Consider the following 118,500-nt stretch of genomic DNA (forward strand, 5'->3'; position numbering starts at 1 on the left):
CCATCAACTGCCTCCCGTACACACCCCTACGGGGGTTTGAACCAAAAACTCAAGCATGTGCCCTGACCAGGAATTGAATCCACAACACTTTGGTGTACAGGATGATGCTCCAACTCTCTGAGCCACCCAGCCAGGGCTATCACATCTTATTTACCCATTCATTTATTTTTATTTATTTCAGAGAGAAAGGGAGAGGGAGAGATAGAAACATCAATGATGAGAATCTATGATCGACTGCCTCCTGCACACCCCCTGTTGGGAATGGAGCCGGCAACCCCAAGCATGTGCCCTTGAAATCCAGTGGTGATAGATTAGGGAGGCGGGAGAATGCAAAGCTGAGGGGGGGCCTCTGGGATTGGATAAAAAGTAAAATAATAGACACATGAATCTTTTACATAGCTGGGTACAAGATAGTTAACAGTCAAAAATTAACAAGATACAATAACGATGAGAAGACTTATGGCCTGTGCCCTGGTGTACTGGTTGTGCCCTGTGGGGGTCTGGGAAAGGGAGAGTTATCCTGACATTCCAAAAGTATGTTATCCTAGATGCAAATGACAATAGACAGGTTCAGTTAAAGTAAAGATAGACTTTTGTCAGGAAAGATTCTAGCCTAGGACCTTGGTCAGCAAACTGCGGCTCTTTGGCCCCTTGAGTGTGGCTCTTCCACAAAATACCATGACCTGGGCAAGTCTATGTTGAAGAAGTGGTGTTAGAAGAAGTTTACATTTAAAAAAATGTGGCTCTCAAAAGAAATGTCAATGTTGTACTGTTGATATTTGGCTCTGTGGACTAATGAGTTTGCTGACCACTGCCCTACGACATGACCACCTGCCTTACACTGTTTTTAGTTAAAAGTTTTTAAAGTTAATACCACTCTTTGTGGTTGCTTTAGTTCTCTGAGTTTGCAAAGCCACCACACAGGCCTCCCCTGAGCTTGTCAGGTTTTGTATGTGGTCCCTTTTCATCCGCAATAGTAATTAAGATTCTAAAGACAATAAAGTTATGGATATTGAAAATAAATAGTTTTGCTTCCCAGTGTTGACAAAAATGCATCATTTTAGTAATTAACTAAAAATTAAGCTTAACACATCATTAATATATCTCACGTGTTGCCAGATAAGGGGAGAAGAAAAATGAGCTTTCTAATTTCATGATCTAAATATTGTATATCCCTCCCTGGCTGGTGTGGCTGCAATGGTTGGAGTGACCTTCTTACACCAAAAGGTAGCAGATTTGATTCCCAGTCAGGGCACATACCCAGGTTTCAGATTTGGTCACCAATCTCTCTCTCTCTCTCTCTCTCTCTCTCTCTCTCTCTCTCTCTCTCTCTCAAATAAAATATTGTGTCTTCCAAGCAGTTTCCAAATTATATATAAAATAAAATGAATACTTGTTTTCTTTTGTTCTTAGGTCGTGTCCCCCCCCCCCCCCCCCCCCCCCCCCCCCCGTCCCCCCCACTATCTTCTTGGCTTGTTCCTTTCCAGAAAATTCCCTGGGTGGAATTTTGTACATAGCCCAGCAGAGGGCGCTGTGTTTTGAGTCACAATCATGCTTACACTGCAGACACCAGTTAGAAAATCAGGAACTAGGGCTCCTAACCTCCCACACTCCACCCATAGGGCCATGAGGTTCCAGTTACAGCTGTTCAACTAACAGATGGCGTCTGCACTTCCTTCTAATCAAGGAGGCGGAATAAATGGTTTCTAAGAATAACTAGCATCTTGGAAAAATATCCCCATTATGTAATTACCATGTAAGTATTTCATATTGCAGCTTTTATCTCCCTACGATTCCTATTCTCATTTAAAAAATGTATTTGAAAGATATAGCGACATATAACATACATGCTCAGGAAAATATTGAAAAGAAATACATTAAAATAATAGACAATGGCTATGACTGAAGAGATTATGGCTGATTTTGCCACATTCTTTTATTTCTCAGATCTTACAATTAGGGCAGTCCTTTTGTTTGGACTATTCCTTTTTTATTTCTTGAATATACCATTTTCAAAAAAGAAAACATAAAAGAATGAAAAGGCAAGAGACAGGAAGTAAATACATGCTTATCAAAAAAGATTCAAAACGTTTGGATCAATTTTTAAAAATCTTTATTAAGAAAACTTTTAGAACAGTATAAAATCACATACAGGAAAATGACTCAATTAGCCCTCATCTAATTGGTCATTTTTATCCTTTCAGCAAAAAAAAAGTGGAAGAATCCACTTTTCTATGTGGAAGACATAGATCTCTCTTCTTAAAAAAAAATAAAAATTAAAAACTACACCATGAAGTGCTGTTGTTTTTATCTTGATTTCAAGTAGAGAGAAGGAAATAAACCTTCTCTGATGACTTAAAGTATATTTTGAATTAAAGGAATATTTACTCATTTATTCCAGAAATATTTAGATTCCATTTATGTGCCAGGCACTTTTCACACCATGAATTCTCCCTAGGGGAAAAAAAAAAAGTTTGCCTGCCTATCTAGATCACAAAAGGCTTCTTATCAGGAAACTAGCACTGTTACTAGCTTCATCCCCTCTAGGTAGATCCTCTATTTCCCAACCGCAGCTGGCACTTGGCCAACCCCCTCCCCTCATTCTTTAGTTCCCCAGCTGTTCTTCAGGGACACTTTTCATCTCCCCTACTGCAGCTGGCTTCTACCCTGGCATGTGGTTCCTCAGTACCCTTAGATGGGCAACCTTGTAACCAGAACCTAAGTTCAGCTGCCTGCCACCACAAAAGCCAAACTCATGAGACAGATGCTGGTGAAAGAGGAAAGAGGTTTATTCAAGTCCTGGTCACCTAAGAAGATAAGGCATTCTTGTCAAAAAGCCTATTTCCACATCTTGGCGCAAGCAGAGATTGTTATAAGTAGGGAGAAGGAAAGCAGATCAAAGAGGTCAAAAGGACGGAATTTAAAAGTTCTCTGCTGGAGGCCAGCACAGTCCATTCCGATAAGAATCTTGAAAGTGGTCAAGTAATGGTCTGGTTGCATCATCTTGGTCATTGACATCCTGGTTCTACGGTTGAAGGTCAGCAAATCTCCTGGAGCTCAGATGACTGAAGGTCGGAGTCTGTATCTTCTGAAGTTAGTTCCTAGGATTATTTAAAATATATATATATATATATATATATATATATATATATATATATATATATATATATATATAATTTTTTTAATTGATTCCAGAAAGGAAGGGTGGGGGAGAGGGAAACATCAATGATGAGAGAGAATCATTGATTGGCTGCCTCCTGCATGCCCCCCACTGAGGATCGAACCTGCACATGTATTGTTATTTATCCTGCAATCCAATCCCCCCCACCTTACTTTCTTCCACCCTCATGTAATCTTCCTCACACTCCTTTCTTAATTTCAAATGCATACAAGAAACTGCAAAACTGTTATTCTCTGAAGCACTTGACATCTTGCTTCCAGGCAATTTTTATCAGTTTGGCTTTTTTTTTTTTTTTTAAATTTATTTATTTATTTATTTATGTTTTTTTTATTTTATTTTTTTTAATAAGTTTTTATTTTTCATATTATTACAAATGTTCCTCCCCCCCCCCCATTGCTCTCCTCCACCAGGTTCCTACCCCACCCTCTGCCCTTTCCCCTCTCCCCATTGTCCTCATCCATAGGTGCACAGTTTATGTTCAGTCTCTTCCCACGCCCCCCTCTCCCCTTTTCCCCAAGAATCGTCAGTTCACTCCCCTTCCATACCTCTGATTCTATTATATTCAACAGTTAATATTGTTCATCAGATTTTTTTAATTTCCTTGGTTTTTAGATTCACTTGTTGATAATTACGTATTTGTTGTTCATAATTTTTATCTTTGTTTACTTTCTCTTCTGAAAGAACCCCCTTCAGCAATTCATATAATTCTGGTTTGGTGGTGATGAACTCCTTTAGCTTTTTTTTATTAGTGAAGCTCTTTATCTGGCCTTCGATTCTGAGTGATAGCTTTGCTGGGTAGCTTATTTTTGGCTGTAGGTTCTTGCTATTCATCACCTTGAATATTTCTTGCCATTCCCTTCTGGCCTGCATGGTTTCTGTTGAGAAGTCAGCTGACAATCGTATAGGTGCTCCTTTATAAGTTACTACCTTCTTTGCTCTTGCTTCTTTTAATATTCTCTCTTTATCTTTTGCTCTTGGAATTTTAATAATGATGTGTCTCGGTGTGGTCCTCTTTGGATTCCTTTTGTTTGGAGTTCTGTGCGCTTCCTGGACTTGTAAGTCAAATTCTTTCACCAGGTGGGGGAAGTTTTCTGTCACTATTTCTTTCAGTATGTTTTCGATATCTTGCTCTCTCTCATCTTCTGGAACCCCCATAATTCTGATGTTGGTTCGCTTGAAGTTGTCCCAGAGGTTTCTTACATTATCTTCAATTTTCTGGATTCTCTTGCCTTCTAGCTTCTGTGGAGGAGTGTCTTCTGGCTCTTTATGTTCCAAATCTTTGACTTGATTCTTGCGATCTTCCCTTCTGTTTTTAGGACTCTGTAGAATATTTTTTATTTCAGACAATGTATTCTTTATTTCTTGTTGATCCCTTATCATTTCTTGTTGACTCCTTATTAATTCTAGTTGATCTCTTTTCATATCCTCATAGGCCTTATCCATCTTTTCTAGGAAATTCTTGAAAAACCTTATAAGCGTAGATTTGAACTCTATATCCAGACGCTTTTTGTCCTCCATTTCTTTCGTTTGTGATCTATTTTGTTGTCACATTTCGCAGTTACAGATGGGACGGGGTTTCAGGGTGGAGCCTGCAGCTTTGGCTTCCGTCAGCCCCGCCCTATGCGGGTCCTTCAGTGCTTGCTACCGGCGCCTCTGAGAGAAAGGTGCCCTTGATTTTCGCCTGCTGCCAAACAGTCTATGCTCTCCCACAATGAGCCCGGTATTGGGGTTCAGTTCAGTTGGAAGTGGAGTTGGAGGTGGCGTTCAGAGCAGTCTGGAGCCCCAGTCTCCTTCCCGTCAGGGCAATCCCGTGGCACAGCCGACCGTCCCTTCTCTGGGGGCAGTGTGCGCGCCTCCGGGACCTCCTTTCTCCGCTACCCCGGGGTTCCGACTTACAGCCCAGCTCCCTATGGCTGAGCCTGAGTCCCCGGGGTCTGGCCCAGAACTGGGGTTCAGAGCAGTTGGGGGCCCAGCACAGTCGGAGTTTTATCTCCTTCCCGCTAGGGAACGCCCGCCAGGCACTTGGCCTCCCTCCTCTCCGGCTCCGTCCTCTTCGCGTGCGCCGCGTGTCTCCGTACCTTAGGCTTTTACAGCTCCTCCGTGCTTCCTTCTGGTTTTCTCCTTGCTTCTTGTTGTAGGATTTCCAGTCAGTCGACTTTCCTGTAGTTCTGGGTAATGTCCATTTTATATTTTATTAAAATTGTTGTGTGCGGCTGCGGCTAGTTGCCTACCCGAGCAGCCATCTTGGATTCTCTCTCCAGTTTGGCTTAAATAAAATCCTATAAAGATTCTTTACAGATTTGGGAATTTCAAAGGGTGATTAGATAGTAGGAGATCATAGGGAGATATTTAGCATTCCAAATGTGTGTGTTCAAGTTTCAAAGTGAAATGAGACCCAGAGCCAGTTATTTACATTCCAGAGGACTTGGCCGGACTAGGATCACATACAATGGGTTCTCTCTGTGTGTCTCTCCGAAGGGAAGAGGGTGAGCAGCTGTCTGATTCCAATATAAACTAGCAGAATCCTAATTTTGGCACTTCTCTCCTATAGTCCAATCCCTGTACATGCAGGCCTGTGCACTTGGTTCTTACAACATTGCCCCAGAAGGGGAAGGGTTGGGGTAAAGGAAAACTGGTGTAGTTATTCCTGTAAGAGGTAATAACTGGTCTTGAAATCTTATATTTACTTTTAGTATAATATGAATAAATACATATATTAAAAGTGTTTTTAACTACATTAGAGTGTATCTCCTACTAACAAGGAAATCTCTCACAAAGTCACAATTCAGTTATCAAATTAAAAAAAATGTAACATTGATACAAATATTTAATCTATAGTCTTTATTCAAATGTTGCCAGTTTTCCTAATGATACCCTTTAATGCATTTTCCCCCATTCAGGATACAATCTAGAATCACACATTGCATTTTTTGAGAGAGAGAGAGGAAGAGAGAGAGAAATATTGATCAGCCACCTCCCACACACGCCCTGATCAGGGATCGAACCTGCAACCTGGATATGTGCCCTGACTAGGAATCCAACTTACAACCTTTTGGTGTATGAGATACTCCAACCAACTGAGCCACAATGTCCAGGGCACCACACATTTCATTTAATTATTACATTCTTTGTAGGCACTTTATTCTCGCCTGAATCAAGAATGATTGAAAGTCGTGGCTGGACAGTTCAACGAGTTCAAGTATTGTTTGGATATGCTAAGGTTGTGGTCCTGCCCAGCACTTGCTCCTGCTGTGGGCACCCGGGTGCCCCAATTGCACCTCAGGGCTTCTCCACCTATCACTGCTCCTGAGGGGTGATTGGGGCAGCAGCTGCCTCTCGCACCCACTGCTGGTGCCAGCCCTAATTGCTCCATGCCCTCAGCGGGTGCAAGTAGGACCTGCACCATCAGTGCTTGGGAGTGGCAGCAGCTGGTGCAGGGCTGCCGGCAGACAGGGGACTGGGGGCCAAAGGGGGGGCTAGGTGGAGGCGGGGAGGGTGGGCCAAGACCTGCCCCTGTGCCTACTGCAGCCTCAAGGCCCACAGTTCCTTTCAAGGTGCACTAATTCGTGCACTGGGCCCCTAGTATAATCTATAAAATTGTTGCCAGCTTTATTGAGAAATAACTGAGAATTAGTTTTTCTATTATTCTGATCATTAGGCTTGAAAATTGAAAATGTACAAGCCTGCACACTTGCTTAATTTCACCAGAACATGGAAATACTATATGTAGCATATAATGAACTTTTAAAAAGCTAATTGGAAAAAAAAGAACCTTATCTGTTGGTTTAATGATGTGTTTTTCACCAATTTGGATTACAGGGGTAACAAATTCAAACTACGTTCAATACATTTTGTTAGAAAAGACCTTTTACTTTAGAGTATGTTATTAACGCCGGGGACAGTGAAACAAGGGCGGGCTCAGGGCAGTAGAAGCAACTGGGGAGAGACTGGGAAGGCTGCTCTGGATGGTCAGAAATGTTACAGGAAAGTGAGCCCCGGCGGGGCGGCTGTCCGCTCCCTGCCAAGTCAGACAAAAGGAGCCTTGGAGACAGGTGCAGGGGGTTAGGCCCTGACAGCTGCTATTCCCCATGGCTCCCTGGGTGCAAGTCTCAGGGGTCACTTAGAGTTTAAGAGATGCATGCCTATGGAGGAAGAAGAGGGGGCAGGGAGAGGTGGGGGTGCACTCCCCGGAGGAAGAGTGTGCAGGACTTTTCCTAAAAAAATGTTTAGGTTTACTTGTGAATTTCCCACACTTTGACCTCAGGGCTGTATATTAAAAATGTCTTCAAGAAATATTCAGCTGAAACCGGTTTGGCTCAGTGGATAGAGCGTTGGCCTGTGGACTGAAGGGTCCCAGGTTTGATTCTGGTCAAGGGCATGTACCTAGTAGGGGGTGTGCAGGAGGCAGCTGATCAACGATTCTCTCATCGATGTTTCTAACTATCTCTCTCCCTTCCTCTCTGTAAAAATCAATAAAGTATAAAAATAAATAAATAAAAGAGAGTCAGAGCTGCCAACCCGGAGGAACTGCCCTCCATGTCTTATTCCTCAAGCCTTTGGAATGTGTAAAATGGGCAAAATAAACTTTGGACTAGACCTAAAGCAGCATTGTCTCTCAAACAACTGTTTGCAAAGATAACAAGAAAGCAGATTTAAGACTAATGGATTGGCCAAAACCGGTTTGGCTCACTGGTTAGAGCATCAGCCTGCGGACTGAAAGGTCCCGGGTTCGATTCCAGTCAAGGGCATGTACCTGGGTTGCGGGCACATCCCCAGTAGGAAGTGTGCAAGAGGCAGCTGATCAATGATTCTCTCTCATCGATGTTTCTAACTATCCCTCTCCTTTCCTCTCTGTAAGAAATCAATAAAATATATTTTTTTAAAAAAAGACTAATGGATTGACAATTAAAAACATTCCTTAGCCCTAGCTGGTTTGGCTTGGTGGATAGAGCATTGGCTGTGGTCTGAAAGGTCCTGGGTTTGATTCCAGTCACGTACCTCAGTTGGGTGGTGAGAATTAAAAAATAATAATAAAGAAACCCTTCCCTACTCTTATGTCAATATATTACCTTATATTTTAAAAAAAACAACATTCTTTAGAATTAGCATCATGCTGTTAGCTTATTTGCATTTGTAAAAATGCCTTCTTTTTATTGAGATAATTGCCCTTCTTCCCTTTCTCATAAATACCCCTTGCCTTACCTTCCAAGCTGAACATTATTTGAGTTTCTGCTTGAATCATTACTTTCTAAATAGCTATTATTCTTTGGATCTCAAAAAATGCTTGTTGCCTCTCACTGTGACATTTTCATTTTAGGTTAACAGTAGTATTCCACGATCCCATTGTTGTACCATTCTACACCCACAGTAGCAATCCATGCAAGTTCCAGTTGCTTCGCATTCTCATCATTTTGTGCTATTTATCGCCAGTCTTTTTAATTTTAGCCATGGAGTGGTGCAGATAGAATAGACAAAGGGCCATGGGACATGGAGGTTGTATGACAGCCCAGTAAGCAGAACTTTTGTCTTTCCCTCCTTACAGGTAGAGAAAGCTTTTTATAAATACAAGCTGAAGCATGCTGAGTCCCCTCAGCTAGTAACTTTTCTCTGATCCTTCCCACTTCCAAGAGGGATGCTGTGGCTCCAAACATGAGACTGTAGGCACTTCACATACAAGAGGCTGTTCATGCTTTTGGGGAAAGAATGAAAATCTTGTGCCGACTCGGGAAATCCTCTCTACAAAGGTAGAAAGGAATGGCATAGCTTTTTTATTGAAAACGTTAGACCAGACTGAGATGCACATCACAAGCAATTTGCTAAAGAGTTTGTAGAAGACAAAAAGCAAGCAAGCAAACAAAAATCCCCTCACCTTTTATACAGCCAGAGAGATACAACCCATTACATGTATGTTGTCAAGGCAAACTCATCAGTCCACGAAGCCAAATATCAACAGTACGATGATTGAACTTCCTTTGGAGAGCCACATTTTTTAAACTTAAACTTCTCCTAACTCGCCCAGGCCGTGGTATTTTGTGGAAGAGCCACACTCAAGGGGCCAAAGAGCCGCATGTGGCTCATGAGCCATACTGTAGTTTGCCAATCATGGCTCTAACCGATTTGACTCAGTGGATAGAGCGTCAGCCTGCGGACTGACAGGTTCCAGGTTGGATTCCGGTCAAGGACATGTACCTTGGTTTTGGGCAACTGATCGATGTTTTTCTCTCATCGATGTTTCAAACTCTCTATCCCGCTCCCTTCCTGTCTGTAAAAATCAATAAAATATATTTTAAAACTTTTTCAAAAAAAAGAAAGACAGTAACTTGTCCTCAATAAGAGAACTTTACAGCACCATTTGCTACACATAGTTCGCCTCAAATTCCCAGGGCAATTGGGGTAGCCACCTGCCCTTCTCTGAAGGAAAAATAGAACCCCAGTCTTTGACAGCAGCTACCCGGAGCAGGCCGCCTAGCTCCTACTGAGACCGAGATAGGGACGCTATCTCCTGATGTTTACATTTCAAAGCGCTGACTCCAAGGCCCTCATTGGTAAGAACAACATCCTTGGGCCATAAAACTGTCAGGAGGCCTAGTTAGCTTTGGAAGAGATTTACATACATCTCAAAGGGACAGAACAAATTTTACAAATTTCATGTGTGTGTGTGTGTGTGTGTGCGCGCGCGCGTGTGTGTGCGCGCGCGCGCGCTTTAAGGAAGTGCTCTAGAAAGGGAGGGTGGAAAGTCTCTTTCACTTTTGACACCAGGTGAAAGTCATTTGAAAGAAACTGGATTTCCGCGTCAATTCCTCCACACATCTCGCTGCCCTTGTGCCCCATTCCATGCCCCCACGCCCCCCGCCCCCTCTTCACCTGGCCAACTAGGACCAGACTTTCAAAACCCTTATAAACTCCGTTCCTAACGGGAGCTGTCAGAACGGCAGGCTGCTCCTCCTGGGGCCAGACCCCCAGCCCGACTAGAGAATGGCTCTTCTCAAAAGCCTTCACTCTCAGAATCGGAAAAGGTCGCAGATAGTTGGTGTGTTTCCCACCCATTTCAAAGACGGTAAAACTGAGGCCCAGGAAAATCCCAACTGGCGGCTACTTAGGGTTCCAGGTCACTGGAGCAAAGGGGGCACTTAAAGCTTCGGGACACTTTAAAAGTCATCTAACGTGACCAAACCCTTGGCCCGCCTCATTCTGCCTTGGCACATTGGGAGTTAAGGCCCGGGGCACGCAGGGTTCCTCCTGATCGCGCCTGCGCACACCAGGCCTTGCCAATCTGCCCCAGACCCCAACGTTTGCACCGGCCTCTCCAAATCCGGAACCCGATCCCCATTCCGCCGGCCCTGCCTTGACAGGCGTGACCCTCAGCCAATCAGAGTAGAGAGCCGAGTGCCGCGGCGCCAATGGGGACAGCCCGAGGGGCGATGGGGGCGGACTCCCCGAGGAAAGGAGAAGACAGCCTCAAGATGGAGGCGGCGGCGGCCGCTGCGGCCTGACAGGTGAGGGCGGGCCGGCAGGGTTGGGTTTCTGGAGCGATCGCCGGCCTTGGACAGGGAGCCAGGCCCCAAAGCCTAGCTCCGGGGTGACTGCGCCTGGGCCCTGGCGCCCCCCGCCCGGAACCGCGGAGTGGTTTGACCCGGGGAGCCCATCGCCGGTAGCCGGGGGTAGCGGCGGGTGGACAGGAGTCCGGGGGCTGGGCTGCGGGGGTGGTTGTGCCCGCTGGGGGTGGTAGCACGCCTGCGCGGAGTGGGAGGCCCGCGGTGGGCGGGGCCGTGCCCAGTGGGTCTCGGGCGGTGGTGGCACCGGGATCCCCTCGAAAGCTCCCTAAGGTCTCTGATGACCCTTCCTTACCAAGGACGGGGAGGGAGTGGAGACTCACTTTGCTATTCGCTTTATGGTCCTGGATCAGCGTCTCATCCACCAGGTGAATGTGTGAGGATTCTCCCCTTATTCCTCCTTCAGCCACCCCAGCTTCCTTCCGCTGTCACCAGAAAGACTAGTATGTCTGTGACCCGTTCGTTAGTGGACAGGGGTCCTTTTGGTTTTTGTCTGTCTGTTTGCTTGTTTTATTGATTTTTAGAGAGGGAGAGAGAAATTGAAACATCAATGAGGAGAGAGAATCACTGATCGCCTGCCTCCTGCACGCCCCCGACTGGGGATCAAGCCCGCAACCAGGGCATGTGCCCCCGTTTGGAATGGAACCTGGGACTCAACAGTCCAGGCTGATGCTCTATCCACCGAGCCAACCCACCAGGGCCGACAGGGATCCTTTTGGAGTCTCCCTGCTTTATCCCCATTCACCCCACCTCAGCAATGACTGGTGGTGCACCAGTACCCACCTGACAGTGTCCACCCTTCTCCCCATTCGAGTCTCTTTGTTAACATCTTCAACACAGTGTCTGTGACCCTCTACTTCCGGTCACAGTCTGGGAACCTACCGTCCTTCCTGTCCAGGGCTTAGGGATGGCCACCGGACCCTTCAGAACACTCTGGTGCAATCCCCACTTTCCCAAAGTAGGAGCAACATCTGAGCATCTACCGTTTGTTCCCCTTCACCCTGTGTGACTTTTCCTTCAGCACAGGAGCTGGTAACCCCCTTCTCCATTAAAAAGGCAGGACAGTCCAGCCGGTGTGGTTCAGTGATTGAGCGTTGACCTATGAACCAGGAGGTCACAGTTCAATTCCCGTCAGGGCACATGCCCAGGCTGTTGATACGCAGTAGGGGGGTGTGCAGGAGGCAGCCGATCATGATTCTCTCTCATTATGGATGTTGCTATCTCCCTCTCCCTCTTCCTTCCTCTCCGGAATCAATAGAAAATACTTTCATGAAAGGCAGGACAGCCAGTTCATTATGGATCTGGCACACCCCATTGCAGTGTGCTGCCTCCCCCATTAGCCCGCAGCAGACTGTGTACCCCTGTGCCCTCCAGGACAGTGTGTGCCGTCTCTCTTTGTGTTAGCATACCCCACCTGGCCCCATGCAGAGACCTTGGCAGAGCTGAGCAGAGAAGGAACTGGACTGACTTCAAGGTGTCACTAAGTTCCCTTGGACAGGTCTATGGAAATGAGGCTACTGGGGGTGATGTGGAGCCTGGAGATGGACATTTTGTGTCTCCCGCCACTGTGATTCCAGACTGTCTTTATTGGACCACTGAATTTCCTCTCTGTCTTCTAGGAGCCCCATGGCACCTGCCCCGCCCCTCCTCAGCCCATCTTGACGAAGTCCTAGGCTCCATGGAGCCACCACGGGCCCCCCCATCCAATGGGGCCGAGCCGTCCCGGGCAGTGGGCACTGTCAAAGTGTACCTGCCCAACAAGCAACGCACAGTGGTGAGTCTGATGGGAGCAGATGGACCCAGTTATAAATCTTGGATCAGGAGGGAAGCTAGGGCTGGATGGAAGGTTTTGCCAAGGGATAGGAGAGTTGGCTGGGATCCCAGTAGGACTCTAACCCACTCCCCCCTGGACTTCCCCTCTACACAGGTGACTGTCCGGGATGGCATGAGTGTCTACGACTCTCTAGACAAGGCTCTCAAGGTGCGGGGTCTCAATCAGGATTGCTGCGTGGTCTACCGGCTCATCAAAGGGTAGGTGTGGCAAACACACACCCCGCCCTCTGGGTGCCCAGTCTTCTATCCCCTCCTCAGAGTCATCGGACTCCTTCTTCTCTCTGTTGTGGCGTCTCCATTAGTCTTCCCTTCATTCAGTGAGTCCGTGAGTCCAACCAGCTTTTGTTTCATCACTTCCTTAGTTCATTGGCCTGTAAGGTCAGCAGCACACTCTCTGCTTGGTCCCCAAGTCTTCACCTGCTCCGTCTATTTTGTTCATTTATTTTGTTCTTTCGCTATTTCATCCAATTGTCCGCCCTCTCCTACCTCTGCTTTCCCACTCTGTCTGCTGAGTTGGACCTCACTGGCCTTCCACTTATTCCTTTGTTCGGGGGTTTCTTAATTTTTTATTCAATTCACACATTGCTTTAAAAAAAAATATATATATATATATATATATATATATATATATATATATATATATATATATATTTCTTTATTGATTTCAGAGAGGAAGGTAGAGGGAGAGAGAGAGAGAGAGTGAAACATCAATGATGAGAGAGAATCATTCATCGGCTGCCTCCAGCACACCCCCTACTGGGGATCGAGCCCACAGCTCAGGCATTTGCCCTTGACGGGAATCGAAGCTAGGACCCTTCAGTCCTCAGGCCAATGCTCTATCCACTGAGCAAAACCAGCTAGGGCTACACATTGCTTTTTATTTGTCATTTCAATGCCTCATCAGCCATTTTTTTCAGAGGCTTGCTTAGCACTTCGGAAACTTAGCTGTTAACTCACCATCTCATTTGCTCATCACCTTATAGGTGAGGGCAAGGACTCTTCACACTGTCCTGCCACTCACAATCCCTGAGGTGTTAGGCAAGTAAGCCACTTTCTCCCTCTGAGCCTCAGCTTCCCCATCTGTAAAGTGGGGCAATGATAATAACTAGTTCCTAGAGTTGCGGTGATAAGAATGGAACATGTCAGGTATTGTTCCACGGATAGCCGACTCGGGGGACTTGTGGGGGTTCTTTGCCTTCCCAGGGCCTCTGTCCACCCTCCTACTCACTCCCTTCCTTGCCCCCTGCAGGCGAAAGACAGTCACTGCCTGGGACACAGCCATTGCCCCCCTGGATGGCGAGGAGCTCATTGTTGAGGTCCTTGAAGACGTCCCACTGACTATGCACAATTTCGTGAGTGCAGGGTGGATAGTGGGGGCGGACCATGGGTGTGTGGGGGGTGGTCCTTGACCAGGCCTCAACCTCCCCTGCTCTGTGGCAACAGGTACGGAAGACGTTCTTCAGCCTGGCCTTCTGTGACTTCTGCCTTAAGTTTCTGTTCCATGGCTTCCGCTGCCAAACCTGTGGCTACAAGTTCCACCAGCATTGTTCCTCTAAGGTCCCCACAGTCTGTGTTGACATGAGTACCAACTGCCGACAGTGAGCCTGGCCTGGGGTTGGTCGGGGGTTGGGTGGGGAGGACAGATGCCCAGACACTAGAGTCTTCTAGATGGCTGACCCTTATCCCCTTGCTCTATACCCTAATACCCTTAAGGTACTACCACAGTATCCAGGATTTGTCCGGAGGCTACAGACAGCATGAGGCTCCTTCCAACCGGCCTTTGAATGAGCCACTCACCCCTCAGGGTTCCAGGTAGGGATGCCTAAGCTGAAGGGCTGCTTCCGAATAAAAAGATCTGGAGACCATAAGCCATTTTGTTTTCCAAATACAAGTAAAAGTTCATTTGGAAAGTCACAGATCCTGCCTGGCTAGCTTAGCTGGTTGGAGCATCATCCCGTGCACCAAAACGTTGCCAGTTCAGTTCCTGGTCAGGGCACATACCTGGGTTGCGGGTTCAATCCTTGGTCAGGGCATGTATGGATGGCAAATGATCGATGTTTCTCACATCAATATCCTCTCTCTCTCTCCCCCTTCTTCTTGGGTGAGGATTAAAAAAAGAAAGTCACAGAGGTAGAAAATGTGAGCCATCTGGGCTGTGGGGGCTCAGGACACAAGTTTATAGAGGCAATAGAGGGCTCTTGGAGCTTAGGGGGGGAGAGAGAGAGAGAGAGAGAGAGAGAGAGAGAGAGAGAGAGAGAGAGGATGCCAACCACAATGTTTCTGGGCCTCAGATTGCTCATCTGTAAAGAGGGGATAATGATACTTTTTACCACATATTGTTCTGGTGAGAGTTAAATGAATTAATATGTGTCTTAATAAAATCTTGCTTGGAAGAAGGTGCAGTACAGGGCATAAGTTCTTACTCATTATAAACATGTGTATGTTTATGCTCAATCCTTTCCATTTTGAAATACATGCTATTTTATTATAAATTTCCTTTTATTTCTCCTTTATGCTAAGTATTTCTATATAAAAAATACATTATTGCTCTAATATATCAAAAGTTTATAAAATATGCACTTATATGTCTCATATCTTATAACACCTATACTTATCTGGTATATTTTAATGTATCATGTGTTAGATTTATATATAATGTAGAATGTATTTTTTTAAAAGATTTTTTAAAAAATAGATCAATTTCTTTTTTTAAAAAAAATATATTTTATTGATTTTTTTTTTTTTACAAAAAGGAAGGGAGAGAAATAGTTAGAAACATCGGCCCTAGCTGGTTTGGCTCACTTGATAAAGCGTCAGCCTGAGGACTGAAGGGTCCCAGGTTTGATTCCGGTCAAGGGCATGTACCTTGGTTGCGGGCACATCCCCAGTAGGGGGTGTGCAGGAGTTAGCTGATGGATGCTTCTCTCTCATCGATGTTCCTAACACTCTATCCCTCTCCATTTCTCTCTGTAAAAAATCCAATAAAAAAAAAAAAAGAAAGAAACATCGATGAGAGAGAAACATCAATCAGCTGCCTCCTGTACACCCCCTACTGGGGATGTGCCTGCAACCAAGGTACATGCCCTTGACTGGAATCGAACCTGGGACACTTCAGTCCGCAGGCCGACACTAGCCACTGAGCTAAATCGGTTAAGGCTGTAGAATATATATTTTCATGTATTATATAAAATAATAAAGTTAGGGCATTATGTTATTTTTAATTATGGGATGAATTTCATTTTAAGATAGTGGAAGGGAACATTAAGAAATACTTTTGTGACCTTAGCTGGTTTGGCTCAGTGGATAGAACGTCAGCCTGTGGGTTGAAGGGTTCCAGGTTCGATTCCAGTCAAGGGCATATGCCCTGGTTGTGGGCTCCATCCCCAGTGTGGGGTGTGCAGGAGGCAGCCGATTAATGATTCTCTCATCATTGCTGTTTCTATCTCTTCCTCTCCCTTCCTCTCTGAAATCAATAAAAATATATATTTTTAAAAAAGAAATTCTTTTTTGCCCTAGCTGATTTGGCTTAGTGGATAGAGCATCAGACCATGGACTGGAGGGTCCTGGGTTTGATTCTGGTCAAGGGCACATACCTTTGTTGCAGACTCCATCATGCAGGAGGCAACCAATATATGTGGCTCTCACATTGAAGTTTCTCTCTGTCCCTCCCTCTCCCACCCACTCTTTCCAAGAATCCATGGAAAAGTATCCTCGGCTGAAGATTAACACACAAAAAAATTCTTTTTGTAATATTATATATACACATCATATACATAATCTGGCTACTCAGTGTGTGTGTGTGTGTGTGTGTGTGTATGTGTGTATATATATATATATATATATATATATATATATATATATATATATGATATAGGAGGCCTGGTGCATGGTGCATGAATTCATGCATGGGTGGGGTCTGGCTAGCCTGGCCAGGGGGAGGGGACATGGGCGGTTGGCTGGCCTGCTTGCTGATCGAATTCCTGGTTGAGGGGCCACTTTGCATATTAGCCTTTTATTATATAGGATATACACTGAGTGGCCAGATTATTATGCATTCAGAGATCATCATAATCTGGCCACTCCATGTGTGTATATATCATACATGTATAACATGTACAAATAGCATATCCTATATAATAAAAAGCATAATATGCAAATCAACCAAATGGCGGAATGACCAGTCGCTATGATGTGCCCTGACCACCAGGGGACAGATGCTCAACACAGGAGCTATTCCCTGTTGTCAGTGTGCTATCAGTGTGGCTCATTGTCCCTTCTTTAAGTCTTTCTTCAGATGTCACCTCCTTAGAGAAGCCCTTCCTGACTTCACCAGTGACACTTTCTGTCTCCTTATTTTGCTTTATTTTTTCCTTTATTGTACCTATCACCATCAGACACATTAACTATTCTTTGTTGTTGTTTTTATTTCTTCTTTTCCCTACTGGAACATCAGCCCCGTGAGGGTAAAAACTTTTGTTTTGCCCACAGTTTTTTTCAGTACCTAGCATGGTTTCTGGCATACAGCAGGTACCAATAAGTGTTTCTTGAACAAATGAGTAATAGTACTCACAGTGAATGTTTGCTCTGTGTGAGCTAAGCACATGTTTATGATGGGGTGGGAGTGGGAGCGGCTTGACTGGTCCTCCCATTCATTGGATAGTGATTTCACAGTCTCTCCTCTGGCAGCTCCAGCTCCCAGCACCGAGACCCTGAGCACTTCCCCTTTCCTGCCACGGCCAACGCCCCCCTGCAGCGCATCCGCTCCACGTCTACTCCCAACGTCCATATGGTCAGCACCACCACCCCCCTGGACTCCAGTCTCTTCCAGGTTGGTGCCGAGGGGGCAGTCACGGGGAATCACAAGGCAGAGGGGGGGCCGTTCCTCTCTCTGACCGCTGTCCCCCTTCTTCCAGCTCGCTGCCCAGAGTTTCAACGCTGATGGTGAGCCCCCGCTACCTGTGCCCTGAGCCCCCCTGCACCCTACCTGCCTCCACTCACATCCTCTTCACAACCACAGCTGCTGGTAGTAGAGGTGGCAATGATGGAGTGCCCCGGGGGAGCCCCAGCCCGGCTAGTGTGTCCTCGGGGAGGAAGTCCCCACATTCTAAGTCCCCATCAGAACAGCGGGAGAGGAAGTCCGTGGGTGATGACAAGAAGAAAGTGGTAAGCTCCAGGGGGGAACCTGTGGGGGGCACCACAGGCTGAGCGATAAGGGATGTGGGCAGGCCCCTGAGATGCCGCCCATGTGGCCCACAGAAGAATCTGGGGTACCGGGACTCGGGCTATTACTGGGAGGTGCCACCCAGTGAGGTGCAGCTGCTGAAGAGGATCGGGACGGGCTCGTTTGGCACCGTGTTTCGCGGGCGGTGGCATGGCGATGTGGCTGTGAAGGTGCTCAAGGTGGCGCAACCCACAGCTGAGCAGGCGCAGGCCTTCAAGAACGAGATGCAGGTGCTCAGGTGAGATTGCACGTGCGTGTGGAAGCGGGGAGAGGGCAGTGGGCATGGCCTTGGCGCCTCCAGGGAAAGGCCATGCCCGGGCGCTTCTGCACATCACCTGTGTTTGTGTCGTTGCAACCATAAACGTTAAGTTGTGTCAAGAGTGTCCCTCTCCCCTCTGGGAAACAGGTATGTCTGGAGGACCTCTGATGATGTGATTGTTTGTGATTGCGTTAATACTGACATTAATTAACAGCTCTGGCTCCAAAACGTGGGTCTTGTTTGCCCGCTGTGGAATGTGCAGGGGTGGGGAACCTTTTTCCTGCCAAGGGCCATTTGGATATTGATAACATCATTCGAGAACCATACAAAATTATCACCTTGACAATTAGCCTGCTGAATTTGGCCAGACATATGATGAACTCACTCCTAATGCCTTGGCAGGGCCAGGCCAAATGATTTTTCTGGCCTTATATGGCCCGCGGGCTGGACATTCCCCACCCCTGCCATAGGACATCATTAATACCATTGAGTGCGCTTACGTGAATAACATAATGCTAGTTAACTGCATTGCCAGGGAGGCTTGCATCCTTTCTCGTCTGCTTGTACTGTGTCGTTAGTATTACGCTTATTGTGTTGCATTCTTGCCATTAATTTATTATGATAATGCCATTACTTAAAGAATAACATTACAGTTGACCCTTGCACAACACAGGTCCACTTATACGTAGACCTTTTTTCAACCATACTGTAAATGTGTTTTCTCTTCCTCATAGTTTCTTAATAACAGTTTCTTTCCTCTAGCTTATTTTATTGTAAGAATATAGTATATATCATGCAAAATATTTGTCAATCAATTTTATATTATCAGTAAGACTTCTAGTCAACAGTAGGCTATTAGTAGTTAAGTTTTGGGGAGTTGAAAATTATACGTGGATTTTCAACTGCATGGGGAATCAGTGCCCCTAACCCATGTGTTGCTCACGGGTCAACAGTATTAACTATAATCATAACCGTAATTTAATGATTGTTTAATTAATGATTGTAGTTGCTCTACTTAATATGTCATTAATACTATATTAGCCCACTTGTGCTGAGGGTTCCCTTTTTGCCACCCTAGTTACTACCACTGCAAGGCTTGCCGGCATGGGCTTTCTCTCTGACAGATGAGAACAGTTGTGTTAGAGTTGATGTTCTCAACCCTTGTGCTATTTTAATACTTATCCTCATAATGGATACCATAGTAAGAAAATGTTTTTCCTCTGTGAAATAGCAGAGATTTGAGCATGCTGTTCATTCGCATTACATTCATGTTTTAACCATCATATGACTGCCATGAAGAATGCTTATGTGCTGTGACCCGCTCTGACATGGCAAAGTCGCACAACATCACGGATGGGACAGTTGACCCTTGAACAATGTGGGGGTGAGGGGTGCCGGCCTCCCTGCACAGTCGGAAATTGGTGTAGAACTTTAGGCTCTCCCCAAACTCCGTTATCCCCATGCGGATTTGCTCTAGAACCCCACAACAGATCCCAAAATCTTCAGATGTTCAGATTCCTTATATAAAATGGTGTAGGTCAGTGCATACAGTCAGACCTCGGAATCCGTGGACTCCCAGCCTCAGATCAAAAACTGTACAGGTAATTTATGGGAAAATATCCGTGTATAAGTGGATCTGTGCAGTTCAAGCCTATGCTGTTCAAGGGTCAACTGTGTTTATACTTGTGCTACCATAACTGCAGTTAATCCTTCTATAAGGAATGGAGGTTTTCTTCTAAATTAGGGCTGATCTATCCATATGTGACAGAATTCCCGTGAGGTAGAGCCAGGTACCTAGGAGCAATTAACAAGGACAGTGACATTTTCAGAGGGCTTACTTGTTTTCGATGCTGTTGTATGTGCCTTACAGATTATTTACTCACTCCTCCAAACATCTGCATAAGGTAGCTCATATAATGATCACATTTGAGGAAAATGAGACACAGATTACTAGTAAGTGTCCTCCTGAGGTTGCACAGTGAGTACCTGGGGAAGCCTGGATTGGAACATAGGATCGCACTTGAGTCCAAAGCCCAACTTCCTTACTGATGAGCCTCTGTGGTGATCAATAGGATATAATCACATCACTGATATTTTTACCTGGCATTTGTCAATATCACTCAGCTATAGCATAACATTCATAAGTTGGCATTCCACTTTCTTGTTTGTAGAATGCTCACAGGCCCAGGAAATGGTCAGGATCAGAGGTATGGCAGGTGTTGATGATTAAGACACTACTGGGTGGCAGAGGCTTAGAGATAGTCATCCATCCCTCCTGCTTTTGTTGAGAGACTGAGATGAAGAAGCTCAGAACGTAAGCCCCAGCTCCGAATCAGCCCATCAAAGATATCTCATAGTCATTGAATCTGACGAGGTCTGGCCCTGAGCTTCCTAAAAGGCAGGGTGGAAATGATGACAGAAGATGGCAGTGAATAGCATATTCCTAATGCTTCGAAAGTGAGTGACAGCTCTCTCTTCCCTCCCTGCTTACAGGAAGACACGTCATGTCAACATCTTGCTGTTCATGGGCTTCATGACCCGGCCGGGGTTCGCCATCATCACACAGTGGTGTGAGGGCTCCAGCCTCTACCACCACCTGCACGTGGCCGACACACGCTTCGACATGGTCCAGCTCATTGACGTGGCCCGGCAGACGGCCCAGGGCATGGAGTGAGCCTCCTGGACTAGGGACTAGGAAGGGGGCTGGGGAACTGGGGGAGGGAGATGAGGTAACCCCCAGCCAATTTGCCACCCACTTCCACCCCCACAGCTACCTCCATGCCAAGAACATCATCCACCGGGATCTCAAGTCTAACAGTATCTATCTGTCCCTGTGTCAGAGCTGGGGGGGGGGGTGTGAGGACTTAGAAAGCTGTGTCTTGTGGGGGAGGGTCACTGGTATGGTGGGTATGGGTGCCATTTGAGGGGCTTCCCGTTCAGAAGTCAAGGGGCCAAGTGTAGGGGGCACCAATTGGAGCTCCCACTCAAGTCAAGGTTGTGGTGGGTTTGTGTGACATTCCGGTCAGGGTTAGAGGCATGACTGGTTTGGAGGTGTTAACGAGAGCCTCCCAGTCAGGGTGAGGGTGTGGCTATTGAGAGTCCTTGTAGTGGCCCTTGACCCTGGTGGACATCTTCCTACATGAGGGGCTCACAGTGAAGATTGGTGACTTCGGCTTGGCCACGGTGAAGACGAGATGGAGCGGGGCTCAGCCCTTGGAGCAGCCCTCGGGCTCTGTGCTGTGGATGGTGAGTTGGGCCAGGCTGGGCCAGGAGCGTGGAGGGCCATGGGCTGCAGGGCTGGGACATGGGGAGCTGAGTGAGGATAGGGATGCCTGTTTGGGTGCATTTCTCCTCATGTGGGTGGCTCTGAGTTGTACCCAGTGTGGCTAGCGGGATCTGGGACTGTGGGCCAGCCATTGGCTGACCTTAATGGTTCTCCTGCCTGGTCTGGCCTATCAAAGGCGGCTGAGGTGATCCGTATGCAGGACCCGAACCCCTACAGCTTCCAGTCGGATGTCTACGCCTATGGAGTTGTGCTCTACGAGCTCATGACTGGCTCCTTGCCTTATAGCCACATTGGCAGCCGTGACCAGGTGAGCTCCGCACCTTACCTGCAATTTCCCAGGCTAAGGGGTCCCCTCAGCCCCTAAACCCCAGATCTTCTCCTTGGCACAGACAAAGAATGCCACATTTCCTCCAAAAACCCCGCATTTTCTGGGCTTAGAACTCCCACAATCCTCTGGGTCTCCTCTACCCAGAATCCCCTTCCCCCACAGCCACCATCCTCTGGGTCCTCAAAGTTCAGAAACTCCTGAACCCCCTATGCTCAGAAACCCCTACCCCCGCCCCCCGCAACACCCAGAAGCCCTTTGGACCCCTCAACAACTACCAGGCCTTTGGCTCATGTACTCAAAATCCTGCAAGTCCCCAAAGCCCAGAATCTCATTTCTCCCAGAAACAGAATTCCTCCATGCTTCTGTAGTACAGAAACCCACAATTATTCAGGCCTTGGGTGTTTGGCAGGTTTGGGGGTCCTGGCATCCACAATACTTTAGGCTCCAGCCTCTCACAGTTGTCCAGATCCAAAGCAGGCCTTCAGAAATCAAGGATCCTCTAGACTCCAGATACCAGCAGTCCTACAGGCCACATGGACCCATAGTCCCCAGGCCCCAGACTCTCTCCCCCCCTCCCCCGAAATACAAGCTCCTGAGTGCTAGAATACTTCAGCTCCCTCCAGTCCCAGAAGTTTGCATTTCTCCTAGACTCAGTACTTTCCAGGTCCTTAGGCCCCCTAGAAAACTATGGACCCATAATCCTTTGGGCCCCGGACACCTGAAATCCTTGGCTTTCCTCAAGCTTAAATCCCTGTGTTCTGCTAGCAGAGAATCCTCACAAGGCCTCAGAGACCCCGAATCCTTGGATTCACAAGATACCACAATCCTCAGAGCCCCAATACCCAGAATCCCCAGTTCCCCCAAAGGAGCCATCTAAGTTCATTGAGAACTGGAATTCTCCTAGCCTTCCAGCCCAAATCCCTAGATCAGCCATTCCTCTCCCCTTCCCTCCTTTCCCCCAGATTATCTTTATGGTGGGCCGTGGCTATCTGTCCCCGGACCTCAGCAAAATCTCCAGCAACTGCCCCAAGGCCATGCGGCGCCTGCTGTCTGATTGCCTCAAGTTTCAGAGAGAGGAGCGGCCCCTCTTCCCCCAGGTGGGCTGGGTAGGAGGGCTAGATCCTCTGGGGAGGGGGCTCTGAGAAGGAGGAAGACTGAGATGTGAATGTGAACCATGCATGGTCAATGCTCAGAGGTATACAATGTGTGTGTATATGCTTCTCGGGAAGGCTGGGGTCTGGTGGTAGTGGGGTGCCCATGTGACTAGATTCCTCTCCTCATGCCATCTTGCCCCCAGATCCTGGCCACGATTGAGCTGCTGCAGCGGTCACTCCCCAAGATTGAGCGGAGTGCCTCCGAACCCTCCTTGCATCGCACCCAGGCTGATGAGTTGCCCGCCTGCCTACTCAGCGCAGCCCGCCTTGTGCCTTAGGCCCTGCCCCCAGCACCAGGGAGCCAAGCTCAGCCTTCTACACCAAGGAGCCTTGCTCACCAACCAATCAATGTTCCATCTCTGCCCTGATACTGCCTCAGGATTCCCCATTTCTGCCCTGGGAGATGAGGGGGTCCCCATGTGTTTTCCCATTTCTCTGGAACTGGGGGACCCCAAAAGACTGAGACCACAGCCTCATCCATAGTTCGGTTTTCTCTTGACTTTGGGGATACTTCTAAATTTGGGAGCTCCTCTATCTACAATGGCTGGGATTTGTAGCAGGGATTCCACTCAGAAACCTCTCTGGAATTTGTGTCCGATGTGCCTTCCACTGGATTTTGGGGTCCCCGGCACCCCATGTGGAATTGGGGGTCCCTTCTGTGTCTCCCCTGTCATTCAAGGACTCCCCCCTTTCTTCACCAAGAAGCACAGAATTCTGCTGGGCCTTTGCTTGTTTATTTTGCTTCTTGACTCTTCTCGTGGGGTTCAGAGCCGCTGAGGGGTGGGGTGGAGTAGAGTCCAGGCAAGGATGGAGGTTGGGGGGAGGTGCAGACCACACAAACAGCGCCACTGCACGCATCACCACAGGCGGCACGATGAACGAGGACCACATATGCCAAGCACGCCACAAGAGGAGGCCACGTCAGTCACAGACACAGACATCACGGCACAGGTGGGGAAGTGGGGGACCACTGGCCTTTCATGTGCAAAGGATTCTGGGAGGATGGGTGGAGTTTGCATATTTAAAGAGAGCTGTCAGAGGCAGGAAAGTGGGGCAGGGGTCCCTGGGGAACTGAGGGGTCCTACCAGTGGGAGGAGCTCCCAATGTATTGAGTAGAGTTGGGAATAGGTGAAGGGCAATCCTTATGGGACTGGATGATGGCATTTGAAGAGGTGGGTCTCCAGAAATGGAGATCCATGAAAGAGAGCTCAAGGGTCGGGGTTTGTTAAGGATTTGGGGAATCCGGGTGGGGAACTAAGTGTGCTTGAGAGATCTCAGGCCAGGAGTGTGGTTGTCAAGGAGTTTCAGGACTCCGGGAGGGGACTCTGTGGTGTAGGCCAGAATGGGTTGCCTGGTGTTCGGGAGCTTCTGGAAAGGAAACCATACTTTGGGAGTGGAGATCCTCAGGAATTTGGAGGTGACCAGGAATGGGCTTCCCAAGAATTTGGGAATTCCAAACATGAGAAATAGGGTTAGGACCAGAAGTGAGGTTTCCTTGGGGTCTTGGGCATTCTGAGGAGTGAGAAGAAGGATCTTGGTGAACCAGGAGAGGGCTTCTCAAGGGAGTTGGAGAGTCCAAAAGTGAGCAATGGATTCAGGGCCCAGACAGGGGTTACCCAGGGATATTGGGGGTTCTCAGGGTGGGGTTTCAGTCGGAGAAGAGGCTGGCGAAAGACTTCCTCAGGCTGCGGATGGTCTCAGCTTTCACCTCGTCCTGGCTAAGGCTGGGCCTGGGCGGGGCTGGTTCTGGAAGGTTGAAGGCATTGGTCAGAGACTGGGATTTGCTAGAGAGAGACAAGGTGGAGGAGGTGTGGGAGGAAGGGGAGAAGAGGAAGGGAGGAGGGGGAGAGAAACACAATGTTACCCCAGGCCCAGCCCCAGCCCCAGCCCTGTCCCTCTGGTCCTGGGGCGGTGCCTGTGACCCTCCCCCCACCATCATCATGGTCCTGGACCCTTATGGGTTATCAGGTGGGAGTTGGGGAGCCCTGGTCCAGGCCAGGAGCACTGGGATCTAAGGTAAAGAAGTCTGGGATTAATGGGAAGAGTCTTGGACTGAATCTTCTCTTCAAATCTGGGGTAGTCTGGGAGGAACTTGACAGAAAGATGAAGATGGACAGGGAGGTATCCAGTCCAAGGGTAAGGAGTCCAGGAGGGAGGGGGGCTTGTACCAAGGACAGGCTAGGAGGGACAAATCTAAGGGGGGAGCAGTTGGGTGGGGCAGTGAAGACTTTGAGCTAAGGTGGGATCAGGTTTGGAATGGACAAGAAGAGGCAGAGTATGGTGTGATGACTTGGGAGGAGACTGAGATGGGCCAGAAGGATTTGGGGATAGACCAGAAAGAAGCCTGACCAGCGATTTCCAACTGGCGTGCTACAAGAATTTTAAAACGTGCAATACGTGACTATGTCGTTAGGGGACCAACCTCTTTTCCCTTAGATTGTCACATTTTTAAAAAGTGACAACAGAGGCAACACAATAGCTGTCTGGTGTGAATGGAGATTCTACCAATTTTTTTTTTGTCACATTGGTGTGCCACAGAATTTTCATGATCAGTGTATGTATGCCATGAGATGACAAGTGTTGAAAATCGCTGGCCTACACTATAGGAAAAGTTATGGGGATGACTGGAAAGAGGGTGATGTGACATAGGAGGACTGAACTGGGTGGGAGCACGGGCTTGGAGGAGTCAGGTTGGGCTTGGAGGAGTCAAGGAGGATTAGTTGGGCCGTGAAGGCTCCGAGACGGGAGGAGGACTTGATGGGCAGGGAGTCACTGAAGGAGGGTCAGCCAGGTGCCTGGGCTGGAGGAGGGGGCTTTCCTGGGGCATCCTGGGAAGACTTTAAACTGAAAGTGGGGCTTCTCTGGGATTCTGGCACCAAGTCTCTCAGATGGAGGGAGAAGAACCTGGAATGGAAGGCAACAGCCTCTGTGGACTGAAAGGGGTGATGGTTCGGGGACGGGGTCCGGCATAGCCTGGACAGAGCTCTCAGGACCCCCGGATGGGACCTGAGTCTGAGGAGCCTGAGAGCCGGTCTGCTCTCCTGGTGCAGGGGTATGTTTCGCGAGCAGCAAGGCAAGGGCTGCTGAGGGGTCCCTTACTTGAGCTGGGGGTGTGGGGGTCCCCCGGCAGCAGCCGTAGCAGGTGGTGGCACATCCTGGCTAGGTTTCTGGGCCAGCTGTGGCTTGGCAGGACGCCCAGGCCCCGCTGGACCGCTGGGTCGAGGTTGCTGTGTGGTGGGTGGCCCAGTGCGGGGCATGGGACCCGCCTGGCTGGCCTGGCGGGTGGGGCCAGTAGGGCCCGGCGGCTTCTGGGGTGGGCCCTGGCGCTGCTGACCACCCGGTGGAGCCCCAGAGGGCTTTGGTGGAGCCTGACCAGAGATGGATGTCTGGCGGGTAGCCTGCGGGGGGCCTGCCTGGCGCTGGGGAGATGGGGAGGCAGGCGGGCGGGCTACTGGAGGTGCCCCCGGTCCTCCTGCCACTGGCCGGGACTGGCGGCCTTGACCCTGGGTCAGTGGCGGGCCCTGGGACATAGGCTGCTGGGACGCTGATGTGGGACTCGGTAGGCGCTGGGGCAGGGGGCTGCCAGCCGGGGGTCCAAGGCCTGAGAGGTGCTGCTGGCCCTGGGGGGGCGGGCGCTGCTGCAACGGAGGCCCCTGGCGCTGGGGGCCCGGGCCGGGCTGCGGAGGGCCACCTGAGCGACAGAGAGAGAGAGTTCACATGTGAGAGCCAGCAAGTGAGAGGGAGCGGCTGCTGGAGAGGTAGTCGGCCCCTCACTTACCCTGTGGCGGGGGTCGCTGCTGAGCCGGGGGCCCCGAGGGCTGCTGGGAGGTCTGGCGGCCCAAGGGCAGGGCCCCTGGGGACAGAGTCTGCGGTGGGAAGAGTGGAACAGGAGAGGTTAAAAATAGCCACCAGCCGGTGGAGCATCAGCCAATCAGGAGAACAGGGGATCCCTGTGTGCTGGGCGTTGCCCTGTTTGTGGCTGAGCTGAGGGGGGCAGGCAGGTTGTTGGGTGGGGACCCCCAGGGAAGCACTCAGGGTAGCAGCTATTGATCAATTTTGAATGCAACTGGTCATTGTGATCACATGCGTAACGGAGATGCCCCTAGCCTGCTGCTGCTTAGCTCTGGGACGCAGCAGGGGCAAGGGCTGGCCTGCCCACCAGTAGCTGACCTGGCTGTGGGAACCCCTGCCCGGGGAGACATCCCGCTGCCGGGGCAGGGCCTGGGCCATCTTATTGATCACGAGCTCTACGATGAGCTGCTTGTCTTCGTCCTGGTGGTCGCCAATGAGCGGCATGGAGGAGCCCACCACCTGGGGGAGGAAACACCAGTGAGGAGAGGAGGAAGTGCATGGGAGGGCTACATGACTCAGTGCTTTCCGTTGGCAGAGGGCACAGCGGCTGCCAAGGAAACGAGCTTCAGCTGGAGAGACACCGGTTTATGGTGTGAGGAAGGCATGTCTCCTACGAGGTACTGACAGCTTATGGGGTGCTGTCCTAGCACATGAGGGCCTCCAAGCCCAACCCCATGCGGCACCCGGTTTTTGTAGGGGCCCTGAACTAAGGACGGGTTTTACATTTTTCTAACAGTTGGGGAAAAAAGCAAAAGAAGATTTCATAACGTGAAAATGATGCCAAAAAACAACACAAAGTTCTGGAACACAGCCACAGATTAAAAAAAAAAAAAAAAAAAAAAAAAAAAAATCCTCAACCGAGCATATTTTCCCATTGATTTTAGAGAGAGTGGGAGAGAGAGGAAAAGACAGAGACATCAATGTGAGAGAAACACATCGATTGGTTGCCTCCTGGCCCAGCTGGGGAGGAGCCTGCTACTGAGGTACGTGCTCTTGGGGAACGAACCCGGGACCCTTGGGTTTGCAGGCCGACACTCTATCCATGAGCCAAACCAGCTAGGGCAAACCTTTTTAAAAAAAATCCTTTGTCTATGGCCGAAACCAGTTTCGCTCAGCGGTAGAGCATCGGTCTGCGGACTGAAAGGTCCTGGGTTCAATTCCGGTTAAGGGCATGTGCATTGGTTGCGGGCACATCCCAGGTGGGGTGTGCAAGAGGCAGCTGGTCGATGTTTCTCTCTCATCGACGTTTCTAGCTCTCTATCTCTCTCCCTTCCTCTCTGTAAAAAATCAATAATATATATATATATTTTAAAAAATAAATAAATAAATAAATAAATAAATAAAAAGGTGATGTGGCCAAAACTGGTTTGGCTTTTGCAGTGAAGTAGCTTCAACCTCCTCAGCTGTAACTCATAGTTACTCTATGGCCCTCAAAGCCTAAAATGGGCATTGTCTGGCCCTTTCCAGAAAGCACTTGCCCATCCGTGCGTTAGAGTGTGCTCGGAGCTCTGTCCTTCACACGGAACTTTGTGTCTTACTTTGCGGTTCACAAAGCTTTTCGAATTCAGGAAGTGCTTTGCAAATGGCACCAATTTTTACAAACTGCGTTATCACGTACGAAGTGTCGCTGTTTACTAAGCACTTCAGGATTGTGAGAGTCCTTTGTTTCACTCACAAGATCTTCCCCGTTTACAGAGCTCCTTTCTGATCGTTTTTATGAACACTTTCCTGTTCACCAAGCACGTCCTCATTTATAAGGTACTTGACTGACAGTTTACAGAATGATTTCTTATCAGTACTCTTTACAGTTCCTTTTTGTTTACAACTGAACACTTTCAAGATCATTAAGTGCCTTGCCATTCACTACCGGGGCTCAATTCACAGAGCAGTATAATTTAACAAGCCTTTTGCTGGTCACTAAGGATGTCCAGGTTTACAAAGCAGCTGTGCCATTTGCCAGGGTGTCCCAGTTCAAAAGGCACTTCATGGTTTACTAAACCTTTTGCCATTCATTGAGGGCTTTCTGGGCCTGGGAGTGCTTCATGGTGTATGGCTTGGTGCTCCCCTGTGCCCGCTCCTCCCTCCGTGCCCCCACCAACCTCTGGGTGCTCCCACCTCAATGATGTGATCCCTTCCGTCCTTGCCATGCAGCGCTTCCACTGCGCAGATGTCCAGTCCCCCAAAAATCTCTGAGCACGTGTCCACCCACAGCTTGTACCTGGCAACACGTCGGGTGAGAGAGCCTGTCAGTGCCTGCCTGGAGCAGCCACAGTCCTCCCTTCCCTCCCTCCCCTCCCCGCTGAGTTCAGGCCACCCACCTGTCAGACATGGCGATCTGCTCGAGCATGGCAGAGCCCGTGTTGGTCTTCCAGTTTCCTGACACTGATGTCCTCCTGGGAGACAGGAGAGAGGAGAGAGTCTCAGGGGGACCTGAGCTGCCCGGGGCAGAGCAGGAGACCAGGGCTTCTATTTCTCCACTCACATGTAGGCCTTGTAGTTCTGCCCAATCTTCTGGACGCGAACATCATACTTGGCGTCAATGAAGGGCTCAGCAGTGGCATACGTCTTGGTCAGCGCTACGACGCTTGCGATGTCCTGGAAGTCGTGCTGGTTTTCCACCTTGACCTGTGGGTGGGCTGGGGGTCAGGGCCTTGGCCGGACGGGGCAGCAGTGGGGGTGCCTCAGGGCGGGGGGTGTGCACACAAGTGGCACAGGTGAGCTGAGTACACAAAAAATTCGGTGGACATACCAAGGCACTTGATGCATGCATAATTCTGGGCCTCCTGGCTTTTACATGTATGCACAGACATGTAGTTGGGTGTATATCACTCTCTGAACATACTAAAAATGATTGAATTGTCACCTTATATGGTTACGTTGTAAATGTGAATTTTATCTCATTAAAGCTGTAGCAAAATTGTGTATATATACAGTATATCTATACAGACACAAAATCAATGGTATAAACAATAAATGAACAGACGCACGGACACACACCAACATAAAAATCACAAGTCTGCTTTCTACATACACAGAGACAAAATCAGAGGGATGGAAAGCACACAGGACCCCAAGACCCTTGAACATAAACTATTACACAGTGTGTGTTTAACACAGAGACATGCATATACACAGATATACTAACAAAATAACAGGACACATAAACTGGCTGAGTGCATGACAGAAAAGGGGATCAACAAAATCTACAAATGTGAGGGGAAAGATACAAATAGGTAAACATCCAAGGACACACAATTACACAAAATTAGTGGCGTGCACTGAATACCCAATGTACATCTACATACACTTAGGAACACACAGGGACACACCTAACCTGGGGACTCACCTTGCCCATCCCGGAGTGCGCATGCCCCATCTTCACAACCACAGGGTATGTTGTGCTGCTGAGCTGGTGGGGTGGAAAGGCAGAGCATGGTCAGGGCAGGAGGGCTGATTGCCTGGGGTGGGGGTGGTATTGAGGAGAGCCATCCGGCAGGAGCCACATATTTGGGGCCATTTCCCAGAAGAGGCAGGTCAGAGATAAGCAGACAGTGCTGGGGATCACACCGCACCCCTGAGCTCAGAATCCAACCCAGAGCCCTTTCTGCCTGTCCCTCCCTCCACCCACCCAGACTTCCCGCCTCTGCTTTCCCAGGCAGATGCATGGGATAAGAGGGGGAGGGGGGCTTTCCTGGAAGAGGGAAAGTTTATACAGTAACTGGATGATGGAGAAGTGACTGTGTGCACGGGGGTGTGGTGGTGAGCATGTAGCAACTGGACCCCTCAGCCAGGCCTTGTATGTAAGCCTTGTCCACACACACACACACACACAACCTACACACACACACACACACACACACACACACACAAATCCTCCAAGCTCAGAGCTATACAACCAAACCCAGAGGTGCCCATGCATGTTGAGATCCACAAGATGGAGAGACTTGCAACCAACACAAGCTCTCGGGCACATTTGCCCTCCAACTGCAGAAATGCCCACAGTCATTCAGCCAGCCTGGTGCTCATGTGTGGGGCAGGCACACACACAGCCCCCCTCACATCACCCACAATATAGAGGGGCATACACATCGTGAGAGATTACCCATGTAATACAAAGACAACCCTCAGGGCACAACCATAGAATCCAGAGATACACAGAGCTCTGAGCAGCACACACAACAGAGTTGGGCATGTAGTCAACACTCACAGACACACACAACACTCTTAGGCACACTGACAACAAACAGAAGGACCCACACTACACAGAGAAAGGTACACACACTTCTAGGTATTCACAGAACCCCTAAAACCCACACCACACTCCTGGGCCCACAAGAAGTATATCCAGGGACACAACATACCCTGTCATATGTAAACACAGAGAGGCATACACACAACCAGAGACACCACAACCCTCCTAAGCATACAGACAACACTCTTGGGCATATGTGCACACACACACACACACACACACACACACACACACACTCACATGCTCACACATTCAGGTGCAGGCATACATCAAGCCTCCCAGATCCTGGGCAGGAGCCAGGGACCAGGTTGGGCGACCCCAGCCCCATTATAGTAGGATGCACGCAGGGCCACGCCCTCCATCTGCTGCGCAGACAGCTGCCCCACAGGGTAGAGAGAAGGCATTCTGGGAGGGGCGGCTGGGCGGCAGTGGTTCTCAGTTCCCGACAGGCACAGGAAGCCCGCAAGCTCTGGGTGACCGATTGACCTTCAGGCGTTACCCACCCCCCTGCACTCCCACCTTCCTCATTTCCCAAATGCTTGGCGTCATTATGGGGCACAGAGAGGATCCTCTAGGCAGTGTCGTAGGGAATCACCGCAGAGGCGGTTAGTGGCCTAACAGCAGGCACACTCACAGCTCACACAGGGGAGGAGAGACGTTCACCATGACATGTGCAATCCAGAGCCGCCTTCCAGAGGCAGACACACAACTCCCAGAAGCAGCACAAAACACACAGGGCTACACAAAACCCTCAGGTCCATACACACACCACACACATGCCACCTAAAGGCTCATAGGCAACTCTCCTGGGCAGAGACACAGCAGAGAGCTGTGCGCACACACACACACACACACACACACACCAGATTTTCTAGGCTCCTCTTTTTATAAACCCTCCTATTTTCTCTGGGCCTGGGACTGAACACAACCCTGTGGACACGTGTAAGTGTGCCTGCACATGTGTATACAAGAAGAATGCTGCACTCTGGGATCCTCTGGAGAGCCCTAGCTTTGAACCTTAGCATTTACTCTTCTTTTTTAAAAATATATTTTTTATTGATTTCAGAGAGGAAAGGACAGGGAAAGAGAGAGGGAGAGAGTGGGAGAGAGAGAGAGAGAGAGAGAGAGAGAGAGAGAGAGAGAGAGAGAGAAACATCACTGAGGAGAGAGAATCATTGATCAGCTGCCTCCTGCACACCCCCCACTGGGGATCGAACCCGCAACCTGGGCATGTGCCCTTGACTGGAATCAAACCCAGGATCCTTTAGTCTGCAGGCCAACACTTTATCCACTGAGCCAAACCAGCTAGGGCACGTTTCCTCTTCTTAAGACCATGTGGGACCCCTGGCAGGTCACTTAACCCTCTTTGGGCCTCAGTTTCCTGATCTGTAAAAGGGGCCCACTCAGGCCCAAGACCTTGGTGTGCGGTGGCGATTGCCAGGTGTCCGTTCTGCACACCCAGTTGAGCCCCGCAGTCCCCACCCCCACCCAGTCCCTCAGATGGTCACACACCTGGACACCCCTTCATGAAACCCCACCAGTTTCAAAACCTGCACAACAATCTGGTTCCACACGACCCCTCACATGTAGACAGTCACCAGAAATCTGTGCTGACGCAGGTTTCAGAGTTACAGAGCTGGCGTCAGAACCGGAGTCAGCAAGGGGCAGCAGCAAGACTTTCCCTCCCCTCACTTCTCCCTTTGGCTCCCCCGCTGGCTTACTCAGCTCCCTGTCTCATTCACTCTCACTCCCCTACTTTCACAATCAGCTTCTCCAGATTCCTGGTTTACGTCCCTCCCTCCCTCTCTCTCTTGTTTCCCCAACTGACATTTCTTCACTCTCATTCCTGGGCAGCTCACTCAATGCTTTGGGTGTCTCAGTTTCCTCATCTGCATAATGAGTATATGAACAGTCTCTAACTCACAGGGATGCTGTGAGTTATGTCGGGAAAAATGCTTAGTACAATAGCTGGCACACAGGAAGTCTGCATCCTCCAGTAGTGTCGGGTACTGTTGTTGTTATTGGCTTATCATCTCTTGGTTAGCCAACATTAACAAGGAGGCAATCTGGACTGTCTGAGGGATAAAGTACTTACACAAAGATTCTAGAACAGGGCTTGATACCCATTAAGGACTCATTAAGTGTTGGTGGGAGCTTTTGTGGTGGTGATGGTGTTGCCGTTGATTGTGCTAATCTCCCTGAGTTAATCCGGCTTAATGAACAAGAGGGTAATGGAGACTGAATAAAAGACTTTCCACAAAGACTTTGAGGCAGTCTACAGTAAATGCTCAACAAGGGACTGCTATCATGACCATCATTATTATTGGTCTGTCCTTCCTGAACAACGAAGGCTGTTAATCAGCCTTCCCGGGACCCTAGGAAGATGGAAATAACATCTGGAATTTGGCAGGCAGCGGTTGTCTCACCCCACCACCTACCAGAGGCATGGGCAGGGAGGGGTTGATGGGGAAGGGGCAGGGCAGGATGGAAGAGTATCAGTTTTCTCCTGACTCACTCCCTGGCCTCTTTCACCACCATTCAACTCCCCACATCCCAGGGCTCATTAATTAACCATCACCTGCCCGCTTGCTAAGCCCGGATTGAGATCCTGGAGCCAGCTGGCCTAAATCCAATCCCAGCCATGCCCTGTGACCCAGTGAAAGTCCTTCAGTTCCTCTATTCCTCATCTGTAAAATGGGAATAACACTGGTACCCATCTCAGAGGCTTATTATGAGCTTTTGAAAGATGAATTATAGCCCTAGCTGGTTTGGCTCAGTGGATAGAGCATTGGCCTGTGGACTGAAGGGTCCCGGGTTCGATTCCGACCAAGGGCACATCCTCAGCGGGGGACGTGCTGGAGGCAGCCGATCAATGATTTTCTCTCATCATTGATGTTTCTCTCTCTCTTCTCCTTTCTTCTCTGAAATCAATAAAATAACTATTATCTTTAAAAAGTTGAACTATAGTTGACATATATTAGTTTCAGATGTACACTATAGTGGCTCAATAATTTTATACATTATGAAATAACCATGAAAATTCTAGTTAGCATCTGTCACCATACAAAGTTATTACAATACTACTGACTATATTCCCCTGTGCATTCCCATTATTTACGTATTTTATAACTGGAAGTTTGTACTTCTTAATCCTCTTCATCTATTTCACCCATCCCATGCCCCCTCTGGCAACCACCAGTTTTCTCTGTATCTATGAGTATACACTGAGTGGCCAGATTATTATGATCTCAGTGTATGTGTGTGTGTGTGTGTGTGTGTGTATAAATATATATATATCAGAGGTCCAGTGCATGAATTTGTGCATAGGTGGGGTCCAGCCAACCTGGCCAGGGGGAGGGGACATGGGTGGTTGGCCGGCCTGCTTGCTGGTCGAACTCCTGGTTGAGGGGACAATTTGCATATTAGCTTTTTATTATATAGGATATACACTGGGTGGCCAAATTATTAGGCTTTCAGAGATCATAATAATCTGGCCACTCAGTGTATTTCTATTTTATTTTGTGTGTGGGTTTTTTTCGGTTGGTGTTTTAGATTCCACCTATAAATGAAATCATAAGGTATTTCGGTTTTTCTGGCTTCTTTCACTTAGCATAATACCCTCTAGTTTCATGCATACTGTGGCAAAAATTGTGAGCTTTAAGGGAGATAAATTATTCGGAGTGACCGGTAGGTACACAGTTGGTGCTATATAAATGCTATTTGCCTGTGTGCTTTTTAGCAGGGTTTAGATCCAGGCTCTGGCTCCAGGCCACTTGAGTTCAAATGCCAGTTCTGCCACTTATTGTGGTCTTGAATAAGTCACTTAATCTCTCTGTGCCTCAGTTACTCCACACTGTATTCCTCCTCCACTCACCGGCCTCATCTCCTTCCACTGCTTCTACTTGTCTCTTCTCTGCCTCCCGCATTCCTCACTAGTTTGTTGAGTCTACCAGAGACGAATTTTTGTGTGTGCTTGGTATGCAGTATCTGTGCAAAACATGTTTATTGACGAAAATAAACTAATTCAGGCTTCAGCCGTGGGGAGTTTGCGACCCGTGGGTGAATGGGTAGACTGTGCGGAGTTGCGTTGGGGGAATCCTGACTCAAAGCACTCCATTGAGGCCTCTGGTTAGGATTGGGATGGGACTTGGCGATGGGGGAGGGGGATGACAGGGCGAGGACTAGGGGGAGGGAGAGGAGGAGGGTAAAGCTCTTTTTCGGCAGCCCTCGGCCCGCCCCTTGGCCACCACTGACGGTGGGCGGATGAGTAATGCATCCAGGAAGCGTGGAGGCCTGTGGTTTCCGCAAGACTGCCGCAGCCACCCCGCCCCCGCCCCTTGCGTGGACATTTATCCTCCGCTGCTCAGGCCCTGCCGCCATCCCCATCGCTGCAGACCCAGCGTCTAGAGAGGCTGCATCAGAGGTAGGTAGGGGGCTAGCCAGCTGCAAGGCCTGGGCCTGGGCAGAGCTTTCCTGCAGCTGAGCACCTCGCTGCTCAGCCCGAACGGCAGGCACCGCGACCCTGGACTGGTCAAGGGGGAGAGGGGGGATGTGGGGGGCTGGAACTGCTCCAAACTCCCGATATCCGTCCTAAATCCGCCTGGCTCGTGAGCCCCTTATATCACAGATGCCTCGCAAGCGGCCAACTCACCTAAATTCCCTCTTTGTCCCCCAAGTCTCCCACCCCCAACCTTCTGAACCTCCCCAAACCCCCCCAATACTCCAGACTCCTAGGTCCTCAACTCCGTAAACCTCAAACCTCCTCTGCTCCCGAATGCCCCGGCACCCCCCTCTTAGAGCACTCCCCGCAAGAACTGCTCCAAATCCTTAAGCCCCAACCTCCTCCACATTCATCAGCTTCCCTCAACTCCCAGGCCTTCTCGGCCTCTCTCTTCCAATAGGCACAACTCCAAACTCCCAAATTCCTATAGTTCCCCAAATTCCTCACCCCAACACCTCCACTTTCTACCCTAACCCCCTCCCCCAAGTCTTCAAACTCCACCGGCCTCCTTTTCTCCCAAACACCACAACCCCATAATCTCCGCCACTTATCCTGTCCCCTAAATGGCTCAGACTCCACAACTCTGAAACTCTCCCGATCCCCCGAAAATCCTCTGGGCTCTCAAATATCTGTCCCCTTACAATCCCCAGGCTCCCCAACCCGTCTAACCCAAGTGTGGCAGACTAATGCCCGTCCATGCTGCTGGGGGGTGCGGCAGGGTGGGGTGAGAGGCCTGCCCAGGTCTCCGGATCGGATCTGCTGGGTGGGAGGCCCCCTGACCCCTCTTCTCCACCCCTCCAGAATCCATCATGGCCACCTTTGAATCCCTGGCCTCCGGCATCCTGCTGTTGCTGTATCTGACAGCCCCTAGCAGGGCCTGCGTCTGTGGCGCAAACCACCCACAGATGGCCTTCTGCAACGCTGATGTTGGTGAGTATACCCGACTCTGCTCCCATACTGAGTTTTGGTTTCCCTCTCAGTCCAGTGGGGTTCAGAATGGCGCTCACCTCTAGAACAATTCCACTCAGCCCTGCCCTGACTCTACTTTGGACACATGGCATCCTCACTCAATTCCTTGATTTCTCCAGGCCAGTCCCTCCTCAGGGCCTTTGCACTGGCTGTTCCCTCTGCCAGGTACACCCTTCCCCCCAGGTATCCTTATGGGTGACTGCCTCCAATGTTACTTTCCCAAAACTTAACCCCTGTCCCCTAGTACTCCTGAGCCCCCTTACCCAGTTCTGAAGTTGCCCATCATACGGAATACCTCCAACACTCCACAAATCTATGTTTTGCTTGTGTTTAGTCTGTCTCTTCCTGGCTAGCATGTGAGCTCCACAAGGGAAGGGATTTCTATGTTTTGTTCACTGTTGCGTCCCTAACACCCAGAACAGTGCCTGACACACAGCTGGTACTCCAAAATATTCATTGAGTGAATGAGCACATGGTGAATATATGAAAGAGGCTTAAAGCAGAGCCTGGCAGAAAGCAGGCGCTTGCTATATGGGCAAATCAGCTAACAAATGTGTACATTTCTTAGTGGGTTATCTGGCATTCAGCAACCCCTACTTAAGTATGTGCTTTGCTAGTATGACTATTGTAATTGTTTGATTTTATTAGCTCACGCAGTCCATTTGACTCGTTTTTCCCCCCTCTTCTCCCTGCAGTCATCAAGGCCAAGTTTATAGGGACAGCAGAAGTCAACGAGACAACTTTCTATCAGCGTTATGAGATTAAAACGACCAAGGTATTCCTCCTGCCCCTTCCTCAGGAGTTCCTAACATCTTCCTCCCAGTAAAAATAAAAAAGCTTCTGGCCATGGTTGGCGAGGAAGTTAGCTGTGATCTCAGGGATGCTATGTGTGTGGGGTGGGAGGATCATGTCAGTAAGAGTCCTCCTCATCCATGCACAGATATTCAAAGGGTTCAACGTCTTTGACATCCAGTTCGTCCACACCCCAGCCATGGAGAGCCTCTGCGGATACTCCCACCAGTCTCAGAACCGCAGCGAGGAGTTTCTCATCGCTGGTGAGGTTCTGCCCCCTGGTCCTGGGCCTTAGCACCATGAAGGGGCAGGGCTCGGAAGGAAGGGTCCCAGTTGAAATAAGGACCGCCCCAATTTCGGCCTATCAGAAGGCCCCCAGCCGGGTTTGTGCTCCAGGGACGCCAAATCAGGCGTCACCTGCCCGAGCCCAGCCAATCAAGGGCTGCTTGTTGTTCCCTCCTCCCCCAGGACATCTGAGGGTCGGGCAGCTGCACATCACCATCTGCAGTTACGTGGTCCCCTGGGACAGTCTGACCTTCGCTCAGCGCCAGGGCTTCACCAAGCTCTACAGTGCTGGTTGTAAAGAATGCACAGTAAGTGTCTGAGCCCTGCCTGCCACCTGGAAAGGTCTTCTTGAGCTCTTTCCTGAACTCGTGGCTTGTTTCTTGCTCGGTCAGGCTAATTACTTTTCCCTGTGGCTACTCCCCAAACCCCCATGTGCTGTCTCTGATCTTCCCTGCTCTTCTCCTAAACCTGAGACTGTCCTTCTGGACATTCCGGTGATTGCTTTGCTCCATATGCCTCATACCTGGGGATTCACTGTTGTGGCTGCTTCCTGTTCCTCTAACGTTCCCTTGTGACTATTCTGTAGTCCTGCTGTTTGTTCCTCACCTTCCCCCTTCCACCTCCCTGGGATTGTTTCTTGGTTTCCTAGAACGTTCTCCAAGAACCCAAAGTGCTGTTCCCCAGCTCACTGACTCTTCCCAGCACATATGATGGTTGCTCTCCAGCTGTGACAATTACACACACGAGGGCAAGTTACATTGCCCATTGGACTGTTCCAGGACTGTTCCCTGGTGTCTCTGAATGTCCTGTGATTCAGTGACTGTATCTGAGAGTCCCACAGCTCCTTCCCATGCTTAAGTTCTTCACTCCCCAGCTGTTCCCGGTACTGCCAATTGTTCCCTCTCCTATGGAACAGTTCTCAGGAGACCCATCTGCCTGGTCCCTGCAACTGCCCCCAACCACGGAGAAACTGATCCTTTCTCTGGAGTACTGTCACCTCACCGAGTCCAATGACTGTTCCCCCAATGGGAGGAACCTTTCTTGAGTCTGTATCCAGGTGGCGTGACATGATGTCTCTCGAGCAGCTCAGTGTTGAAAGCTTAGGAGAAGAAAGTTCTGCTCTGTAGGCGAGAAGTCCTCAGAGATGTGCCTCCCTCCCCTCTTCCAGATATACCCCTGCTCATCTATTCCCTGCAAACTGCAGAGTGACAATCACTGTTTGTGGACGGACCAGCTGCTCTCAGGCTCTGACAAGGGCTTCCAGAGCCGCTCCCTTGCCTGCCTGCCACAGAAGCCAGGCTTGTGCAACTGGCAGTCCCTGCGGTCCCAGAACGCCTGAATCCTGCCCCCGGCAGAAGCTGAAACCTACACAATATTCACCCCCTTTCCCACTTCTGTCTTGCTCTCTTCAAGACAGTGAAATAAAGTCCTAGCACTCAGCAGGCGGTGTCTCTGTGTAGTGTCTGGGAACAAGCCCATGTCACTGATGATCTGGTGGGAGCACCCTGGGACCAATACCAAGGGGATGAGGGCTGTAAAATGTTGGCTTTTAAATTTTACATAAAATTGGAGGTATTGCTAATAATTCTGTACATTGGCATTAGCATTGGTGATCTGCAGTGTCAGTAATTTAACCCGCATCATCAACCACAGCTTACTGGATAATCTCTTTAGTCAATACTTTAGAGCATTTTACTGGACTAATTTCTAAATCCTATTTGCATAGGGCTCTCCAGTTCATAAATTCCCCACTGCTGAAAATCACTACTTCTGGCAAATTCCCCTGTTCACAAATCCCTCCAGTCAACAGCCTAGTTGACAAATGCCCTATCAATTGGCTAACAGCTCTCTTCCTCACCTCAGGCATTGTCCTGATGTCACCCAGGGAGCATGTCATGCCCCATTCAAACCTGTGGGTGTTCCTGTCCCAACCATTAGGTTTTGTCCTGTGAGTCTGACTGAAGTAAATGGGGAAAGTCCCAGGGGTCCTAGACTCCCACCCCCACATAACCCAGCCAGGGACTCTGGGAGAAGGGGCAGCTTTCCTCCCCAACCCCCTGCCCCCCCCCCCATGGCCCATGGGAGATTCCTTGGAAAGTGGTTGTTTGGGGACTAGGAAAGATGAACAGAATGATCTGGAAATCCCCTTCTCCCCCTTATCCTTCCTCTCCTTCCCTCATTTCTCTCACCAACTTTGACAGCAGTGAAGTACAGGTAAGGTTTCAAAATCAGAATCAACGAAGTACTTCAGCCCATACCTTTTTCACGAACTCCTCCTGCCAATAAGAACCTAGCTATCCTCCAGGGTGTTCTGGATCTCCAAGCATGGCCCCTGGATCCTCTGTGGCTCTGTCCTTTAGTATTCCTGGACGTTCCCCCAGGGCCCAAGGAATGTCCCAGAGCGGGATTGGATTTGGAGAACCCAGTCGTCACCTCCCTACACAGAGGACATCCTTGCAGTAACAATTTGTGTGTCAACATGTACACATGGTTATGTCATGGGGTGAATCTGAACCCTGGCTACCAAAAGGGGTGACTGGCAGCCTTCACTGGTGAGTACATCTGTAAGGGAAGAGCCCAGGCCCTGGTTTGGCCCTTGTGGCTGTGACATTATTGTCTCATCTGTCTGCAAGAGTTTGGCAGCTCCTCCTCTAGCCGGTGTGTCTCAGTTGGTGGGGCGTTGTCCACGCACTAAAGGGTTGCAGTTCAATTCCTGATTCCTGTTTGATTCCATTCATAAAGCCCACCCATACATAGAGCCCCTATTGATTGACACATTCCTGCTGCAACAGCTGCCAGTATATTCCCCCTTATGTTGAAACATCTCTCCCCCGCCTCATTTCTATAAGAACAGCCCTTTCATTTTAAGAATATTGACTAACACCTGCCTCTCATTAGCCAGTCCTGGATTCCTCCTATGCCAGTATTGGTAAATCTGAGGGCCAAATCCAATTAATTACACTGTACAGCCCCCACTAAATTTCCATATGCAAATGAATCTGTAGCTGGACTTTTAATTTTTCCTTCTTTAGTCTCAGTCGGCCTAGTCATGTGTCAGCATTATACTGTTTAAATTAGAAAAGCTTCATCCTGACCGGTTTGGCTCAATGGATAGAGCCTGAGGACTGAAGGGTTTGATTCCAGTCAAGGGCATGTACCTTGGTTGCAGGCACATCCCCGGTGGGGTGTGTGCAGGAGGCAGCTGATCAATGTTTTTCTCTCATCTATGTTTCTAGCTCTCTATCCCTCTCCCTGAAAAAAATCAATAAAATATATTTTAAAAAATAAATAAATTAGAAAAGCTTCATACAATATATATTTGCTGGCAGAAGCATTCGACTTTTTGTAGGCTGGTACAATTGGTCCCCTGCTCCCAGCTTCAGGGTTTTCCTGGCTTTTATTATATGCTTGTATTTCCATATAAACTTTCCTATCAATTTCCTGTGCAAGGACATTCCCATAGTAATGAGTACATGTAGCTGCCAAATACCATTATCCTCTGGCTGAGTCTGGGAAAGAATAAGATATGCCTGGAGGTGATGTCAGTGGAAAGGTGGGAGGCCTATAAAAATCCTCTCCTCCATGAAGCAATGAGAATACTGGCAAAACATATAAAAATTACATTTTCCCAGAATTTTTAAAATTGCCCAAAGTGAATCACAATTAAAAAATGTCTGACTCTCATGAAGAACAGTAAGTTCTGTCCATACGAACGTTCCCTGCTCCCATCGCCCCACTTCCACATCAGCCTTGAACAGTAAGAGCCTTGCAATCCTGATGTGAACCAGCAGCCTAGAAACTCCGGGAGGAGGCAGACAGGGTTGGGGTCCCTTCAAGGTTCCATTCTCAGACAACTGTATTTGAACTTTCACTTTCCTAGAAAACTCCACTCGCAGGACTTGTCTATCTGATCTGACTCAGAGTTTACCTGGTGTAAACATCTTTGCCTGCAGCTGCTTTTTAGAAACGATCGGCAGGTGCTTGAGGCAGTGATTACAGTTATAACAAACAAGCTGACCAAAAACCCAACAGAAAAGATGGCAATGAGAGCTCCATAGGAGGCTTTGAAAAGCTCTTCCTGGCAATCTAGAAAGGCACGGGTATGCATAAGGCGGTGTGCCTGCCCAGGATCTCAGACTGACCTCAAGGCTCTGCACAAGTAGTATGTAAATTGCCAATAATTTGTAATATTTTGCTAATAGTTTAATATATTTTAGTAATTATAACCTACTTCACAGCATAGGTACTAATCACTTGTATTGATAATCCAAATTTGTGACATTGGTAATAAATTGTAATGCTAGTTATAGTATTTGATGTTGTAGTAATGATAATACAATTTCTACCATTAAGTATAATATAATTCAAAACAGGAACTTATAATTAATATTAGAGCATAATTTGTAATATTGATAAATGTAATAATAGTTATAATCTTTGATGATACTAGTTATAATTATTCAATTTCTATTAGCAACTATAATTTAATTCATAACCTTGGTATTAATGATTTATATCAATAACAATAATTTGCAGTATTGGTAATAATTTGTAATATTAATGATTATATTTTATGATAATAGCAAAAACAATTCAATTACTATTTGTAAACAATCTAATGTATAACATTGCTACTGATTATTTTTATTGCCAATCCTAATTTGAAATATTGGCAACATTTATATCAAGAGGAGTATTTGATAATGTTAGAAACAATGACAATTTCTATATGTAATATAATCTGATTCATTATATTAGTTCTGTCAGTTTATATTAGAAATCTATTTTTAAATATTTTATTGATTTTTTTTTTACAGAAAGGAAGGAAAAGGGAGAGTTAGAAACATTGATGAGAGAGAAACATAGATCAGCTGCCTCCTGCACACCTCCTAATGAGTATGTGCCCGCAACCAAGGTACATGCCCTTGACCAGAATTGAACCTGGGACCCTTGAGTCAGCAGGCTGACGCTACATCCACTGAGCCAACCAGTTAGGGCTAGAAATCTATTTTTAGTACTGGTGAGAATAGATACTATACGTAACAGGATCAATGATACAAATCACACTTGTAACCACATAAGTAAATTCACTGTATTAATAAACCCTTCCCAAAGCAATTTCACTCTCCACAGCACATGCCACCCAGTAATACTCTCTGATAGTGTACCATTGGTACATATCCATTGGCACCTATTGTAGTAGGCATGCTTTCCCCTCTTGCCCACTCTACTTCCCCCAGACTCACCATCTCTTTGTGATTGGGGTAGAAGGTCTGATCGATCAAAGGGAATTCCTCTGTCCCCAGTTTCTTGTGCAGTCGAACCATCTGGGCAAACTATGAGAGCCAAGAAAGACAAGTCAGCAAGTCCTTCGCCTGGAAGAGCAAGTTTCCAAACTGGAGGTTCCAAGCTTCCAAACTCCCTCAGTTTCCCCAAATCACAGTGATTTTGAGCTCCCGCATGCATGTATGAGATAGTCCCTCTGCCAATAACACCCTTCTTGTCACTTACCACCCAGGGCTTGTCACAGAAGTTGTAGACAGAGTGCAGAGAGTTAACGCTGGGGATTCCAGCATACTGCAGCCCGATGACCAAACTGCGGTGGTCTCCATTCCTTGCCATGCTGAAGGCATGCTGACGAATCAGCACAAAGTCCGGCTTCAGAGACCTGAGGTGTAGGGGTAGGAGTGTTGAGGATCCTCCCCCCCAGAAGCTTCCCACCACCCTTACAATAAAGAGCAAGTTTCCATATTTCTATTCTTTTTAAAAAAAATTTTATTGATTTTTTACAGAGAGGAAGGGAGAGGGATAGAGAGCCAGAAACATTGATGAGAGAGAAACATTGATCAGCTGCCTCCTGCACATCCCCCACCGGGGATATGCCTGCAACCAAGGTACATGCCCTTGACTGGAATCGAACCCGGGACCCTTCAGTCCCCAAGCCGACGCTCTATCCATTGAGTCAAACCGGTCTTGGCTCTCTTTCTCATTTATTTCACTTAATATAATGTCCTCAAGGTCTATACATTAGTATGTGGTCATAAATGGCAGGATTTCCTTCTCTCTCATGGCTAAATAATATTCCTCTGTGTGTGTGTGTGTGTGTGTGTGTGTGTGTGTGTGTGTGTGTGTATACGCACCTCACATCTTCTTTATCCATTTGTCCATCAATGGACACTTAAGTTGTGTCCATAGTTTGTCCATCGTAATATGCCTACGTTCTTGCTCACAGCAGGATGGGTGAAGAGGTGAAGATTCTCCCTCAGATCTAAGGGAGTCCTTATCCCTCTCCCATAACACCAAGATACCCTTCTTATACTCACCTCATCACCTTCACCCCATTCCGAAGAACTTCCATGTCCACAGAGAACCCACCATTGGCGTGAGCCACGAGATTGAGATCAGAGAATTCAGCCTGGAAAGGAAGAAGTCAGGGATTCATTCAGATCACACAAAAAGGACCACTCAGTTTGCAATCTGGACAGTTGATCCCCAGGTCCACGTGTCCCAACTTACCTGTTCTACTTTAATGTCAATTTCTCCATGGAGCTTTTTCCCTTTGAAGTATTTCGCCCTGTAGAGGAAAAGCAGAGCGCATCCATCAATGCTCAAATCTCAGGAAGACAGAACCCAGGCCAGTCCTTTGACCCCTTTGCCCCTGCAGTGTCTCTAGAGAAACCATAAAGTGATTGTTATGATGGTTGAAATACTTTGAAAACTCAAACAGTGCTTTGGGAACAATAAACCATAAAATATTCCTCATGGAGGTATATAAATGACAAAGAACACTGCAAATTTTTAAAGAAGTCCTGAAACCCCAGAGAGCAGATATTTCTTAAAGTACAGTCTGCTTGTCACACTACTACCATAAATATTTTTGGAAAGCTTAAAAAAATAAGGAGTGCTTTGTAAATGGCAACATACTTTGAAATTGCATGGAGTTTATAATGGCAGAGAACCTTAGAGAGTATAGATAGATGAAGTGTGCCTGGGTATGGCTCGGTGGCTGTATCTGCTGATAACAGCCTGAAGCATCTCTGTTCTCTGGCCCATAGTGAATTCACTCTTCCTTGGGAAAGGACCAGAGAACAGAGAGATGCTTTCACCACGGGCCAGAGAACAGAGAGATGCTTCAGGCTGTTCTGTTTCAGGCTGTTCTGCCGTGAAGGACAGAACAGCCATGGGTGGGAACAGGAGGAGCAGATTGAGGGGTGCAGGCTGGTGGTGGTTCCACAGAAGCTGGAGATGGCAACGGTGGAATGGGGAAAAATTCCACTGAGGATGAGCGGAAACCACAGGAGGAAAGAGGGATAGAAGCAGCAGTAGGCACATCATGAATTGCTATGTTACTGTCCATATGCCCATCCCCAGCTGGGCTAAGTTTCCAGCGGCCTCTTCCCCCAGGCCCAGGATTTCCTACTTGATAAGCTTCTCCACAGACAGAAGCTTGTCCCCAATTTTTTAATAGAAGTGAGACAAGAGGAGAAGTCACTCCTGAGGTCATCGACATGCACACAATCAGGGTCTCTAACACATACACACAATGCAACAGGCCCTTGTGCCTTGAATGACATACCAAAAGACCTCAAACACAGTAACACAGTTATTTCTCTCTCTCCCTCTCCCTCTCTCTCTCTCTCTCTCTCTCTCTCTCTCTCTCTCTCTCTCTCTCTCCTCTCTCTCTCTCTCTCATACACACACACACACACACACACACACACACGCCCTCCATTGCTGACAATGACTCCTCACAAGTGCTAGGAGAGAATCTTTTTTAGATATGTGTATTTTTAAAAAATAAAATGATGACAAGTACAAAGTATATCACTGTTTTTCAAACCTTTTTATTTTTCACCATTAAGTATAGTGGGTACTCTGCTCAGATCTTCTCTTCAGGGCCAATGCTCCCTGAATCTCAGTTGTTGACAGCTCATGGCTGTGTCCAACTGGGAACTGTCTTTGCTACAGGGAACTGCCTTAGCCAAGGTTATACCTCCTTCGGGCAGCGCATGGCTTATATTTGGTCTGAGTACAAAGGCCGCCTGTTTACCTAAATACAGGCTGACTCTGAAGGACCATTACCAGCCCCAGAGCTCCCCCTAGGACCAGCTTAGGCCTCTGAAGCAACTGCATGGTGGACCAACTTCTCTGTCTGCCCAACCCTGTCCTCCTTACAGGTGTTGATTCCAAAGGCACTCTGCAATGAGCTTCCTGCATGCAAATTTCTGCTTCCAAACCTGTTTCCAGAGAACCCAACCTAAAACAGTGGGCCAGAGACGTCAAACAACAAAGACTCTAATGCTATTCTGGAGCTGAGTCACCTGGCAGCTTGCAGGCAATGCGAAACCATCATTTGTCAGGGGGAGAGCACAGATAGCCCCTGACAGACTGTGTTGACTCCAAGTGCTCGGCAGCAGCTCCAGGTTGTGATGCAAGCAGTCCTGCCACTCAGGCCATACGATCCATCAGATCCTGTGACACTGGAGGTGTCAACAGTGGAAAAAGATACAGTGTAGAGCTTAAGAGAAGCTCGAGCGAGAGGCCCCTGGGGCTTTGGAGCAAGGCCATGCCATCTGCAGCATAGAATTACATGCCTTTTGAGAAACAAATCTTGGTGTAATATTGGGCTCTGATACACAGCTACTTGACCATGAGGTACCAAATAACCGTGTACGCATAAGTGTCCATTATAAGCTAGATCTTGCCAGACCTGCCAAGTAATACAGTCAGACGGGTCCAGCAGCCAGGATTGAGCCCAAGCAAAAACAAGCAAGCTGCCTGAGCAGGTAAGCCAGATGTCCATGTCATCCACCTTGTTGCTACTGCCTCCCTCAGCTCACTAAGGGGAGTCCTTTATTCAATCAGTGGATGAAGGAAGAGAAAGTCTGAGCTTGCTTCACAAATAGGTTGCCTTGGTATGTGGGTGGAAGACAGAAATGGACAGCGGCTGCACCATGGTCCCACTCAGAGTGGTCTTGGAAACTGTGCTCCCAATGGGCAAAGCTGTGAGCTATACCCTTGGCCATCTGCTTTTTGGGGAAAGAGAAGTGGCCACAGATTCGAATATATATTCACTGATGGCGAATGGCTTGGCTGATTTGCCAGAGGCTTTGAGAGAAATATATTGAGAGATTAGAACAAGGAGGTCTAGGACACAGAACTGTGGGTGGCCATATGGGAGTGGAGATGAAGTGGAAAAGGGAGAAAAGATCTCTGTATTGTATGTTAACACCCACCAGACAGCATCTGCCACAGAAGTGGCACTAAGCAATCAGGTAGACAGAATGAGTCAGCCAGATGATGTCAGCCAGCCTCATGAATCAGTCACCCCAGTGCTGGTACATGAGCACATGCACAAAGTGGCAAGAGGAATAGAGATAGAGGCTATATGTGAGGACCTTCAGAATTACTGCAGTATATTCAACCTGTCAGCAACAGAGACCAGTATTGAATCCCTGACATGGCAGCATCCCTCAAGAAGACCAATCACCTACTTTGTGGTCTATTCCACCCTGGAAAGAGTAATGAGGAATTTTGACTGGAATATTCTATGTATGGGTTTGCCTTTCCTGACTGCAGGACCCGAGACAGCATCACTGTTCAAGGGCTTACACAGTATTGGATCCCGCAAAACATTACATCAGCCATGAAAGGAGGTGCAAAGGTGGGCCTATGACCATGGACTCAACCGATGACCTATATACCACAGCACCCAGAAGCTGCTGGCCTCATAGAATTATGGAACAACTTCTTGCAGCCTCAGCTAAGATCCCAGCTTGGAGGGGATAGTGTGCACAAATGGGGCACCATCCTCCAAAACCCAGTGTACACCGTAAATCAATGACCATTGTAGGTAAAATACATGGGTCTGGGAACCCAGAGGTGGAAGTAGGCGTGGCCCAGCTTACCATCAGTCTCAGTGATCCACTTTTGGAATGTGTGTCTCCTGTTTCCTCAGAGCTCTGCAAGGTCAGAGGTCCTGATTCTCTAAGGGGGGACACTACTACCAGGAAACACAGCAATAATCCCATTACATTCTAAGTTGTGAGTGCTACCTGGACACTTCAGGTTTTGCATGCCAACAGACATGAAGAGGAGTCACTATCTGGGCAGGGGTAAATGACCCTGATCACCAGAAGGGGCGTGGCTGGTGTTACAGTGGGGGCATGGAGGAACCCAGATGATCTGCTTGGGTATCTATTGGTATTCTTTGCTCAACTTTGATGGTAGAGGGACAAGTATAGCAGCCACAGCCTGAGGAGAGCATGGGGACCAAGGGCTCAGAGATCTCTCAAGGATGAGGGAATGGATCACGCACCAGGTAAGCCACCAAGACCAAGAGAGGTTCCATCTGAGGGTGAGGGGAATTTAGAATGTCTAAGAGAAGACAATGCATATCATTTATTTATGCTGCACTTATCAACTGTGGCAGTGGAGGCTGCATTTCACCCCACCAACCATGCTCTTTCAGGTTTCTCCCAGAAAATAAGGTCAGTTACAATCCTGGAAATGCTGTTCTCAGATGGGGTTAACTTCCCCTAAGAAGCAAGTGAATCTGAGTAGTACAAAGGGTAGACTGTGTGCTCCGTCCAGATCCTCACCCCTCTATCCTCAGGCCTCCACATCTATCCCTCAGCTTCTGGGAACAGCAGTTGTTGAAGCCTCACAATGTTGTCCTGCCCTGGGAATTGCCCTCTGTAGCACGAATCTGCCTTCCCCAAGATTGTTCCTCCCTACAGGGGACAGCCTGTGGTCAATGATGGACTGATGCGGGAATTCAGAAAATGTATATCCCAATTCCATTGGGGTAACTCTGGAGTGTCCTCCCAGCTCCAGAGCTCACCAGTAGATAGTCTGAGGCCTCTGTCATGGCTGCAGCATAGCTCAATCTTTCCCTCTGCCAACTCTTGCTTCCCCTACACCTCCCCCGTAACAGGTGTTGTTTCTCAGAGCTCTCCCCAAGAAATCTGCATGCAAATCTCAACCTCGAGAGATACTTCTAGGGAAGTCACATAAAAGGAGCCATGATAAGAAATATAGTTTATATAACCCATTATGTAAATATTTACATAATAACCCACCCTATGTAACTAATACATATTATATAAGACACATATAATATGGTATACAGCAAACATAAAATGGGGTGTCTTATATAATATATAACATACAATATATGGCATATTACATATTATGTGTAGATGTATCTAGAATGTATAGTAGAATGTGTTTAAATATACGTATACTAGAGGCCCAGTGCATGAAATCCCTGCACAGGTAGGGTCTCTAGGCCTGGCCAGTGATTAGGGTCTATCTGTGGGGCAATCAGAGGGGCAATGGGGGGGTTGTGTGCCCACTGGCACCCACCTTGGCTGGCCTGGGGCCTGCAGGCTGGGGGCAGCTCCTTCATTGAGTGTCTGCCCCCTGGTGGTTAGTACGCATCATAGCAACCAGTTGTTCCACTGTTCAGTCGATTTGCATATTAGGTTTTTATTATATAAGATAATTAGAATGAAAGTTTCAGTAAATAATTATCTTTACTCTGTGCAATGGAGTCTGAAATTTCCTATTCTATTTTATTTCATTTCATGAATAAAAGGACACACCTATATACATTATATACTATAAACCCATTATATAATAAATGTATTATATAGTATATGTCATATATATTATGTGGCATATATTATTGATTATATTTCTTATTGGAGTAACAGTTTTACTAAATAATAATTCCACTTACTATGTGCAATATACTCTTTTATTTTCTATTTTCATTTATCCTACTTCATGAAGCAAATGAAATGCTGGTCACAAGCCAATAAATAGGTGGCCCACAGTTTGGAAAACACTGGACAAAATTATCTCTAAAAATGGAAGATGAGTCTCAACTTTAAATCACGGAGGACTCAAGACCCAAAAAAGAATGAGAGTGGTGAAGTTTGGCGGGAAAGGTGTCAGACTGTACTTAGGTGTATCATCCCGTAGAATTTGCACAACTCCTCCTTTATTCCAAGCTGAGGTGCCTAAAACGTGCACGAATGTCTGCAGGTTGGTGATGCAGAGGTCTCTGTTCCTCACACTGAGCCTGGTGTATACAGGGTCTCTCTCTTTATTCATTCTGCTCCGCCTGTGGCAGATCCCAAATAAATATTTGCTAGATTGACTGGAAGAAAAGATCACAGCAGCTGCTGGGATAAAGGGGAGGTGGTTCTGGTGTACAGAAGGGGAAGAGAAGAATCTTTCACTGAATTCAGCATGTTCTCAATACATGTTTGCTGGAAAAATTAGAAGGAAAAAAGAGAAACACGAGTTGTGATTATGGAAAGGGGAAATGTCCTGTCAGTAGTCAGTAGGTAATTAATAAGTGCTTCCTAGAATGAAGAAAAAAGCAGCAAAGCACCTGTCTGGAGGGTCAGAGTGGAGAAGGGAAGTCTGAAGGAGGGTGGTTAGCAATATTCAGAAGGGGCCTCAGGAAAGTTTGCTGACGTCAGTGGAGCAAATTTAGCCAGAAAGATGGCATCTGTGTGAGTGGGTGCTGGTGAGGGAATGATACCATGTGTTCAACAAACGCTTTGTGGATTGTTGGAGAAGAGACTGGGAGGGCCTGCTGCAGGGATGGGAATGTGGTTGTTTGAACAGAATACAGTAAGAGATTAATAACTGACTTTTGGATTCATTGGGGGAAGGAGCAGTTGAGAAGATGGTTACTAAGTGGGGGAGGGAACCTGGCCAGCAGGTGCACATTAAGAGCTTTCAGGATTGTGTAGTTTGGGGCAGGGTGAAGATTATTGAAAAGGGAATTAGGCTACAAGAGGGGTGGGAGAAGGGGCATTGAATAAGGGTTCTTAGAGGTATACAATAAGTGCTCATTAAAGAACTGTGGTGTTAAATGGAGGAAAAGATAGATAATCCAGTTTATGTTTAGGATTAGAGGGAAGACTTGAAGAAGGGGTTATCCTAGTATCCTAGTAGTGCTTAATAAATGCCTCCCACACTCTGACACATGAAAATTATGCATTTAATATCTGTAGAGTGGATAAATGGCTCTGAATAGAAGGGCTGCTGGGTAAGGGTTCCTGGGCATGTGGTTATCTAACTAGTAAAGAACTAGTACTCAATATATTTAGACTGAAGTAGGCCCTTTGGATAGGGGGGGGGGGTGGGTAGCACTTGAGACAGGGGCAGAATTTCCAGATTTGGAATGACCTTTATATAGTAGGCTCTCAATAAATGTTTAGTGGCTTAAATAGAAAGAAGGCCCTTTGAGGTATGACTTAAGAGTGAGAGAGGGAATCCTAAGGACATTGAAGGGAGTGGAAAGGGTGGTGTAACCCTTAAAAATCGGGCTCTAGACTTACCAAATGCAGGACCCTGGAGAGAGGCTTTATGATTGGTGCAGGTTATTCTAAGAGGAATGAAGAGGGATGTACTACCTACACACGACAGGCACATCCTCCCTATACACATACATGTTCACTGGACCCACTGGGAGAAAAGGACTCTGGGGAGGAGGTTGTGAGCACAGAGTATACAGAAGGGACTCCACACACGCTCTCATTGGAAGAGAGGGCCTAGGGGGGAAGGTGATTTGAATTGAGCACCTGGCAGACAGGGAATAAAGCACACCGAATCCATTCAGAGAAAAGATATTTGGGGAGGGAGGGCTAAGGATGGGCGTAAAATCACTGGATCACTGGAGAAAAATATTTTGGGGAAGGGGAGTGGGGATGCAGAAACTTGACTTATGTAAGCTTGATCCTCCATCCACGGGGAGGAAAGACTTTAGTGGCGAAGGCACAGAATCCAGTGCACAGCAGGTGGTCCACAGATGCTCCAAGGAGTGACTAAAAAGATCAGGGCTCTGGCAAGAGGGGTTGAAATGGTGCCCACAGTGCCAGATATGTGATTACTGTATTAATTGGAGGCAAAGGCCTTTAGGGAGAGGGTCTAAGTTTGGATCATGCAGAAGGTGCTTCACACCTGCTGATGGAAGCCACTGGAACAAAGGCATTGGGAAAAGGGCTTGGGGTAAACAGCGGGCACTCGATAAATGCTTGCTGAATACACCGGAGGAAAGAGTCTTAAGGGAAGGCTCACACAGTAGGCAGTTGATAAGGGCTAGATGGGTCTACCAAAGGAAAGGTCTTTGAAGGAGTAGCTTGAGGATGAGGGATAAAAGAGGCACTCAGTAAATGCCTGCTAGATTCATTTCTACATTCAATTCTAATCACCTGTAGGAAAAGGATTACACAGAAGGCTCAAAAATGGGCATGAAACTCATTTGAAGAAAATGATACGTTTGAGAAAGGGGCTTGGGGATGGGGCATACCTCTAGCATTTAATTAATGGTTTCTAGATTCTTTGGAGAAATAGCCCTTGGAGGGGGCGGGGGGGCTGAGGTTGGGGCACACAGAGGGCATTCAGTAAAGGTTCACAAGATCCATTAAAGGCAACACCGTTGGTGAGAAGCTGGGGTGGGATACACAGCAGGCACTCAATCAATGTTCACTGAATAGTGGAGGTGGTCTTTGAGGAGAGGGCTGGGGTGGGCATATAACTCACTCTGGATACATACTCACAAGATCTATTAGGGAAAAGGCCTTAGGGCAAGGGTCAAGGGCACAAGATACATGTCAAGCTCTCAATGAATTTTCACAAAATTCATGGGAGCCAACGGCCTTGGGGAAGGGCTCCCGTTGAGGTACACTGCAGGTACTTGATAAATGCTCAGAAGATTCATTAGAGGACAAGGCCGTTAGTGGAGGGTTGTGGGCGGGGGGTGGGGGGAGAAAGCAAGGGCACATTAGGTTCTCAAATGTTCACAGGATACGTGGAAGCCAAGGCTTCTGGGAAGGAGGTACACAACAGGTGCCTGATGACTGCTCCCTGTCTAGATGGAGGAGGCCCTGGCGGTGATGGTTGGGCGGGGGTGGGGAGGGGAGGGGGGGTGACGGGGAGTAAGGGCGGGGCACAGGGAAGCACCCAGCATAATAATTTAAGCAAAAAAGGGTTTGGGCGAGGGGGTCAAGTGCTGGGCACGCAAGTGGCGCTCAATCATTGCTCGCCACGGAACCATCTGGGGACCCAGGCCCGCGGGGAGACGTCCGCGGCAGTGGCTTACCAGTCGGTGTGGGGCTCGTCGATGACCAGCAGCACCCTGGCGGCGGCGCCCCCACGGCCTGCGCCCCCAGAGCCGCCGCCCACCTGCTCGCTGAAGGTGGCGGCGGCCGCCGCAGTGGTCTGCTTGACTGCGTTGGACAGCGACGAGAAGAAGCCCCCGCCTCCCGAGGACCCGGGGCTCGGGGCGGCCGGGGAGGCCACAGGGGCGGCCGAGGAGGCCCTCTCGGTAGAGGCAGTCGCGGGGCCGGGCGTGGCCGCAGGGCTGGGGGCAGCAGGTGGCGGCGGGGGCGGCTGCGGGCGCTGCAGGTCTGTCATGTACCCATTTGGCAGATTGGCCATGAAGTTGCTGTCGGACAGGCGGCGCCGCAGGTAGTTCATGGCTGCGGCGCGGGGCAGGGGGTCCTAGGAGCCCTCTGATCGGGAGCCGCGGGGGAGGACCGCGCGGGGCCCGGGAGCACAGCTGCGTTCTCACGCACGACGCGACTCTGCCGCCGCCCGCTGCAGACTGAGGCAGCGCTGAGTCGCCACCGCCGCAGCGCGGATGGTCGCGCCCGCGCCTCCCTATCTCGCGCCCCGCGTGGTGCAGTCCGGCTAGGCCGGCGGTACCACGGACGCGACCAAGGCTGCGGGGCAGGGGGGTTTGGGGAGGAATGACGAGTGACGTCAGCGCGCCTTTGGTGCTGGGGCGGCGGTGGCGCACGCCAGCAGGCGGGGGCGAAGGCGCTGTCCGCGGTGCTGAAGGGGGCAGTGCGCACGCGCCGCGCCGCATCCTGTTCCCTTCCCCCCCAATCCGATTGGGGATGCGCAATTTGGGAAGTGGGGGTGGGGTGGGTGCTTGTTGGGAGGGTCGGAGTCGGTGGTCAGGCAAGCCCCGCACCCCACTTCGTTCTGGTCTTCACACCCAATCGCGCCCACACGAAAGACCCTCCGCAGAAACTTGGTTTCCAGTGTGGATAGTCACCACAGAAGGCATGTGGGGGTGGCAATGGAGGCACACCCCGAGGCACAAAAGTAGAGAAATAACCCTCTCACGACGAGGTTTGGGAGTAGCCTGCGGGGAGATCAGTTTCCCGGGTACACACAGGCTCAGCTAGGCAGAAAGGTGTGACGGAGGCCTAGATAGCATTAGACAGGTGGAGGAGGACACTTGAGTGGGGTACACACCTGAGGGGAGGCTGGAGGCACACAGGGAATGACACACATGTGGAAATACATGTAGACACACACAAAAGTAAGGAAACACACGAAGGCATAGAGAGAGAGAGAGAGAACACATACCAATCTAGGTGTTTATACACACACACAAGCCCAGGATAACATACATGGGCATACATGCACATGTATACACTTACATATGCACACAGGCAGCACACCAACACACAGAGGATAAGGGAAACTCACACAAGTATGCACACCCAGACAAAACACATGCCCACAGACAATGATGGACAAACTAGATCAGCCACACACATATTTCCTAAACTCTAGCCCTGATATGTGTCCATCTATTCCCATCTACACACACCACACACACACACACTGGGTCTGTACACCCCCAATCATTTGCCATGGGAACAACCAAAACCCACAATACCCACCTGGCATAATTAGTACTCTTTGTACCACAGAGGCAGACCCAAACTAGGGTGGGGACAAAGTAGGTGCCAAATGTTTGTCACGTGAGCAAATGACCTTTACTAGTATATTCTGGACAGAGGTGGGTTGTGGAAGCCAGTCTGTCAGCTCCTATTAAGGTCCTGATTACAATGAAGGTACAAATTCATTTAAAAAGAATAATTTGTTGACTGTACCCCATGCTTAACTGAGCTGATTACATGTAATTGTCTTATCCAATCCTCACAACAGTCCTATGGGGTGGTAATTAATCATTTCCATTTTACACAAGAAGGGACTCAATTCCAATTCATTCCTAAAGGGTCATGTGATCCATACATGTTTTTCTCTTTTTAACAATGTGCCAGAAAGAGGTCCCAGTGTGGCTTTAACAAATTGATCAGGGGGGATTGTGGCAGAAAATGGGGTTGGAGAGGTAAGCAGGGACTGGATGGGCCATAGTGAGTGATGTTGGTGGACCAAGTGAGGTAGGTAGGTAGAAGACATGGCAAGAAACAGACAGATGTGACGTCTCCTCTGCCTGAAGGATTTTCCAGTGAATCATCTACCTATCCATGTGTCCATTCTTCTTTCATCACTTCATTGGCTTGTTTAAACAATGTAGTGATGGTGTGGAATCTGGAATCAAGAGTGTCTGTCTGCCTTCAAACTACAAATGATCTTGACTCACCTCTAAGGGTGGGATGGGGAAGAGGCAACCTCCACTCTTGCATGTGCTATGATTTCTTCCAGGAAGTGTGTCCCCTGCCCCTTCAAAGATCATCTTTGATCAAGGTCTTCAGGAAGTCCCCTCCCCCACGACTCAGATCCCATCTCCTCTTCCAATAGGCTCCCACAGTCCTCAAGTCAAATATTTCCAAGCCGCCCTCTACTTCGTCCTCCATCCCAGCCAGCTTCGGTCTCACCTCCAGGCCTTTGCTGAGGCTATACCTTACCCCTCTCCCATGGGTGCCTTCTCTGCCATTTCAGATCCTCTTTCTCCACTTTGGGGAACTACCCAAGAATCAGGTATTTCCCAATATTTCGAAGTATGTGGTCCCATTTTTTTGCTCAATAACTGGAACAAACAAGTTGTGCTGGACATATGGTGCCCTCTCTGGGGAAAAGGAGCAGCTGCAGGTCAACAGACCTGACTTCTTGGGAATCTGTCACCAGACTGCCTCTTTCCAGGGGCCCCATTTCCAGGTTCTTAGTACTTATGAACCCCAACATCATTCCCTTTCTCCAGGTGGTTCAATTTACAGAAATTAATTTTTTAATAGATTGTTTTACAGAAGAATGGAGATTTCCCCCAGGAGTATCTCAACTCCTTGAGGCAGAGGTAAGGCTCTTCTGCCCTGTCTCCATCTTCTCCAGCAGGAATTTAAAAGAAGTGGCTCCAAGAATACTTTTGTTGCCGAAACCGGTTTGGCTCAGTGGATAGAGCGTCGGTCTGCGGACTGAAAGGTCCCAGGTTCGATTCCAGTCAAGGGCATGTACCTTGGTTGCGGGCACATCCCCAGTGGGGGGTGTGCAGGAGGCAGCTGGTCGATGTTTCTCTCTCGTCAACGTTTCTAGCTCTCTATCCCTCTCTCTTCTTCTCTGTAAAAAATCAATAAAATATATATTTTTAAAAAAGAATGCTTTTGTTGTTGTGTGTACCTACGTTTATAACTCTCACACACATAACCATGTTGCCCTAATGTGCATGCGTGCATATACACACTTCTATAACTTACATTGTTATGGTGCACACACGGTTGTAACTGCACATTCACTGCACATCCACTCGACACATCCTTCATTTTTGGACAGGCCCATAGGTCTGCATATCACACATACACAAGGATATGTGCCTCACACTACATACACACACACACACACACACACACACACACACACACGCACACACCAACTTACACTTTCTCTCATACATCTCTCATACTCTGTATTAGCAACCAGAACCCCTCATTTTGGCTTATTCCTCCCAAGATGATTATTTGTCAACTTTGTCTTCATCCCAACCCATCAACTGGTCCATTTTACACAAGAGGAAATTAACCCAAAGAACGGAGTATTCTGACAATACTCGGGGTGTCGCAAATCTTCCATCTGAACCCCCCTTCACAGAGGCGCCCCTCCACTCACAGCACTAAATCCTAAACTCTGCTCCTGACATGGTGCTTGAGAAATGTTCAGCCTACTACCTTTTGTGTCTATTTCCTCCTTGATAAATGGGGATAATAATAGTGACACTCATAGTTTCATTGTAGATTAAGTGAATTCATGCTATGGAGGCTTAAAATACTATCAGGCACAGAGAAAGTACTCTCTATGTATTAGCTATTACCATAATTATGATGATTCTTATGCTTTGTCTCATTGCAAGGGCCCCAGCATTCATAAGTGATAAGATCAATGAGCAAGTGCTAAGGGTATTAATGTCTGGGTTTGTTCCCTTCGCTGTGGAGACAACTCCTCTTCTTTCCTCTACCCAAAGGTATCCAGGACTATTGTTAGGATACTGTACAGTAGGTGTTGAGAAGTGTTGAATAAATGTTCAAAGGAAAGGGTCACCTACTCTGAGTCTGTTCTCTTGTTCAGATGTCCTCTCCTACCAGCCCTCCTCCACCCCAGATTTCCAGACTTAATTCTTGTATACAGTAGACATTAATATGTTTTGAAGGAATGAACAAATGCTAACAGGAATATGTGTCTGCGTTTGAGCTCCTTCTGGCAGATGCTGACTCTAGCATCTCTCCTTACCCTCTCCCCTCCCGCTCCAGCTTAGAGCACCCATAGGCACTTCCTCCCTCCTCCTCCAGAGCTATTTGTTGCCCTTAATTGTAGCCTTGGAGCTGGGCTATTGGGAGTGGGTGGGTGCAGGTGCTGGTGCAGCAGGGCAGGCGCCACCCCAGCCATGTCTCTGCTGCCTGCTGCTGTTTACTTGGAATTGATGTGGAATCTGCCAGCCCAGAGGCTCTGGTAGGTGGGGACCTAGGGAGCTGTAGGAGGCGGGGAGATGGATAATAGGCACATCAGCCAATCGGAAAGCGTCTGGCAGGGTGAGCAGCCAAACAGGAAATCCATATCATGGAGCTCTGCAGAAGGTAATGCTGGGTGACTCCAGACACTGGGGAGTAGGTGTGGGGGGAAGACACTGGGGGCCTCAGCAGCAGTGAAGGGATGGATACTTGCCTTCATTCCTGACAAACTGGCCACAGTGGAAAATACAGTTTTCCACAACAGGCCACTGTGACATGCTGTGCCCTTTTGCCTAGAAAATGCTATTGCCCCATTCTTGAGGAAGAGGCTCATTTATTGAGGTCTGGGAAGTCAGAGTGCCAGAAGGGAAGAGAGGTATTAGAGCTTCTCATCTTCAGGGTCATTGCAGGCAGGCACGTGTAGACATGGCTTCTTCTCCTCCACCATCAACCTCTGCCCCTCTAGCGGATCGCACTTTGCCAATGGTGTCCCCCAGAAGGACACGTTCTTCTCACCTTGACCTTCCACGATGGTAATGGTGGGCCTGAAGCATTAGGGGGGAATGGAGGAAGACACTCAGGGAATCCAAGAATGCATTCAACAAACTCTTATTGAGTGCATACTATGTGCCCAACACTATTTTTAACTGTGAGATATTGGGCAATTTCTTTACCTTCCCTGTGCCTCACTTTCTCTCATCTGAAAAATGGGAATAATGGAAACAAAAATCCTCCTATATAATAAAGAGGTAATATGCAAATGGGCCCTCACAAGATGGCCACCCCCACATTGTCACAAGATGGCTATTCCCATGTAGTCACAAGATGGTTGCCACCATGTTGTAACAAGATGGCTGGCAGGGGAGGGCAGTTGGGGGTGATCAGGCCGGCAGGGGAGCAGTTAGGTGTCAATCAGGCCAGCAGGGGAGCAGTTTGGGAGTGATCAAGGTGGCAGGCAGAAGCAGTTAGGGGCAATCAGGCAGGCAGGCAGGTGAATAGTTAGGAGCCAGCAGTCCTGGATTGTGAGAGGGATGTCTGACTGTCAGTTTAGGCCCAATCCCACAGGGATCTCAGATTGGAGAGGGTGCAGGCTGGGCTGAGGGACACCCCCTCCCCAGTGTATGAATTTCATGCACCGGGCCTCTAGTAATAATAATAATAACACCCACCTCACTGGGTTGAGTGTGGATAAATAAGTTACAGAGTGGTATCTGGTACACAGTAAGTGCTTATAAATACCAGTAATTGTTACTAGTTGGCATTAGCTACCTTCTCTTACATCCAAATCTCTTTACATTTCTCTCCCTACTGCCCACTGGAAAAACAAATGCTTTGCTCTAGCATTCAGGGCCTTATTGTTGTGCCCAAATCTCTGCCCCAAGGCAATGTCTGTCTCTCTTCCTCTTTATCCAGACTCAGTGCCGTGTCCAGAATGGTCTTTGCCTGGATTATTTTTCTCACTAGGCAAGCCCTCCATTCACTCATATCCTGATTTTCTCAATCATCCCTTTCTCCATTCATTCCCTCACTCTGTCGAGTCCTTCATGCTTCCACTTAACACTAATGCATCTTTAGGACCCACTCTAACCCCACAGCTGGAGACCACTTTCCAGATTGTAGGCCTTCCATGAGATAGGAACAAGCCACTTCATCTGGTAGTTTGATGCACGCTATCTTATATAATAAAAGGGTAAAATGCAAATTGACTGACCACCAGGGGGCAGAAGCTCAACACCGGAGCTGCCCCCTGGTGGTCAGTGCTCAGTAGAAGCTGGGCTGATGGCTAGAGGGGCACAGTGGCAATGGCAGGAGCCTCTCCCAACCCCTGTGGCAGTCAGACATCCCCCAAGGGCTCTTGGACTGAGAAAGGGCACAGGCTGGGCTGAGGCCCCTCACCCCTGCCCCCTGCCAGTGCATGAATGTCATGCACCAGGCCTCTAGTGTGGAAATAAGGAGGGATGCATGGGTATTTTAACTCGCTCCCAAACCTGGCCACTGGGAAACACTTTGAGTAACTGATCACCTGTGTCCAGGAATCTGCGTACACAGTCTTGACCTCTTTCTGTCAGGGGAGGCCTGATGAGTTTCCTAGACCCAGGTTGAGGTGGCAGACCCTTTCCCACATACCAAGCATTCCTCATATGCCTTCTAGCAGGGCTCTGTCTACCTAGATCTCTCTCTCTCTCTCTTTTTTTTTTTTTTGACAAGACTTTTATTTTTTTTATTTTTTTTAATTAAATTATTATCTGTGTACATATTTTAACATTGCCCCTCCTACCATATACCTAGATCTCTTGGGAGACCCGTGGGATCTGGGGTGTGTGTGTGTCTACAACCGTTGCCAAAAAGGCCTTATAGTATCTGGGGGCAGTGAGACATTGAGTGAGACACTGAGCCACCCACAGAGGCATGGAACTGAAGGAGTAAGTGAATGGAGGCATGAGTGACTGAACAAGCCCATCAAAGCAGAGCAAATCGACACACGGAAGACTGAGGGAATGGCGGAGTGACTGAGTGACTGAATGTGTGACTTATGGGCACAAAGGCTGCTAACTCTCCCATCGGTATCTCCTATCAGCTTCTTCTTTAGTTTCCCCCACTTCCTGAAGCTGGGAAATGGCACTGGGCAAGGCAGGCACCTTAGGCTCAGGGGCAGAAGCCCTGGCTGGGGATATCTGACATACATAGTGGTATCATTGCCCCTTCTTAGGCATTCACTGCCTCCTCGCTACTCACGCGAAGTTGGGGAGATGGGGTGTGCAGAGGCGCTTGCGGCTGCGGGTGGGGTTGGGTCCACACGGGGGCGTGCACAGCCCCCAGGTACTCCACTCTGACCACGAGCCTTCCACTGCAATGAGAAGAGGGAGTTCCTGAGTCAGAACTAGTGGTTTCCGGGGGCTAGTGAGAGAGGCTGCAGGGTCACGGGGTCCATGGCAGAGAATCAGAAACCCCCATCGCTTCCTGGGCTGCCCACCCTCACAGCACAGGCTGGGGGCACTCACAGATGCAGCGCTGGATGTCGTAGCAGTACCGGATATCCTGATAATGCCCGGCACAGCGAAGTCCAGTTAACTTGCGGCCGAGGCAGTCCCTGTCGCGCGACTGCGAGCCTTGGATCTCCTGACATTTGATTTGTGGTATCTTCGGGCGCATGCACTTGCTCCATTCCCCCCACGGCCCCCATGCTCCATTCACTGCAGAGACAGGGATAGCAGGGGCTCGCACCAAAGAAGGGAGCCAGCAAGGAGGCTGAAAGGAAGGGATGAGTGCTGGGGGGATGGGGGGAGGAGGCAGAGTAGCGGCGATCAGTCGTGGGAATGGGTGATCAGAGGTGCAACTAAGGCATCAGTGCCGGGAGGGGAGGCATTTAAGGCAAGACCAAGGCATTAGCAGCGGGAACAGGGCAGCAGAGAAGGGTGGGGGGCTTAGGCGTGGAAATGGTGCATCTTGAGGCGCTGACCAGGGCATTCCTTGGCCGTGTTGCAGATGTGGATCCGCGTGGCTTCACCGGCACAGAAGGGGCCCCCGTGCTTGGGCACAGGGTGATCACATACCCGCCGTTCCATGGTCCGGCCCAGGCCACAGGTCACTGGGCAGGGAGTCACTGGGCCCCACGGCCCCCAGCCTCCAGCCACTGTTGGGGTGGGGGAGAATAGGAGTGAGGAAAGGCCACTTCAATCTCCCTGCTCCAGCCCTCAGACCCTGAGGCAGGCCGTCCCCAAACAAAGAGGTACATGGTCACACCGTCTCAGATTTATCCAGGGACAGGGCAGGGCATCTGTGTCTGAGCAGAGCGTCAGAGGCCTTCTCCCTACGTACCTGGGCAGGGCGGCAGGCCGCTGCAGGCCCGCTGCTCGTATGCTGCCCCTGGGCACGGCTTCCCAGGAGGCCTTGCGGAGGGCTCAGGCGCGGTACACGTGCGGCTCCGTCTTTCCACAGGGGCGTTGGGGCCGCCATGGCAGGAGCCTGAGCAGGGGCCCCAGGGTCCCCAAACAGCCCAGGCCCCATGTGCTGTGGGGAGGGGGAGAGAGAGGCCGAGTGAGGTCACGCATGCTGAAGTCCTCCGACACTGGCAGCTCCCTCCATCACCCCCAGAGCCACCTGTGGTTGCCTCACTCACTGGGGCAGACCTGCTTCGTGTCACAGGCCTCCGACTCCTGCGCCTCTCCCGGGCAGGAGCCCCCACACTCGGGGGCGGGCTCATCACATTTCCGATGGCGGGTGCGGGTCCCTTTGGCGCAGGTGACAGAGCATGATGTCCAGGGCCCCCAGTTGGACCAGCCGCCCATCTCTGTGGGAGAGAAGGGAGGGGGACAGGATGGAGGTGGGGGTGTCATTCAGGTGCTCGCTTCCTCTTGAAGCCCACATCAGCTAGTCCTGTCCCCACCATCACCACCCATCTGGTCTACTGCAGTCACCTGCCCCCGGAAACCTGCTTCACCCCTCCCCACAGCGTGTCTGCCTCCTGACAGCAGGGAGGGGGGGCGGATCACAACCCAAGTCAGATCACATCTCTCCGCTGCCCGTAACCCATGTCAATCAAAATAAAAGCCGACATCCTCACCATGGCCCACAGGACCAGGCTCCCGCTGACCTCAGCCCCCACCACTCTCCTCTGCCTCCTCCTATAGCCTCACAAACAGCAGGCGCGATCCCGCCCCCGGGCCTCTGTCCCCACTGTTCCCAGGGCCGCCTTGCTGATCCTCCTCACCAGGACAGCACGGCTGGTCCTCGCAGGCCTGCAGCTGCCACTCCAGGGTCCCAGGCTGCACCTTCTCGGGGCACTGGCCCCCCCAGCCTACGCAGCGCCGGTGCCGCAGCTGGGAGCCCTCAGTGCAGGTCACTGAGCAGGGGCTCCAGTTGGACCAGGGTGACCACTGCGGGGACCTGCGGAGAGAAGCACAGATGCCCTGTCCGTGAGCTGGCGAGGACAGTGTACGGGACAGGCGAGAGCAGGCGGGCAGAGGCGGGGGTGTGGGAGAAATATGTGTGAAACAAGGAGAGTACCTACCTCAAGGATACTGGGGGACCAGATGGGAAGGATGGGCATACAGTAAGTGTTTAATAAACATCATTTACCTTCACGATCAGAGACCCTTGTCAGCCCCCCAAGGACAGTGCCAGGAATGCAGTAAGCAAATATTAGGACAGGGGCCCACAACTGCTGTCAGAAACCCACTGGGCAACCACTGTGCAAACAGGAAGCACTCAATAAATAGGAGCCATCACCCCAACAAGCTCAGAGAACCCGTCAGAATTACCCCAGCTCTATCCTTAGGCACCTGCGCAGCGTAATGTGAGATGAGAGATGCTGACATGACTAGAGAACCAGAGCTGCCTTCAAAAAATCCCCAAGCGCCTCATCTTGTTGTTGTTTGTTAATCCTCACCCGAGGCTATTTTTCCAATGATTTTGAGAGAGAGTGGAAGAGAGAGGGAAAGACAGAGAGAAACGCATCAATTGGTTGCCTCCTGTGCAAGCCCCGACCAGGGCCCAGGCCAGGGAGGAGCCTGCAACTGAGGTATGTGCCCAAGCTCCTCATCTTCACAGTGTATCTGGGACCTACAGTAAGCAGTTAGAAAATATGCCTGGCATACAGTAAACACTTAATACATGCAAGCTGGCATCATGATTAGGAGACCAGAGCTACCCTCGGAAATCCTCCAGCTGCCCCTGGCCTCCGCAATGCATTTGTTATGCCGGAAGTGCTCAATGAATGTGAAGTTGTCACCATAGTTAGGGCCTGGAACTGCCCTCAGAATCCCCCAAACTCTCCCGCCTCCATAACACGTCTGTATGCAGTAAGCATTCAATATATGCTGTCATCACAATTAGGGGACTTGACTTGAGCTACCTTCAGAAACACCTGGGCTGCAGCCCACCCCCCATGCTTCTGGTATGTAGGAAATGCTCAGTACATGCAAACCATAGCAGGGGTTCTCCACCGGGGGTGATTCTGCAGCCCAGGGACATTCAGCAATGTCTGGAGACATTTCTGTTGTTCCAATTGCTGTGGGGAGTTGCTCCTAGCACCTGATTAGAGGCCGGAGTTGCTACAAAACACCTTGCAATGCACAGGTCAGTCCCCCCTCCCCCCCCCCCGCCCCTGCCCCGCCCCAACCAATAATTTTCTGGTCTCAAAATCCATAGAACCGAAGCTGAGAAACCCAGAGCTATAGTCACGACAAGAGCCTCGGAATCACCTTTGGGAACCCCAGGGAAGGAAGGAGTCCAGGTCGTGGTGGCCCTGCACAGTCCTTCCTGCCTCCCCCAAGCCCAGGGTCCCCCTCACCTGCACGGCTGACAGAGCTTGCTGCCAGGCTCCTGGAAGGCATAGGCAGCGTTGAGACAGCAGTCTTGCACACCCACACCTCCGCCCAGGAGGTTCTTGCACTTGCCTGAGGACTCCTCATACTCGGTGAAGCAGACGACGGGCTGTGAGCCTGTACCAGGGTGCGGGGAGGGATGGTCAGGGTGTTACTGGCGGGCCCGGGCACCCTGGGCCAGCTAAGCTCACCCACTCACCTGTGGCCCGCAGGGTGAGCAGCAGCAGCAGTGGCAGCAGCAGCAGCCAGGAGGCCTGCGCTGGGGTGGGCATGGTGCACACTGAGCTCCTGCAGCCCCGCCTGGCTTTATGTGCGCTGGGAGTCGGTGGGAAAAGAGGAACCAGGGGCAGGGGAACTGGGAGGGCAAAGGGCAGCAGTTGGGCGGGGGGAGACTTTTTAGCTCCCACCTCTTCCTTGTCACCTCTGTCTACGAGCCACCTTCCTCTACTCACCTCTCCTTACTTCTGGTCTCAATCTCAGCCCTGTTTTGTTTATCACTGTATCCCCACACCCCATGCCCCACCTACCAACCCCTCAGCACTCAATGAATGCTCTTTGAACGAACTCTAGAGAAGGGAAATGGAGCACTGGACTTTGGAGCAAGACCAACTTCCTAGTTGTGTAACCTTGGGCAAGTCACTGGAACCTCTGTGGTGAGCCTGTTTCTCTCTTTCTCTTTCCTCTTTCTTTTCTTTTAAAAATATATTTTATTGATTTTTATAGAGAGGTAGGGAGAGGGACAGAGAGCTAGAAACATCAATCAGCTGCCTCCTGCACACCCCCTACTGGGGATGTGCCGGCAACCAAGGTACATGCCCTTGACCGGAATTGAACCTGGGACCCTTCAGTCCACAGGCTGACACTCTATCCACTGAGCCAAACCAGTTAGGGCATCTTTTTTTAAAAAAAAAAATATTTTCATTGATTTCCAAGAGGAAGGGAGAGGGAGAGAGAAACATCAATGATGAGAGAATCGTTGATCGGCTGCCTCCTGCACGCTCCCTACTGGGGATCAAGCCTGCAACCCAGCCATGTGCCCTTGACTGGAATAGAACCGTGACCTTCTGGTTCGATGCTCAATCACTGCTCCACTCCGGCTGGGCTGAGTCCTGTAAAATGCATACCTTCTACCATGACAGGATCAACCTCATGGCGCCGGTGAACAGGGTGGTGAAATGACTGGCATGCTCAGATTGTCCGTCTTCACAGGGTGTGGTGGGCATTGAGATCATTGCTTCATTCTGCACACTGACTTAACCCACCCTCCTCTTTCCTGAAGGAGAGGTCCCCTGTGGTCAGCATGGGGGAGTTCAGCACAAGGGAAGTGAGAAGGGGAAGTGACAGAGTGCGGGGAGGATTCCGGAGTGAATTGGGGATACCCAGTCCCAGGGGCCCAGCTGGGAATACCTTCAGGGCCTGCAGAAGGGCTGGTCAGAAGGGAACTGGCCTGGTCACGTCCCAGCAGAGCAACTTGGGTGACACCCCCCCTCCATGAGCCTACATCATAGGGTTTGTTGCGAAGATTGGACGCTAAGGTTTTTTCAAGTTCTTAACACAATGCCTGGCATACAGCAGATGATTTGCTCGTTAAATACATTTATCCAACATTTACTGGACACAACATTTATTGGGTGTCAGATGCTGTTCTCGGCATTGGATGTCGCAGAGAACGACAGCCCCAAATCCTGGACTTCAAGGGGCTTACACTCTCAAACAGAATCATCCAGAAGGTTGATGAAATCATGGATTGCTAGGCTGCACCCATTTCTGATTCTGTAGGTCTGGAGTCAAGAAAGTGCATTAAGCCAAAACCGGTTTGGCTCAATGGATAGAGCGTTGGCGTGGGGACTGAGGGGTCCCGGGTTCGATTCCTGTCAAGGGCATGTACCTTGGCTGCGGGCATATCCCCAGTGGGGGGTGTGCAAGAGGCAGCTGATCGATGACTCTCTCTCTCTCATCGATGTTTCTGACTCTATATCTCTCTCCCTTCCTCTCTGTACAAAATCAATAATATATATATATATATATAAATATATTTTTTTTTTTAAAAAGAAAGTGCATTAAAATTTTTTTAAAAAAATATTCTCATCCGAGGCTATCTTTCCATTGATTTTTAGAGAGAGTGGAAGAGAGAGGGAAAGAGAGAAATATCGATGTGAGAGAAATACATGGATGGGTTGCCTCCTGCACATGCCCTGACCAGGGCCTGGGCCAGGGAGGAGCCTGCAACTGAAGTACATGCCCTTGACTGGAACCAAACCCAGGACCCTTCAGTCCACAGGCCGACGCTCTATCCACTGAGCCACACCGGTGAGGGCAAAAAACCAAGAATCTTTTAAAGTGACAGTAAGGTGTCTCAGAAAGGTAGCAAGGCCATGTCTCCTGCATTCAAAGGGAGAAATGCCATCCCACAACTTAAAACAAAGTCGAAGAAGTGCGTTTGGTCAGGGTTAATGTTAAAACAGAACTTTCTCAAGAACGTTAATCTTGTTTTATGGGCGATAAGGTGTGTTGACATTGAGATGTACTCTGTTCCTTGGAAGGTAAGCCTGCCTCAGAGTGTGCTTTGAACAAAGAGGGCTTGTTAGTATTCCAACACTTCAGACAGCAGCGCTGTGGAAACAAATACGAGAAACCTGTACTGCTGCTTTATCTAGGCAGCCGTTGCCCGGGTAATAATGTTATAACTGATATTCCCTCGGTGTCTAAGCTGTATAAACACTCATAGGATTCCCCGCGGAGGGGATTATCGGCGCTTTCATCTCTTCCTGTATGTTTGGGCAATGAAATGACTGCAGATTTCTTATTTAAACAAAGAGCGAGAAAAAGTCTTGTCTCTGGTAATTACTGCACTGCTGCCTTGTATGATGTATGTATTGTATTCTGGTTTTTGTTTTTTTTTGTTTTGTTTTGTTTTTGCCCTCTCTTGGTGGATACCAGCTCCACAAAGGTAGGGATTTTTAAATATATATATTTTATTGATTTTTTACAGAGAGGAAGAGAGAGGGATAGAGTTAGAAACATCGATGAGAGAGTCATCGATCAGCTGCCTCTTGCACACCCCCTACTGGGGTTGTGCCCGCAACCAAGGTACATGCCCTTGACCGGAATCCAACCTGGGACCTTTCAATCTGCAGGCCGACGCTCTATCCACTGAGCCAAACTGGCTTCGGCAAGGTAGGGATTTTTATTATTTAATCCACACCCAAGGAAATGTTTCCATTGATTTTTAAAGAGAGTGGGAGAGAGAGGGAAAGCCAGAAACATCGATGTGAGAGACACACATCGACTAGTTACCTCTTGCACGGGAGGAGCCTGCAACTAAGCTAAGTGCCCTTGACTAGAATCGAACCCGGGACCCTTCAGCCTGCAGGCCGCTGACTGCTCTACCTACAGAGCCAACCGGCTAAGGCAAGGGTAGGGATTTTTGTCTCCCATGCTAACTGCTGTGTCTGCAGGGCTCAATAATTTTTGCTGAATGCAGGAATAAACAAAACTTAAGAGATTCTGCGAAGTGCTAAGAGGAAGAGCCTGCGTTAGAGAGAAAAATGTGGACATTGAGGGGCGGGGAGCGGGGATAAACACTGTCCCCAGGGCCCGGACTGGACCGGAGTTCCTGAGAAGAGGGAAGGGAACCCAGGCCACGTCCCGGGGGAAGTCCAGCATTTCACGTTTTGGAGAACTGAGGGGAAATGGAGCCCGGGCTGAGGAGGAGGGGTTTTGGGGGGAGGACAAGCAAGAGGACTTTCCCACAGCCTGGCATGTTCGGTCCGTGTTCTCTCATGCAGCCTGTCATTCTCCCTTACTATATTTAGACACAGTCACACACACAGCCCTGGATTTATGGCCTCTCCTGCAGTCTCTTAGGAACAGGCTCACGTCCACACTGGATCACACGGCTTCTCAGACATTCTCTCAGCAAGGAGTAATTTTCTGTCACTGGCTCCCAGTTTTGACTGTCTCCTACTAAGAATTCATACACACGATCATGTCTTTTTGTTGGTAAGCCTCACTGGAGAGTATTTTTTCCATTGGTGTTTTTAAAATATATATTTAATGATAGCAGAAAGGAAGGGAGAGGGAGAGAGAGAGAAACACCAATGATGAGAATCATTGATCCACTGCCTTCTGCACGCCCTACACAGCGGATCGAGCCCGCAACTTGGGCATGTGCTCTGACTGGGAATGGAACTGTGACCTCCTGGTTCATAGGTCAATGCTCAACCACTGAGCCACACCAGCCAGGCTACAGTGATTTTTAGAGAGAGTGGGGGGGAGAAGAGGGAGAAATGTCAATATGAGAGAGACACATTGATTGGTTGCTTTCCGCACGCAACCTGACTGGGCCAAGGATCGAACCTGCAACCCAGGTATGTGCCCTTAACTGGGGATCGAACCTGGGACCTTTCAGTGTATGGGTTGATGGTCTAACCACTGAGCAACCGGTCAGGACTATGATCATGCCTTATAACCTATCTCATTCAGACAATATGACCAATATTTACTCACAGCAGTCACTTTTCCACATGCAACGGAGTCACACCTATTGATGTTTCAACCACGTAGGCTGTCATTTTCGCATATACAAATAGTCACTGATTTATAGCCACCACTGGCTTCTCATGAAGTTTCTTCACCACACAAAATCGCCCTCTCCCCTACCTCTTCACACTCACGCCCCCCCAGTCTTTGATTATAGCTCAGAGTCGCACACACATACATAATCACACAGCATCTCAGACATTGTCTGCGGCCTTGTCTCACATTTCTTCTCAAGCACCTTCCAACATACCAGTGTTTGATGAACAGCCTTTAAGAAAGTCTCTTAAATGGAACTCCCATTTGACCCAGTGATCCCACTCCTAGGAATATATCCCAAGAAACTAGAAACATGAATCAGAAAGCGTATATGCACCCTATGTTCATAGCAGCACAATTCACCATAGCTAAGATTTGGAAACAGCCTAAGTGCCCATCAGCAGATGAGTGGATTAGAAAACCATGGTACATCTACACGATGGAATACTACGCTGCAGTAAAAAAGGAGTTCTTACTATTTGCAACAGCATGGATGGACCTGGAGAGCATTATGCTAAGTGAAATAAGCCAGTCTGAGAAAGACAAATACCACATGATCTCACTCATTTGTGGGATATAGTGAACAACATAAACTGACGAACAGGGACAGATCCAGAGGCAGAGAAGCATCGATCAGACTGCCAGACCTCAGAGGGAAGCTAGGGGAGAGTGGGCGAAAGGAGATCAACCAAAGGACATGTATGCATGCATATAAGCCTCACCAATGGACACGAACACCAGGGTGGGTGCGGGCATGAGTGAGGGGCGTGGGTTTGGGGGTTAATGGAGGGATGAGGACCCATATGTAATACCTTAATCAATAAAGAAATAATAAAAAAAAGAGTCTCTTGCGAAGTTTTACACATACCCATGCAGTCGGCTTCTCAGACACTGCCCCAGTCACCCATTCGGTGTCAGGATCACCTGCCCTCGGTCACTTTCTGACGCCTGTGGTCACTAATTCACAATTAATACTAGAGACTCTCAAGAAGCCTTAGACACAGCCTCTCACGGCCTGTCTCAGCCGTTTACACCATCATTTTCATCAGTCAGCTTATCGTATACATTCAAACGTAACTATAGCTTTGCTGATTTCTTTTTAAAAGTCTTTGTTTAAATCCTCACTTGAAGATATTTTTTCCCCATTGATTTTCTAGAGAGTAGAAGAGGGGAAGAAGGGGGCGGGGAGAGAGAAACATTGATGTGAGAGAGATACATTGATTGGTTGTCTCCCGCACACACACCTGCCAGGGCTGAGGAACCTGCAACTGAGCTATGTGCCCTTGACTGGGAATGAACCTGTGACCATTCTGTCTGTGGGCCAACACTCTAACCACTGAGTCAACTGGCCAGGGCTTTGCTGGTTTCTTTTTCATACCAATCACATGGTCTCTCAGGGACCCGTATTCTGTTTTTCACAAAAATATAGTCTGTGACATACACTCTTCTATGAAATGTGTTTCACAGATCCACATATTCTCACACGACTGCTCACTCAATTTTCTTTCTGGCTCATTACTTATTCTCTATTACAGTTATGTGGCCTCTTGTACCATTTCAGACACACTTAGTCTCATCATTTTCTTTTTATTTTTAAAATATATTTTATTGATTTTTTTTTTTTTTTTACTGAGAGGAAGAGAGAGGGATAGAGAGCTAGAAACATTGATCAGCTGCCTCCTGCACACCCCGCACTGGGGATGTGCCCGCAACCAAGGTACATGCCCTTGACCGGAATCGAACCTGGGACCCTTCAGTCCGCAGGCCAACGCTCTCCAGGGGTCTTCAAACTACAGCCCGCGGGCCACATGCGGCCCGCAGAGGAGTCTGATCCGGCCCGCCAGGTTTTTTGGGCAGTGAGCGCAGCCGAGGTGTTACAGTAGGAATTAGTAGTTCATATAGTCCGGCCCTCCAGCTCTCTGAGGGACCGTGATCTGGCCCCCACTTTAAAAAGTTTGAGGACCCCTGCATCCACTGAGCCAAACCGGCTAGGGCCCTCACACCTTGTTTTGATCACTCAATATGTCTTGCTCATCTTGTCAAACAGTGACTGGTCCGCTCTGCAGTCCCCACTACCTTCTCACAAGCATTACTTCACACACGCCACCAGTACCTTAACCACTCACTCATTTTTACGGTGATTTCCTGACACAAAGACACAATTTTCACACAGACACAATGCCCAATTTGTGGTTATAACTTCCGCTCTCTCACACACACATACACATACAATCACAGCTTTCTGTTTTATTTTTCACACGTGGCTACCGATCTGCAGTCTCTACTACTGTTTCTGACACACAGGGTCAGACTTTCTCTCTCACAATCAACCTCATATCACCACTGTCTTTTACACATACAACGCTTGTCACACTCAGTCCCCAGAGGGGAAAAAATGCAAGCAGCCTCCAGCATCGCCTTTAAAAATATATATTTACAGGAACAATTCCCCATACTCTGGTACTCTTAGAAAAAAAAAAAGACCCATTTGGGGGGAAGTAAAACAAACAGCGGAGACAGGTGGAGCACTGTCCCGCAAATCACCCCCCAGGTCCCAGGCCTGGGCCGGGCCGGTGCTGACAGGCGGTGAGCCCAGAAATCCTCCGAACCCACCTCTTCAGCCTGGGATTCAGACAGGACAGGCTCTGTGCCCCCCTGTGCCTCCCTCCCAACTCCAGGGACACTTAAAGGGTCCTTTGTACCCGCCCGCAGGAAATTGGGGGGCTGGGAGGGAGGGAGCTGAAAATACACGTGATATCAAAAATAAACACTTGGGGGCGGCAGGAAGATTCTCCCCCGAATCCCTTTCTTCCCACCCACCCCATCGCAGATATAGGAAGAGATGCCCCCTCTCCCCGTCTAAAAGCCCCATTTAAAAATAGATTATACTATCAAAATGGCAGAGGGTGGGGGACAGGAAGACCTGGAGTACTGGCCGGAGGGGCCCCCCAGACGGGGACCGCTCCCACAAAAAAAACCCTCCATTGGGAGGTAAGAGGCAGGACCCCAGGCATTTGGCAGACACAGGAATGGCTTCTCAGGGACAGAAGAAAAGGGCGTTCCCCCCAGCCAAAAAGGCGGCCGACAAGTGACAGGCTGTCTGAGAAAGAGGCTGGGGGTGGGGGTGAGAATCCCTCACCCGAGGGTGCGAGTCTGACTTGGTCAAGAACCCCCAAACCACTTAATGGCACAGGTTCTTCCTGGACCCTTGGGGGCAGCTCGAAATAAGGAAACACCACAAGCTAGCTCTGCTGCCCACACCCCGAAATGGAGACGGGGCCCCCTCAGCTTCCCAAGGGCAGGCTGAGAAATAAATAAAGGGCCTTCTCAAGCCAGACCCTGATTGTCTCATCTTGGGGGGGGGGGGGGGGGGAATGTGGAGCTGGGAGAGATGTCCTCACCACTCCCCGCCCCCAAAAAGGTTGGACCACGCTCCTCCCAGTGGCCTTCAAAAAATAAATAAATAAACCGCCCCCACCGCTGCGGGGGGAGACGAGCAAGGGCGGCCACTGGGGGACTGACCAAGAAGAGAGAAACTTGTGTTTCCTGTGGAAGAATTATTGAGAGATCCTCCTTCCTTCCTAGGAATCCCCACCCCACCGTGGCCTCAGCACAAGGCTGTCAGCTGAACTATGGTTCTCCTGGAGACGGCTGGCTGCGGAGGAGTTCAGGGCCTAAGTGACCCCGGCGAGGGGCGGTGGCGGTGGTAGTCATGGCTTCTGGGGCCCGGGGGAGAGCACCACGGGGGTGGAGAGGCCATCCACGCTGATGGACGGGATGTGCACCTGGGCGCTGCCGCTGGATGGAAACTGGGAACAGAAACAGGGAGAGGTCACGAGCGGGGGCCGGGGCCGGGTCCCCTCACCCGCTCTGAAATGGGGGGTGGGGAGGAGCCTACCTGGAAGGAGAGCTTGGCCGGGCTACGGGGTGCAATGGGGCTCAGGGTGCTCCAGAAGTGAATGCTGGGGGGCAGCGAGCTGGGCGTCAGCAGCACCGGGGTCTGCGGGGGAAGGGGTGGTGGGAGCTCCAGTGAGCAGAGAGGGCGGGCGGGACAATGGAAGGAACTTGGTTCCAGTCCCACCAGATGGCCTCCTCAGCCTTCCGAGATCACGCACGCCAAGCGCACAAGCCTAGACCCGTGGTCAGCAAACTGCGGCTCTTTGGCCCCTTGAGTGTGGCTCTTCCACAAAATACCATGGCCTGGGCGAGTCTGTTTTGAAGAAGTGGCGTTAGAAGAAGTTTAAGTTTAAAAATGTGGCTCTCCAAAGAAATTTCAGTCGTTGTACTGTTGGTATTTGACTCTGTTGACTAAGGAGTTTGCCGACCACTAGCCTAGATCGTATCTACTAAGGCCATGCCTGTGACATCCCTTCAACTTGACATGGATGAGCCTTTCAACTCCTGAAAGCCCCCGCAGGCCTCACTTGTGGTTTTCAAACCTCACAAGTCATCATCCCAATAGCTCAGGTTCAACCTCCACTTCCTGTCCCACCTTATACCTCACAGGAAGCCCGCTAAGCAAACCCCAGCCCCCAAAGCCCACTCGGGTTCCTCATGCCCCTTGGAAACAGCTGCTACACAGGCCGCTCAGGCCTTTGATCCGCCCACAAACTCCCCTCACCTGCCCTTCATCTGACCCAGAGCCCTCAGCCTGGGCGTCTAGCTCTGGCCCTTCTTTCAATCAAGCCCCGTCCCTGCAACCAGTAGCCTTCGAAGGTTCCACCCTCCCTGCTCACTCTGATGGTTAACCCCCTAGGCCCTAGGGGTCAGTTTACTGCCTCTCCACCAATCCCCTAGGTCCCAGGAGCCAGCCCCCGCCCCTCTGCAGGCATTAACCAATGGATGCGCCCCGGGGGCCAGCCCCGCCCCTCTACAGGAATTAACCAATGGGTGCGCCCTGGAGCCAGCCCCCGCCCCTCTGCAGGCACTAACCAATGGGTGCACCCCTGGAGCCAGCCCCCGCCCCTTTGCAGGCATTAGCCAATGGGTGCGCCCCGGGAGCCAGCCCCGCCCCCGCGCTGGCACTCACCAATGTGTGCGTAGGCAGCAGGGATGGCGTCAGCACTGGCCCCGGCGCCTGCAGACCGGAGCCAGTAGCCGATCCCGGAGTCCGTTCGGGCCCCGGCCCCCCTAGCAGGCTAGGGCTGATCGGGAGCTCCAGGTCCCGGGGCTTGCGGCCCTTCTGGGGCTGGGCGATCTCCGTGCCGGAAGCTGTGGAAGCCCCGAGGCCGCCCGCGGGCCCCGCAGTCTCCATGACAACCGCAGGATGCCGGGCGGACACGCCCTCCGCAGGAGGGACTTCCCGCCCGGCCCTTGGGGCTTCCGGTGCGTACCCCGCCTCCCCACTGGCTGGGGCTTGGAGCTCTTCCTCCGGCTCTTCCACTTTCACTTCTGGGGGCTGTGGCCGAGCCACGCGGGGCTCCACATTCGCTTCTTCCGATTTAAGGTTCACGGTCTCAGGCGGGGTCAGAATGACCTGGGGGAGGAGGGAGGCCGTGTGGATCGCTGGGGTAGCGAGGCAATGACTCCCTGGGGAAGTGGGACTTGGGACTGGGGGCATAGCTGCCCACGGGGCGGCTCCTCCAACGGGGCTAGGCTTTGGCCAGGGAAGCAGGGCTTCTTCTGGGGCAGCTTCTCTCTGGGGCCAGGGCTGGACTCCCAGGGATACTGCCCTAAGTCATGAAAGCAGTTCTCAAAACCTTTTGTTTAAAGGGCCAGCAGCATCTGCAGCATCTGGAAGCTAGTTACCAATGCAAATCTGAGCCCAGCCAGCATGGCTCAGTGGTTGAGCCGGACCTAAGAACCAGAATGTGATGGTTTGATTTCCAGTCAAGGGCACATGCCTGACTCACAGCCATCCCCAATGGGGGGGGTGGTGGTGGAGGCATGTAGGAGGCAGCCAATCAATGATGCTCATCATTGATATTTCTCTCTCTCCCCCTCCCTTCCTCTCTGGAATCAATAAAAATAAATAAATAAAAATGCAAATTCTTGCCGAAACCGGTTTGGCTCAATGGATAGAACGTTAGCCTGAGGAGTGAGGGGTCCCGGGTTCTATTCTGGTCCAGGGCATGAACCTTGGTTGCGGGCACATCCCCAATAGGGGATGTGCAGGAGGCAGCTGATGGATGTTTCTCTCTCATCGATGTTTCTAACTCTCTATGTCTCTCCCTTCCTCTCTGTAAAAAAATCAATATATTTTTAAAAAATGTCAATTCTTGGGCTCATCCCCAGACCCATATAATCAGAAACACTGGGAGTGCACCCCAGCAATCTTTGGGTTAAAAAGCCCTTCAGTTGACTGTGGGAGAGCTAAAGCGAAAGAACCAGCGCGGTAAGCATATGTGAAAAGCTCTGCACACCTAACACAAGGTGGTGTACTACTAGCTGTGGCATACTACTAGCGGTGGCGTACTCAATCTCCTTCCTTCTCAGTACTAGTATAGCTCACCTCCCTTCTCCACGGGGACGTCTGTCCCTCCTCCAACCACAGCTCCTTTAACAGAACGTTTACGTCCCTTCTCTTACCCCTCCTTCTCAGGAAACGGTCCATCCCTCCTCCTCCTGGCTCTCCGTATGCCAGCCCTTACCTGCAGAGGCAGGCCAGCCTCCTCAGCCTCTAGGCAGGCCTCCAAGGGGCTTGGGCTGGTGCTCCGGCTGCCCGAGGGGGGCGCTGCGGCTCCCGCCGGGGCGGTGTTGGAAAGCACTGAGACGGACCTCGGATGCAGGGGCAGCTGGAGCTGTGGCTGCAGGGACTGGATGGTGAAGGTGGAATAGAGGCCTGAGCGCATGTACTCGTTCCGGCTGCTTCGAGCCAAGGCACCTGAGCCTGCCACTCCTGCACCCTTGGGTGTGCCTGGCTTCCCGGAGGCAGTGTCCCCGGGGGCGGCGTGTGCAGCGGTGGGGGCCATGTTTGCCGCCGTGGAGGTGACAGACACCTCAGGCTGGGGCGGACAGTCCTCAGCGGAGCACCCTGCCACCTCGGGATAGGACACAAACTTGTAGACGAACTTCTGGCCGCTCACTTTGCGGATGATGTTCTGGGAAGGGAGGAGACAGGATAGGGGCCTTAGAAGGAAGGCAGGGTGGCAGGGGGGTGAGGATGGGGATGGGTGGGTGAAGGGTGTCTTCCAGTGCCTTTCCCCCGTTGTCCTCCTGTCTTTTTACAGGCACACCATGCCGTCGCCATGTCTGTCTCTCCATGTTCCCCCTCCCAGCCTATTTCCCCTTTCTGTACTCCCCCCGTTTCTCCCCCTTCTGTAATCTCCCCTCCACAATTCTTCCTTTAGTTCACTGCCCTTCTCCCCTTTCCCTGTCTCCTCTCTGTATCCCCCGTCTAAGTCTCCCTCTGTCCCTCTTCCTCTCACACTGAGCTGCTCCTTTCTTTCTTTCTTTCTTCTTTTTTTAAAATATATTTTATTGATTTTATACAGAGAGGAAGGGAGAGAGATAGAGTTAGAAACATCGATGTGAGAGTCATGGATCAGCTGCCTCCTGCACACCCCCTACTGGGGATATGCCGCAACCAAGGTACATGCCCTTGACCGGAATCGAACCTGGGACCTTTTAGTCCCCAAGCCGACGCTCTATCCATTGAGCCACACCGGTCCCGGCTGAGCTGATCCTTTCCATGATGGGGCCCACAGAGGGGAGTGGGCAGAAGCAGACTTTCCTCCCGGCTCCAGGAACCAGGGGTGTCTTGGGTTAACGGTCTCACCTCCGGGGTGGCTGCGGGGACACAGTTTTGGAGTCTAGCTAAGGTAGTAAGACAGGAAAATGAAGTAACGGATATAAATGTTGGAAGGGCCGAAACTGGTTTGGCTCAGTGGATAGAGCGTCGGCCTGCAGACTGAAGGGTCCCAGGTTCGATTCCTGTCAAGGGCATGTACCTTGGTTGATGGCACATCCCCAGTGGGGGGTGTGCAGGAGGCAGCTGATTGATGTTTCTCTCTCATTGATGTTTCTAACTCTCTATAACCTCTCTGTAAAAAAAATCAATAAAATGTTTTTTTTTTTAAAGATATTCCTTTTATTTAAAAAAAATAAATAAATGTTGGAAGAGACTCCATTATGTAGAAGAATGTGGTGATGAATTACTAATATAGAGGATTATTTAAAGCCATTGTCACAGAAGTGGAACAGAACAAGGTCACTGGGGAGGACAGGGTGAGGAGCCACATTCTTCAAACCTTTGTGGAGGTTTAAGCTACGGCAATTAGGAAATAAAGGAGCTGAGAGCAACTAGACGAGAACATTCAGATGTTGACATAACGTTGGGGAGAATCTCAAGGCTGGCTTAGGTGGGTCTCAGAGCACGTTTGAGGTATTTCAGGACAGAGCTAGAGGATCTCAGAGCACAGTGAGGGAGCCTTGTTGTTAATAATATTGTTTTGGAGGTTTGAGCTGAAGGAATGAATATGAAAATGGAATAAAGGAACTGTGTGCAGCATAGGTCCAGGGCTGTTTTTGGGGACATCTTAATGCTGGTCGGGGTGGGTTTGTGTTTCTCGTTAATATTGTTTTGGAAGTTTCAGGTAAAGAAAGAAGATTAAATAACTGGCATAGATATTGGGGAAAAGGATGAGCAAAGTTTCAAATTTTCGCTACAAGAATAAGATGATACAGTAAAATAACTGATATAAACATTGGGGTAGACCAGTGTTGCTCTGAAAATACAAGAGGATGGGGTGTGGGGCTGGCATTATAGATGTTTGGGGGGTTTTAGCCAAAGGAATAAAAGGAGAAAAGAAAAGAATTGATGAAAATGTGAAGGGTCTCAGAGGATGAGCTAGGGAAAGCTTAGCATGATACTGTCATAGAGGTTTTGATTCTAGGAATAAGAATCTTCTGCAGCCAAAACCGGTTTGGCTCTGGATAGAGCGTCAGCCTGTGGACCGAAGGGTCCCAGGTTCGATTCCGGTCAAGGGCATGTATCTTGGTTGCGGGCACATCCCCAGTAGAGGGTGTGCAGGAGGTGGCTGATTGATGACTCTCTCATCGGTGTTTCTAGCTCTCTATCCCTCTCCCTTCCTCTCTGTAAGAAATCAATAAAATATTTTTTTTTAAAAGAATCTTCTGCAATGCTTATCCTGGAACAACAGTGGATTATGAAATAACTGGAGGAATCTGGGACTTGTTCAGGGTCCCAAAGCACAGGATGAGAAAAAGGTATTAATACTGTTTTCAAACTTTCTGCTATAGGAATAAGGTAAGAAAATGAAATGCTATGTGGGGTATAGTGGGGCAGCATTACTTTGAAGGTTGTAGCCAAAGCAGTAAGACAAGAAAAGAACTGAGATAAAATGTTTGGAGGAGCTCACCATTGGTCTGTGAGTACCAGAGGATAAGGTAAGAAATGATCAAGTTTAATATTGGTTTCAAAGTTAGAACTAAAGCAATTAAGAAAATGAAATAACTAATAGAAAATGTGGGGTTCCCCGCCCTCATGCGTGAGGCCTTACCTTGTCGTAGTAGTACCGCAGAGCCCGGCTGAGCTTGTCATAATTCATGTTGGTCTTGTTTTTGCGCAGTCCCCACAGCCGAGCCACCTCCTCAGCGTCCACCAGCTTGAACTCACCGCCATCCCGTGAGGTCCAGGAGATGATGTGGCCGTTGCCTTGTTCTCTCAACAGCTGCAGCAGAAACTGCCACAGCGTCACCGAGGGGTCCATCGCTGGGGGAGTGCTCACGCCATCCCAGGGGTACCTGCAGGGCAGACAGTTCAGAGCTAAGAGGCTGTGGACACAGGGCGTGGCAGAGGTCAGCAGGAGGAGGATTCTTTTTTAAACAAATATGTTTTATTGATTTTTCACGGAGAGGAAGAGAGAGGGATAGAGCTAGAAACATCGATGAGAGAGAATCATCGATTAGCTGCTTCTTGCACCCCCCCCCCCACTGGGGATGTGCCTGCAACCAAGGTACATGCCCTTAACCGGAATCGAACCTGGGACCCTTCAGTCCGCAGGCGGATGCTCTATCCACTGAGCCAAACCGGTTTTGGCAGGAGGAGGATTCTTTTCTTGCAATCTTGCTTCCACCTCTGTCCCCAAAGCCCACCATCAATCCCTCAACACCCTCAAACTCAATTCTAAGCTCCTCAGCCTGGCTTTAGAAAATACATATATATTATCGATTCTTTACAGAGAGGAAGGGAGAGGGATAGAGAGTTAGAAACACTGACGAGAGAGAAACGAGTTGGAAACATCGATCAGCTGCCTCCTGCATACCCCCTACTGGGGATGTGCCCGCAACCAACGTACATTCCCCTGACCAGAATGGAACATGGGACCTTTCAGTCTGCAGGCTGACGCTCTATCCACTGGGCCAAACCGGTTAGAGCCACATGAACTCTTAGTGAAAGTAGAAGCAAGCGGGAGAAAGGCAGCTCAGAGAGAGACAATGACAGAAGCAGCAGGAGTGACTCCAAGCATGGGAGGACTCAACCTGCCACTGCAAGTTGCAGATGGAATGTAGTGGCCTCTTTTTAAAAAAATATATATATATATTTTTATTGTTTTTTACAGAGAGGAAGAGAGAGGAGTAGAGTTAGAAACATCGATCAGAGAGAATCACCGATCAGCTGCCTTCTGCACACCCCCTACTGGGGATGTGTCCACAACCAAGGTACATGCCCTTGACCGGGATCAAACCCGGGACCCTTCAGTCCGCAGGCCGATGCTCTACCCACTGAGCCACACCGGTTTCAGCTGTGGTAGCCTCTTAAAGCTGGGGATGGCCTTGGCTGGCAGCCAGTAAGGAAGCAGGGACCTCAAGCCTGCCACCTCAGGGAACTGGATTCTGCCAGCAACCTGAGCCAGCAGAAACCACCCTCCCCTGGAGCCTCTGAAAGGAATGCGGAGCTGCCCACACCTGGACAGAGTCTGCCGAGGCGGCGCCGAGCTTCTGACGGCCAGAGCTGGGGCAGAGAGCGTTCGTGTTGTTTTAGGCACTGCATGCATTTGTTCCAGCAGGAACCGAAGGCTAGTGGAAGGCTCCTAGCTTGAACATTTGCACTTGCATTTTCAACCACAGCAGACATCCAGGTTTTCCAGGAGGGTCTTCCTGCCAGCTGCTCTCATTCGCTATTCCAATATAAAATGAACTAATATTCGCTCCATGAGGGGCTCCGTTCCTCTGCCTGAAGTCTTCCTCGTCGTTCAAGCCCTGGCACCGGGGCCTTGCCTTTGGGCAGCCTTTCAGGAAAATAGTGCCTACTTTCCTCTGCCCCTCTGCCCACACACCTCAGCCCCGCTCCCGTCCCTGTACGTTCTCCTTCGTGGTAACAGCCACACTGCCGTTTACTGAGTGCCTAATATGTGCCAGGCGTGGTTCCAACCTTCCTGGACAGTCACCCAGGCTCCACAAGCGGACTGCCAGGGCTGGACTCCTGCCTGCTTCTGCAACCTGTTAGCAGTGGGATCCCTGGGCCTGGTCTTTAACTCCGTGCCTCAGTTTTCCCATTTGCAAGATAGGGATCAGGATAATACCACCCCGTTCACAGGGTTATTTGCAGAATAAATATAATACGCCAGGGATTGGACGAGCTCTCATCAAATATTCATTTCTGATGTGTTCATCGTCTACTCGATTCGCTGTTCTAAAAAGGCTCTAAGAACAGAAGGCTTCTTTGTAAGCGTTTTGGCAGCAAAACCTGATCTGACGGGAAACCAGGCCCTGTGTGGTCCTCCCTGATCCTCGCTCAGTGTGACTGCCCGTGCGTTCTGCTGCAGAGATCTGAATGCGGCTGATTACGGAGCTCACTGAGGGTGTTATGTAACGTCTTGGATGTGCACCTTGTCACCCTTTTCCAGCCTGAGAGATGTGCCATTCGGAACCTCTGGCCCCGAGGCTTCCAGAGGAGGGCACGCAGACCTGTGCTGGTGTTTTTCTAAGCACTGACTCATTTCTCCCTCGTCACACGCCGGGACGGGGTGCTCTGCTGATTGCTAATCTATAGAGCTGGGAGCCGAGGCACAAAATGTCTCAATGACGTCCACCGGCCACACAGCTCTGCAGGTGGCAGAGCCAGGACTGGGATCCAGGCGGTCAGGTTCTGGTTGTCTAAGCTCTCAAACCATTAGGCTACGTTGCCCTTCGCACTGAATGCTCCTTCGGCGTGTCCTGCAGAGAACGGGACCTGCCCTGTACCCCCAAACCGGCTCTCTTTGCTGAGCGTGAGTTGGAAATAGATGCGAGCTCCCTATTCCTCACAGAATGAGGTTTCGTCAATCAACTGTTCACTGGCTGGGGTTATTGGGTTAAGAATAAGACCTTCCAAATCAGGTGTCAAAGTGCCTCCCTCTATTAGTTATAGCAGGGGTCTTCAAACTACGGCCTGCGGGCCACATGCAGCCCGCAGAGGAGTCTGATCCGGCCCGCCAGGTTTTTTGGGCAGTGAGCGCAGCCGAGGTGTTACAGTAGGAATTAGTAGTTCATATAGTCCGGCCCTCCAGCTCTCTGAGGGACCGTGATCTGGCCCCCACTTTAAAAAGTTTGAGGACCCCTGAGTTATAGCTTGATTCTTTAATCTGTATAATTAAATATATAGTATGATCCTCTTTTTAAAATATATTTTATTGATTTTTTTTACAGAGAGGGATAGAGAGTTAGAAACATCAAAGAGAGAGAATCATTGATCAGCTGCCTCCTGCACACCTCCCTCCCACTGGGGATGGGCCTGCAACCAAGGTACATGCCCTTGACCAGAATCAAACCCGGAACCCTTCAGTCTGCAGGCCGACGACCTATCCACTGAGCCAAACCGGTTTCGGCTCTTTTTTTTTTTTAATTTTTATTGATTTCAGAGAGGAAGAGGAGAGTCAGAAACATCAATAAGAGGGAATCATTGACCAGCTGCCTCCTTCACACCCCCTACTGGGGATCGAGCCCGCAACTGGGGCATGTGTCCCTGACCAGGAATCGGACCTGGGACCCTTCAGTTTGCAGGCCGATGCTCTAGCCACTGAGCCAAACCAGCCAGGGCTGATCCTCTTTTTTAAAACAATGTTTTTATTGATTTTTTTAAGGGAGAGGGATAGAGAGATAGAAATATTGATGAGAGAGGAACATCAATCAGCTGCCTCCTGCACACCCCCTACTGGGGATCGGGCTGGCAACCTGGGCATGTGTCCTGCCCGGAAATTGATCTTGGTTCACTGGTCCAGGCTCAACCACTGAGCCATACCAGGGCGAGTATGTCTGAGCTGCTTCAAAGTTCATTCAGCAGAGATGATTTTAGGCAATTATACAGGCCACAACGCCACGGAGGGGCCAGATGAGAGAGTCCTGGCTTCGGCGCTCTCACTGAGCTTATTTCGAGGGCCTGCTTGTGTCAGAGGCACTAAGAGTTCGGTGTGACTCCTGGAGGCAAAGAGGCAATTTCAGCAGTTTCTCTCTCAGGGGCAACAGGACCTATCAGTGTAGGTGCAATCTGACAGCTCAAGCCTCAATAGCACACAGGGCTTTGTATTTTGTTTATTATTACATTTCCCATGTGACCCTAATAAAAGCTCTAGTAACCGGTCTTATTCTAATGTGTTCACCTTTCTTCGTCTCATTTATTTTTTTAAAACTTTTATTGATTTTTTTACAGAGAGGAAGGAAGAAGGACAGAGAGCCAGAAACATCGATGAGAGAGAAACACCGATCAGCCGCCTCCTGCATACCCCGCACCGGGGATATACCCGCAACCAAGGCACATGTCCCTGACCGGAACCGAACCCGGGACCCTTCAGTCCGCAGGCCGATGCTCCATCCACTGAGCCACACCGGCCAGGGCTCAGCCATCATTTACTGAGTGCCTGCTGTAGGCTGGGTGCTCTAGTGAAAGTGACATTTCCGCGGGGCAGACAGGCAAGAGACAAGATCAACAAGGAAAGAATGTCAGATGATAACAGCCACAGGGGGGAAAAATGAAACGGGGAAGGTGTTATTTTTTAAAGGCTAGTCAGGGAAAGGTCATCGCTGAGGAGGTGGCATTTGAGCAAAGACCTAAAAGAGGTGAAGGAGTCAGGTTTGATGACTCGGGGAGCAGTTCTGCAGGCGGAGGAAACAGCCTGAGGCTGGAGGAACAGAAGAGTCTGGCATGGCTGGGCGGGAGGCCGTTAGGGGACAGTGGGAGAGGACAGAGGGGTAACGGGGGCCAGACCGAGGGAGCCTTTTTCGAGCTCTGTAAGGACTTTGACTCTGCGTGAGACGAGCCATGAGAGGGCTGTGACAGGGATGCTGTAACAGGATCCATCTGGCTCTTGTGAGAACAGACTAGTGGCTGAAGAGGGTACTGCAATGGTGTTAAGTGAGAATGCTGTGGCGGCAGTGGGATGTCCTGGCATGCCAGATGGGGGGAGAGAGGAACCAAGGGTGGTTCTAAGTTTGTGGCCTGACCACCTGGAAGGATGGACAGAGGGAACAGCATGCACAAAGGCTCTGAGGTGGGCACACGCGTGGCACACGACATCAGGAACGCCCTGCGAGGTCGCCCAGTTCCCAGGTCTGAGGATACGTCCGCACTCTTCTCCCTTCCCTACGAGGAAGCCTTTGCCACACAATCCTTAAGTTCCAGTATCTCCAGGGCAGAACGAATCCTTCCTTTTGTGATCCAATGCACCGAATAACCTGTCTGCCCTAGCACAAAGCTGTTCCTCTCTGGATCTTCAGCCTCATACTCCTTGGCCCTGTTCTAGCTGTGTGACCCTGAGTTAGTTACTCAACCTCTCTGAGTCTGTTTCAGCATCTGGAAAATGGGGACGTTTGGTTCACAGAGTACATTATCCTCAAAATACACCTCCTCTCAAAGGCTTTTGTGGAGATTAGATGGCGGTACATGTAAAGGGCTTAGAAAAGTATCGCTGGCACATGGGAGACACTCAAGAAGTGGTAGCTGTTTGCTAGCGTGTCATCCTGCTCCCTCCGCAAACCCCCCCACCCCAGCCTTGTGTATCACTGTGACCTATTTACCACCTGGCTCCCCTTACAGCTCACATCTCGCCTCCAATCGCTCTCTCCGCTCCGCTCCGGCTGCCCTGGCCTCCGCTGGGGGCCTTGGACATGCCAGGTGCCATCCCGGCTCGGGGCCTTTGCATCGGCCGTGCCTTCTGTCCAGCGGGCTCTTCCGCTAGACATTATGGCTCCCTCCCTCTCCGACCTCCTTCAGGCCTGAATTCAAGAGCCACCTTCGAAACGAAGGCCTGATATGTTTAACCACTCTAATACTCTATTCCTACCTTCCATACTTCATTCTTCTTCCTCAGCACTTGTCTAAAACACTATCTATTTTTACTTGTTTTATTTATATAGTCTGTCTCCTCCACTTTTAACAAACGTATGCTCCCCAAGAGCTGGAATTTCTGCCTATTTTCCCCTCCCACACCCCCAGGCCCTAGAAGAGTGCCTGGTCCTTACTAGATGCTCAGTCAAGTGTTTGATGAATGAACAGTCCCAGCTAACTAGCCTCTTAACCAGTTCTCAATGCCCTCTTCATTCCCATCTGCTCCCGCCGTGATTTGTCTGAAATTATATTTCCCCACTCATTCGTGCAACAAATTTGTATTAAGCACCTCCTGTACACGAGGGATGTTTTTAGGTGCTGGAGACCCAGCAGGACTAAGCAGACAAACCTGTAAGCTTTCCTGGGACTTCTAATGGGGAGAGACAACACGGCAAACTGGCCAACTAAACGGCGTGATCCGCAGCGATAAAGGGCAAAGGGGACATAAAGCAGAGGAGGGGCCTCAGCCCGCTGGGTGTGCGGGCTCAGATGGTCAGGGAGGAGGTGACATTGAACAGCGTCCCAAAGGGAACCATGTCCAGGGGATAAAGTGTTCCGGGCAGGAAAAAATGGCCAATGTAAGGCCCTGAGGCAGGACCACTGTGAACTTGAGGACAAGTGAGGAGGTCAGTGCATAGTTGGGAGTGTAGAAGGTTAGGCCAGAGAAGTTACTTGCTTCATTATTTAATTTATATATATATATTTGAGAGAGGGAGGAAGAGAGAGACAGAAACATCAATGATGAGAATGATGATTGAATTGCCTCCTACATGATTCCCACTGGGCATCGAGCCCACAACCTGGACATGTGCCCTGACCGGAATCGAACCCAGGACCCTTCAGTCTGCAGGCCAATGCTCTATCCACTGAGCCAAACCAGCTAGGGCTGCTTGCTTCATTATTAACTTACAGGTATTCTTTAATGGAGCCTTCCTGGCGTGGCTCATTGGTTGAGCGTGGACCTATGAACCGGGAGATCATGGGTTCAATTCCCGGTCAGGGCACATGCCTGGATTGTGGGCTCCATCCCCAGTGTGGGGAGTGCAGGAGGCAGCCGATCCATGATTCTTCATCATTAATATTTCTATCTCTCCCTTCCTCTCTGAAATCACTAAAAAAACAAGTTGGTTCTTTAAGGAGTGGGGCCTCACATGGGATGGGATGAGCAAAAAGGACAGCCTCAAAAAGTACTCTGTGTCCTGCCAAAACCGGTTTGGCTCAGTGGGTAGAGCGTCGGCCTGTGGACTGGGGGGTCCCGGGTTCGATTCCGGTCAGGGGCATGTACCTTGGTTGCGGGCACATTCCCAGTGGGGGGTGTGCAAGAGGCAGCTGATCGATGATCTCTCTCATTGATGTTTCTGACTTTCCATCCCTCTCTATAAAAAATCAATAAAATATATATTTTTAAAAAGTACCCTGTGTCCTGAGGGGCACCCTACCTTGGTGCTTATCGGGTCACCTTTGAGTAAGTGATCCTCCCTATGCCAAAGTTTCCTCAGCACCTATCCAGCAGGGTTATGGTGAGGATTACATGAGCTCATTAAGATCCAATACTTGGCTTGGTACTCATAGATGTTAGTAGCTGCTCAATAAACGTTGGCTCCTGTTAGCATTAGCACTAAGATATTCATTTACTGCGAGGAAGAGCATCTTCATGGTTACCAGTGTGCATGAGGGGGGTGTTCTAGAGTAAAGAATACTTGGGTTCAACAAGCAGACAAGCTGATCCACCATGAAGAAGGAGAGGGGGGTTCAGGGAAGGAGAGGGAAAGAAAAAGCACACGGGCTGACCCTCCTGGAGGAGGGACTGCCAAGCACTGGGCTGTGAAGGCAGGCACGTGGGTAGCCTGAAGGCTAATGACCAGATCCATTGCCAAGGAGGGGTGGTGGCGGTGTGAAGGCTTATCTTATTTATAGATAGACTGCTTCACAATAGTGGAGGGGATGGGGGGGAGTCATCACACAGGGATTGACTGGAAGGAGAGGGCCAAGGCCAGGGACCGGGCTGCTGATTATGGGGAGAGAGGAAGCACTAAACTGACCCATTGTTAACGGGAAGGGAGAAGCCCAAGGAGTGTCCGTCTACAGAAGAGGGAGGACAGGGCAATAGGCTGATAAGTGGGGAGATGTGAATACCAGCATTCAGACGGACCCGCTGGAAAATGGTGTGTGCGCGCGTGCGTGTGACAGAGCCGCGGGACAGATGTGCGGGGGGGCTGGGGGCGGCAGGAACACAAGTTCACAGGTCAGTTTAACGTTAACGTTAACAAGGAGCGGAGGAGGTACAGGAACGGGAGGGATGGAGCCAACCGGGTCACGGACGGGGCTCCTGAAAGTTGAGGAAAGGAGAAATCCACTCCGAAGTCCGACTGTCACAGTTGGACGATGCCAAAGAGCGGTCCCCTGTGAGTGTGGATGGGGGGGGGGGGGGGGGCGCGCAGGACCACGGACGAGTCCACTGGAAAGTGAGGTGGGGAGAACTGTAAGCGCGCAGACCGATCCACTACTAAACAGGAAGGGGAGGGCACGGCCAGATATATTACAGGGGGCGAAAGCAGGGGGCAATGCCACGGGCAGGTCCTCCAGGCGTGGCGGCGGCGGCGGGGAGTCGAACACCAGCAGGCCACGGGCCAAGCCACATCCCTCGCGCGGGGGCGGGAAGGAGACGTGCGGTCACGGACCCAACCCGCCACCCTCCAGGCCCCGCTCACCTGTGCGGAGGGCAGCGGCGGTGTCGGCAGCTCCGGGGGGCGGGGGCTCCATGCGCGGCCCCACCGCCCCCCAGGCCCGGGTTCCGAGGCGGCCGGGACGGCGGCGGTGGCGGCGGCAGCGGCTGCGGCGGCGGTGGCGGCGGCAACACCTAGAGGCCGCCCCTGCGCTTCCCTACCGCTCACGTGGGCCCGCGGGGGAGGAGCCGAGCGGCTCGCGGCTCGCTGATTGGCCAAGCGCCGTAGATTGACCGCTGCGGGCAGGCGGGCTCTGCTCCACAGGCTATGACCTGATTGGTCCGAGGGGAACTGATGGAACGCAGAGGGCGGGGCCCAAGGGGGCGTTCTCAGCCCCCTGGGCGCTGCGCGTTGATTGGACAGATCCGTGGGTAATTGACAAGGCTCTGGGGGCGCCGGCCTCGCGGATTGGCCGGTCCGGGATTGATGGAAGACCTCTGAGGATTGGGGTGCGTGGGCTCCGCTTTCCGCTGATTGGGGGACGAGGGTCCCCTAGACAGCTGCCAAAACGACAGGGCGGGGCTGCCCTCCCGCCGCTCGGCGGAAGCAGGACTTATATGGCAGTGGGCGTAGTGGCCGGCAGTAAAGGGGTCGGGCCAGAGCCCTGCCTAGGCAGGCAGGGGAACTCTAGTGATTGGCTAGGAAAGACAAATTTAGACCGAAGCCCAGGCAGGGCAGGACAGCTGCCAGGCGAGTGAAGCAGCGGAGTGGCGGAAACTAAATGCCTAGGAGGGCAGGGCCGGGTTGCAGCCAGTTATAAAGGGGTTGAACTTGGCTCTGTATTTATTGGAAGCTGGACAGAACCTAGACGAAGGGCGGGACCACGGAGGGCGGGATCTGGCTCCATGCCCACTGGTGGAAACTGAACTATTTAGAAGCAGCCGTGAGGCCAATTTAGGGCGAGCCGGGCATGGTTGCAATTTAAGGTTTCTGAGGAATGATCAGGATGTGGGAGAGGGGTAAAAACCTTGGGGCCACGAGTGAAAGGCCGATTGCCCTGGGAACAAACCTCCGCCCTGAATTGGCCCATTCGCTATCGTAATTAAAAGAGTAGTGCCCAAGATTAAAAAAAAAAAAATGGTCAGGTGGAGGGCCAGGTTGCCAAGACAACGGCAGAGAGGGCAGAGCAGTAAGTCTAGTAGCAAATGCTGCCAGGTATCAGGCTGGAGGCAGGACTTCAGGGGTGCTTCAAAGAGTCCTCACAGACCGGATCTCGGCGCCCTAGTCACTTTGTGCTTCAGACACAGGGCACCTTAGCAAACAGTGGGGGTTAGGGAGGAAATGAAGGGCCATGTGACTCGAAAAAGGCATTTAGGCTCTTTAATGTCGGGAGAGGGGGGAGGCAGTCAATGGTGAGGCTCCTCAGGGATGTCCTGCAGGCCTTGCAGTTCTCTGAGGCCCTGGAAAAGAGGACAGAAAACACTGAATGGGGGCCCCGGCCCAGGCTTGCTCTGACCTCCCCTCCCTCAGAGCCGCCCTGGCTCCAGCCTGGCTCGTTCAGAGGCGGGGACAGAGGGGCCTTCCGCTCCCTGGCTCTCTCCCTTCCTCAGGTCACCACCCTAAGTGCATTGGGAGACAGAGCCTGGGAGTGGGGTGAGCTGCTCTCACCTCCAGCAACATGTGGATATGGGCTTTGATATTCATTGAGTCCTTGGTGAGGCTGTCGCTGAGCCTGGAGAAAAGAAACAAGAAAGGGCGAAGTGGGCCCCACGATCAGAGGGTGAGGCTTCGTCCTCATTTTAAGAGCTACTATGTCCTGGACGACTTTTCTGCAGCAGGTGGCAGGACACCTGCCATCGGACCTACTCCTCTCCAGAAACGCCTGGACATCATCTGAGCTGCACTGACTCCAAGAATGAATGAATTACTGAATCCCTACTCGATGCCAGGTGGTGTGAGGTACCAGGGAGACAGCAGAAAACACGACCAACAAAAACTTCAGCCTCATGAAGCTCAAGTTCTCATTGGGAGGGACAACTGATGGAGTGAAATACAGACTATGTCAGACGGTTCTAAGGATGATGGAAACAATTACACAATAAGAGGGAAGAAGGAGTACAGGAGGGGGGGGGCGCTGCAATTCTAATCAGAGTGCTTAGGGGATGGCCTCACTGAGAAGCATTTGAATCAAGACTTGAAGAACGGAATCATATGGATATAGGGAGGGTGGATGTTATAGACACAAGGGGCAGTAAATGCAAAGGCACCGAGGTGGGGGTACGCCTGGCATATCTTGAAGCACAACAGAGGCTGGAGAATAAGGCGGATTGCAGGCGGTGAGGTCAGAGAGCGGGAGGCAGATACATAAAACCTACAAGGTCATGGTTAAGGACTCTGGCTTGTACTGTAAGTGGGATTTGATCATAGCAGGAATGTGAACTGACTAGGGTTTTATTTATTTATTTTTTAAAACATATTTTTATTGATTTTTTACAGAGAGGAAGGGAGAGGGATAGAGAGTTAGAAACATCGATGAGAGAAAAACATCAATCAGCTGCCTCCTGCACATCCCCTACTGGGGATGTGCCCGCAACCAAGGTACATGCCCTTGACCAGTATCGAGAACCTGGGACCCTTCAGTCTACAGGCTGACGCTCTATCCACTGAGCCAAACCAGTTAGGGGCTGACTAGGGTTTTAGAGGATCATCTGGCTGCTCTACGAGAATCGACTGGGGATGAGCAGAGCTGGTATGGAAGCAGGAAGCCCAGCGAGGAAGCTACTACAATAGTCCATGTGAGACATGGACTCAGGCCTCAGTAGCAGCAGTTGAGGTGATGAGAAATAATTGGATTTTGGATTCATTTTGAAGGTCGAGTCAACAGGATTTACCAAAGGGTTAGATGTGGGGTGTCATAGAAGGATCAAGAAAGGCCTAACTGGAGGGAAGCTGGAGTTGCCTGAAACCACTTTGGCCCTGGAATGCTGAGTTACACAAACCGGTGCATTCCTTCCATAAGCCAACTGGGTTCACTCTCACTCAACAGAATCCTCAATGGCAAAGGGTCCCGGGAGGCCTTTCTGAAGAATGCAGAATGAGTAAGAGTTAAACAGTAGGAAGGTCTTCTCCACAAAGACCAGCCAGCAGAAAAAAGCTTTTTGAGGAGCAGCCAGGCGAGAGCATTAGAAAATTAAGTGAATGATGGAAGAAAATTGGGTCCAAGAAGAAGTAAGGGGCTAAATCATGCAGGGTCTTGATATCATGATAAGGAATGCGGACCTCATTGTGCTGAGCTATCTGTAAATGCAGGAGTCAGTTTTAGGGAAACTAAATACTTAAAGGAGAAGGCAACAACACAGGATGATAAATTAGAAAAAATCAGTATAAACCTATTTACATATCAGTATCTCCCAAATATATATCTTCAGTCCAGACCTCTCTCCTGAGCTCCAGCCTTGGGAGTTTTAACTACATCTTCAAAAACTCAACCTCAATGTTTAACAAGCACCTCCCACTCAACAGATCCTAGATGGAACTCCAGATCTTCCCCTCTAAATCTGCTCCCTACCCCTGTCTTCTCCATCTCAGATAATGGCAACTCCATCCTTTCGGTTTTTCTTTTTCATCCTCAAAAAAGATTTTTCAGCCCACAACCTGAACTGCTCCTTCACTCACACCCCACATCCAATCAAGCATTCTGTTTAAAATTATAACTACAGTTTTTCTTATCTGCATTCCACGCTGTTCTCTGTAGAATGGTTTGTGACATACTACATCATATACATGTTTTCGTCTGTCTCCCCTGACTAGAATGTAAACTGTGTAAGATTTGGCAGAGATTTGGTCTGCTTTGTTCCCTGCTGTATCCCCAGTGTGTGGCACATGGTAAGCACCCAATGTATATTGAAGGAATAAGTGAATGACTATTTTCCTCAAAGGAACGTGAAGTCCTCAAATGATGCTTATGGACAAGACATAAATAGAGGGTGTTGTGGCCAGAAAGCAAGAATGCTTTCAAGAAAATCTAGGGTAGTGATCAAATAAGAGGAATGAAATTGATCAGCTTGATCCCTTGATCAGGACAATTTGAACATCAAAGAAAAGAATTAATGGCACAACCTTACCGTATTTTCCGGCGTATAAGACGACTTTTGAAACGAAAAAAAGTCAACCGAAAATCGGGGGGCAAAAGACCAAAATTGCACAAAAATTACCTGCAGATCTTGATGGCAAAGTAAGTCTTTTCTTTGAAGTGGGGGGTAGTCTTATACAGCGAATATAGGCCTAAACCCATGCTTTAACTGTAAAATTAGGGGGTCGTCTTATACGCCGGAAAATACGTAATCTATGAGAGGCTATGAGTTCAACACTTAAGAAAACAAGAAGAGCCATCAAATGCTAGTTGTAACACAAACGGGATATTTTTAATTTATTGCTACTGGTTTAACATGTAAGGCAGTGTTAAGAGTCATATGGTAATTCCGCTCCTTCTATAATGACTTGTCTGTTTGTGGGTGTGAATGTGTATTCTGTGTGTAATCAGGAAAGAATACACAGAGACCTGATCCTCCCACTCCCCAGAGAAATATACTAACAACAGGCAGGACTGATAGGACATTTTTGCGACATAAAATAACCTGAAAGAAAGTTGAAAGTTTGCCATAAGAAACAATGCATTTTAAAGAGAGCAAGCTACACAGACTCAAATCCTCATCTTCTAGAAAGAATAAACTTCTGGGGATTCCCACTAATTATGATTAAGAGAGATTCAACCAGATTTCTCATCAAAATAAAGGACCACGCTAATATATCAGTGCCTGGAGCAGGCACTGATAACTTAAAGACATCAAGTCTCCTAAAATTAAAATCTATTTGAAAGGCTCCCAAATCCTGTGACATAAAAGGAGAGCTTTGTTCCAGAAACTGGTCTTGGTCTAAATGACCACCAGTTCAGAATTGTGTTGGCCTGTGAGAGCAGGCCCCTCAAATACACTCTTCACCAACTGGCCTGCTCACTAAGGTTTAGAAATCTCAGCAGGTCTGAGGCTCTATTCTGTCTAACATTGAGACCCTGGAAAGGTTTGAAAAGAGATGTACTGAAACCCGAAGGGAGGCCAACTCTGGAAGAAGTGAATGTAGGAATAAAGATCACTATAACCCAGAGGGCATTTCAGATCAGTGCTAGTCACTTCAGCGAGGTGTTGTTAATGTAAGTATATTGCTCAGGGTCCCCTCACTCACTCCACCTGAGCCATGCTCACCTCTCCTGGCAATTCCTCCAACACAGCAGGCGCACCGGTCCCCTTGCCAGCAATGTTCTTCCCTGGACAGCCCCCTTCCTTGTTCCCTCAACCAAATCTCTCAAATGTCACTTCCTCTGGGCAGCTTTCCCTAGCTACATTTCAAACCTCTCACCCACACTCACAATTCCCCTTCCCTGCACAAAACCTTAAAAGCAACCGGAGCCCATACTTTCTTCCCACGTTACCTCCCGACCACCACCACCAGAGGTCTGCTGCAATCCCCACTTTAACCCGTTACCAACATTCACTTTTAGATTCATTCGGCAAACAGACTGCCTACTATAAGCTATGTACTATTCTAGTCACTGGGGGCATAGACAAAACATCTACTTTTATAAATCTTATATCCCAATGGGAGGAGGCAATGAACATTAGGAAGAAGTAAATTGCACAGTAAACATTAGGGGATCATAAGTATCAGGGAGAAAGAAAAAGTAGAGTGAGGGAAGAGAATCAGGAGTGCCAGGGGTTGCAACTTTAAAGTTAGGTTACAGAAGACCTCTTTGAGGAAGTGACATTTAAAGAATATATATATATATTTATTGATTTCAGAGAGGAAGAGAGGGAGAGAGAGAGAGACAGAAACATCAATGATGAGAGAGAATCATTGATTGGATGCTTCCTGCATGTCCCCCACTGGGGATTGAGCCTGAAACTGGGGCATGTGCCCTTGACCAGAATTGAACCTGGGACCTTTCAATCCTCAGGCCGATGCTCTATCCACTGAGCCAAACCAACTAGGGAGAGGAAGTGACATTTAAGCAAGACTTACACTGAGTAAGGAGAAAGGAGCCATGCAGGCACCTGGGGAAGAAGTACTGCAGACAGAGAGAACAGCCACTGCCGGTGTGGCATTGACCTATGAACCAGAAGGTCATGGTTCAATTCTAGGTCAGGGCACATGCCCGGGTTGTGGCTGGATCCCCAGTAGATTGTGTGCAGGAGGCAGCCGATCCATGATTCTCTCTCACCATTGATGTTTCTATCTCTCTCTCCCTTCCTCTCTGAAATCAATCAATCAATCAATCAATCAATCAATCAATGATCTTAAAGATAGTATCAGGAGGTAAAGTCAGAGGTAACTTTTTTATATATATTTTATTGATTTTTTTACAGAGAGGAAGGGAGAGATAGAGAGTTAGAAACATCGATGAGAGAGAGAAACATCAATCAGCTGCCTCCTGCACACCCCCCACTGGAGATGTGCCCGCAACCAAGATACATGCCCTTGACCGGAATCGAACCTGGGACCCTTCAGTCCATAGGCCGACACTCTATCCACTGAGCCACACCGGCTTCGGCAGAGGTAAGTTGTTTTGTTGTTAGTGATGTACAACAGTATAGGTCTACTAGAATGTAAGCCTTCAAGAAGCCCTCTGTCTTATTCACTGCTGCCTCCCTACCACCAAGCAGAGTCTGCCACACAGCACTGCCCAAGACGTGTTTGTGTGAATGAAAAAGACAAAGACCGTTATCGAGGGCTTAACATGTGCTACGAAGGGCTGAGCTTTGCATCCGCCTTTTCTTCAGCCCTACCCCTGAGGCGGCGGGGAGATGGGTCCCTAAGTGTCCCAGGAAGCCACCGGGAAAAGGAGAGGTGTTGCAAATGGTGGTGTTCTTAGACACTATCCTCATGGGATAGACTTACTCGGTGAGGAGGTTGCTCTTACGGTCAATAAACTTGAGAGCTTCTGCCAATGTCAACTCCAGGAAAAAGCCATATCCCAGGGCCACGTAGATCCGGGAGGTGTCTGAGCTGGGGAAACAGTGGTTAGAGGAAGCAGGGCGAGTTCTTATCCCTGTTTGGCATACCATACCGTGTATTTAAGACTTTTTTACCCCCCTCCCCTCCTTCCCTTCCCCCAGTGCAGCTCTGGGAGGGCAGGAATTTTGTCCTATTTTATGCACTGTCACATCTCCAGCGCCTGGCACAGTGTCTGGTACATAGCAAATACTAAAAAACAAAACAAAAAATCCGTTGAACGAAGAAAAGGGGCTGAACCCTGTGGGCTTAAAGGGGCGGGAAGACACTCACACAACTGTGTCAACGAAGAAATTACAGCCCAAATCCACCTGCATGCATAACTCCGAGTGTGTGGCCTCCTGTGGGGCCAGAGAAAAAGCGGTAGGGGTTAGGGGTCAACTTTTAGGCCACGTGACAGGGTTTGGTTTGGGCTATCGCCTCCCTTGCCCCCCAAAAGAAGGTACCCAACCTTGGCATCTTTACCTGGAGACGCTCAATCACATTTCTCAGTTGAAGGTATTTGGACAGCTGCTCATATACCTTGTCACGATGGTCCAGTACCTTTCTGATGGGACATGATGGGACAAGAGGAAAATGGTGACCAACAGGAAGCCCTGTCCTTGGAATACCTCATATTATGACCCTCTGAGACCCTCAAGAGGGCCTTTAGTGCAGAAGTTAAGATTTGGGCTCTGGGTCAGAATGCCTGGGTATGAATCCAGGCTCTCCTTTTACTAGCTGCGTGACTTTGGCAAGTCAATAACCCCTTTGGGGTTCAATTTCCCCCTCTATAAAATAGGGAGGACAAGTTACCTCCTAGAGTCATTAGATGGATTCAATGTTTACGGTAAAGTACTTAGAATAATGCCTGTCAAATAGTAAGCTCCATATATGTGTTGGCTATTATTTATTAGTATTATTATATCACTCCCAATGTCTTCCTCCAATCAGAATGTCTTATTCTCACCCTAGAAAAATCCTCCATCCCTTTTAGGATGCTCTTTTAAAAAATTGTTTATTGATTTCAGGGAGGTTAGGTGAGGGAGAGATAGAAATATCAATGATGAGAATCATTGATAGGCTGCCTCCCAGGATTGAGCCCAAAACCCAGGCATGTGCCCTGAGGGGGAATTGGAAATCGCGACCTCCCGGTTCATAGGTCCACACTGAACCACTGAACCACACCGGTGGGGCTAGGTGCTCTTAATACTAGTTCTGAACACTCTATTTCCTATTCAGATTGTAATAATAATTTTTCATACTCATTGAACCTCTAGCATCCACATTAAATCCTTTACAAGAACTGCTCAAAACCACTGATGGGACAAGAGTAAAATGGAAGGATCCATCAACTAACCCATTTCACAGATGAGCAAACTGAGGACCATAAAGGCCAGGCGAGACACGTGTTCACACTGATGGCTAAATGGTCCAAACTGGTTTCGAACCCGAGAACTCTGGCCTAGGAAATCCAGCTCTTAAACTGTTCAGCGACATCGAAGGCCGCGCGTGCGCGGACACATCCTCTATTTAAGAGGCCAAGTCCCAGGCAAGTAGCACCCCATCTGTCGCCCCTCCTTCCCTTTTGAATGGCGCGCAGGGCCGGGCTCCAAAAACCCTGCCCACCAATCAGAAGGCGAGGCCCTGACTCCTACCGCCCAGCTCACCACGTGGCAAGTGCCCCACGCCCCGCCCCCTGCCACTCACCGCAGGTCCCGCTGCAGCACGTCCGAGACGAAGGCTTCGTAGCGCAGCACTTTCTCCCCCGTGTCTTCCAGGGCCCGCCGCTTGGGGGGCGTCGCCATGATGGGCTCCTGATGAACAGGGGGGGAAGACCACGTTGGACACCCGGTGTGTCCGCAGACACAGCACATCCGCCCCCTCTCCACGTGGGGAGCGGGCACATCCGGCCAACGCTGGGGGTCGGGGGTCGGGGGGGGCGTCCGCCTTCTTCCCCTTCCAACTCGGGGGCCCGCCACGCAGGAGTACCCCAACGCAGCCCTCACCTTAGAGCCGCCGGCCATAAGAAAGGTTGGTAGGAACCATGACTTCCGGGTGGCGCGGCTGAATGACGTACAAACAGGGCGCGGGCCAATCAAATAGCCGGGCGGGGCGGGGCTGTCCGAAGCGGAAGCAAAAGGAGCGGCGCGGAGGAGAGGGGCGGGGCTAGCGGAATCCCCGGAGATTGCGGAAGTGGCCGAGCGTGGGAACCCGGGCTGCGCATGCGCGGAGCCGTGGAGACCGTTGTGTGGCTGGGGGCGGGGCTTAGTGGGATTTGGCGGGTTCTGGAGCCGCTGAGACCCGCTGGAGACATAGGGAATAAAAAGCATACATGCATATCCAATGGACGCAAAACTCTGGTGAGGGAGGGCATGTATGGGTGTGTATGTGGGGGGCAATGGTAAGATATGTACACATATAATACCTTAATAAAAAAAAATGATGAAAAAGAAAAGCATTTTGTCTCTAAAAGCCAGAGCCTGCAAGGCTGCTGGATGGTTACCCGCGATGGCAGAATCTCTCATTTTTCTGTTATCTGAACTGACAGCCGTTTTTATTTCCGTGGATGATTGAAAATTGACTAATTATGAAACCTGACAACCTCAAAACAAACTTGTTGAGCATCACTTTGTAGAAACAACGTGAATTGAAATATTCCCCCCACTAGTGTCAACCCAAGGAATGTGTGCTCTTGGTTAAAGAATGTGCTATCACTCACAATATCCCCCACCCCCAGGCCCCCAAACACACCAAGAAATGAAAAGAAAGAAAGAAAGAACTGCCAAAATCGGTTTCGCTCAATGGATAGAGCGTCGGCTTGGGGACTGAAGGGACCCGGCTTCGATTCCGGTCAAGGGCATGTACCTTGGTTGCGGGCATATCCCCAGTAGGGGGTGTGCAAGAGGCAACTGATTGATGACTCTCTCTCATCGATGTTTCTAACTCTCTATCTCTCTCCCTTCCTCTCTGTACAAAATCAATAAAATATATTTAAAAAAGAAAGAAAGAAAGAAAGAAAGAAAGAAAGAAAGAAAGAAAGAAAGAAAGAAAGAAAGAACTAAGAAAAGCCAGAGCCTTGGAAGCGGGAGTGCAAGAGTGGATTATGGTTCTGCCCTGTAAAAGGGTAGTGCAACCTTGTGATCTATCGCCCTGGGTTCTTATTTTTTTACAAGGGGAGTTTGGCTTTGACTGTTGGGAATGGGAATGAACGTGAGCATGTAAAAAGTTTTAAACAGAGACAGTTTTTCAAAAATTTACCCTTGATAATTGGAGCTCAGTGGCTCCCAGTGCACAACTGGGGTTCAAGCAGAAATTGACAACACACTGTTTTTTTGTTTTAAATATATTTTATTGATTTTTTACAGAGAGGAAGGGAGAGGAATAGAGAGCTAGAAACGTCGATGAAAGAGAAACATCGACCAGCTGCCTCTTGTACACCCCCTACTGGGGATGTGCCCGCAACCAATGTACATGCCCTTGACCGGAATCGAACCCGGGACCTTTCAGTCCGCAGACCGACGCTCTACCACTGAGCCAAACCGGTTTCGGCACAACACACTGTTTAACCACCTCATTTAACAGAAACATCAAACAGAGGGTTGCAGAAGTCCTCTGTCCAAGATTGGCTACTTTGTATTTAGAAATAGTTTCTATACATTTTTTTTATATATGTAAGCTTTCATTAACTTTTTTTTGCATTTAAGTTACTGAATGAATGTATTTCCCAAGTTCGATTTTTTAATAATAGCATTTAACCCAGCAAGTCCAGGCCTGAGCCTGGAGGAGAATCCAGAGGCGGGGATTCCCCACCTGCTATTCCCGCCTGTAGGACCTAGAGCAGGTCAAGCCTTTCTTTGCCCTTAGAACAAAATGATTGTAAAGAAACATTGACATTGAAACATTTTGGGGGTAAATCTTTTCATGCTACATATAACTTAAATTATATTTAGAGTAATTGAAACAGACACTGTAGGTTTGTAATGTAAAAATAAAGTTGGAAACATGACCTTAAAAAGTAAAAATTGTTGCTCTGGCCAGTGTGCTCAGTGGTTAGAGCGCCAGCCAGTGCACCAAAGGGTGGTGGGTTCGATTCCCGACCAAGGGCACGTACCTGGGTTGCATATTCAATCCCAGGCCCCCAGTCAGGGCTCAGGTGGAAGGCAGCCAACCCATGTGTCTCTCTCATAAAGATGTTTATCTCTCTCTTCCTCCCTTTCTCTCTCCCTTCCTGCCTTCTTGCCTTCTCTCTGTAAAAAGCAATGGAAAAAATACCCTCGGGTGAGGATTAAAAGGGAATAAATTAAAAAATTTTAAAAGTAAAAATTATTTTTGTGAAATGCAATAGACTTAAACCCATCTCCAGCTCACCAGAACTCTGTTCTCCCTCTTACATAAAGATAATAAATGTTAGTACCCTTTTTAACAGGAACAATTTTCACATTTCAAACGTACAGCCTTCACTTAGACTCACCAGTTGATAATACTTGACCACATTTACTTTCTTTCGAGACCACAGGATAATTGTTGACATATCATGTTGACATTATGACATAAAATGACAACAGCATTCCAGCTTTTTGATGGCCTGTGTGTGTTTTTTAAATTTAATTTATTGGGGTGAGATTGGTTCACAAAATCATACAGCTTTCAAGTATACAACTCAATAAAACATATTAGCACCATTATATATCAAAGTATTACTAGAACATGCATGGCAGCATTTTGTGTAACAGCAAAACATTAGAAACAACCAAAATATCCGTTAATAATGGATGTCTCTAACTAATAAAGGTATGTCATTACTACAGAACATGAACAGTATATCAGAAAGTTATAATTCAGGACCTGTATGTACCTAAGAACATGCCCTGAAAAGAATAAAATCTTAAAAGTAAAACTCTAAAACGTCTTTGAATACTTTTTGTAAACCAGGTTACCCAGCAAAAAATTCTCTCTCTGGTTCTCTAGGAATTTTGCCTTCATTTGATTTTTAAAAATGTTATTAGATCTGGAAAGTATTATGCTAAGTGAAATAAACCAAATGGAGAAAGACAAAGATCACATGATCTCACTGACTTGTGGAATCTAATGAACAAAATGAATTGAACAACAAAATAAGCAGGGAGGCATGGAACAGACTGACATACCTCGATGTGGGGTTGGGAGAATGAGAAGAGACCAACCAAAGAACTTACATACTTATATGCATAGTTGGGGGCAGGGGGAAGGGTACAGGTAGGGAGAGAGGGGAAAAGGAGGGTTGGGAGATATCTGCAATATTATCAATAATCTCTTTATATAATACCCTAATATGCAAATAGACCCATGGTTGGCAAACTATGGCTCACGAGCCACATGTGACTCTTTGGCCCTTTGAGTGTGGCCCTTCCACAAAATGCCACGGCCTGGGTGAGTCTATTTTGAAGAAATGGCGTTAGAAGAAGTTTAAGTTTAAAAAATGTGGCTCTCAAAAGAAACTTCTATTGTTGTAATGTTGATATTTGGCTCTGTTGACTAATGAGTTTGCCAACCACTGAAATAGACCAAATGATGGTGGAACAATCAAACAAGCAGTCACTATGCTCATTAGAGCATAGTGGGTGTTGGCAGCAGACGGCAGAACACAGAACATGGCGGGCATTGGCTGTGGTGGGTTGGTGGAACAGGTGAGCAGGGGTACCAGACCAAGGTGGGACCCTGGTCACTATTATTGGGGAGCCTCTGGTGGTTACTGAAAATTCTATGCTTCTGTGTGCCGAGGTCCGCCAGGCACCTGCACCTGCTACCCATGCCCAGCACCAGCCCTGATCACTCAGCGCTGTTAGCAATGTGAGTGGTGGCTGCCTCAGGGCTTCTCTACCTCTCCCTGCTCCTGAGGGGTGATCGGGCAGCCAGCTGCTTCTCATACCCACTGCCAGCGATATCCCCACTTGCACACGCTGCCAGTACTGGAGCCACTGCTTGCACCTACTGCTGGGGCTGGCCCTGCTCACACCTGCAGCTGGCACCAGAGCCACCACTCACACCTGCTGCCAGTGCTCAGCGCTGGTCCGGAACGCTAGGCACTGTCAGTGGGTATGAGTGGTGACTGCCAGTCCCGAAGGCCCCTGAGGGCTTCTCCACCTCCCCCTGATCCTGAGGGATAATCAGGGCAGCAGCGACCACTTGCAACTGCTAACAGCGCCCGCCCTGCTCACACCCACTGCTGGCACCAGCCCAATTGCTCCACGTTGTACGGGAGCAGTGGCGGGAGCAGGGATGCTGGCAGACAGGGGGTGGGGACTGTGCTAAGAAGGTGCGGAGGATGGGCTGAGGCCCACTCCTGAGCCCACCGCAGCCTCCAGGCCCACAGTTCCATTCAAAGTGCATTCCTCACTTTGCCCTAAACAAAGTCAGGCACCTGCTGCAGAAGAGATGCTTATCCTTTGCGCCTGCTCATTCCAGGTGATAGGTCTGTGTCTAGGAGTTGGAGGGGGAGGGACAGGAAAAGCTCCAGGTTAAAACAAAACAGATTCTCACCATTCTCACTGAGATCCAGTAGACTTTCTTGAATAAGCACTTCTCAATTTGTTGTAATACTTAGGTCAATTTCAAGTCTTTAACTGTTTGGACATTTTTGTCCACTTTTGTAATTGCTTTTTGGGGAGAGGATTTGCCAAGCTCCTCATTTAGCCATTCAAGAATCCTCTTCCTTGCCCACTGGTCCCTGTTCAGGCAGCGTACTCAGGGGACTTCCTCAGGGTCTCGATCTCTGCTCCACATGGGTCTCCCTCGCACCAGCCTGGAGCTGATGCTGGAGAAGTGCATCAGCGAGAGCCTGAGGCAGCTCAAGGGGCTCATCCTGCTGGACAGAGAGAGCTCCAGGTGCTAGAAGCTAGAAGGTGGACATCCTGGAAATGACCATGCACTTCCTACAGGAGCAACCTGTATCCTGCTGTCTGGTGGCAGTATTTGACCCACATGTTGCCCGCCCACCATATCCTGGAGCCCACCCTGAGCGCTCGCCAGTTGGAGCACCTGTGGCCGATGCACTGCGGCACTCCTGGCAGCCACCCTTGCCCTACCAATCATCCACCTCCCCCTTTGTCCCCGGCTCCCCCTACCCTCAATGTCTGTGCCTCTGATGGCCCTGGTAGGCCCCTGGCCGGTCCATGGATTCTGTTGACTGCTCCTGAGGACTGCTGTTCCTACCACAGCAAATCCTCATGAAATGGTGAGAACATGACCAGCAGTGGGGCTCCCGCCTTGTCTTGCGCATCCAAATCAGCACCCATAGCCAGGGCACAACCCGGATGTTTGTGATCTGTGTGGCTGACTGAAGGCCAGGGGAGCTCAACTTGAGGCAATAAGGGAAGAGGTCCTGCCTCACCCCAACTTGAGGGTGTCTAGGCTGGAGGAGAAGGGGTGGTGGCTGCAGAGGAGAGTGAAGTTCCCCACCCCCACTGGCGGAAGTAGCTCTAGGCCTGGGCCAGCCCCAGATGCCCAGGCAGCCAACACACCTGTCTCAGCATTGAGAGCTCACCTGAGCCTGCTGCAGTCATCTGCTCTGACTGGTCACTGCCTTCCCAGCTCTCCTTGGCCTGCCTCCTTGCCAGCTCTGCCTGAAAACCTCTGGACAGATAGAAGCAATGACCCGAGGGCTCTGCAGGCCAGGGAGGGAGCTCACAACCTGGGCATGGTTGCCCTGACTGGGAATCAAACCGTGACTTCCTGGTTCATAGGTCAACACTCAACCATTGAGCCACAAATTCTTATATAGGGTTAGTGGATGGGAAAAAATATAAAGTTAGTGAGTTCCCAGGGTCTGCCTTCTTTCATTGCCCTTGCAAAAATTGGCCCCAGAATGCTGCAAAGATTAGCCCCGTACACTCTGTCCCTTCTGATAGGTTCTGTCCTTGATCTGGGCTTCAGGCTGCCTTATCTTCAGGGCCTGCCCTCCTTCTTGTAACAAGTCTTTCAGTTTCCCAGGGTCTGTATGAAAATCTCTCTGTGATATTAAACAGCTTAATGCGTTCCAAACCATTTAATCTATTCCTGGAAGAGAATCATCAGTATTTACAGAAACAATGTCAAATGAATGGTGGGGTGAATTATAATTCTCACTGTTACAGTATCTTCGTTAAAACGAAGAAACCAACAGTAATATATTGTTATTAACTACAATTCCAAACTTTATTTTCATTTCACCAGGGTTGTTTTTTTTTTTAATGCTATTTTTCTGGTCTAGAGTCCAATCTAGGTAGCACATTGCATTTAGTTATTATGTTTCATTAATTACCAGTCTCCTATTGTCTGCAACAATTTCCCCCTCCCTCCGTGTTTTTAAGGATCTTACAGTCTTAAGGAGTATTAGCCAGGCAACCTGCAGAATGTCACCCAATATGGTTTTTCTTTTCTGATGGTTTTTCTGATCAGAGTGGAGTACAAGTAGGAGCGGGTGACAGTAGAAAGTATTTTTGGCATGGGGGCTCCTTAGATACTTATTGTCCTGCCTCTCTCCATCTTGGAAGAAGACTCAAGTCCTGCCCTCTGCAGGTGGAGAAGACCAAGAACTATTTGGATCCAGCACCTCCTGCTTAGGGTAAGTTGATTAAACCAATATCAACAATATTTCCTGAGATTTTGCAAAGTCATGGCATTCTAGTTCTTTTTAATGCTTTGGGGGTTTTGATAATAATTTTTTGGGCAAGCAAGGTTTTAATTTATAATGCTCTGTAAAATGGTTATTTATCTTTCTTCTCAGAAAGGTAATTATTTATTTCTCCTGTCTGACTCAGAATCAGTCCTGCCTCTCCATACCGATACTCTTGGATGTGTGCATGTCTTTGTCACTTCATACTTTCTCAGCCTGCTTTGTTTTTTCCAATACAACTTAACACCACTTGGTATATAACTTATTATTAGTTTAATTTCTGACTCCCACCAGTAGAAGGTAAGTTCTCCATATGTGCTATATTGTGATTCTTCACTGATGAGTCCTCAGTACCTTTATGTAGCAAGTTCTGTATAGGAAGTTGAATGGATTTAATAAATAGAAGTAATGGCCCGAATACAGGAATTGTGGCTTGAAATGCGGGTATTTTGCCAGCAGGAGGAGCTCCAGGATATCTGAATGGGCGGGAACAGTTCATTTGTTAGGCAGAGTTCCCGCCTAGTGCTTGTGCAAGTTAACCCTGTACCTGAGATTCCTGAGGATCGTGTTTAGGATAATGCTCATTTTTAGCCTGGGTTATGGCTCAAGATGATTCTTCTTCTTCTTCTTCTTCTTCTTCTTCTTCTTCTTCTTCTTCTTCTACTTCTTCTTTTTAAAGAAAAGTTTATTAGAAAATTCTCACCTTGAACTGTGTACCATGTGATGCAATATTGCCACTCATTAAAACCAACTGGAGGAAATATGCCTGTTTCCAAAGTGCTCCTTGTAAAAATTGTATAAAAAGCAGTTTCTGCTGTGACTTGTGCTCTATACCTCTGCCCCTTGACATTACAAAGAATCCCACCAATGGCCATGGATACCCATTTTACAGATGGGAAACTGAGGCACCAAGAAGCTGTTGTACCAATAGCTAGTGCAGTAGTTGTTAGGAGTTGCCCTTTTCTGCCCAGACCAGGTGGAAGGTGATGGAAGAGAGAGACTGAGGGGTCTGTTTGGTGTTTTCCCCAGGCCCTGAAGGAGGGAAGGTTCTCAGAGCAGACCCACCAGGTAAGTGGAAACCTCTTGGGAACTGTTGAAATTCTGGAAGGGGAAATGTCTTTGGGGAAATTAAAACTTTATTTTGGCATTTCTTTGTCCACATTAATTTTTTTTTTTTTTTTTTTTTTGCCATGGAGGATGTGGCGAGAGAGAGAGAGAGAGAGAGAGAGAGAGAGAGAGAGAGAGAGAGAGAGAACATTGATATGAGGAAGAAACATTGATTGGTTTCCAGTACCCTCCCTGACTAGGGATCAAACACAAAATCCAGGTATGTACCCTAACCAGGAATTGGGAATTGAACCAGAAACTTTTTGGTGCATGGGACGACACTCTACCAACTGAGTTACTCTGGCCAGGCACTCTCCACATTAATATATATATTTGATTTCAGAGAGAAAGGGAGAGGCAGAGAGATATAAACATCAATGATGAGAGGGAATCATGGATCGGCTGCCTCCCGCATGCCCCACACTGGGGTTTGAACCCAAAATCCGGGCATGTGCCCTGATTGGGACTCGAACCATGACCTCCTGATTCATAGGTCAATGCTTAACCACTGAGCATGCCAGCAGGGCTCTATATTTTTAATATTTATCATATTTCTTCCAGGTGGGGAGTTTATTTAAACACCCAAGGTCAACTTCTCAGCAGGACATATTTGGGGAACAACTATGCAGTTATCTGGACATGGTAAAAGTCACAAGGGATGATACTATGGCCTTAATATTAGAAAGGCCCTGAATTAGAAATGCTACGTGTGACAGGCTGAGTAGTGCTCCCTAATGACATCCAGGTTGTGATCTTTGGGGAAAGCAAAGACTGTGCTGCCAGGTTGGGATGTGGGTAGATGTTACATTACCATCTCTGTAATATTCACTTACATAGCAAAAAGGGCTTTTGCAGCTGTGATTAAGTAAAGGAGCTTGAGATGGGGAGGTTATGCTGGATTCTGCAGGCGTAATCATCAGTGTCCTTATCAGTGGGGAGGCTGAGGGACATTTGAGCACAGAAGTGGACACAGTGATGTGATGACAGAAGCAGCTTTGAAGATGGAGGGAGGGCCCTCAGCCAAGGAATACAGGCATCTGTTACAAGCTGGAAAAGGCAAGAAAACAGATTCTCCCCTCAGCCCTGCCAACACCTTGATTTTAGCCAGTGAAACTTATTTCAGACTTATGACTCCCAGAACTATAAAATTTAAAAAATGTATTGTTTTAAGCCACTATGTTTGTGGTAACTTGTTAAAGAGGCAACAGGAAACGAATGCACCATCTAAGAACTGGAAAAGCCATTTTGGTAACTGGAAATCACTTGGGAGAAAGCGGTGTCTTAAGAAGGAGGGGTGGGGGATTGGAATGGGGGGTTGAGGACAAATATGTGATACCTTAATCAACAATAAATTAATTTAAAAAAGAAAGCAACTGTAATAAATAACTTGCTGCTTTGCTAGCCTGCTTTTTCATATAGTGTTTCTGCAGCCATATCCTAAATATACCTGCCACAGAGATGTAACAAAGACTGCCTTTTCAAAACAGAACCTTAAAAGGACACCGATTACAAAGAATTTGCCAGAAATTTGAATTGTTAATAATAAACAGATTCTTGTTTCCTGGATTAAAAAAAAAAAGAAAGGTACTATGAATATTATAATAGCTCAAAACATGTTTTTCATTGGAAATGTATTTATAAATATTTTCATTAACTTGAATCTGATATTAAGCCTTTATAAAATTATTCAGCTTTAAAAATTACCAGAAAATCTCTGCATGATAGAGCCTTATTGCAGAAGAGTTATCATTTCAACTTAAAAAAAAAATCTTAAGGCAGGAACCATATGCATGCACAATAAATTATTAAAGACTAGAGGCCTGATGCACAAAATTCATGCATGGGTGGGGTCCCTAGGCCTGGCCTGGGATCAGGTACAATCGGGGCCTTTTGGCTGCGGGCTGTAGCCTTCCTTCATTATGCACCACCCCCTGGTGATCAGCGCATGCCATAGCGAGTGATCAAACCTCTGGTTTCCGGGTTGAACTCCTGAGGGGACACTTTGCACATTAGCCTTATACAGTATACTGTATATATAGATTATAATGTCTATCAGATATGTAACACAAGAGGTTAATTCCTATGATGGTAATGAATAGAAAACTTTGTCCCTAACGACTAATGATGTTGACCATCTTTTCATGTGTTTATTTACCATCTGTATATTTTCTTTGGTAAAATATGTATTCAAATCTTTTCCCCATATTTTAAATTGGCCTCAGTTCCTGTGAATTGCTGCTTTGATTCCCAGTTCATATCACTATACATAGGCATCACACCTCCCAGTCTAGCTATCTTACTCCCTCTAGCAGAGGAGGGAGAAGATCATGATCATTTAACTTTAACCGAATAATTTTCTATGCTTCACTCTGATTTCCTTTAAACTACTCTATGAGACCCAGACTTAGAATTTTTTTTATAGACGGGTCATATCTAAGACTGAACAAGAATATTTTCAAGCTGACTATGCTGTCACCACTTCCTAAGATATTATAAAATCCAATCCTTTTCCTAAAGACAAATCAGCAAAACTTATAAGCATGACTTAAGCTTAGAAACTAGCACGGGAAAAAAGAGTTAACATATACATAAACTACAGCTATTGCTTTGGTGTGTTCATGATTTTCACATGTTATCTGTCAAAACAACAGAATTTCTTAACTGGTGCGGGTACACTAAGTACAGTGAGCAAATTTGAGCTTTACTATGTGTCTTGCAGTTGGGGGTGATCAAACCTGCAGGGGAGGGCAGTTAGGGGTGACCAGGCCAGCAGAGGAGGGAAGTTGGGGGTGACTGGGCCTGCAGGGAAGGAAAGTTGGAAGGACCTGGGCCTGCAGGGGAGAGCAGTTGTGAGGGGGACCAAGCCTGCAGGGAAGGGCAGTTAGGAGTGATCAGGCCTGCAGGGGAGGGCAGTTAGTGGTGACCAGGCCTGCAGGGGAGGGCAGTTAGGGGTGACCAGGCCAACAGGGGAGGGCAGTTTAGGGGCAATCAGGATGAAGAAAAGACAGGGAATAAGCTGGGTCTAGGTGGATCTTCTGTGCCTGGCTGAGACCACAGAACAGATCCAGACTGCAAAATGAGACTTTATTTTACAGTCAGGGGCAAACAAGGTAGTGGTCAGGATAGTTACAATGTTCTTGTCAGTTTCACTGGTTTTGGCAGCACTTTCTCCACCTCCCACAGCCCATTGGCTACCCAAGAAGGATCTTGGGAGTGTCATAAGGTCAAGCTTCATTATACTTAGAGGGCTTTGCCCTCTAAGCTGGGACTTGTTTGCGGCTTTGCCAGCAGGTTAGTCTGAGGCTTAACCCTATAACCGCTCCCTATACATACTTGCAACTCTCTTTGTGCTTCCTGAATTTATGGGTCTATTTTCTTCACTAAGGGTAGGGACCAATTTAATTCTTTTGCTTGTGGATATTTAGTTTTCTAGCACAATTTGTTGAAAAGACTGTTTTTGTCCCATTGAATGTGCTTGACAGCCTTCTCAAAAATCATATGACTATATATATATATACAAACATTTATTTCTTGACTCTCTATTCTATTCTGTGTTAATGTCCTCACTTTCATTTGTTATTTTAATAAATTTTCTTTCATTTTTTCTTAGTCCATGTAGCTAATGGTTTGTCAATTTTGTTAAAATATTTAGTAATACTTATAAACTTTCATGGCTATGCTTTCTTTAGAGCTCACAGACTGCTTCTGAGCTGAGCTTGGACTTCTCACCTACTGCCTCAATCCCAAAACGTGGTCTGATGTAAGCTGTGAAGATTTATCTGGGGACACTGTCATAGATGTCAGGTTTGAATCAGAGAAAATAGCCTCCTAATAGAAAGTTGTTAGCAGTTTTTGAACTTTGCTTTTCTTGTCAATGATTAGTTAAATGTAATTCTAGTATAAATTACAGTATATAATTGTCTTTATCTTCAAGGAATAATATGGAGTCAGATAGATTACTGTAAAATTTATCATTTTGCAACAACAGCATAAGGGGAGGGTCCTTGATATATTCCTTAGATCGCCGGTGGTTACTGGACACCTCTGTGGGCTGGGAGGTAAACTGAGCACTAGAAGCCAGCAGTGACCAAGACCAACAATATTGCTATTATAATTATGTCATTCAGAAGAGAGGCTAGCCGAAACCGGTTTGGCTCAGTGGCAGAGCGTTGGTCTGCAGACTGAAAGGTCCCAGGTTCGATTCCAGTCAAGGGCATGTACATTGGTTGCCGGCACATCCCCGGTGGCGGGTGTGCAAGAGACAGCTGGTCGATGTTTCTCTCTCATCGACATTTCTAGCTCTCTATCTCTCTCCCTTCCTCTCTGTAAAAAATCGATAAAAAATATATTTAAAAAAGGAAAAGAAGAGAGGCTAACCATCCAGATAGAAAGGAAGCAGAGGGCTTCCCAGATGATGACAAAGCTGAGTCTTGAAGGGTGAATGGGAATTCAGAGCAGTGTGATTGTAATCTATGAAGAGAATATATTTTAGCTTTTATTATATTATATTTTTCTTTATATTTATTTTATACCATTTAACTGTATGTAAGATTAAAATTTTTACATATTCATGGTGAATCAAATTAACTATGGAATGGCCCTTTCAGTCTCCATTAATATTTTTTGTCATAGTGTTTTTAGTTTGATATTAATGTAACTGATCTTGCTTATGTTGATTAGCATGTGCCTAGCAAATTTTCTTCCATTCCTTTATTTTAAACATTTCTGTATTTAAATAGTTTTATGATTTTCTAGGTTTATATAAATAGCATATGGTTAGATTTGTTCATTTGCATCTAAAATGACCATATTCGACTTAAATGTCAGAGTTTATTTCATTAATAAATTCAATATGAGCTTATTCCTATCTTCTTACATTTTGCTTTCTATTTCTGGCCTTTCTATAATTTTTCTGCTTTCTTGACTTTTATTTATTTTTAAATGTTTTATTGATTTTTTTTTTTTACTGAGAAGAAGGGAGAGGGATAGAGAGTTAGAAACATCGATCAGCTGCCTCCTGCACATTCCCACTGGGGATGTGCCCGCAACCAAGGCACACGCCCTTGACCGGAATTGGAACACGCGACCCTTCATTCCACAGGCCGACGCTCTATCCACCGAGCCAAACCGATCAGGGCTATTTTCTTGACTTTTGAAAATGGATTTTGTGGGGTTTTTTGCTTGCTTATCTCATCGTCTACTTCATCTTTAAAATAATAGCAGATAACAAAATAGTGACGATATAAAATTATTTGAAATAATTGGAAATGATGAGGGGATCGATATTCCTGCCATATAAAATTACACAAGGATTGGTCACTCCAACGGTAAACCAATGAGGCACTGGCATCCAAACACACATTATGTCTATGTAGGCCTGTGGCGCGGTGCTGTGCAGAATGGTGCCCTTTTGACCTCGCCTGTTGCTATGCTGCCCCTATTAAAACTTCGGCCCACATGTGGGCGCTGCAGAGGGTCTGAGCATGCGCACGCCCCCCACAGTTAAGAAGGGGCGGGGCAAAGGTCAATTTCATAGCGCGGGAGGTGCCAACCTCGACGCTCTCTCCATTTCTAAGTGCTCTGACCGGGGTCTCGGGGTTTTGTGATTGGAAGGGTGAGTGAGGGGGCTTGGGGGTTGAAAACGGGGGTCTTTGGAGTTAAGACGGGGGCTTGTTTTAATTTGAGTGGAATGTTCAGATCAGTAAGTTACGTCGTTCTCTTTTCCTCAGATTCTCATCGGAAGGTTCCATCTAAGTCTTATTCTAAGACCGCAGTTAGGTACGCATTATTTTCCTTCTTGTCACGTTCTAAGTGTTTTTTTTTTTTTTTTTAATTTGTTACTTTTTTGTTCATCAAAAGTTACTTCGAGGTGCTGTTTTAATTTTCGGAAGTTAAGCGTTTCGTTAATTTCCAATGTAAGTCTTATCCGTGCCCCTTGTTCGTTGGGATGTATTTAGACGTCCTTCGAGGCCGCCGGAGTCTCAGTTTTTATGAATATTGTATCTCCGGCTTGAAAATAGTATGAATTCGCCAGTTGATAACCATCTTATCGAAAGTGTGTATATACGTTCAGTGTGTGCGCTCGCTCTGTTAATCACGGGGAGTACGGGTTCATTTGCCTGTGTGCGTATATACACACAAGCATTTTTTAAAAATATATATTTTATTGATTTTTTACGGAGAGGAAGGGGGCGGGATAGAAAGCTAGAAACATTGATGAGAGAGAAACGTCGATCATGCACACCTCCCCAGTGTACATGTTCCTGACTGGAATCTAACCCGGGACCTTTCAGTCGGCAGGTCGACGCTCCATCCACTGAGCCAAACCGGCCAGGGGCAAAAACATTTTTAATCTATTTTACTTGGTGTTACTGGGTACAGGTAGGAGGACATTTCAGAATAAAGACTTGGTGTTACTGGGTACAGGTAGGAGGACATTTCAGAATAAAGACTGGCGAATTAATCTAGGTAGGTCAGTCGGGGCCAACACAGCACAGCCTGGCACACAGGTGGGGGAGGGGGACAGGGCTTGGCAGGGCTCAATACAAAGACGGTAAGGCAGAACTCGGGTATGTGGAGGAATGGGGAAGGGTCATATGGGGCTGAGATAATCTGGGAAGGGGAGGGGGCTGGGTATGCCTTGTTGCCGTATATGGGTCCCATGAGGCTGGTAGCTTAAGGCAAAACAGATTGTATCCAAGAGGCTAGGGAGGGCTGATAGAAACTAGGGGGCTCAGTGTGAAATGGGAGTGGGCGGAGCGTTCTGAGGGGGCGGGGCCATGTGTGTTCGGGTGGGCGGGGCAGACATGGCTTGTCTGGGACTTGGGTGCTCCTCAAGGAGGGTAGCAAGTGTGTTCTGGATGGTGGGGCAGGGCAGGCTGAGCTGAGCCAGTGTAAGGCAGTGGAGTCTAGCTTTTCTGAGCAGGTAAGCAGGGCCTTATGCTTTCAGGTGAGCAGGTTGGGGCCACATATACCAGCCAGGTGTGTCTGGATAAGGTGGGCCACCCAGGCCGGTAGTGCCAGTCATTCCCAGGCAGGCAAGACCAGTGCAGTGTATCCAGTCAGAACCAGTGCTCGCCTCCCCAGAAGGTAAGGTCAGAAGTGTTAGGGGCAGGATGACCCTGTTCCCCTCCACTTAATGCTGACCTTTGTCCCACAAATAAAAAGCCTGCTTGTAATCCTTGGCCTCTGGTGAGACCAGGACTCAGAGTGGATGGGGGAGTAGAGCTAGTGTGAGGGTCTTCCCCTCAGCTCTTGCCTATAATACACTCAGAGACCATGCCATGGTCCCCCTGGCAACTGCCCACTCAACCACAGCTGCATCAACTGTAGAAGGCCAGGCTATCCCAGAAGTACCAGGCGGTGGCATTGGCAGTAAAGGAGACACCTCAGTAACAGCCACACTCCAGCTGTTAACTGAAAAGGATATGCTTCAGGACTGAAAACCATACCAGGACTTATTCATAAGGAACTTTTTAATTTTAATTTTATTTTGTTTAATGTATTACAAATAGTAGTGCATCTGCCCCCCCCCCATTGACCTTCCCCCATCCTCCCTTACCCCCCAGCACATGCCCTCCCCCCAAGTGTCTTGTATCCATTGGTTATGCTTATATGCATGCATACAAGTCCTTTGGTGGATTTTTACTCCCCCACCCCCACCCCCACAACCCTCCCAGCGTTCCCGCTGTAGTTGGACAGTCTGTTTATAAGGGACTTTAGACAACATCTGATGAACCCTGGCAGAGCCTTGGGTAGAAGGATGTGAACAATGAAAGCAGAGAGGGTCGGCAATGAAGAGAGAAGAGGCAGAGAGTATCCAGAGATCAATTAAGAAACAAGTTGGGGAGATCTGTCAGCATTTTCCTGGCCCATAGCTCTGGATGGGTGACATGTCCTCTGGGGTTCTAGCAAACATGATGCACACAGAGGCTGAAAATACAGTAAAACCCCAATATAATGGACTAATCTGGAAGAGGGGTGTCCATTAAAGCAGAAAGCTCGTTATATAATAAAGTAGGTTTTCCAAATGCACGTGTTAAGAAATGGACAAATTAGTTAACCTGTTTTTACTTATGTAAACACATTTGTATATTGTATATCAATCTATGAACAAAGAGGTCAGTTGCATTCCCAGTTGGGGCACAAAAGGTATTCAGGAGGTAGCTGATCAATGATTCTTTCTCATCATTAGTTTTTCTATCTCTCTCCCTCTCCTTCTCCTTTCCTCTCTAAAATCAATAAAAACATATTTTTAAAAAATAACAGTGAATTGACCTAGCTGATTTTGCTCAGTGGTTAGAGCATCACCCATGGACCGAAAGGTCACAGGTTCAATTCCAGTCAACGGCACATACTTTGGTTGCAGGCTCTATCCCAGACCCCGATTGGGGTGCATGTGGGAGGCAACCAACCGACGTGTTCCTCTCACATCGATGCTTCTCTCTCTTTGTCTCTCCCCCTCTCTTCCACTGTCTCTAAAAATCAATGGGAAAAAAAGTTCTCAGGTGAGGATTAAAAAAAGAAAAAAAAAATCCAGTGAATTAATAACAAAAAAGCCTGTTAATTTAATTATAAGAAAATCTTAGTTAAAAGCATTTTAAAATTAACAAAGTGTTAATTTTCACACATGAATACAGACCAGAAATCTTGTCTTTTAAATCAGAAGTCTGTTAAATTGAAGTCTACAAAATCGAGGGTTTACTGTACATTTAAACATTGAGGCTTCTGCTTTTTTGGTGTTATTGGAATCCAGTCACCATGTGAAAAAACACAGGCTAGCTGTGTTTAACTCATGGCTCTTACAACCAAGATTACTGTACCCAGCAAAGCTATCATTTAGAATTGAAGGTCAGATAAAGAGCTTCACGGATATGAAAAAGCTAAAGTAGTTCATCACCGCCAAACCAGTAATATATGAAATGCTGAAGGGTATTGTTTAAGAAGAGGAGGAAGAAGAAAAAGGTAAAGATAAAAATTATGAACAACAAATACATATCTATCAACAAGTGAATCTAAAAATCAAGTCAATTAAAAAATCTGATGAACAGAATAAACTGGTGAATATAATAGAATCAGGGACATAGAAAGGGAGTGGACTGACAATTCTTGGGGGGAAGGTGGTGTGGGGGTGCGGGAAGAGACTGGACAAAAATTGTATACCTATGGATGAGCACAGTGGGGGGGGGGGGCATAAGGGCAGGGGGTGGGAGCTTGGTGGCCAGGAGCTATTGGGGAAAAAAGAGGAACAACTGTAATAATTTGAACAACAAAGATTTATTTATTAAAAAAAAAAAAAAGAAAAGAAAGAAACTCATGGCTTCATTGTTTCCATTGACCTGTCAACCTCCAAACATATTAATGAGGCTATCTAGACCAAACAGCCACCAGCTGACTACAACCATATGGAGTAACCCAGGCAAAACCAGCAAAACTGTCCAGCTGAGCCTATCCCCATTGTCAACCTATGGAATCTTGAATTAGTAAATGATCATTGTTTTATCTATTGATTTGAAGGGTGGCTTGTTACACAGCAAAACAAATTTTTTTTTTTTAAGGAGTTCCCGCTCCTGGATCTTGCACTGCAAAAACAGGCAGCGAGTGTGAAGAAAATGGAGGATCTGAAGAAAACGGAGGATTGGAAGATGACAGAAATGGCGGAGGGGGGCATGGAGGCGGAGGTTGGAAGCAGAATGGAGGGCAGGGGTAAAGGGTTAGGGAGCCCTCCTCCCCCTGCCCTGATCATGGTTGTCCCACAGAAGGCGGAGGAGCAGGAGCTCATGGAAAAGCAGGAACATGCAGAGCCAATGGCTAACCCGATGGCTAACCCGATGGCTAACCCGCTGGATAACCCGCTGGATAACCCGATGGCTAACCCAATGGCTAACCCGCTGGATAACCCTATGGCTAACCTGATGGGCGTCGAGGACCCAGCCCTACTTCTGCAGTGCCTGGGACATGGTTGTGTGAATCCCTGCCGGCCGGGCTCCAAGTACTGCTCAGATGACTGTGGCATGAATCTGGCAGCTGAGTGAGTGCCCGGGGGGTTAAGCAACCTGGGGTAGGGCATGATCTATGCCATCTGTAAGTCCATCCACTCTCTACCCATGTATCCACCATTCACCCACCACTTGTGTTGGGCTTGGAGGTGACCAGGAGAGGCCACTCTATGAACTAGGACAGGCTGTGAACCAAGGCAGGCTGCTGCTAGTGCAGAGCCTGGGGCCACTTATTGCGCAGTATGGGGCACCCTGAGTCTAGCCACTGCTTATTTGAGAGATTTTAGGAAAGTCTGAAGCCTGAGCCAGGACAGGCCATTCCTATGGAAAAGCTGCTGCAAACAGTTTGAATGGGGCTGCAAATTGGGTGGGATTGGGTCTCAGGGAGTCACCAGGGGGGGTCAAACAGTGTGAGCCATGTTGACGGCGACTCAGATATGGCACCTGCCAGTCAGCTCGGGCAGTGGAGGTTTCAGCATAGGAACAATGACTTCTGAGAGCACTTTTGTCTGGGAGAAAGCTGCCCCCATGTTCTTGCCTTCACACCAGACAATTTAGTTCCTCCCCCAATGTCCCTGGATCCTGTCAAGCTGCTGCCCCAGTGCTGGAGCTCAGAGGGAGGGAGTCCAAGTAAGTCCGTGCACCAGCCCTTTAAGAGGGACTGTCTGAATCTCCACAGCCTGTGGCACTCAGCCACAATCCCTGCTGGGTTTTATAACCCAAAGTCATGGGGACTTATCTTCACAGCACTGGAATCCTGGGCTGAAGGGTCTGTTGTGGGGCTGGGACCCCTTACCACTCACCAGTGGCCTCTGAAGCCAAGATATCCCTCCTGATTTAAAAAACACCACACATGGGTGTCGGACCAGCCCATTTCTCGCCTCTGCCCCTCCTACATGTCTCAATGTGCTTTCTTCTTTAATTCTCCAGTTGTAGGACTTCCATTCAACCATATTTAAGGCAGTTCTGAATGATGGTTGTTCTATATTTTAGTTGTAATTTTGAGGTGATTGTGGGAGGATAAGAGTATCATGCTTACCTATGTAGCTAGTTCTTCCCATTTCTTCTTCCTTTATTGCCCCTATCTACTCATTCCATTTATTGGTGTTACCCCTTCCAGACGCATCTATGATATCCTGCCCGAGCGCCTCCAGCAGTGGCAAAACAGCCCCAGCATTGCTGAGGAGCATGGCAAGAAAATGATCGAGGGCCTCATCCATGAGCAGCAGGGTGTCCTCAACCACTTGAAGTACCTGGAGCATCAGTACCATGAACTTGAGGCCATCATTCGACGTGGCAAGCAGCAGACTATATGCAAGGATGAGGAGGTGAGTGGAAGTAGGTAGGATGTGGTGGAAAGGTACCTGATACCTGCCCATCCCCTCTCTGCACTGCCTCACTGGCTCCTCCACTCTCCCATGCAGAGCGCAAAGGTTATGACAAACACCGCTCAACGGATCTTCTGTGTCTCCTGTGGGAAATCCATCAGTGTGCGTGCCGCTGTCCGCCACATGGAGCACTGCTTTGCCAAGGTATTGGCTGGGGGCTGAGGGGGCAAGGGCGTTTTTGGCTTAGTGGTGTTCATGGGGAGGGGGGCAGGTTTGGTGCCTGGGTGTTTGTTGTACAAGGTACTACACATACATCCATGGTTCTACTCATTTGTGCGTTTCTTCCATCCCCAGTATGAGGATGAAGATCGAATATCAGCCAGTAAAGAGGGAGGCCATTGGCTGGGCAGACAGTAGCATGGGGTCTACAGAAGACAAATATATTGTTTGAGGCTTTGTCATGGGAGGGCATGCAATGTGCATCTACAGTTCTTCACATTTGTAATCTTTCTTCTCAGTATGAATGCAAATCGTCTTTCGGGTCCTTGTACCCCGCTTGCATTGAGGGGTGAGTGTGGGTGCCGGTTAGGGTCAAAGACATGATGTGGGTGGGGTCAGGAACAGGGTGGGCAAGATCATGGGCAGGATGTGGGTGGGCTCAGAGCAGAGGCTGGCGAGCGGGCAAGTTCGGAGCAGGGTATGGGCGAAGTTGGGGAGAAAGTGTGGACCGGGCACAAGATAGGATCTCCTTCCTCCTGATCTTTAACACTTTTACCCACCCACCCCCCAGGGCCACAAGGCTCTTCTGTGATACTTATGACCCAATGAATAAACGGTACTGTAAACGTCTGCACGTGCTATGCCCTGAGCACTCAAAGGAACCCAAGGTGAGGCTCCTTCTTCCTCACCCTCCATTCCTTCCTCTTCCCTGCCTGGCCACCCTATTCCTTTCTTCCTCTCTGCTTGATTGCCTCCTATTTCCTTCTTCACTCTGCTTTACTGATTTCAAACCTCCCGACCAACCATTCCAACCATTATGTACCCTCTTCCCTTCCAGACTATCCCACTTTCCCCCTCCTCACAGCCCAAACACCTCCTGTTCCTACTTTTCTCTCTGCCTGACTGCTGTTTATTCATACCTTCATTTCCTGACCCTACCATATCTCTCTCTCTCTCTCTCTCTCTCTCTCTCTCTCTCTATATATATATATATATATATATATATATATATATATATATATATATATATCCCTTACCACCCTCTATTCCTCTGCTCCCCCCTGCATAGCCATTCCCATTCTCTTTTTCTTGCTTGACCATCCTCTATTCCTTTCCCATACCCTGCCCAACCACCCTCATTCCTTCTTTCCTCTTTGCATGGCTGCCCTCAGTTCCTCTCTTACTCACTTTCTGACCTCCCCGCATTCTTTATTTTCCATGCCTAACTGCCCCCAATCATCTTTTCCCTGCCCGTCATCTCCTAGAGCCTTTCTTCCCTGTATAAGCATCCTCCGTTCTTCCATTTATCCCACCTTCCTTGCCTCATCACTCACCTCCTTGTCAACACTCATTCATCTACTTTTCCTTGTCAGATCTTCCCTTCACCCTCCTCTCCTTCCTGTTTGATCTTTGTTCTGCTATCCTTCCTGTCTGATCACCTCCATTCCTCCATCCTTGCTTAATAACTTCTTCCATCCTCCATGCTTGATCATCCCCCGTTTTGTTTCCTCTTTTCTACCTAATCACTGAATCCCTCTCTTCCTCCTTCTGGCTCACTCCTCATTTCTTTCCTTCCTGCCCAACTGCCATATGGAAATTCTCCTCTTCCTCTCACCACACCTGCCTGATCATCCTCCATTGCTATCCTTCTTCATACTTCATCATTCTTCATTCTTCCCCACAGGTGCCCATTGATGAGGTGTGTGGCTGCCCTCTAGTGCAAAATATCTTTGAACCCACTGGTAATTTCTGTCGCCTCCCCAAACGCGTGTGCATCCAGCACTATTGCTGGGAAAAGCTGCGGCGTGCCGAACTGGACCTAGAGCGTGTGCGAGCGGTAAGCTAGAATGCTGAGTGGGGCTGAGGGACAGGATTGAATCCTGGAATGCCCTTCTCACACTGATTTCCCACAGCTGTACAAGATGGAAGAGCTGAGTGAGCAGGAGCACAAGGTGCGCACATCTATGAGAAACCGGGCCGGTCTGGTGGGCCTGATGCTTCACCAGACAATCCAGCATGACCCACTCACTACTGACCTGCGCTCCAGAGCAGATGACTAAGCCCTGTTCGACTGAGGTCCTATACCCAGCATCCTGTGCAAAGGATATTCATGAATTTCTCACACACCTGTTTCTTTAATCACTTCTTTCTCAGGGCATCTCAAAATGTCTGTGTTTCTCTGTTCATTATTTGGTCTCCTGTTTCTGTCTATCCCTTTTGCGAGGGAGTCTGATCAAAATGCTCTCCTATTTCTGTTCATTCTTCTATCCCTGAACCTGGGATGGGTTGGGGGAAATCTCATTTCCCACTGCCCAGAGTTTTGTTAATACATTTTGGAAGAACAAGGGCTTTTAATATCCCTTGATGGCCCATCTGTCTGGCCACAAACCCAATTCTGAAGCTCCAAAGGTAGTGTGTCATAGTGCATCTGTGCTAGTATTTAGGAGCAGGCTTCACTGTCCATGCAGGGGCAGTCATGAAGTGATGCCCCCTCAGTGTTCAGTGGGTCCTCTGGTGTCAGGGGACTGGGGCTTTATGAAAGGGATCTGGCAGTCTTGACCGTTATTCGCTGCAGTTCCCATCCCAAGCCATCACATATATAGTTGGTGCCTGATTAGTGCACAGCCAATTCATCAATTTCTGTTAACTGTTAATATTCCTTAGGCTAGAGGTGTTGGGAAAATGTTGAGATGTGGGATAGATGAGTGTGGAGATGGTACTCCCTGATACTTGCACTTTAGAACACTGAGGAGAATTCAAGGTGGCATGAAAATCATGCCTTGTCCTCACTGACCATCCTATGAGGTCCTAGCCGTTTTTGTCAGCTTTGGCACCTGCCAATCCAGTTCTGGTTTGTCTGTCTTCCCCCAGCCCTGTTAATCACATCCTGTTCTTTTTTTCCCCCCAACTCCCTGCTCTGACTCCATCTTTTCCAGTTTGTCCTGTCCACTGAGTTCCCACCCAGTCATGCCTGTTTGAAGCCTATAGGGTTGTCAGAAGGGTACTGAGACCTCTGCCTTCGCCAGCCCCAGCCAGTCCTCCTATGCCAATGGAGATGTGTCTGGTAACGCAGCCTGTGAGTGCTAGTTCCTTATTAATTTTTTCATTAAGTTTTAAAATTAAATTTTCCTCAGGAACTCACATATTCCATCTAAACATTTAAGTATGCTGCTTTAGACTTATACTTCACATTCTACTATAACTAGTTTGTTTTATTACTATTTCATGCAAATTAATTTTTATTATAAATATTACATTTTTCTTTCTTTTTAATTTGACCAGGTTTGTTATAATTAATTATTTGAAAAGACCAGATTTTGTTTTACTTATTTAAGCTTAAATTTTTAATGAATTGCCACTTCCTGCATAAACTTGGTCAGAGTGGTTGTTTTGTGTTTAATTTTCATATGTTTGATTAAATTTGTTCTTTTTCTAATTTCTTTTTTATTTCTATATTTACTGTGGAGCATGATATATGCCTTCATTTGTTTATATCTTCTTCAGTTTCTTTCTTCAGTGTCTTATAATTTCCCAAGTACAAGTCTTTTACCTCCTTTGTTAAATTTATTCCTAGGTATTTTATTTTATATCTTGATACAATTGTAAATTGGATTGTTTTCTTTAAAAAAATAAATCTTTATTGTTCAGATTATTACATTTGTTCCTCTTTTTCCCCCCATAGCTCCCCTTCACTCGGTTCCCACCCCACCCCATGCCCTTAACCCTCTCATTTTATAAATTCTTATTAGTATTTGTAAATAGTGTATCCTCTTGTACTTCTCATGGAGCATAATTATCTTGTGGGTTTTCTGGCTGTACATAGTATCTCACTCCAGCATGCCCACTTCCCTGAGACTCTTAATCCTTTCTTCCTATGGACATAGCAATTTCGAATTTCAACATCACGTGGGGTGGATTGCCTTTCCCAGGTTTCTAGGAACCATTGTAGTAGTGAATTTGCATCATATCCTCAAGTCCTTGTCAGGGTGTTAATCTGTTGTATCTATCCCATGTTCTTCCCACCCATCATTCTTTAATAACTGCCCTCAGAATCTCTCTTGATCTAACACCCTCAAAATCCAGTCCCACACATGCAACCCCAGCACTTGTTGGTACATGCAAGACAGTTCTTGAATCTCCTTTGCAG

The 118,500-nt window shown here is 48.6% G+C and overlaps 6 protein-coding genes across 10 annotated transcripts; 2 read left to right on the plus strand and 4 right to left on the minus strand.

Annotated features, from left to right (window-relative positions):
- Nucleotides 1-10,542: 10,542 nt before the first annotated feature.
- ARAF (A-Raf proto-oncogene, serine/threonine kinase) lies at nucleotides 10,543-23,538 on the plus strand. Of its 2 annotated transcripts, none has more exons than XM_084870588.1 (16): nucleotides 10,543-10,677; nucleotides 12,354-12,508; nucleotides 12,662-12,765; nucleotides 13,817-13,919; nucleotides 14,011-14,165; nucleotides 14,281-14,379; nucleotides 17,254-17,395; nucleotides 17,481-17,508; nucleotides 17,585-17,730; nucleotides 17,824-18,026; nucleotides 20,541-20,717; nucleotides 20,818-20,864; nucleotides 21,175-21,293; nucleotides 21,509-21,640; nucleotides 22,624-22,758; nucleotides 22,959-23,538. In XM_084870588.1, exons 2-16 carry the CDS (start codon nucleotides 12,413-12,415, stop codon nucleotides 23,091-23,093), a joined length of 1,821 nt encoding a protein of 606 aa, XP_084726714.1. In that variant the 5' UTR covers nucleotides 10,543-10,677; nucleotides 12,354-12,412; the 3' UTR covers nucleotides 23,094-23,538. The 2 variants fall into 2 exon arrangements, with proteins under 2 accessions (XP_084726714.1, XP_084726715.1); XM_084870589.1 differs by lacking the exon at nucleotides 10,543-10,677 and adding an exon at nucleotides 11,091-11,110.
- A 779-nt stretch (nucleotides 23,539-24,317) lies between these two features.
- SYN1 (synapsin I) lies at nucleotides 24,318-53,155 on the minus strand. 2 transcript variants are annotated; one of them, XM_084870583.1, is made up of 13 exons: nucleotides 52,591-53,155; nucleotides 43,983-44,040; nucleotides 43,790-43,881; nucleotides 42,978-43,134; nucleotides 42,713-42,802; nucleotides 30,014-30,076; nucleotides 29,150-29,292; nucleotides 28,986-29,060; nucleotides 28,783-28,885; nucleotides 26,986-27,126; nucleotides 26,594-26,681; nucleotides 25,915-26,506; nucleotides 24,318-24,561 (listed from the first exon to the last, which is right to left on the minus strand). In XM_084870583.1, the coding sequence occupies exons 1-13, from the start codon at nucleotides 52,965-52,967 to the stop codon at nucleotides 24,534-24,536; spliced, it is 2,007 nt and encodes a 668-aa protein (XP_084726709.1). In that variant the 5' UTR covers nucleotides 52,968-53,155; the 3' UTR covers nucleotides 24,318-24,533. The 2 variants fall into 2 exon arrangements, with proteins under 2 accessions (XP_084726709.1, XP_084726708.1); XM_084870582.1 differs by having other exon boundaries at nucleotides 24,318-24,599.
- TIMP1 (TIMP metallopeptidase inhibitor 1) lies at nucleotides 35,177-38,905 on the plus strand. The gene is made up of 6 exons (XM_084870688.1): nucleotides 35,177-35,342; nucleotides 36,222-36,350; nucleotides 37,085-37,164; nucleotides 37,330-37,444; nucleotides 37,650-37,774; nucleotides 38,635-38,905. Exons 2-6 carry the CDS (start codon nucleotides 36,230-36,232, stop codon nucleotides 38,803-38,805), a joined length of 612 nt encoding a protein of 203 aa, XP_084726814.1. The 5' UTR covers nucleotides 35,177-35,342; nucleotides 36,222-36,229; the 3' UTR covers nucleotides 38,806-38,905.
- A 4,346-nt stretch (nucleotides 53,156-57,501) lies between the features above and the next one.
- CFP (complement factor properdin) lies at nucleotides 57,502-64,662 on the minus strand. Of its 3 annotated transcripts, none has more exons than XM_084871237.1 (10): nucleotides 64,638-64,662; nucleotides 63,713-63,868; nucleotides 63,480-63,630; nucleotides 61,899-62,074; nucleotides 61,308-61,478; nucleotides 61,007-61,198; nucleotides 60,648-60,821; nucleotides 60,190-60,381; nucleotides 59,924-60,035; nucleotides 57,502-57,732 (listed from the first exon to the last, which is right to left on the minus strand). In XM_084871237.1, the coding sequence occupies exons 1-10, from the start codon at nucleotides 64,645-64,647 to the stop codon at nucleotides 57,567-57,569; spliced, it is 1,500 nt and encodes a 499-aa protein (XP_084727363.1). In that variant the 5' UTR covers nucleotides 64,648-64,662; the 3' UTR covers nucleotides 57,502-57,566. The 3 variants fall into 3 exon arrangements, with proteins under 3 accessions (XP_084727363.1, XP_084727365.1, XP_084727364.1); XM_084871239.1 differs by lacking the exon at nucleotides 64,638-64,662 and adding an exon at nucleotides 63,966-64,093; XM_084871238.1 differs by lacking the exon at nucleotides 64,638-64,662 and adding an exon at nucleotides 63,966-64,076 and having other exon boundaries at nucleotides 63,713-63,772.
- A 5,843-nt stretch (nucleotides 64,663-70,505) lies between these two features.
- ELK1 (ETS transcription factor ELK1) lies at nucleotides 70,506-86,259 on the minus strand. The gene is made up of 6 exons (XM_084870615.1): nucleotides 86,068-86,259; nucleotides 77,553-77,796; nucleotides 74,682-75,131; nucleotides 73,121-73,567; nucleotides 71,990-72,091; nucleotides 70,506-71,900 (listed from the first exon to the last, which is right to left on the minus strand). The coding sequence occupies exons 2-6, from the start codon at nucleotides 77,760-77,762 to the stop codon at nucleotides 71,802-71,804; spliced, it is 1,308 nt and encodes a 435-aa protein (XP_084726741.1). The 5' UTR covers nucleotides 77,763-77,796; nucleotides 86,068-86,259; the 3' UTR covers nucleotides 70,506-71,801.
- A 1,129-nt stretch (nucleotides 86,260-87,388) lies between these two features.
- Nucleotides 87,389-95,181, minus strand: UXT (ubiquitously expressed prefoldin like chaperone). The gene is made up of 7 exons (XM_084870634.1): nucleotides 95,076-95,181; nucleotides 94,777-94,883; nucleotides 93,553-93,634; nucleotides 93,361-93,428; nucleotides 92,974-93,081; nucleotides 87,691-87,754; nucleotides 87,389-87,482 (listed from the first exon to the last, which is right to left on the minus strand). The coding sequence occupies exons 1-7, from the start codon at nucleotides 95,091-95,093 to the stop codon at nucleotides 87,429-87,431; spliced, it is 501 nt and encodes a 166-aa protein (XP_084726760.1). The 5' UTR covers nucleotides 95,094-95,181; the 3' UTR covers nucleotides 87,389-87,428.
- Between the last annotated feature and the right edge of the window lie 23,319 nt (nucleotides 95,182-118,500).

This window comes from Pipistrellus hanaki (genome assembly GCF_964339955.1).
Source record: "Pipistrellus hanaki genome assembly, chromosome: X".
NCBI classification, from domain to species: domain Eukaryota; kingdom Metazoa; phylum Chordata; class Mammalia; order Chiroptera; family Vespertilionidae; genus Pipistrellus; species Pipistrellus hanaki.

Bases quoted from the DNA above. Each gene is read 5' to 3' on its own strand.
- SYN1 (XM_084870582.1), bottom strand. From the start codon at position 52,967: ATGAACTACCTGCGGCGCCGCCTGTCCGACAGCAACTTCATGGCCAAT. The intron at 44,041-52,590 runs GTAAGCCACTGC...TTTCCTCTACAG, and splicing joins GACGAGCCCCACACCGACTG to GGCGAAATACTTCAAAGGGA. The intron at 26,507-26,593 runs GTAAGTGAGGGG...TCTGTCGCTCAG, and splicing joins GCAGCGACCCCCGCCACAGG to GTGGCCCTCCGCAGCCCGGC.
- ARAF (XM_084870588.1), top strand. From the start codon at position 12,413: ATGGAGCCACCACGGGCCCCCCCATCCAATGGGGCCGAGCCGTCCCGG. The intron at 13,920-14,010 runs GTGAGTGCAGGG...CTGTGGCAACAG, and splicing joins CACTGACTATGCACAATTTC to GTACGGAAGACGTTCTTCAG. The intron at 20,718-20,817 runs GTGAGCCTCCTG...CCACCCCCACAG, and splicing joins CAGACGGCCCAGGGCATGGA to CTACCTCCATGCCAAGAACA.
- CFP (XM_084871239.1), bottom strand. From the start codon at position 64,029: ATGGGGTGTGGGGATACAGTGATAAACAAAACAGGGCTGAGATTGAGA. The intron at 63,869-63,965 runs GTGAGTAGAGGA...TTGCCCTCCCAG, and splicing joins GAGACCAGAAGTAAGGAGAG to TTCCCCTGCCCCTGGTTCCT. The intron at 60,382-60,647 runs GTCAGCGCCTCA...CTGTCTCTGCAG, and splicing joins CACGGCCAAGGAATGCCCTG to TGAATGGAGCATGGGGGCCG.
- TIMP1 (XM_084870688.1), top strand. From the start codon at position 36,230: ATGGCCACCTTTGAATCCCTGGCCTCCGGCATCCTGCTGTTGCTGTAT. The intron at 36,351-37,084 runs GTGAGTATACCC...TTCTCCCTGCAG, and splicing joins CTTCTGCAACGCTGATGTTG to TCATCAAGGCCAAGTTTATA. The intron at 37,165-37,329 runs GTATTCCTCCTG...ATCCATGCACAG, and splicing joins ATGAGATTAAAACGACCAAG to ATATTCAAAGGGTTCAACGT.
- UXT (XM_084870634.1), bottom strand. The intron at 93,429-93,552 runs GTAAAGATGCCA...CTGGCCCCACAG, and splicing joins ATGTGATTGAGCGTCTCCAG to GAGGCCACACACTCGGAGTT. The intron at 87,483-87,690 runs GTGAGAGCAGCT...CCTCTTTTCCAG, and splicing joins ATATCCACATGTTGCTGGAG to GGCCTCAGAGAACTGCAAGG.
- ELK1 (XM_084870615.1), bottom strand. From the start codon at position 77,762: ATGGACCCCTCGGTGACGCTGTGGCAGTTTCTGCTGCAGCTGTTGAGA. The intron at 75,132-77,552 runs GTAAGGCCTCAC...CTCCCTTCCCAG, and splicing joins TGCGGTACTACTACGACAAG to AACATCATCCGCAAAGTGAG. The intron at 71,901-71,989 runs GTAGGCTCCTCC...TTCTGTTCCCAG, and splicing joins CGGCCAAGCTCTCCTTCCAG to TTTCCATCCAGCGGCAGCGC.